This window comes from Patella vulgata, chromosome 4 (genome assembly GCF_932274485.2).
Source record: "Patella vulgata chromosome 4, xgPatVulg1.2, whole genome shotgun sequence".
NCBI classification, from domain to species: domain Eukaryota; kingdom Metazoa; phylum Mollusca; class Gastropoda; family Patellidae; genus Patella; species Patella vulgata.
In genome coordinates, this window is record NC_065882.2 from 8,299,729 (window position 1) to 8,407,518 (window position 107,790).

At 39.6% G+C, this 107,790-nt stretch overlaps 2 protein-coding genes across 6 annotated transcripts; both read left to right on the forward strand.

Annotated features, from left to right (window-relative positions):
• The first annotated feature begins 11,727 nt into the window (after window positions 1–11,727).
• LOC126819115 (ATPase ASNA1 homolog) lies at window positions 11,728–21,144 on the forward strand. Its single transcript, XM_050546989.1, has 8 exons — window positions 11,728–11,861; window positions 12,871–13,018; window positions 14,260–14,314; window positions 15,527–15,620; window positions 16,011–16,161; window positions 17,836–17,943; window positions 19,126–19,326; window positions 20,329–21,144. Exons 1-8 carry the CDS (start codon window positions 11,737–11,739, stop codon window positions 20,452–20,454), a joined length of 1,008 nt encoding a protein of 335 aa, XP_050402946.1. The 5' UTR covers window positions 11,728–11,736; the 3' UTR covers window positions 20,455–21,144.
• Window positions 21,145–23,266: 2,122 nt separating this feature from the next.
• On the forward strand, window positions 23,267–78,341 carry LOC126819094 (aminopeptidase O). Of its 5 annotated transcripts, XM_056100406.1 has the most exons (15): window positions 23,267–25,129; window positions 27,621–27,793; window positions 31,400–31,517; window positions 33,704–33,940; window positions 38,465–38,651; window positions 40,429–40,535; window positions 41,035–41,128; window positions 42,707–42,814; window positions 48,505–48,545; window positions 54,385–54,448; window positions 63,325–63,390; window positions 70,284–70,370; window positions 73,140–73,256; window positions 74,308–74,394; window positions 78,041–78,341. In XM_056100406.1, the coding sequence occupies exons 1-15, from the start codon at window positions 24,045–24,047 to the stop codon at window positions 78,185–78,187; spliced, it is 2,718 nt and encodes a 905-aa protein (XP_055956381.1). In that variant the 5' UTR covers window positions 23,267–24,044; the 3' UTR covers window positions 78,188–78,341. The 5 variants fall into 5 exon arrangements, with proteins under 5 accessions (XP_055956381.1, XP_055956382.1, XP_055956384.1 ...); XM_056100407.1 differs by lacking the exon at window positions 70,284–70,370; XM_056100409.1 differs by lacking the exons at window positions 48,505–48,545; window positions 70,284–70,370; window positions 74,308–74,394; window positions 78,041–78,341 and having other exon boundaries at window positions 73,140–73,205.
• Window positions 78,342–107,790: the final 29,449 nt, after the last annotated feature.

A 107,790-nucleotide genomic window follows, 5' to 3' on the forward strand; every position in this document is an offset into this window, starting at 1 on the left:
TATATTCTGATAGACTACTGCTCCCGTTTAGTTTCGATGACCATTCCTGTGCGTTAATATCAGTTAATCGTTGTTTTAATAATGTCATAAATATTCGTTTGTCTCCAACATTTTGGTTAAACCATACATAGCCGAATCCCAAAGAACATGTTTTACTTTGGTCGCCCATGTTTCCCTCCCAGCACTATCTAAATTACACAACATTATATATACTTGCTTAGGGTATCTATCTGAGTTCATATTTAATAATTTGATCCAGTATTTAATACAATTTGAAATATAAGATACCGATAAACCATAGCGGCCACATTCTCCCAGTGATCCTACGGTTGTGCTAGATTTGTGTACGCCTAAAATGTATTTACAATATGCACTATGAACTTTCTCAATATCTTCTCTGTATTCGAAGCCCCACACTTGTGACCCATACAACAATACCGGCTTGATAATTACATCAAATATTTTGAAAGCATGATCTAGGGATATACAATCGACACTTTTAAGAAGACATTTTACGGGTATAAGAGCTTTATCAGCTTTGACACTTAAACTATACAAAGGTTTACTCCAACATAATCGCGACGAAAATGATATACCTAAATAATTGTAATAAGAAACAACTTCTAATTTTACATTATTATAATAAAACACTTCGATATTCTTAGTAATACCAGCATTTCGAAAAATTACAATCTTTGTCTTTGAAAGGTTTACATTTAAATTAAAATTAGTACAAAATATATACAAAATATTTAGTTTTCTTTGTAAATCACCAACCGAGTCTGATAATATGCTAAGATCATCTGCATATAATAACAATTATATCGTTTGCTTCTTGCGTAGTGAACAACCCTCTTACATCACTAGCTTCCATCATTTCTACGAGTTGATTGACATAAAAACAAAATAGGAGAGGACTTAATATGCATCCTTGTTTAACGCCTGATAAACAGTCAAAATAGGGGGTTATGTTGGATGCTAATTTTACACTTGATAATACATTGTAGTACGTGCTTTTTAATGCTAAATACATCTTACCATTCACACCTTCTGTTAGCATTAATGCTAATAGTTTCTTTCGATTCAATGAGTCAAAAGCACGAGAAAAGTCTACAAATGAAGAATACATTCTCCCCTTTGATTTTGTGAGATATTTTTGAATAAGACCATGTAAAGTAAAAATATTATCGACAGTAGAGTACCCTTTCCTAAAGCCTGCTTGTGCTTCACAATACTTATTTTCGACACAACACCAATTTTGTAATCTATTATTGAGCACAGCACAGTATATTTTACCGATACAATCAGTCAGAGATATGCTTCTGTAGTTTGATGGGTCATGTTTTGATCCTTTCTTGTGCAGAGGTGTGATTAGGGTCCTTGACCACGAGTTTCGAAATCTGCCTTCGAAATCTGCCTTCATCAAATAGGGTATTATACAAAGTTGTGAGAACTGGGCCTATTAGTTCTACACATGACTTATAGAACCAATTCCTAGCCCGTCTGGACCAGGTGAAGTGCCTGATTTCATATTGTCTATACATTTCTTAATTTCATAATATGTTATAGGTTCATTTAAAATATTACTAGACTCACTAATTGTAATATTAATATCATCTACACTCTGTGAATCAGTTATTGGATTTAGCAGTGTTTCAAAGTAGTTCACCCATTGACTTGGGGTTATTTTGTCAGATACCGAAACCTTTTGACGAAAACCTTTTACAGTCTGCCAAAACTTACTTGGATCATTTAAATTTTGAAGTAACTGATTACAGACATGTCGATGATATTCTGTTTTTTTAAAACTACACAATTCTTTGAATTTATTTTTGCATGTATTAAATAGTTTCAAATCAATAACAGAATTACTAAGTCTAAATTTATCTAATGCGCAGTACTTACTATTCTTGCTATTTACACAGTCGGAGTCAAACCATGGCGGTTGCTCCTCTGTTTTAAAATGATATGACCTTTTCCCGCTGTTCATTGATTTTGCACAAGATTTAATAAAGTTCGTTAAAGGTAGTTTTCTTTCATTTTTAGAGCTAAAGTACACCTTGGTTTACTTACTTCGTCTAATTAGTAAAATAATACGTACCTGGTCAGACATAATCATTGTGTAGCAATAATATTTACAGTAAACTAATAATGACCCCCCCCCCCCCCAATCAGTCAGAAGGTAATTGGTAGTTGGAATATTGCTAGCCGGATGTGGACAGTGTGGTTGACAAAGTATATACTGGATGTGGGCGTGGCCTGCTTCTGTTTTTGTACGCCGTACAATCGCTATGCTTGTTCTAAAAATTGAAAACAAGTATGGCGATTATGTAGGGTGATAATTCTTTTTATTTAATTATTTCTGTAGTTTTGTAACCGGAGTTCAGCTTTAACACTCGAATAAAATTCAGAAACTTCCGGATGTGATGTAATTTGCTATTTGTTGTTTTCACTTAGAACTATTATCTTTTCGGCTTCAAGGTCGTACGTATACACATCTTGATTAACTATTAACTTGTCGAATTTCAAATACGCTCTCACATTTTGATCATTCTTCTTAACTTCATTCAACTTAGGTATGAGCGCTCTTCTGATTTTTCGAACTCGTTCACTGAAATCTTCTCCGAGTCAAATGATTTGAGGTGTAGTCTACAACTTCGTAAAATCGTCTCTCGGTCTTTTAATCTATTTAACACTATTAACATAGGTCTTGGTCTTGTTACGTTTGGCGGTTTTTTTTCCAATTCGGTGAGCTCGTTCAATCCCAATATCTTTGTCACTCTTACAACCTTCAATATTAAATTCCTCAGACAAAATTTTCCTTACCAGTTCTTCTCCATTTTCATTCCTATCGCCTGTTTCTGCTATTCCATAGATAATTATATTTTTCTCTTTGCCTTTATTTTCCAGTGAATCCAGTTTTGAGCCGAAGTTAACAAAATTCGTTTTCATGTCATGCACATCCGATTTTAGTTTAAGAAACTCTTCTTTAATATTCATATCTCGCATTTCTTGTCTCATATCGGCTATATCACTTTTTAATGATTGAAGCACAGCCATTAGGTCTAAATCCTTATCTTTGTCCTGTGGATAAACAATATCTCCGGTCCTTGAGATCTGACCTTGACGGGTAGAAGGGCTTGGATTACTCTCGATATCACCCGATAACAGCAATAGCAGCGTGGAGATTATCAAAAGTGTCATAATCCTATTATTCTGTCGAATAATTCCAACATATGTCTTCAAAGATGCACTTTTGTATCGACAACAGCTAATTTGTATCCTCCAAATAGCAATTTCAGGCCCCATTTCAACAAAAATTGAAAACCTAAAACGGTTACGGATGGGTGAATCTCACTGTGTTAAAAAACTGCGACCGTCCTCTTCGAAGTTTGATAATTTTTATTATCTTTGTCAAATTTTATAAATGCAGCCATAAAGATTAGAAATCATCAAATTATGAATTAAACTGTTTATTGTAAATAAATTAACACCCTTTAAAATGTTCATAATAGTATCTAATTTATTTATTTAATGACCTGTTTGATATATTTGTATACATGTATATATTTATTATTTATATATTTACAACCTTGTAACTTTGGGTCGATGACCTATTTACTGAATAAAACATTATTATTATTATTATTATTATTATTTTTATCTACATCTATTTAGTTTCTGGTGCCCATATAGAAATTAAATGAAATGAAATGGGGTTTAACGTCCTACTGCTCTGCTCCAGCAGTAAATTTTGCCCGGTCATCGGCACTATAACCTTCTCTTATATCGAATTTCAACTGCCAAGGGATCTTTTACGTGCTCGATAATGAATACACGGGGTTGGGTTTTTCTCTCATCCGAATGACTAGACAGCTGTCCTTGTCAGCATTACTGACAAGGGAAAACCATGTTGGAAAATCCAGGGATCGAACACGCGACCTCCAGGTTAGCGAATCAGCGTCTTACCCACTTAGCTGCCGTGGTCCCTGCCTGTATAGAATCTACTCTCTGTTATTTAGATAAACATTCAGTACATTGAAGATTAGGAGGTTCTGGGTGATCGAGACTATATAGAATATATTTTATAAGAGCGCTAATAATTGATTAATCCTGTTTTACCAGTTTTGATGGGCGCCGCCGGGGCTCGGGCCATCAGCAAATCATGGTTCACTAAACTGGAGGTTCCGGGTTCGACCCCGGTGTTGGCCGAGAAAGTTCATCGGGAATTTCCGTTATGTTTCCATCATTGTCACTCGTGTGGGACAGGGTGCCTGGCAAGGCACAAATGAAATGAGGTTTAAAGGTCCTACTGTTTTGTACCGACTGGGCAATATGTTGTTCGGGTGGGACGAGAACTGGAGATCTCGTGTACATATAGGCAAGAACCCAAATTGGAATATTTCATAAAAGTAGGCCATAACGCCGGCGTACGATCAAAATTTCCCAAACAATTACAAGAAAATGTTTTTTGATGGTTTCTGGTGCATGTAATGAAATCCTAAAAGTGTAACAAGTTATTAAAGTAAAACTTCTGACAAGCATAAAGTCGTCAATTTTTGAGCTAAACAAAGGAAACTGACAATTTTCTGTAGGTTGGCAGAGTCAATCCTTCATATGAAATGGTTTTCATAGATGTCCGATACTCCCTTGTGCCGTTGTCGGGGTACCCCTACCCTAAAAACCAATGACCGAAAACCAACATTTACGAATGGGCATAACTCATGTTTCGTCATAAAAAAAGCAAATGTGGGCATTCTTTCAGTTGAAGATATACCCAGTGATGTTACTCAGACCTTTATATGATTTTCGGGTGTACCCCTATGCCACAACCTGCGGCCGAAAACCCAAATTTGCCCTGATAAATAACAAAAATAATTGATCGTAAAGTAGTTGAAAATCGGTTACTTTTCTGAAGTGCCAAAAATCATTACTTGTCAGAAAAAAATCAATATTTTAAAACAATTTTAGAAATGAAATCAAATGAAATGGGGTTTAACGTTCTACTGTTCTGCTCCGGACTGAGTTAATACGCCATACGGTGTGCTATGAGAGAAATTTTGCCCGGACAGCGGCACTATGGTCTACTCTTATATCGAATTCCAACTGTCAAGGGATCTTTTACGTGCACGACAATAATAAATAATAATATCTATATGTAACATAATATATCCTCAATCCTATTGAAACATGATCGATGTGAACTGAGAATTTATCTTTTGATTTTCCTGCTTGTTTTCGCACTGTCCATTAGAAATGGTTCCACTACTGATGTCTTCCGTCTTGCCCCAGCCACAGTAGTGGATGTTCCTAAGGCCTTCCTTTGAGCAAGTTTTGTAGTCAATTGACTAAAAAAATGTTACTGGCCTATAACTCCCTTAATTTCCAACAACACTGAACCCAAACTGTACTGTACATAGCTTAACATATAATAAACCAATTCCCATTGAAATAAAGGTGAAACCTTACCGTATAATTAATTATATGATTTGTTTAAACCTAAAATATGTTTAAAATGACTGCCGAACCAGAATCACGAGGTGTCATGTCACTCGAAAAACTGTTCGGTAAGATAAGATTATGATTTCAGTGTTTCGCTCTTCACTATTTGTAACATAATTACCTATTTTCATGCAAACTGTTAAGATATGTGTTGAGAATTTTGCAATTGAACCTAATTTTACTTCGTCAAAGCCTCGAATAGTGTATCCCCGAAAAGAATTATCATGGCTAAAAATTGTAGCTAACTGTCCATGTGCACTTAAAATTTCCATGAAAGTTTGAAGTCAGGGAAAAGAAATGGAGTTTGACGAAGGTACTATTTTCCTGCACCAATTGGGGTTAATGGAGACGGGCATACGCCACGTAGTAACCTATGAGGGAAATTTTACCCAGACAGCGGCGCTCTGGCCTACACTCCCATGAATTCCACCCGTCAAGGGGACTTTTACGTGTACGCCGACGTGTACGTACATGGCGCCGCGATATTTTGTCCCAAACGAATAACTAGACATCATATATCGTCAGGCCCTCTGTCCGGCACCAAGGACAAGAGGAAACCACACCGGAGAGAGAGAAATGGAATTTAACGTCCACTCGACACAAACTAGGTCATTTCGGGACAAACACACGGTTCAACTTTATTTCAATATTTCGCTTGCGCGTAGGGTTCTTTAGCAGTGGGGGGAAACCGGGGGACCCTACTCTTCGCCACGTATACCATCGGGGAATTGAAACCACGCCAGTTGACTCAATGACAGACATTATGATACAACGCCGCACGCGCTAACCATTCGGCCATCCAACCCCCCGGCTAATTCTGGGATCGAGTCTCTTGGGAATCGCCGAAAAGTAAGAGTGGTGCACAAATATACCCTTTTTTTTATTAGCCCGGCAGTTGTAGAATAGGGCGTTAAACCCCATTTCATGATCATCCATGTGACAGTCTATCCAGGAATCCCCGTTCTTGGGGTAAACGTAACAATCGAAACTGAATACGACATATCACATTTTTTAAAACAAAGTCTAAAACCGGACCGAGAGAGGGAGAGAGAGAGAGAGGGGGGGGGGGAACAATCTGACTTTTTCGGCAGACGGTTCCAATGAAAAAAACTCACCAATTTTACTTTTAATTGAATGCCACGAATTTTGTACTATGGATTAAAACATTTTCGGGCATCGATTATTATTTGTGAATGCAGCTGCAACAGTCTGATTGAATGGCTGAAATTCACGTCGGCATTGAGTTGGATTTCGGTTACGAAACCACTGGACAACTTTGGAGTTGCTTATCTCACGGGCAAGAAAAGCAGAAAACGCATTTGCGGCGGTTACATTTTCAAAATGTTCTCCAGGAGGGCGAGGCCCCCATATCACGCAACGATTGGTTGTTTGTTTAGGATTCGTGCCAGCCACCTGGTAGGCTATATTGGACCACATTGAAGTTACTGTATTCGAAGGCTAGAATAGCTGGAAAACGCGTTTGCGGTCGTCAAGTCTTCCCAATTTTTTTTTTTTGGGGGGGGGGGGGGGCGCTAACCCAAATTTTTTCGGGCACTTCAAGTTCTGCCCCCCTAACAGTCATCCAGCCCGTACGCCTATGTTTGTGCATGAAAAAATCCACTACATGAAGTATAATTCTGCGACGTAAACAAAATCCAACTACATGGGTTGGTAACATATTGTTGTGTTAATTTAATAAAGTACATGTCGATTAATAAAATACATCTAACCTCTGTCGATTCACTCAAATATGTTTTTTCTTCAATCAAGGCGTTTTGATTTGCTTAAATACCCCAACAAAACAATCTCCGGAATTCACTTACAATCACCGGAATTTACCGGAATTCACTTCGAAAATCCCCGATTCCTCACACAAAACTAATTTATTTCAAATGCATAATACTTTATAATATAACGAATAACTATTTTGATCACTCCGCACAGACCTGATGAAGACGCTGTAGGTGTATTTATTTGAAAGACTATCGGTCATTCATTTCAACGATATTCATCATGATTATGATAACGTAGGGCGCGTCGAAGTACCCAACAACTCCAAAACAACACCCAATAACTCCAAAACTGTTAACTATGGAAACACAAAATAACAATTTAGTTGGAATTTAAGAAGTCTCACTGCTTTGTGCCCAAATCGGAGGTTCATGAGAGATAACTCGTGTATGTGATTTTTGTTGATACTTTCGTTGCAATTCGTTGCAATGTATTGTAATTAGTGATTGATTAATAGTTTATTAAAACAGTAATTATATGCATGAAACATATTAGGGTATATATATATATAGTGCAATAAACACTTTAATATTATAGCTATATTTATTTATTTATAATTGCAAATTGTGTCGATTGTCATTTTCGGTCATCGACAGCGTAACGTAATTGTTTTGAAATAAATAAATGAAATCAATTTAGATAAGTATCGCTGACAATTATTGTCTCTGCCCAGAGTATTCTCATGTTATCATAGTTTAGTGTGTTGTGCTTGTATGTGATTTGTCAAATTTTGCAATGACAATATTTAAATTTAATATGATTCATAAATCCGATATTTTGATCATTAAAGGGAGACTCCTCGACGTATGTGGAGAATATCCCGTAACTCGTCATATTTCAAAACTATTAGGCATAGAGTTTGAGATGTTTTAAAACAATTATGTGTAAAACCTATTTGTAATTCATCAAAAGGCCTCTTTTACCAGCATGTCGGTCCTAATTTTAACTTACAATATTATTTGACCAAATCCCTTCCATGTAAATTTGCTAATTGCGTTTCAAAAATCAGTTTATCTGCCCATAAATTATTTATAGAAGTAGATGCAATAGTGTTGTTAGAAATAACAGATTTTGTAAATTTTGTGATAATGATGGGGTGAAGATGAGTCCCATTTTGTATTAATAAGTAAAAAATATTAACTGTAAATATATTGAACCATTATAGATTAGCTAAGGTAATAAAAATGAAAATAGACAATTTGTCTTCGATATCACCTTGGGGGGAAGCGCAGGTTAAACACTAAGAACAACAACATTGGTAGCATGACTTGCTGTTGTTCTTAGTGTTTAACGTCCGCTTCCACCGAAGGTGATATCGCAGACAAGTCTTATTTTTCATTTTTATTATCTTAGCGCACGCGCAGAGGTCTTTCCTGTGGGAGGAAACCGGAGTACCCGGAGTAAACCCATGAGGTTGAGAAGGCGCTCCTATCTTCAAGCCACATACTACGCTTACACCAGGGATCGAAGCCACAACCTTTATACCTTAGACAATATCTTTATACCAGATGGGGGGGTTGGATGGCCGAATGGTTATTACGCGCGTGCTGTATCATAAAGCCTGTCATTGAGTCAACTGGCGTGGTTTCGAATCCCCGGGTGTACGTGACAAGGAGTAGGGTCGCCTGTCCAACCTCGTGGGTTTTCTCCGGGTCCTCCGGTTTCCTCCCACTGCTAAAGACCCCTGCACCAAATTTTTGTTACCTATATGTGTATTGAAACGTAGCATGTTAATAAAATTCAGAAGAAGTATATCCATATAAGTGTGTTTATTTTTAGTGAAATCTATTTCTATATTTCTTATAAGGATCAGTCAATATCGTTTATATGATTAGTTCCTGTCTATGATTAAAGGCAATCAACAAAAGGTCCTGTCAACAAACAGGTTAAACATAAATATGAACTTCATATCCACTGCAAATTAATTATTAAAATAACTACTGAACACGTCAGTGTTGATTTAAATAATGAGTAAGGATTAAGCCGAAATTTTGCTTCTGGTTAGTTGTACAAGACAATTTACAATCTGGGCTACTTCATGCTACAACGGATTATCTGTGAAAATATCCAAACTATTATTGATGAGACTTTATTTGATTGGCTTATTATTACAATGTTAATTTTCGAATAAACTTAGCTCATCTACACTGAGAACGTTTTGCTCCACATTCGAGAATTGTTCGGTTTGAAGTTTTACATGGATTACTGCTGCGTTCTAATCATATTGTGTTTCGCGAGATGACCATCTGGAAATATCGTTTTACAGTAGATACATTCTGGTATTAATATTAATGCAAAATGTAAGTACAATTGTCTTGGGGCGAATTACGATTTTTTCAAAGTGAATTCTGGTGATTTAAAGTAATTTATTATTAATGTACAATATAAGTAAAGTGCGAATTCCGATATTTTGAAAGTGAATTCCGGTGTTTATATGTTTTCAATGTCCGATTTTCTGAAAGTGAATTTATTATTAATGTAAAATAGTTGTAAATACGAAGGTCTTAAGTGCGAATTCCGATATTTTGAAAGTGAATTCCGGAGTTTGTATGTTTTCAATGTGAATTCCGGTGATTTTCGGTGTTTTAAAGTAATTTATTATTAATGTAAAATATTAGTAAATACGAAGGTCTTAAGTACGAATTCCGATATTTTGAAAGTAAATTCCAATGTTAATATGTTTTCAAAACTCCCGTCAAAAGGCAACACCTAGTAACTCACTTTTCTTTAAAATCAAAATTGAGTTAGGACCAAATTTGCAGTTACTAGGGTATGTTCCTCCTGTTGTTGTACTAGATATTCCAATCTTTTGATTTTGTAAGCAGTTACACCCATGACACAACCTAGCAACTTCCATCATTTGCCTAGTATACCACAGCAAAACCTAGTAACTCAATAGTCAAATCAATGGATGAGCTGGCGTTTAATATTCATTCATTACGTTTTCCTTTGTTTTCTCAAAATAAGAAAAAAGTGAGTTACTAGGTTTTGCCTTTTGACGGGAGAAAATGAATCCCGGTGATTTAAAGTAATTTATTATTAATGTAAAATATTAGTAAATACGAAGGTCTTAAGGGAGCTAAATCGCTAACATTTGGGACCTAGAAATTGACAAAAGTGGGTCGCAACGCATATAATACTGTAATATGAATGTATATAAACTGATTTACATTCAATGGTTTCCGTTTTTACTCCAATTTCAAATCAGTTATGTTCGGCGAAATAAGCCAGCAGTCTCAAGCGAGTGCAAATTTCTAGCGTCTGGTTATTCCAGTCTACATGCGCCGTTTAATTTGGTGCAATGTGTCTAGCCTCGTCCCAATCTGTATAATACCTCTGTCATAGATGACTGCCTTAACACGTGCTGTCACAGCACGCGGTGTGAATCATTGGCTGAATGACGCGTGCATTGTTTACATAAGACATAACTGCTTCGGAGAGAATGTTGCATTTTAGTCATTTTAATACCCATTTACACTAAATAGGAAATAATTTTTACCTACAAATACGTCAAACGCCTTTATTTATTTTTCCAATATATACAAAAAATGTTTTAGAATTTAATTTGTCGCAGGAAAAAAGTTAATATTTCTAGCTCATTAAGCCGCATCAATGTCATCCTTATCAGTGATTGTCGCGGCCAAGCAAATATTCACTGCGGATCAGTGTGGCCTCGTCCCTCGAGTCTCTTGATACAACTGACGCTGAAGCGCATTATGGTACACGATTCGTGTACCAATGGTAAAATGTTTATTTTGTCTTAAATATTGGATATCAAAAGCCCATTTTTTCCGGTAAGATCACAACATGAATGTTGATTTAATTTGACAAATAAATCGTGTTTTCAATGTTGAAGATTTTGAATGATATTGAGTTAGAGACTTAGCTACTTTAAGTGAGAATTCTGATATGTTGAAAGTGATTTCCGGTGTTTATATGTTTTCAAAGTGAATTCCCGTGATTGTATGTGAATTCCCGTGAATTCCGGTGTATCCGGTGTTCCGTCTATCCGGTTTTTATTCTGTTTCTGTATTTAATGGAATTGAATAGCTTTATTTAGTATTTCTGTGTATTCTAGATGTAAAACGGAGTAGAATCGTATTAAAAAAACCAATATAATAATTTCGAATTTCAATTATCAAGAGTTCGTTTGCGTGCACACCAGCGTGTAAAAGGTGTCTCGGTTTTTCGTCCCATCCTAATAACTAGACACTGTACGTTCATAGTTTCCTTGAAATCTAGGCCCCTACGCGTTGTTCTAAGAATAGCATCGATATTCATAACTAGAGTTGTCACCCTTGTAATTATTCAAATTATTGTTATGGACTTTGATTACATATCATAGAATCTTATAACATTTTCAACCTTTATCGGTCGATCATAATGTTTCGTTGAGTGGCAACTTATCTTACAATTTTAAATAGAGTTATCTCCCTTTTAAAAATGGCAGCCATGGACGGTGGAACTGAACAAGAATATCATCCTTCTGTTCAAAATATTATTGATCAGACATCATTAAAATGGATATTTGTCGGAGGAAAAGGTGGGGTTGGAAAGACAACAACAAGGTACCCACAATAGTTTGTTTCTTAACAACTGGACGACAAATGAAAGCGCCAGTCTCGTGTTCTAATGAAATTACGTGGAGTTTTTTTTGTACCGGTTTTAATATTTCGTCAGTAAAATAAGATTTATACAGTATTAAGTAAACATGAATATGCAAGTTCAAATAACTGAATTTCAAATGTCACTAATGGTTCAACAAATATACATCAGTTTGGCTTTCATTATTGTTGGCCTACCCATAATGTTGACGTTGTTATATAAGGGAATATAATTTTATTCATTGCTGACGTGTTATTTTATCTTATTTATTATTATCATATAATTAACTTATCAGTTTCTCTATTTTGGGGTATTTATTTTACTATGCCCACAAGTTGTGTTATTGAAGTACTCATTAGCTTCTGTCCTCAGAGTGATATAGGCCTATAATTCCCTCATGGTTTTATTCGTGTGCACATTGTATCATGAGGTCTGTCATTCATTCAATCAACTGGCATAGTTTCCGATTCCCCGGTTGTATGTGACAAGGAGTATGGTCACCTGTCCAAACTCGTGGGTCTTCTCCGGGTCCTCCGGTTTCCTCCCACTGCTAAAGACCCCTACTCGTATGCAAATTATTGAAATAAAATTGAACCATATGTTAGACCCGAAATGACCTACTTTGTGTCAAGTGGGCGCATGTTCGATCCCTGCTTTGGCTGAAAAGGTTCGTCAGGATCATCCGACGTGGTTTCCCCCCTTGTCAGTGGTGCAGGACGGGGGGGCCTGACAAGGACAGCTGTCTATATGTTTGGAGGAACAAAAAACTGAGGTCCCATGTATACATTATCATGCACTTAAAAGATCCTTTGGCAGTTGGAATTTGATATAAGAGTAGGCCATAGTGCCACTGCCCGGGCAAAATTTCCCTCATAACACACTGTATGGCATATGCCGGTCTTCATTAGCCCAGTATAGGAGCAGAACAGTAGGACGTTAAACCCCATTTCATTTCATATTTTATGTTTACAGCTGCAGTTTAGCCTCACAATTAGCCAGTCACAGAGATTCAGTTTTAATAATCTCCACGGATCCAGCTCACAATATTTCAGACGCAATGAATCAGAAGTTTTCAAAAACACCATCTTTAGTAAAGGGATATGAGAATTTGTATGCTATGGTAAGAAGTTTAAATATATATGTGGCTCTCATTTTCTGTTTGAGAGAGAGAGAAATGGAGTTTAATGTCCACTCGACACTGACTAGGTCATTTCGGGACTAACATATGGTTTAATTTTATTTTAATAATTCGTTTGCGCGTAGGGGTCTTTAGCAGTCGGAGGAACCGGAGAAAACCCACGAGGATGGACAGGCAACCCTACTCCTTGTCACGTACAACCGGGGATTCGAAACCACGCCAGTTGATAGGGTGACCCATGTACTCACAGAAATACAGTCCACCGCTGATAGTTCGAGACTACCACTGAAGCGTGCACATTTGCCGTGCCGAGACCAACTTTCTGACAGATGATACTATAAATAGCCCTTGCAATTCTCTACAAATCTATCAACTATTACAGCCGTAAAAAATTTATTGTTGACGATTTTGAATAGCAGTAAAATTAAGCTTCTTGGTTATTACAGCAGATTTAGAAATTACATTCGTTTCATTTTTTAAATCGCTTTATATTAACTGTACCGTTAAGAGCGGCATCTTTTGGTTTAGTACAAATAATATCTCTGAATCACTCGGGTTAGACAGGAACATGATACTAGCAGTAGTTTCATTTTACTTTTACAAGCTTCTTAAAACGATTGTTGAGCTACCTATGTGCTTATTTCTAAATTCAATTTCTTGTTCTAGCTTTCTGTTATGTTTCGTAAAAAAGTAGTCTTGATTATCCCGACCTGTCAATCAGACGTAGAATGGTCGATAGACTGGTTAAGCGAGACTAATTTCAAAACAAGGGCACGTAACCTATCTTTTACTCAAAAGTGTCTGGATGTTATGGACAACTCTTGGAACCAGTTTTCAGTCTATTATTTATACATGATTAATGGTCATAGCTTATTAAGTACAACATGATCGTTTATTTAGTGACTATAATTGTGTGAAACTGATTTGGGGCTTCGCATATATATAAATATTGTGGCGTAATTGTCGAGATATATGGAGATATTTATTTATGGTGGGTCACCCTACAGTTGACTCAATGACAGGACTTATGATACAGCGCGTGTCCTAACCATTCGGCCATCCAACCCCCTATTTTCTGGTTGCGTTTGGTGGCTACACTAGGACTGTCCAAAGGCTGAAATTTGGGATACAGCTTGTGACAGAGGACTGGTGGCTTTGCACTACCTCTTCCAGTTTCAGAGTTATTCTACTCTCAGTTCACATGTTAAATTTTTTTTTTACAGGAAATCGACCCAAATTTAGGTGTATCCGAGCTACCCGATGAATATTTTGAACAAGGTAGGTTAATGATTTTTAAATCTAAATCAGAAAAATAAATCAGATTATATGAAAATCCCACTACATTACATTATGACAGTGATTCTCAACCAGGCACAGGTGTGGCGCGAGATCTTGCTAAGTGTGCCGCGAAATTTTTGAACGGCACAATCAGAAAATGCGAAGAACCACGTGATCCCAGTTAAGCATTCACTGGTGTCTAATGCTAAGTTCATAGCTGTGTTTTTCTTTATTTAGTTTGAGTCATTCTATGTGTCTATGACTAGTCTGTGTCTATGGTCGTATGCCATCTATGCCTTGCCTTGTTTTTATTTTGCAAGATTTAAATATATTTAATATATATTTAGCCAGGTGTGCCACTATTTTTCATGTGTTCCAAGGTGTGCCGTTGGCACCAAAAGTTTGAGAACCACTGCATTATGGTATAAACTCTTTATCACCTCTTATGCTAGGTTCACACTATCGCAATTCATGCTACGACTGAAATAGTGGTTTTAATCATGGTGTTCCTATCAAGTCTTGCCATATGTTGAGGTCAATTATAACAATTGTATTGATAGAATCGAAATGTGTCCGAACATATCTGCAGGTACCAGATCGTGGACTCAAATCAGGACAAACCGATCGTGACTCATCGCACAGCAGTGAGAACCTAGCATTACATGTAAAGATTGACTACACCAGGTTACCTGAATCAATCAGAGAAAAGTGATGTGGTCATTCTCGAAACTGCACGAAACATCTGCTTCCTAAACGACCTCAAACCACCCAAGTTACAGGTCCAATTAAACGGCTATTCACATATGCTAGGTAGCAAAAGCAGAAGTTTCTGGCTGTTTTGAGCTGTACAGGTAAATGGTGAATATTTTGGTAAAAAATACACCAGAATATACAGTATTGTTATATTTTATTAGGGGTGGTTGGATGGCCGAATGGTTAGCACCTGCACGTTGTATCATAAGGCCTGTCATTGAATCAACTTGCGTGGTTTTGATTCCCTGGTTGTACGTGCCAAGGGGTAGTGTTGCCTGTCCAACCTTGTGGGTTTTCTCTGGGTCCTCTGGTTTCCTCCGACTGCTAAAGACCCCTACATGCAAGCGAATTATTGAAATAAAATTGAACCATATGTTAGTCCTGAAATGACCTACTTTGTGTCGAGTGAACGTTAAACCTCATTTCTCTCTTTCTCTTTATGTATATATTTTTTATTAGGCGATATGGTGAACATGGGAAAGTCTATGATTGGTGAATTATTAGGAGCATTTCCAGGAATAGATGAAGCAATGAGTTTTGCTGAAGTTATGAGGTAAATATAGCTTTTGATATCTTCATGGGATAGTTTTAACTCAAGGGTATGTCAGATTTTGATTGATGCAAAAAATATTTTATTTGGAAGTAGTAACTAGTTAAATAGCTTTCTGTTTGGTTCTTACACATGGTCGATTCCCCGATTGTACGTGACGAGGAGTAGGGTCGACTGTCCAACCTTGTGGGTTTTCTCCGGATCTTCCGGTTTCCTCCCACTGCTAAAGACCCTTACGTGTAAGGGAATTATTGAATTAAAATTAAATCATACATGTATGTTAGGCCCGAAAATGATCTAGTTTAGGTCTTGTGGATCTCTCTCTCTCTCTCTCTCTCTCTCTCTCTCTCTCTCTCTCTTGATTAATATACCAGTATTTGTTTTATTTTTCAGACTAGTAAAAAATATGAACTTCTCGGTGGTAGTGTTTGATACAGCTCCAACAGGTCATACATTAAGACTTTTATCTTTTCCAAGTATCATAGAAAAAGGTTTAGGAAAATTGTTACGCCTTAAAAATCACATCAGTCCATTCATTTCACAGGTTCGTATTAATCTTGTATTAGTAAAACAGCATGTCAAGCATTCGATTGTTAGTTTATAGATTTGGTTTTATAGAAATTGACTAGATTAGGTATTGAAATGAAATTCTGTCGCGCGTAAGTATATAAAATGAAGACGTGCCTGCAGTGTGCTATGAGGGAAAGTTTGCCCGGACAGCAGCGCTACAGCCTACTCTTATATCGAATTCCATCTGCCAAGGGATCTTTTACGTGCATGCCAATGTGTACACGACACCTCAGTTTATTCGTCCCATCCGAACGATTAGACAGCTGTCCTTGTCAGATCCTCCGTTCTGCACCACTGCAGCACCACAGGGAAACCACCCTGACCAACACCAGGGGGGTTGGATGGCTGAATGGTTAGCGTGCGAGCACTGTATCGTAAAGTCTGTCATTAAGTCGACTGGCGTGGTTTTGAATCCCCGGTTGTACGTGAGAAGGAGTAGGGTCGCCTGTCCAACCTCGTGGATTTTCTCCGGGTCCTCTGGTTTCCTCCCACTGCTAAAGACCCCTATGCGCAAGCGAATTATTGAAATAAAATTAAACCATATGTTAGTCCCGAAATGACCTAGTTGTGTCGAGTGGACGTTAAACCCCATTTCTCTCTCTCTCTCTCTCTCTGACCAACACCAGGCTTGAACCTGCGACCTCCAGACTCACTTAACCACCGTGGCTCCCAAGTAAATAAAAAGAAATGATATGGAGTGCATCTCCGCTGCTAATGAAGATGGGTATAATCCATGCGGTTTGATATGAGAGAAATTTTGGCCTGACAACTGTGCTGCGCTCTACTCTTATTTCGGTTACCAGCTGTCTGTGAATGTTTATGGTGTTAGCAGTGGTAAACAAGGAACCTTTGTTTTTCATCCCATCTGTTGCCCAGGCCTTGGGGATACTCATATAAAAGAGGAGAATGTGAGCAGAATTGTGTTCGAGTAATTGACAATTTTGCATGACGTATGCAAAGTTTGTCTCCAACGCCACTTGGAGTATATTTTAGAAAGAACATGACTTTAATACAATGGGGAATGATCGTACACAGTTTAAGTCCAGCAAATTTAATAAAAATTTTATGGGTTCTGTTTTTTTTGCGGGGTCACCCTGTATATATTTTGTAGATAGGAGGTTTACTGGGCATTTAGGATATTAATGTTGTTAGATTAAACATACATTATGCAAGAGCTAAATCTGCCTACTGCAGGTCATTCTTTAGGGCTGAAATGTTATGTAAATTATTAATTAATAATTAGACATTAATTAACTTATCCAGACTATAATCAACCCTCCATGCCATCTTATGTGTTGGATTTTCACTGGATTTGAATCCGATCTGCTGCTCAAGGCTCATTGATGATTAAATCCAAAAATGGCTAATCGAGACTATGTTTTTTATCGTACCGACTTTAGTAATGATGATCGAGGCTAGGTCCAAAATTCAATCGCTAAATTCTCGCTTCATAGTTGATCAATTTGACCGAAATTTTCAGCAAATTGCCTTTACATTATCTAGTTTTTAATTATTATAGTGAGAACTGTCAACTCTTTATCCAATCTCCCATAATGTATCTTTAATTGATTTGTTTATATATTTTATAGATAAGAGGTATATTGGGTATGTAGGATATAAATGTTGTTATATTATGTATATTTTATAGATAGGAGGTTTATTGGGTATGCAGGATATTAATGCTGATCAAATGTCATCTAAACTTGATGAAATGTTAGCCACAATCAGACAAGTTAATGAACAATTTAAAAATGCAGTAAGTAATGGTTTACTTATATTTTAATATTTTTATCCAAACTTTAAAATGAATTTTGATTTGGGTAAACAAGTTCGACAACTACATCTAGAACAAGCTTTGTTGAATTCCAGTCATGAGCTGTTGATATTTGCGAGGCAACAGGAGAATAGGAGAACAGCGATGGTGCTATAGTGGTGTTCAGATCCCTGTGTAATTAATACATACAGGCCCCTGTGGAATTATTATGGATTGACGCTTATATCATTGTTATGTACAGACCCCTGTGTGATTAATATGTACAGACCCCTGTGTGATTAATATGTATAGACCCCTGTGTGATTAATATGTACAGACCCCTGTGGTGTTAATACATACAGACCCCGGTGGGATTAATACATGGTTTCATGTACATACCCCTGGGTGGCTAATTTGTAAGGTTGTTATGTACAGTTGCCGGTGGTGTTTCTATGTAGCCATGTAGCCATGTTTGTGAATATTGGGTTTTGAAAAAAAGCCTTTTTTACAGCGTGCAAAATGACTAATGGGTCAGATCGAGTTACATTCATTTTCCATAACACTAGGTCTTGACCGGCATATATGGCCAATGTGGAACCCATGGTACAGAACCTTGTAAATATTACGTACGGATCCTGTAGATTTATTACATACAGATCCCTGTTGTGTTATTATGCACCATGTCGGTATTAATAATCTGTCGTATTAATTATGTAATATATATTATTATTTATTTGTTTAACATTTTTTTAAGATTTTAAAACTTTAGAAATAGAGCTTTCCAAGAAAGGGGTAAGCGTTTTTTATGATGTACAAACACCTGTTGGGATATTATGTACAGACACCTGTTGGGATGTACAGACACCTGTTGGGATATTATGTACAGACACCTGTTGGGTTATCATGTACAGACACCAGGTCCCGAGTCCACAAAGCATTCTTAGACTTATGTTAAGAATTTACTCAACTTTCAATCATTATTTATGAGAACTTTGCACATAGTTTCTTATTGATGTATTTGATACATTAAAACAACAAAAGTTTTATAAAGGACTATATTTTAGATAAAATAATTCGAACAATGCTGAGAATGCTTTGTGAACTCAGGGCCTGTTGTGATATCATGTACAGACACCTGTTGGGATATTATGTATCTGTATTAATAATGTGTTGTAATAATTTCAGGATCAGACGACGTTTGTTTGTGTGTGTATTGCCGAGTTTTTATCGTTATATGAGACGGAGCGTTTAGTTCAAGAACTCACACGTTATAGTATTGACACACATAATATTATAGTCAATCAACTTCATTTTCTCAAGAAAGGGGAACAACCCTGTAAACTCTGTGGAGCTAGAAGTAAAATACAGAAAAAATATTTAGATCAAGTGAGTAAGGCTTAAAATTTAGTGGGGGTGGGGGAATATGGCGGAATGGTTAGCGTGTGTGCGTTGTATCATAAGGTCTGTCATTGAGTCAACTGGCATGGTTTTGATTCCCCGGATGAATGTGAGAAGGAGTCCAACCTCGTGGGTTTTCTCTGGGTTCTCCGGTTTCCTGCCACTGCTAAAGACCCCTACGTGCAAGTGTATTATTGAAATAAAATTAAACCATGTGTACGTCCCGAAATGACCTAGTTTGTGTCAAGTGGGCTTGCGTGTAGGGGTCTTTAGAAAATAGAGGTAGTCAGAGGAGCTGAAGTAAACCCACGAGGTTGACTCGACTCCTTGTCATGTACTAGCTGGGTATCCATACCATGCCACTTGACTCAATGATAGACCATAAGTTCTAAAGCCAACGCATATGGTTTAAAATTTGCAGTACAAGATAAAATGAAATGAAATGGGGTTTAACATCCCACTGTTCTTCTCCGACACCATAGAGCGTGCTATGAGGGAAATTTTGTCTGGACAGCGACGCTATAGTCTACTCCTATATTCGATTCCAACTGCCAAGGGATCTTTTACGTGCACGCCAATGTGTACACGGGACCTCGGTTTTCTATCCCATACAAATGACTAGACAGTTGCCCCTGTCAGTCCCTTTGTCCTGCACCAGTGACAAGGGGAAACCACGTCGGAATATCCTGATGAACTTTCTCGACCAATATAGGAATTAAACACGCAACCTCCAAGCTACCAAGCCAGCATTTTACCCACTTAGCCACACAAGCTCCCCACAAGAAAAGTAGTCATCCCCGTCCACAGACTTATGTAGAAAAAGGTTGGAGTTTAAATCAATGACTTTTGGTATTCCATTATTTTAGATCGATGACTTATGGTATTTCATAATTTTACATTGATGACTTGTGGTATTCTATTATTTTACATTGATGACTTGTGATATTCTGTTATTTTACATCGATGACTTGTGACATTTTATAATTTTAGATTGATGATCTATATGAAGATTTTAACGTGACAAAGTTACCATTGCAAGAAGAGGAAGTTCGAGGAGTAGAAAGAATAAAATCTTTTTCTAGATATTTATTAGAACCGTATTCACCAGATCGATAGTGAATATAATACAACTTATTGATATTATTGTACATATATTCGTTAATGTTAAAGATCCATTATAAAAGAGATAAATCTTCCTATTGCAGGTCTTTTTTTTGGCTTGAAATAATACATAAACTTATAATTAGACATTTATTCATGTGACAAGCCCATAATCAACTCTCGTCTGTCAAACCTTGTGGGTTTTCTCCGGGTCATCCAGTTTCCTCCCACTGCTAAAGACCCCTATGCGCAAGCGAATTATTGAAATAAAATTAAACCATATGTTAGTCCCGAAATGACCTAGTTTGTGTTGAGTGGACGTTAAACCCCATTTCTCTCTCTCTCTCGTAATCAACTCTCTGGACAATCGGATGGCAGTGATTTATGATTTAAATAGTATAGAATGCCCGCAGGTTTAAAAATTAATCAACAAAATGAGTAATCAAGACTTAATTTCCTTTATCCAGTAGCATAGCTACGATAATAAACTATCAACGCTACATCTTCCTACACTCATAACTATCCTCAGAAAAAGTAATTTGAATGAAATTTTAATATATTCATTTTTCATTATCTGTTTTGAACTATTATAACAAGAACGACCAGCTCTTTATATAAATCATGCATTATGTATCTATAACAGTGTATTGATTTTATTGTACATACATCTATATATAATATTTTAAATTATTATTCTGTGTGTTTTTCTTGTTTATTTTTTGTAAGTTTTACTTTGTGTACAAACCAACACATAAATTATCAGTTTGATTACAATACAGATCTATATTTCGTTTCGTTTTTGTTATACTTTAATGGCCTCTCCTGTCGTGTCAGGGGTCGTACGAGCGGCTATTCACCCTATGACGTCAGACATTGATTAATCAATCAGCGTTAGCGTTTCTAGTGGTTTACCCACAGTTGCGTGCATGTCACGCCAAGAAGTCGCCATAATAGACTGTTTCATTGGCTTATCCTTCACTTCAACCAATATGCCGGTAATATAACAATTTTTCCAGATCCTAGTGTAGTAAAGACAAGTAAAAGGAAATTTTGAACTATAAAAAATGAAATGAAATAGGATCTGTGTTTTAAATAGATTGATAAATTATACAATCTGAAGTGTCTGGCTCTCGCTTACCAAATTGCAAGATTTGACATTTTTCAGTTTTTCTAATCGATTCAGATTTAGAGGAAAGTCCAACATTAAGGTCCTGCTTTTTGTTGGGTTTCTAGAATTTCAAATGTTCAGAAATTTGTTCTGTTTTTCTGATAAATTTGGATTTCTGACTCAACCAGAGCAAGTCATCCATCACCATGGAAACAAGTCAGACATTTTAGACTGGGCATTATACTGTAAATAATATTGAATAAAATAATTAAACAGGCATTATATAGAGATAAATCTGCCAAATGCAGGTCTTTTTTTAGACATTAATTAACTTACCAAGACCCTAATCAACTCTCGATGCCATCAGATAGTCTAGATTTTCAATGTATTTAAATACTATTTGCCATTGATGATTTTAACATGGATAATCAAGACTTTGTTTATTATCTAACAAGGGTAACAATCGAGGCAGTTGGAATTCGATATAAGAGTAGGCCATAGCCGCTGATCGGGCAAAATTTCCCTCATAGCACACTGTATGGCGTATGCCCTTCTTCATTAGCCCAGGATAAAGGAGCATTTCATTTCATTTCATTTATCTAAATCTTACATACTGAATCTTTAATGTGTATTACTATCTACTTGATACCTTGTAAGTTAATTCTGGTCTATTCAGATTTGAATCTTTGTACTTGTATATTTCCCTTTAAAAACATCACGTTTTATTGACCAATTTCCAGTTCATTACCAAATTACTGGCTATTTCTGACTCAAACTGGACTGAAGGGTTGGTTGGCCGAATGGTTAACACGTTGCATCATAAGGTTTGTCATTGAGTCAACTGACGTGGTTTCGATTCCCCGGCTGTATGTGACAAGGAGTAGGGTCGGCTGCCCAACCTCGTGGATTTTCCCTGGGTTCTCCGGTTTCCTCCCACTGCTAACTAAAGACAACTACGCACAAGCGAATTATTGAAATGAAATTGAACCATGTGTTAGTCCCGAAATGACCTAGTTTGTGTGTGGACATTAAACCCATTTCTCTCTCTCTCACTCTCAACCCAGATTGTCATCAATGACTAATAGGAAACTAATCTTATATTTTGATTGTTAAAATTATTGAATTATGTGAATATGTGTATTTTCCAATTGGGTATTTCCTTAAAAACATCACAGTTTATTAGCCCATTTCTTCAGATTATATGCACCTACTATGTCAAGCCTGATTGTTTATATGTATCTCAGATGTAAAGAAAATCTGTACATTTTAAAAAAAAGATAAAATTATTGTTACTTAATTTGTCAGAGACACAAGTTAAATAATACATTTTACTATATAGATATCCAATTTACGAAATTTAAATGAAAAGTAAAGAGAACTGTGGCAAATATTGTTTTAATTTTATTTTTTAAAAATAAGATGGATAATAATATTACTTTATTTGTCAAAGACACAAGTGGAATAATAATGAGCCAAATATTTTTTTTAAATTTATAAAATTACAAATGTGTTATCTCCCTTTATGGAAACTTTAACGTTTAGAAAATATAAACAAACACCGTGGGAAATCTCATGGCGAATTTACAATTTGTGTGTTATTTTGAAAATACAGTCATGACAGTTGAAAGTGAGGGTGCATATCGCGATATGATGTTAGTTTTACATGCAGTTTGATATCGATGTAAACTGTTGAACTTCTGAAAGGGAGAAGTCTTATAACGTTATTTAGAATCATTAGTAAGATCTGTACTGTATGATGATATACGGAGAGAGTCGTGTCCATTATTAAAGGGGCGTTATGGAAGATTAGATAAAGAGTTTTCAGTTCTAACTATAATAGTTAAAAACTAGATAATGCAAAGGGAATATGCTGAAAATTTCAGTCAAATTGCTCCACCCTGAACCGAGATATTATCGATTGAATTTTAGGCCTAGCCCCGATCACCAGCTCATACCTCTTGCATAATGAATGTACCGGTATGTTTATAAATATTAATATATAACTAACTTCCAGTTTATGGATGACACGCTTATGTTTGTCTTTCTTGGTCAGTTTTGTCTTTTTTACATAGCGAGATAAGGGTTATACCAGAACTTGAAAACGAAACGAAGTAATACTAAGTTAGGAGTTACGACTGCACACACTCAATATCCAATGCAACACTGTCAATCGTTGGATGTTACTGGCGTTAGTTTGTTCTTGCCCTTGGACCATTTAAATTGCAATTTTCAATAGGATATTTATCGGTCTGTTCAATTATTTGTGTACCATATAGAGCTGATAGCGGATCGCCCTAAACATAACAAACATGGTTTGAAAACAAAATTTCTGCCGTGGGTCTACTATTATTTTATATAAAGACCTTGTATCTCTATACCTTTCGACCGAAATTTATAGGCTATCCATCGCGAAACCCCCCAAATTTTCTTCTGGTAGTTTGTTAGTTCGGATCTATCGTCTGTTTTGTGTTCAAGGTTTATAGTGTTATATGTTAAGATGGCCAATGCCATTAATTCAACGACGGGGCATGAATTAGATCTACCCCTTTCCGCAAATATCAGAGATATTATTGTCCACCATTTTATACTTGACTGGAATTGTGACGTAAAAGGTACCAAGTCTATCATTCTCTTCTTGCGGCCTGCGACGGATATCTCTAATGATGCTGTTAAACGAAATATGTCGGATGAAATAACTAATGAGCACCAACCCAAACAATCCCCCCAAGACATTTTGGCGTCAACGACGTGTAATCCAACTGACATCGTTAAAAGTAAACAAAATCTGACAGACGAGCAGCACTCCCAACAATCCGACAAAGACTTCTTTGGGCACACTACAGGAAACTCTAATTACACCGTCAAAAATAAACAGATTCTGTCAGATCCGGGAACTAGCGAGCATCGCAACAAACAATCAACCCAAGACTTCTTGGGTAAACAGAATCCGTCAGATCCGGGAACTGACGAGCAACACCCCGAACGATCCACCCAAGACTTCTTGAGTAAAGAGAATCCGTTAGATCCGGGAACTGACGAGCACCGCAACAAACCATCAACCCATGACATCTTGGGTAAACAGAATCCGCCAGACCCGAGAACTAGCGAGCACCGCAACAAACAATCAACCCAAGACTTCTTGGATAAACAGAATCCGTCCGATCCGGGAACCAGCGAGCCCCACAACAAACCATCAACCCATAACATCTTGGGTAAACAAAATCCGCCAGATCCGGAAACTGACGAGCAACACCCCGAACGATCCACCAGAGACTTTGTGTTAATATTAGACTGCTGTGATCTCGAAATTATTTCTGTGGAAGAATTAAAACGTTCTGATAGTTTTAGGGTTCCACACACCCATGTTGAAAAGAAAGCTGACATAAAAAATGAAAACGGGTTTTATATGAGTCACATGGATCAGAAAGGACAACCTTTAGAATTTGTGGTTGAAAAACATTGTTTGAAGACATGGAAGCCCGGCGTGAGTTCGGTTTCAAGTTTCCCGGAAGTTGTACAAATTAAATATGCCATAACAGCAAATGGAAAATCTTTTAAATGGACCAAAGATGTGGATGGGAAGTAAGTATAATCAGGTCTTTCTTTTAGGTAGATAATAATACCGGTTTGAAGTGTATTTATATTTGTTGGTGCATCGCAGTTTTCGCCAACCTGTTTGGGTTTTAGTTTGAAATATCTGTCCGAAAATGAGAAAATTCGTATTTTCTGAAATAACGCAAACTGGTGACTGTAGGAAGCTAAGTAGTTAGGGATAAAAACAAAAAGGTAATGCGTTGATTGTTATTGAAATATCGAATCCCCGGTTGTACGTGACAAGGAGTAGGGTCGCCTGTCCAACCTCGTGGGTTTTCTCCGGTTTCCTCCCACTGCTAAAGACCCCTACGCGCAAGCGAATTATGGAAATAAAAAATTGAACCATATGTTAGTCACGAAATGAACTAGTTTGTGTCGAGTGGACGTTAAACCCCATTTCTCCCTCCCTCTCTCTCTCCCATCTCTCTCTCTCTCTCTCCCATCTCTCTCTCTCTCTCTCTTTCTTGTTATTGAAGTATCTGAAGTTGGTGCTAGTAGCAAGCTGCATGTATGTGGTTATGGCTATGATTAAATATCTCTGCTGCCGACGTATTTCAAATTTGTGTTTGTGGGAGCAAGCTGATTAAGTTTTGTGGTAAACATCCAACGTGTACATTTTTATTGCTAAGTTTTGCAAACACGGTTAATAGGAGTTATCTCCCGTGTATCGTACCCCAGCTAAAAACTTCGTGGAACTTTCGCGGCCAACACCCGGGTCGAACATGCTGGTTATGGACATAACAGCCCTAAACCAAAACGGCCCAAAAAATTAGACATAACGCCCAAAAAATTTAACCAATAATTTTGGCCGTTAAGACCAACTTGTTTGGCCGTTGTGTCTAAAGTAGAACTGGTTTGACCAAATTGGATTTTGACCGTTATGGCTTGAGGCCGTTATGACCACATCCCGAATCGGCACACTTAGGTTAGTGAGACAACACCATACGCAACAAGGCCGCCGTAACTCCGGGCTCGGTCACGAATACAACATGGTAAACCCACCGAACAGCGGCTAATTTCTTTTGTTAAAAGATCAGCTCAATTTTCTTCAAGGTCGCTGAGATGTAAATAAGGTTTGGGTACGTGATTGTGGGCGAGATTGTAGATAAAGGGTTAGGGTAAGCATTAATTCTAGGTCCAGGGTTAGGGTTACATCACGTGACCCACACCGATCCGCAGTGAATATTTGCTAGGCCGCAACAATCACTGATAAGGATGACATCGATGCGGCTTAATGAGCCAGAAATATTAACTTTTTTCCTGCAACAAATCAAATTCTAAAACATTTTTTTTATGTATTGGAAAAATAAATAAAGACGTTTGACGTATTTGTAGGTAAAAATTATTTCCTATTTAGTGTAAATGGGTATTAAAATGACTAAAATGCAGCATTTTCTCCGAAGCAGTAACGTCTTATGTAAACAATGCACGCGCCATTCAGCCAATGATTGACGCCGCGTGCTGTGACAGCACGTGTTAAGACAGTCATCTTTGACAGAGATATATCACTAGACTCGTAATTCTCTGTGAAACAGATTGTACGTGACCATTGACCAAACTTGAAGTTGGCCTTATCAAATAGATCTAACCACGAACTACAGGTTTTGCTTTAAGAGAGAGATAGAGAGAGAGAGAGAGAGAGAAAGAGAGAGAGAGAGAGAGAGTCATAAACAAGATGATTGTTTTAGTGGTGAAATAATTTGGACTTTTGTGAGGCCCAATTTGGAGAGAGAGAGAGAGAAATGGGGTTTTAACGTCCACTCGACGCAAATTAGGTCATTTCAGTACTAACACATTGTTCAATTTTTTTTTCAATAATTCGCTTGCGCGTAGGGGTCTTAAGCAGTGGGAGAAAACCAGAGAACCGGGAGAAACCCTACGAGGTTGGATAGGCGACCCTACTCTTTGTCACGTACAACCGGGAAATCGAAACCACGCCAGTTGACTCAATAACAGAACCTGTGAAACAGCGCGCACGTGCTAACCATTCGGCCATCTAACCCGCCTTTTGCTTTAAGCATTTACACAAAGAAATGGTGGAGTAATATATGGACCGTCACACAACGAATAACCCGCGGAATTGGGTACGTGGGTTGAACGATGCCGAAGATAGAAAATAATAAATCAAATGTCGGTTTTCGAATATTGAAAAATAATGGATATATGTCAACAGTTTTTAATCTGTCTGCGCAAGTGGGTGTGTGGGCCGAGATCTATACATGGTTTAGTGTTTGGACACAAATGTTGAAATTTTGCAACGGTCTTTTATATGTTTGGGTTGACAGTTTAGTAAGTAGAACTAGATTTAAACCTATAAAAACATTTGAAAATAACTCCCAATGGGCTTCATTTAACATGTGTTGCTTAATTTGAAGGCAGTGGAGAAAAAAAAGAGATCGCCCACTCTTCCATTAATTGCGTGGGTTGAAATCTCCCTTCCTCGAAAATGTTGTTATTCCGTATGTCCTATTGTTTACAGATCATGTGGGTTTACCATTGGCCACTGGATAAATAACCGCTCCCTGTTTCCCAGTCAAGATGCACCGTCAGCGATGCCAACATGGCAGGCGATCATTCGTGCTGAAACAAATCAAGTTGTCCTGATGAGTGGAGATGAAACGGGGAAATTAATAGATAAATATTCAAGTGATGGTTTGTTATCTCAGTAATAAAAACACCCGGGGCCGTTTCACAAAGCATTCTCAGACTTAAAGTAGTTAAAAGTCTCCAACTCAATATCATCCAAAGTCTGCGACATTGAAAACACGAATTATTTGTCAATTTAAATCAACATTGATGTTGTGATCTTACCGGGAAAAGATGGGCTTCTGGAAACCAATATTTAAGTAAAAAAAAAACCATTTTACCATTGGTACACGAATCGCGTGTCAGAATGCTTTCGAGCACCATTAGAAATTAGAGTAAAAACGATTGAATGCAAATTGGTTAATATACATTCATATTACATTATTATGTGCGTTGCGACCTATTTGTGTCAATTTCTAGGTCCCAAATGTTAGCAATTTAGCCCCTTTAAGTTGAGAATTTATTCAACTTTCAGTCACTGTTTATGAGAAATATCTTTGATCAAGAAACACAAAACTTTGCACATGGTTTCTTAATTATTGATGTATTTGATACATTAAAATAACCAAAGTTTTATAAAGGGCTATGTTTTAGTTAAAATAAGGTGAACAATTTTGAGTAAATTCTTAACTAAAGTCTGAGAATGTTTTGTGAACTCGGTGCCTGGCTTTATCTATATATATGTAGAAAACTTTACAATATCATGGGTTCAATACCCGAGTGGTTTCCATAGTAACCTTGGTGTCAGGGTGGTTGAGGAGATCAGGTGGGTAGGGGATGATCAGGTTGGTTCGGGAAATAAGGGAAATCATCAAGACAACCCCAACCAGCCTGATCTCCTATCCAACTTGCCCGATCTCTTATCAGTCCATCGGGATCTGATCACCAACCAGCCTGATCTACCCAACTGGTCCGATCTCCTACCCAACTGGTCTGATTATCCTACCCAACTGGCCCAATACCCTATCCAACAGACCTGATCTCCTATACCCAACTACATCCCGATCTCTTCCTAGCATCTACCCAACAGACGTGATCTCCCCAACCGATCTGATGTTCTACCCAACAGATGTGATCTCCTCCCCAACCGACGTGATCTCCTCCCCAACCGACGTGATCTCCTTCCCAACTTACGTGATCTCCTATCCAATAGACGTGATCTCGTCCCAACCGGCGGGGTCTCCTCCCCAACCAACCTGATGTTCCACCCAACAGATGTGATCTCCTCCCCAACCGACGTGATCTCCTTCCCAACTGACGTGATCTCCTACCAAGCAGACGTGATCCCGTCCCAGCCGGCGTAATCTCCTCCCCAACCGACCTGATGTTCCACCCAACATACGTGTTTTGGTCCCCAACCGACGTGATCTCCTTGCCAACTGACGTGATCTCCTACCCAACAGACGTGATCTCCTTTCCAACCAACGTGATCTCCTGTCCAACCGGCCTGACTCCTAACCAACCGATCTGATCTCGTCCTGAATCTGCCTGCAAATAAAGTAGATCGTGAAGATTAACGCACCTGTAATCAGTCGGCAATCCTACTATCCACTGTCCAGTGACCTAATATGATTCGGGAAAAGAATTCAGGTCCGTAGTTAAAGGCTCAATACCACTCTTGTTGTAACTGAATAATATGTCCCAATCTTTATTCTGGTTAACAAATTGTACTATTTTACAATATTCCAATTAATTGATGATACAAATTTCATCTTAACACACCTAATTTAAAAAATTGGAAAATTCAACTAAATGATTTGAAAAGCCTAACGTAATCCTTTTCAAATGTGACTTGGATTTAAAAATATTTTCGAACCCTCTGGACAAGTAAAATAGGATGTAATGGATAATTTACACAACAGGTGGGACACTTAAACATCTAATACTTAGAATAAGGCCATCATTTATTTTCTTGAGCTGTCAAGCCAGCAAGAGTGTTATTGTCTCTTTAAGGGGGTGGGGGAGGAGGGGCCCGTTTGTTGCTGGCTTCGTATTGCATCCAGTGGAAATGACACCAAAGGCGTCCATTGGGGGAACCGATTCTTTCCCCAATGGGCAAAGGCACCATTGGGTGCGCCAGATGTTTCCAGGGGAGGCAGCTGTCCCTCTTGCGCCCCCCGCCCACTAACTACGGGCCTGCATGTACTTGCAACTGATCACTGTTAGTCGCTCAGTAGGGAATAAACATGTACACACCGCCGCTGCCCTGACAAAATTCCCCACCTATCCTCACATAGTAAATAATATAAACTTATTGTGGTTTCAAGAGATGTTATAACTCCTCCAACGTTATGAAATGAAATGGGGTTTAACGTCCTACTGTTCTGCTCCTAACCTGGGTTAATGAAGACGGGCATACGCCATTCAGTGTGCTACGAGGGAAATATTGCCCGGGCAGCGGCACTACGGCCTACTCTTATATCGAATTCCAACTGCCAAGGGATCTTTTACGTGCACACCAATGTGTACACGGGACCATCCGAACGACTAGACAGCTGTCCTTGTCAGGCCCTCCATCCTGCATCACTGACAAGGGGGAACCACGCCAGAAACTTTCTCGGCCTATACAGGGATCGAACACCCGACCTCCAGGCTAGCGAGCCAGCGTCTTACCCATTTAGTCATCGTGATCCCGGGGTTAATAAAGCTGGGCATAGCAAGTGTTGCCCATACAGCAGTCTTACGTTGTTGTTCGTTGTGTTTAACGTCCGCTACACCGAAGGTGATATCGCAGACAAGTTGTCTTATTTTCATTTTTATAATCTTAGCGCATGCGCAGGGGTCTTTCCTGTGGGAGGAAACCGAAGTCCCCGCAGTAAACCCACGAGGTTGAGAAGGCGCCCCTATCTCCAAGCCACATACCCTCACATAGAGATCGAAGCACGACACTGTAGACCATTAGGCCATCCCTCCCCCCCCACCCCCAACAGTCCTTCTATCTTCTCTTGTTTAAATACCCAACTGTTGGAGGGTCTTTAACGCCCTACCAATAGCGTTCATTAATGAAATTAAATGGGGTTTAACGTCCTACTGTTCTGCTCCGACTGGGCCATTGAAGACGGGCATGCGACATACAGTGTGCTATGAGGGGAAATTTTGCCTAAACAGCGGCACTCTGGCCTACTCTAATATCACTAGCGAAACTGGTGCAGAAAATTAGATTTACGTGCGCGCCAATGTGTACACGGGACCTCGGTTTTTTTGTTCCATCCGAACAACTATGGGTTTCCCTGGTCAACCCCTCTGTCCTGCAACTCTGACAAGTTGGAACCTTGTCGAAAATTCCCGATATACTTTCTCGGTCCTCGCAGGGATCGAACACGGTACCTCCAGGTTAGGGAGAGAACGTCCCACTCACAGAGCCACCGGGTCTCCCTGTTTATTAAGGAATGTCGAGTTTAGAAATATGCGGACAATTAGAATGTTTAATGATGAATATTGATGGGCTTCAGTCTCTGATATTCCTAGATTTATCTTGTTTATTCCTCTTGTTTTCACTTAGAGAGATGCACGAGATAATTAGAATAAATATCAGTGACGTTGTTCTGGTTCTAAATTAAAGCACCCGTGTCGTTATACGTCATCAATATATCTAATTAAATATACACACACTGAATAATTCCGTTGTGCACGTTAATACAATGATTATTAATAAATATTATTTTCATTTAGAGCTCAAGGCTTATTTTTTCTATACATCAATGTCGATGCCTACTTCAACTTTAGCTATTGCTTGTGGAGAATGGACGGAAGTGGTGATTGTGTCTCGTGGCAATGATACCGATGATGTGTAAGTTATCTAATTTAGACGAGCGATATAATAATAGCGGTTATTATATTTCTTCATGAATTTTACCTGGCGGCCATTTAATGCTATAAATGTCAGCGTGCACGTTAGCGCGCTCGATTCTTTAATAGTTTAAAGTTTTGACTAAAGGCCACGTTTCTGTTTACAAGGTCTCTCTCTCTCTCTCTCTCTCTCTCTCTCTCTTTGTATTGCTGTCTTTCCTTAGGCCTTAAATGTTATATGAATTATTAATTAGACATTAAAGGTACATTCGTTAAGATTTTAATAAAGAGTTGCTATAATAATTCAAAAATAGATGATAAAAAAGAAAATATTGAAAATTTCAGTCAAATTATTTTATTCTGGACGGAGTTGTCACTGTTGGAAGTTTGGACTAGAACTAGGCATCAACTGTGTCCGCACCGTCTACGAGAATTGTCGATCGTTTGATTGATAGACGATAACTCCACCCACATATTCTCGATTATTGAGTAACATTCTCAATGGCTATGATACCCTCGCTTGATAGACCTTTCATCACCATGGTCAGCCATTTCGGGGGGTTGGATGGCCGAATGGTTAGCATGTGCGTGCTATATCATAAGACCTGTCATTGAGTCAACTGGCGTGGTTTCGAACCCCCGGTTGTACGTGACAAGGAGTAGGGTCGCCTGTCCAGCCTCGTGGGTTTTCTCCAGGTCCCCCGGTTTCCTCCCACTGCTAAAGACCCCTATACGCGCCAGCGAATTATTGAAATACAATTAAACCATATGTTAGTCCCGAAATGACCTAGTTTGTGTCGTGTGGACGTTAAATCCCATTTCTCTCTCTCTCTCTCTCTCTCTCTCTCTCTCTCTGTCGGCCATTTCTTGATTTAATTTTGAATGGACGACTGTTTAAATCCAAGCTGTATCCAAGCCATCCGAGGTTCTACAGAGTTGATTTTGAGTTGTCCATGTAAATAAAGGTCTAATTAATAATTTCTATAACATCTGAAGCCTAAATAAAGATTTGCAATAGGCAGATTTAGCTCTTGCATAATGTATGTTTAATTAGCTTATCCAGACCATAATCAAGTCTCGATGCCATCGCTAGCCTGCGATGTTTAGTGGATTTGAATACCTTTTATGATGGATGATTTATTATCGTACCAACGAGGCTAGCCTAAATTGAATCGCTAATATCTCAGTTCAGAGTGAAGTATTTTGACTGAATTTTCAGCACATTCTGTTTTCATTATCTAATTTTTTAATTATTATAGCGAGAATTGTCAACTCTTTACCTTATGTTACCATATTCCCCTCCTTAAGCACCATTCCATTTTTAGGGGAATTAAAGGCCCATCTGTTTAATTGTGAATATAGTTGTATTTGACCGAATATACTGGGCCCTTATTCACGAAATTTTAAGAAATACTGCAATTCGATTGGCTGACCAGTAAAATCAATTTGCATATATCTAATGAAGTTGCAGTATTTCTTAAAATTTCGGTTGTAACTCAGTTTAAGTTTTCGTGAATAAGGGCCCTGTTGTGTTAATAGTGAAAGATATATACTGTACATTGTGTTTCGTGCCTTGAGCATGCAAGTGTATCGAAATTTGCGCATTATAAATATACCTTATTATTATTATTATTATTATTATTATTTGATTAACACTTTAGATGGCGACGCCTATTTAAACATACATTATGCAAGACCTAAATCTGCCTATTGCAGGTCTTTCTTTAGGTTTGAAATGTTATCTAAGCTATTAATTAGACTTTAATTAACTTACCCAGACCATAATTAACTCTCGAAGGCATCGGATACTCGAGATGTTAACTAGATTAGAACGCCATTTCAAACTTTAATTTAAAAATAGGAAAGCGAGGCTAAGTCTCGAATATACCAGGGCCATGGTTACCACAATGCACGCATCTTGTCAAAACTACAAACAATGATAACTGGGCTCAGAATGAAGTAACTTGAATGAAATTTTCAATATTTCCATTTTACATTATCTATTTTTGAGCTATAATAGCAAGAATGATTAGCTCTTTATCTAAATCTTACATAATGTATCTTTAATCTATCGTCGGTGGGTGCCCTCTATTGAATATCCCAGCGTGAAAAACAGAAGACAACCAAAAACCAATTAAGGAATTCTAATTCTTAGTGTTTTATCGATTTTAACATCCTTATTTTCAGATCAGCCTTACCATCCTGTCGGAAGCATGGCGCGAACTGTCAGACGAATTTCTCCTCGAATAATATACTCCCTTGTCGCCTGTTCTTACCAGAGTCATTAAAAGATGCCGGAGAGGAATTAAATGTTTATTTACCCAGTTGTATGAACGCGGTGAAAGATATTTTGGGTCCTCATCCATTTCAACGTCTGGACATTTTGATTGTTCCTGAATGTTTCGACAGTCTGGGCATGGCCAGGTAAATTAAAACACAGAGAGAAAGAGAGAGAGAGAGGGAGAGGGAGAGAGAGAGACGTCCACTCGACAGAAACTAGGTCATTTCGGGACTAACGTATGGTTCAATTTTATTCCAATAATTCGCTTGCGTGTAGGGGTCCTTAGGAATGGAACGGGGGGGGGGGCGGAGAAAAACCACGAGGTTTGACAGGCGACACCACTCCTTGTGGTAAATTAAAACCGCGGTAACGGTTTGTATGTTATAATTTTCCCATCTGGGTTTCCCCCTTGTCAGTTGTCCCGGACGGAGGTCTAGTCGTTCGGATGGGACGAAAACCCGATCTCCCGTGTACATGTTTGCGCGCAAGTAAACGAACCCCGGACTCTCGGAATTCAATTTCTCTTTTAACACACTGCATGACACATCCGTCTTCATTAGTGCGACTGTTGAAGAAAAGTAGGACTTTAAACCTCATGCCATTTCCTTATTCATTATATTAACTACCGAAACGTTGTATATATAAACAATTGATAATCTATCAATTAACTTTAAAACACCGGAAAATATTTCATTCATATGTTACGCGTATTGCACAATGAAGGATGTCTTGTCATTCATACGTATGGACTATTCCCAAGCATACGTCATAATTGTAACAGGGAGACGGAGTGGTGTGACAGCACAAACATCTATTAACAAGGAGACAGGGCGGGGTAGCGTGACATCACAAACACCTATTAACAAGGAGGCAGGGCGGGGGTAGCGTGACAGCAGAAACATCTATTAACAGGGAGACGGGGCGGGGGTAGCGTGACAGCAGAAACACCTATTAACAAGGAGACAGGGCGGGGTAGCGTGACATCACAAACACCTATTAACAAGGAGGCAGGGCGGGGGTAGCGTGACAGCAGAAACATCTATTAACAGGGAGACGGGGCGGGGGTAGCGTGACAGCAGAAACACCTATTAACAAGGAGACAGGGCGGGGGTAGCGTGACAGCAGAAACATCTATTAACAGGGAGACGGGGCGGGGGTAGCGTGACAGCAGAAACATCTATTAACAAGGAGACAGGGCGGGGGTAGAGTGACAGCAGAAACATCTATTAACAAGGAGACCGGGCGGGGTAGCGTGACAGCAAAAACATCTATTAACAAGGAGACCGGGCGGGGTAGCGTGACACACAAACACTTATTAACAAGGAGACCGGGCGGGGTAGCGGTATAGCACAAACATCTACATGTATTAACAAGGAGACAGGGCGGGGGTAGCGTGATGACAGCAAAAACATCTATTAACAGGGAGACGGGGCGAGGGGTAGTAGGGTGGGGAGAATGTCAAACAAACTATTTTACTCAAGGTTACCAGCACTGTATTAACAGTAGATATTCTTTGTGTTCATTCTCAGTCCTTAATATTGACAAATCTTTCTTGCTATTCTTTTACCAGAATGTCAATTTGAAGAATTTGTTTTAAGCTAGGTTCCCACTGTCGTGCAATGCGTTACGATAGGATTGCCCCTACTGAGTCCACGATCTGATACGTTCGGATACGTTTCAATACGATCAACACGATTGCTACGACCTACCTCAATATATGATAAGACCTGATAGAATCACCACGATTACTCCACGATTAAAACCACGATTTCAATCGTAGCACGAATCGTGACAGTGGAAACCTAGCATTAGTTCTGTGATAATCCTTCGGGAAATAGAATTTTTTTTTGTTCTTGGGCAGAAACACAAACATGTCTATTTGTCATTGAGGGAAATGCTACAGACAATCTTTATTCCCCAAAAGCTCATTTAACGAAAGAAGAAAATGATGAATGATAACATCATTGTGCGCTATAGGCGCCACTAGAATTATAAATTTATTGCGCGCTACGCACCACTAAAATAATAGAGACTTTTGGCAAGCGGATTTTTTTCCATCCGTATCACGTATCCGTATCATATACGTGATACGTTGTGTCAATGGAGTTTTAGAGTTTTGGTGCAGATTTTCGCGTCGCGTACTTATGCATCGCTTAGCTGAGCTTAGTTCTATTACAGCTTGATGACAGAGTGTCTAGCCTAGAATTTCTAAGAGGGAGCGAAGTCGCTCGGCCGTCGCTGAGGTATTAAAAAGATTACTGGTTTCACTAATGTATCATTTCAGAAAGTTTATACCCCTTTACCATAGAATAAAATCATTTACAGATTGGCAAGGTCCCACCCAATATATTTAGCACGTAGATCAACCAGCATGCAGACAGACAGAAAAAGTATGAATGTTCCAAAAAAAAAACACCCATCAATAGTTGGAATAATAATGATTTAATTCAAGTCTTGATCATGGTTAAAATCACATCAAATATACGCCTTCTAGGATACACATCTTCTATATATACTAATATTTGTGACTGTCGTTTGTCTGTCTCTTTGTCTGTCTGTTCGGGGTTGGTGGCTACACTAGGTCTGCCCCGAGTCTGAAATTTGGGGCATAGGGGTAGCTCGGACCGGGGAGTAACATAGACCAGGTGGCGTTAGTCTACCACTTCCGGTTTCGGAGTTTTGACCCCCGAGCGAAACCGGGTTGGCGGCTACACTAGGTCTGCCCCAAGTCTGAAATTTGGGGTATAGTGGTAGCTCCGACCGGGGAGTAACATAGGTCAGGTGGCGTTAGTCTACCACTTCCGGTTTCGGAGTTATGACCTCCGAGCGAAGCCGGGTATCCTGCTAGTAGATTCATAAAAACGCTATGATATAACATTTCAGTGTCTAAAAGTAGCAAAAAGGACGGTAAAAAGACGACAATGTTATACGAAACTTTTCCGTATGAAAGCTGTTCGATACGTGCTTTCATATCCGTGTGCCGTATCACGTATGAGGAATACACAAACATTGATGACGTCACATGCACAATCCATACGCGATACGGACCAGAAATTTACGCTTGCCAAAAAAAAAAGTCTCTAATAACTGTATTGGGCGAACACGTAGTCTCTATCATCCAGAAAAATATAGGAGGTTCTGGGTGACCGAGACTAGTGTACACGTAGGTAACCATGTCAACTCTTACCGAAATATATGAACAAAAGGAATCCTACTATGTTTTATTTAATATACAGTTTTATTTTATTCAAAGGGAATTCCAATCTGATATAAAGTATCTTCTTTTCAAAAGGAATTTCGATATAAGATATAGTTACGTTTTATTCTAAAGGCTGTTCAACCCCATTTCATTCATTCATTTTATTAAAAAGGAATTCCAAGATGATTTACAGTTAAGTTGATGCAGAAAGAATTCCAATATATCGAGGAGAATCTCCTGCGAGTCTCTTTTTGATATCAAAAAACCCCCCAAAAAACCCAAAAAAAACAAACCACAAGCCGATGTTGTTTTTTACTTTATCGACGAGTGTTTATATGTTTTGACATAAAAAAAGTATGAGATTTTATTTATCACTCAACCCTTTCTTACACGTACAAATAAATAAATATAATTTATTGCTATAGATTTAAATTTACCGAACCTGGGACCTGTTTCACGAAATTTTAACTAAGAAAAAATCCAAATTTTAGTAATTTGATTGGATAATATTAGATTGATTTTAGTGCTTAGCCAATCAAAATTAAAGTATCTACTAAAATTTGGATTCTATCTTTAGTTAAAATTTCGTAAAACAAGGTCATGATTTTATTACGGCATAGTTATACATCATGTTTTGACAGCAAGCCAATACTTGCAAAGTCGTATATATTGACCCGGTGGTTCCTTTAAGGTTATGAGGAGTATTGTAATTGTTTATGGTAAATGAGAACTTTTCTTATTGAACCCAAAAAGTAGTTCCTTTTTAATAAAAAAGTAGTTTCTTTTTAATTTGCCAATCAAATTCATGTAAAACGATGTTTCTTAAAGTTACAATTTCATATTTTTTAAGAAAGTCAAAACATAATTATTTCTGTGTCTTTTGCTCAATAGGTGTCATTCTCACACTTAAAACTCATTTACACCGGAAATAATAACACAATTACCTCCCTTGTTTTCTGTTCTCCACCATGGAGTAGTTATCTTCAAACGTTGGAATTTGAAGATGAAAATGATATTTTTGCCAATTTCTCAACTGGCAATAGTGAATTATAGGATTAATAGGATTATTCTTTAACAAAGTGGGACTGTTTATAGATACCACCTATTTTAGGGCTTTGTTTTAATACATTTTAAAATATAACTTAAAAATATGAAATATTGTAACTTTAGGAATTGTTAAAGTTATCACACAAGCGATATCTACTGTAGAATGTGTTAATGGGTGGTATTTTCAGGACCGTAACTAGCTCAGAGCAACGAGGGGAGGGGGGAGTGATCTCGGGGGTGCTGTAAAATTGAAGGACACTGTATATCTAGGGGTTTTTTTTGTGGTCGACAATTTTTTCACAGTGGGGGGGGGGGGGGGCGAAACGTTTTGCAGGGGAAGAGGGGGGTGTTGACCCCCTCCCCCCCTTAGTTACGGGCCTGGATATTATACCATCCCCGCTTTCTTGTTTTTGTTTTCCAGTCCCAGCCTTCTGTTTTTATCTCAGTCTGTGTTATCAGGTGACTATAGTATGTTTCATAGAGTAGCCCACGAACTTTGTCATTCTTGGTTTGGTCTTCTCATTGGACCCAAGGACTGGACGGAAGAATGGATGACAGAAGGGTTTTGTACATATTTAGAGGATATCGTCCATGCTAAAGCTCTGAAGGTAAATAATATCGATTCCCTTGTGTCCCCAGTTTCATTATCTACGCTTACATGGCCAGGAGATTGATTAAAGTCGTTTGGGTTGAACTCAAAATCAAGTTTCCATTAAACATGCCCAATACGTTAAAGCTACCCAACACGTTAAAGCTACCCAACCCAATACGTTAAAGATACCAAACACGCTAAAGATACCCAAATACGTTAAAGGTACCCAATGGGTTAAAGATAACCATGGCAAAACGTTAAAGATACCCAACACGTTAAAGCTACCCAACCCAATACGTTAAAGATACCCAACACGTTAAAGATACCCAAATACGTTAAAGGTGCCCAATGGGTTAAAGATACCCAAAACGTTAAAGATACCCCAACACGTTAAAGGTACCCAATACGTTAAAGATACCCAATGGGGTAATGATACCCAATGGGGTAATGATACCCAAAACGTTAAAGATACCCAACACGTTAAAGATACTCAACACTTTAAAGATACCCAACCCGTTAAAGATACCCAACACGTGAAAGATACCCAAAACGTTAAAGATACCCAATACGTTAAAGATACTCAACTCGTTAAAGATACTCAACTCGTTAAAGATACCCAATACGTTAAAGATACTCAACACGTTAAAGATACCCAATACGTTAAAGATACCTAACACGTTAAAAGGTACCAAACCCGTTAAAGATACTCAACACGTTAAAGATACCCAATACGTTAAAGATACCCAACACGTGAAAGATACCCAAAACGTTAAAGATACCCAATACGTTAAAGATACTCAACACGTTAAAGATACCCAATACGTTAAAGATACTCAACACGTTAAAGATACTCAACACGTTAAAGATACCCAATACGTTAAAGATACCCAATACGTTAAAGATACTCAACACGTTAAAGATACCCAATACGTTAAAGATACCCAATACGTTAAAGATACTCAACACGTTAAAGATACCCAATACGTTAAAAATACTAAACACGTTAAAGATACCCGATACGTTAAAGATACCCAATACGTTAAAGATACTCAACACGTTAAAGATACCCAATACGTTAAAAATATACCCAATACGTTAAAGATACTCAACACGTTAAAGGTACCCAATACGTTAAAGATACCCAATACGTTAAAGATACCCCACACGTGAAAGATACCCAATACGTTAAAGGTACCCAATACGTTAAAGATACCCCACACGTTAAAGATACCCAATACGTTAAAGATACCCAATACGTTAAAGATAACCCAATTCGTTAAAGATACCCAATACGTTAAAGATAACCCAATTCGTTAAAGATACCCAATACGTTAAAGATACCCAATACCTTAAAGATACCCAACACGTTAAAGATACACAATACGTTAAAGATACCCAATGGGTCAAAGATACCCAAAACGTTAAAGATATCCAATACGTTAATGATACTCAACACGTTAAAGATACCCAATACCTTAAAGATACCCAATACGTTAATGATACCCCACACGTTAAAGATACCCAATACGTTGAAGATACCCATCACGTTAAAGGTACCCAATACGTTAAAGGTACCCAATACGTTAAAGGTACCCAATGGGTTAAAGATACCCCAATAACAAAGCACTTTGCCGATCTAGGGTCTAAATTTCTCATCCAATTGACTTAAAATTTTAATCATTTCTGATAATTACTTCATGGGTTGTTACTCTTGATCATATTTACTCCAGTGGCGTAGATTATGGTGTGTGTGTGATTCAGTGTTAATATTATCTATAATTTCTGTGTTTCAGTGGGAGAGAGACGTCACCGACGAATTCATAGAATTGCGATCTCTTTTACGTTATAAAATATTATCTAATGAACTTGAACATACAGAAGGTCATCTACAATTACTAAGGTAAAGTTAATTATTGCCCTATATGTTGTTTTATTTATTTATATATGTACCTAACGTGTTTTTATTATTATGCATATTTCATTATAGATCGAATCAAGTTAGTGTTTCTAATGAAGTTTAAAGGGACAATAACACTCTTGCTGGGTTGACAGCTCAAGTACTAGATGTGTTAGTGTCTTACCTGTTGTGTAAATTATCCATTAAATCCTATTTTACTTGTCCAGAGGGTTCAAAAATATTTTTAAATCCAAGTCACATTTGAAAAGCTTTACGTCAGGCTTTTCAAATCATTTAGTTGAATTTTTCCAATTTTTTAAATTAGGTGTGTTAAGATGAAATTTGTATCATCAATTAATTGGAATATTATAAAATAGTACAATTTGTTGACCAGAATAAAGATTGGGACATATTATTCAGTTACAGCAAGAGTGACATTGAGCCTTTAATGTTTGTTTTTTATGTATATGCCTAACGTGTTTTATTGTTATGTATATTACAGACCTAACCAAGGCAGCGTTTCGAGTGAAAATGAGAAGTTTGTTAAACATGGTATGAATCCTGAGAAAGGTTTTATGCAAGTTCATTATTTAAAGGTGTGGATAACTTAGTGGGCTTAATTATTGTATTGTATTTATGTCCCGTAAGTGGGGGTGGGGGGATGGTCGAATGGTTAGCGCGTGAGCGTTGTATCATAAGGTCTGTCATTGAGTCAACTGGCGTCGTTTCGATTCCCCGGTTGTACGTGACAAGGAGTAGGCTTGCTTGTCCAACCTCGTGGGTTTTCTCCGTGTCCTCCGGTTTCCTCCCACTGCTAAAGACCCCTACGCTCAAGCGAATTATTGAAATAAAATTAAACCATATGTTAGTCCCGAAATAACCTGGTTTGTGTCGAGTGGACGTCTCTCTCTCTCTCTCTCTCTCTCTTTCGCTCTCTTTATTGGAATCCGAGTTAAGATTATTAATATGTTTATAATACAGAAACACACCCCGTGTTAGGTTCAGCAAATTATAGACATATAACAGAAATTAATAACTTTTATAAAGAGGGATATCTTCCGCTGTATGATCAATGTCAGTCGGATCAGAGTCTTATATAGTCGGATAATATAGTCCAGGTGATGGCTGTCTGGCGTAACGTCTCTGGCTAATGTAGTCAAGGTGATGGTCCTCTGGCGCGTTACGCCACTCGGCAAACCTCGACAGATTCCGTTACTCATATCTAGCCTTGGCTATACAAAGTTGTCCCTGTTTGAAGAAAATCGAATGAACTTGAAAGAAAAACAGCTTCAGACTTTGAAATATTTGTATAATAAAACATTTCTTCAAATGGCGGATTTCGTCATACAGCCGAGGCTAGATGTAGGGAACTGGAATCTGCTGAGATTTGCCGAGTGGCGTCACGTCTCTAGCTACTGTTACTTCATAGTCTTCATTCTCCAGACATCATTCAAGAACAGGAATCCAAACGATGAAGGGGCTGGCTCGCTAGTCTGGAGGTCGGGGGTTCGAACCCGGTGTTGGCCGAGAAAGTTCATCGGGATTTTCCGGTGCGGTTTCCCCTTGTCAGTTGTGCAGGACGTATAGCATGACATGGCAGATCCCGCGTACATATTGGCGTGCACGTAAATAATCCCTTGGCAGTTGGAATTCGTTATAAGAGTAGGCCGTAGCGCCACTGCCCGGGCAAACCTTCCCTTGTAACACACTGTATGGTGTAGACCCGTCTTCATTATCCCATTCGGAGCGGAACAGTAATACGTAGATATGAAATAAAATGAAATGGGGTTTATCGTCCTACTTTAGCGTCGTCACTGACTACTTTTCTTCGAATCCCACGTGTTTTTTTACGTGCACGCCAACGAGTACATGGGTGGTTTTAAATTTGTTCTCCCTTACGAACAACTAAACTCCTTGTCTTGTTACCCCCCCCACACACACACACATACCCTACGTCCTGCACCCCTGCTACAGGAAACCAGACTTTATGCACAGAATTTTATCCGTCTATTCTTCATAGAATTCCAAGAGTTCTTTTACATGCACGGATGGGTCGCGGATTTCCGTCCCATCCGAACGACTAGATGCAATTTTGATGAATAATAAGAAATCACAAATGTGCATCACCTTCATCAATTGGCCACTAATCTCAACATGTTCCTTGTATATTACAGGGTTATTTTTTGTTACGTTATTTGGAAGAAACGGTTGGTCGAGAGGCCTTTTTACACTTTTTGAAGAAATACGTTGTTGAATGGCACGGTGAATTAGTTTTATCACAGGTAATAAATATGTAAGGTTCCAAACATCAGGTAAATTAGTTTTATCAGAAATAAGGTTCCCAACTTCAGGTAAATTAGTTTTAGCATAGGTAATATGTATATGTAAGGTTCCCAACATCAGGTAAATTAGTTATATCAGAAATAAGGTTCCCAACTTCAGGTAAATTAGTTTTATCATAAGTAATATGTATATGTAAGGTTCCCAACATACAGTGGCGGCGCCGGGGGGGGGGGGGGGCAAGGGGGGGGGGGGGCATTTGCCCCAGCTTTGCCCCTCCAATCACCGACGGCTGGCACCGCCACTGCCAACATCAGGTAAATTAGTTTTATCATAAATAAGGTTCCCAACTTCAGGTAAATTAGTTTTATCATAGGTAATTATAGTAAGGTTCCAAACGTCAGGTAAATTAATTTTATTATAGGTACACTGTAATATGTATAAGTAAGGTTCCCAACTTCAGGTAAATTAGTTTTATCATAGGGTCTTTAACAGCGGGAGGAGACCGACAGACCCGGGGAAAACCCACGGAAGTTGGACATGCGATCCTATTTCTTGTCACGTACAAGCTACGAAGTGAAACCACGCCACTTGACTCAATTACAGACCTTATGATACAACACGCACGCACTAACCAATCGGCCATCCACCTTCTACTAAATTACGGAAGTTAAAACACACGCAGTAGACCATTGGGACCATAGAAAAAGAGAGAGAGAGAGAAATGGGGTTTCACGTCCACTCGACACAAACTAGGTCATTTCGGGACTAACATATGGTTTAATTTTATTTCAAAAATTCGCTTGCGCGTAGGGGTCTTTAGCAGTGGGAGGAAACCGGAGGACCCGGAGAAAAACCACGAGGTTGGACAGGCGACCCTATTGCTTGTCACGTACAACCGGGGATTCGAAACCACGCCAGTTGACTCAATGACAGACTGTATGATACAGCGCGCGCACGCTAACCATTCAGCCACCCCCCCCCCCCAAAAAGAGAGAGAGAAATGGGGTTTAACGTCCACTCGACACAAACTAGGTCATTTCGGGACTAACATAGGGTTTAATTTTAGCAGTGGGAGGAAACCGGAGGACCCGGAGAAAACCCACGAGGTTTGACAGGCGACCCTGTTGCTTGTCACGTACAACCAGGGATTCGAAACCACGCCAGTTGACTCAATGACAGACCGTATGATACAGCACGCACGTGGTAACCATTCGGCCATCCAGCCCCCCCCCCCCCCGGACCATACAAGGCCTCACTGTTTGATAAATTTGTACAAATTCACCACTACTAAATTCCCAGATGTCGATTGGCGCTGATTAGTCCCAAACAATAATAATTAATAATAATAATCAATTTGCTCCAGCTAACAGCTGCTCCACGGCGCTCTCCACAATAAAAATACAGACAATGTAAAACAAATAGTTCTAAAACATTAAAAAGTCAACATGGTCATAGTTTAAAAGCATGTTTAAAAAGTTTTGCAACAAATGCTCTTCAAATGGCTGGTGCTGTTAAAACCAAATATTTAAGATGCATTACGTAAGATGCATTGTGGGTCTTTATTTTGGCTTCAGTTGTTATATATAGAGAATCTCCTACTCGTCTTTTTTGATATCAAAAAATATCAACACAAGTTGATAAAGTAACAAAATAATACTTAAATTATGAACGAGTGTTGATATTTTTTGATATCAAAAAAGACGAGTAGGAGATTTTATTTATCACACAATCTCTTCTTACATGCACAAATAAATAAATATAATTCTTTGCTATAGATTTCACTTTTACTGAATTTGATTACATTACGGCGTAGCGATACATAATTTTTTGACAGCAATTCAACCATTGTAAAGTCCTTTATATTGACCCAGTGTTTCCATCAAGGTCAATTAAATAAAAATAATTCATTTTTAATAAAAAAAGAAGTTACTTTTAAAGAAAAATGAACTGTTCTTTGAAAATACAAAAAAGTAGTTCCTTTTTAACTGACCAATCAAATTCATGTAAAGCGATATCTCCTAAGCGATATCTACTGTAGAATGTATTATCTATCTATCTATACTAATATTTGTGACTGTCGTTTGTCTGTCTGTTCGGGGTTGGCGGCTACACTAGGTCTGCCCCGAGTCTGAAATTCGGGGTATAGGGGTAGCTCGGACCGGGGAGTAACATAGGCCAGGTGGCGTTAGTCTACCACTTCCGGTTTCGGAGTTATGACCCCCGAGCGAAGCCGGGTATCCTGCTAGTTAGGTGATAAAAACTATTATCTTGACCTTTATTAACATGATAAGCCGATAATCAACTCTCTAGGAGGGTTGAGTTGTCTGGTGCTGTTGCTAAATAATAAACAATCTGCTCTACACCTTCAAACACTCATAACTTCATCTAGAATAAAGTAATTTGAATGCAATTTTCAATATATCCATTTTTCATTATCTATTTTTAAACTATGATATCAAGGACGACCAGCTCTTTATCTAAATCTTTCATATATCTTTAAACTATTATATCAAGAACGACCATTTTTCATAATGTATCTATAATAATGAAAGCGTTTTAATGGCCGTTTGGGATTTTGGCCAATGCGAATAGTTGCATTATTGAACAATCTTATAAAAATACAGACCTATATTTCGTTTCGTTTTTTTTTATACTTTCGATGACCTACACTACATGAAAATGTGACTATTTTTAGTGGGAGGTCGCGTAAAGGGTCATACGAGCGGCTTTTGACCCTATGACGTCAGACATTGATTAATCAATCAGTCTTGACGTTTCTAGTGATTTAAGGCAAGAACTCGCCGTAACATTGGCTAATTCCTCACATCAAGTAGAACGCCTCTTATATAACAACTCTTCCAGATCCTAGTGTAGCGAAGACAAATAAAACGAATTTTTGCACGATTAAAAATGAAACGAAATAGGATCTGTGTTTTACCCAAACTAATTAGTGAAAGAAGATCCATTAATCTTATCCTTGAAATGATTAATTTGTGCACTAATTTATTTTTGAGAAGGCTATGATTGCTTTAGTATTCTCGTCTCTTCCACCCACACGCCAAATCATTATATCAACCATAATAGATTGTGGGTTCTTTTTTTGTTTAAGAAACGAAAATTCATTAAAAGAAAAAAAAATTAATATCTTTTCTCCACCCACCCCCAATTGCTTTGGAAATTGAAATTGAGATTGAAATCGAGTAGATTGAGAGTTCAGTTATAAAGTCATGGTAACTTTATATGGGCTTATTGAAATATTCCACTTTACATTCACTCATTCGCTACACAAAAGTAGGAGATTAAGCTCCGTTTTATTTCATTTATATAAATATTAAAGATACTTTCCCACGTACAAACTGCGTGATTTGATGATATATTTGGACGAAAAACATATTTAAACTAACAAATACATCAATTTTTTCTTCAAAACCTTCTCAAAACATTGTATTAGTCGGGAGATACCGCAAGTTATAAATAAACTGTTGTTAGACGCCATGTAATTCAGCTCAATTCATGAAGGGAGGGTCCATTTTTCAAAATGTATTTTTCGTTACTCACTGTCCATTTATCATACATATTGAGGCCTAAGTAAACTACTTTTCCGCAGTTCAATTGCAGAGTCTTTTATTGGAGATACCCACAATGTTTTGAGAGTGATTTGAAGCAACTTTTTGATGGATTAATTAGTTTGAATATGTTTTTAGTACAAATATATCATCAAATCACACAGTTTGTACGCGGGAAAGTATCTTTAAAGCGGCGATAAGTCTATAGTACAAGTCAGGATACTGTTTCGTCCTATAAGTTTTTAATCGTATAAAATGTTGAATATTAATTTAGAAAAGTTAACAGCTTAAACTCAGGTAAGGGGATTGGGTGTTCGAATTGTTAGCGCGTGCGCGTTGTATTATAAGGTCTGTAGTTGAGTCAACTGGCGTGGTTTTCGATTCCCCCCACTGGTAAAGACCCCTGCGCGCAAGCGAATTATTGAAATAAAATTGAACCATATGTTAGTCCCGAAACGACCTAGTTTGTGTCGAATGGACGTTAAACCCCATTTCTCTGTCTCGAAACCATTATTTATCTCTCTATAGCCTCAGTTGCCGTAAACAACTGTTGTTTTGATAGCGGGCCAAATTAAGAATTACATGTAGTTGCACGGTAAAGTTGATATCGTTGACTAAGCAACAAATAACTGTTATAAATGAAAATATACGACACTAATAGATCAAAGTCGTCGGTTTATATACATAATATATATTAGTTAGTTAAAATTGTTAGTAATAAGGCATGGGTCATTAAGTAGGTGTTTTCAACAGTGATGGGTATTATAAATACATGTAATCACGTTTTTACACCAGTAGTGACATCTTTTACAGCTAGTTACACACCTGCTAATTAATGACAACTGTATAATTACTAATCACTTTCTATACATACTAAACATTTACCACTCATATGATTTAATGACCAAAATTGTCATTACTAAAAGGCCTAGCTTCATTAGTCAATGGTATCAACTTACCAGTGCTTCAAAACACTGTATTTGTGAAATGTGCAGATTTTCTCTTTTATTTAATAATTCCATAGCAATATTGCTATTTTAACAAGGACTGGGCGTGGTTGTGTTTTTAAATAAAAATATTTAGCAATATGTCTAATTTAACAAAGACTGAACGTGGTTGTATTATTTTTTTAAAGATGAATTAATAACAATATTGCTACTGCGTTTGACCCAATCTGTTTGACAGAGGATTACGAAAGTCTTCTAATAACTCTGTAAAAGATGACTGCTTTCAACACGTGGCGTCCCATCACGCGACGTCAATCATTAGCTCAATGGCGCGTGGATTGTTTACATAAGAAGATAAATGTCCGAGCACAATGTTGCGTTTTAGTCATTCTACATACCGATTTACACTAAATAAGACATGTACATATACTTGTGAGAAGACTGTGACATTGCAGTAAATTAGGAACTAACTTTGACTTCACGTTGTGTATAAAACTTCACGGATCAATTGGCTCTGGAACACTTTGTTGGTTAACTATGTGCTTATAACATCCATAATGCAAAGGTTATACACAGGAAACTACACACACAGCTATGACATTAAATATAAGCTAAATATAAGTTGTCTATCACTTAGCACGTGTTCTGTGGCGAGAGCCATTCCGGCCTCTAAGCCTAGGAGGCTGTGGATATGATGTTCCCGTAGGAACTTCGAGCGATGTCTCTCCTAGGATCTCTAAATGATGTCTGAAGAGAAATTTAACCCCGCTCTTTCATATAAATACCTACTTAAACCCATTTCTCATAGTCACCCATTTGTTTAACCACTTCAATATATTCAACAGAGCACCTTTCATAGAGCTAAAATAACCCCTATAATATACTATTACATACGACTAGACGGCTGTCCTTCACAGACCCCACGTCAGGCACAGCTGATAATACCCCCGTCAGACCGAGGTGGTGTCCTTACAGCGCTGCTACGGCGACGGAAAATAGTCTCAGAGCGCGTCAAGAGCGTCATAAGCGTGGTAATTAGCCGTTTGCCTGCGACCTTGTGTATTTTCTGGTCGCCGTACGGTCGCATTAGCGCAGTAAGGACGCCGCCCCGGTCTGACGAGGGTTTTAGGACAACTAAGCCCCCTTTTTATGGTAGTTTTTTTTATTGTATTGTAGGAATTTATGAAGATGTTTTTAGACAACTTTTTACGTTTAAGGTATGGTGTTTTATATACACAAAACACATACTTATGGAAAACAGCTTCTTGTGTATTTGGGCGACGTTTCCAAGAGTATTCTCTCAAAAAACAGCTGTTTTCCACAAGTATGTGTTTTATATACACGAAACACATACTTATGGAAAAACAGCTACTTAGTTTTTTGGGCGACGTTTCGAAGTGTATTCTCTCAATAAGCAGCTGTTTTCCACAAGTGCATGTATGTGTTTTATATACACGAAACACATACTTATGCAAAACAGCTACTTATTTATTTGGGCGGCGTTTCGAAGAGTATTCTTTCAACATGATCAAATATTAACTTGTTAATGTCGAGAGAATACCCTGAAGTTGGAAACGTCGCCCAAATAAATTAAATAGCTGTTTTTCCATAAGTATGTGTTTTTGTGTATTGCTCTATCCAGTTACTAAAAGGCCCTCAAAGATTATGGTGTGTTTTATAATAATATAGTTCGTCAGAATTATGTCGTTGAGCAACAAAGAAAAAGAAGCACTTGATTAGAACAATTTATCTAATGTGATTTTCTTTTTCTTCTTTTGAAACGATGAAGAGTTTGAACACGCACATAGATTCTATCATTTTATCACAAACATGTTTAATTCAAATTAAATATTAATACATTATTTTTAAAAGATAACACCTTGTCCTTGATGCTCCATAATTCTTTTCTTTTTGTTTGATTTATGAGCTCTTTTGATAAGGTAATGACCATCCCACTGGAAATATGAGTTTTAGACTTTTCTGTTTGAACAGGAAGCCATAGCACTATGTTTCACAACGGTAAAGAGAGAGAGAGAGAGAGAGAGAGAGAGAGAGAGAGGGGGGTAGCGTCCACTCGACACAAAATAGGTCATTTCGGGACTAACACATGGTTTAAGTTTACTTCAATAATTCGCTTGCGCTTAGCGGTCTTTAGCAGTGGGAGAGAGAGAGAGAGAGAGAGAGGGGGGGGGTAACGTCCACTCGACACAAACTAGGTCATTTCGGGACTAACACATGGTTTAAGTTTACTTCAATAATTCGCTTGCGCTTAGCGGTCTTTAGCAGTGGGAGAGAGAGAGAGAGAGGGGGGGGGGGTAGCGTCCACTCGACACAAACTAGGTCATTTCTGGACTAAGCTTGCGCTTAGCGGTCTTTAGCAGTGGGAGAGGGGGGGGGGGAGTAGCGTCCACTCGACACAAACTAGGTCATTTCGGGACTAACACATGGTTTAAGTTTACTTCAATAATTCGCTTGCCCTTAGCGGTCTTTAGCAGTGGGAGAGAGAGAGAGAGAGAGGGGGGGGGGGTAGCGTCCACTCGACACAAACTAGGTCATTTCGGAACTATCATATGGTTCAATTTCGAATCCCCGGTTGTACGTGACAAGGAGTAGGGTCGCCTGTCCAACCTCATGGGTTTTCTCGGGGTCCTCCGGTTTCCTCCCACTCCTAAAGACCCCTACGCGCAAGCGAATTATGACCTAGTTTGTGTCGAGTGGACGTTAAACCCCATCTCTCTCTCTCTCTCTCTCTCTCTCTCTCTCATATGGTTCAATTTCATTCAACAATTCGCTTGCACGTAGGGTTCTTTAGCAGTAGGAGGACCCGGAGAAAACCCACGAGGTTGGACAGGCGACCCTACTCCTTGCCACGTACAACCGGGGATTCGAAACCACGCCAGTCGACTCAATGACAGACTTTACGATACAGCGGGCACACGCTAACCATTCAGCCATCCAACCCACCCTCTTCAAGATGGAGTTTGTTTCCGCCTGTTAACTTCTTTAATGGAGCAGTCCAAGTCGATGTTAAAATGTTCAGACACGGGTCAATAGCCGCTTATCGGAGTTTCAGGGGCCTATATTCGCGTTCCAGAGTTTCATGGCACCTATACTCGCGTTCCAGAGTTTCATGGAACAAAAACCACGCCCCGGCGTTTCACAGGCCAAAAAAGCGGGCCCCATAATTTCACCGGAGCAATAACTGCACCCCAACGTTTCACAGACTAACAGGTTTAATGAATCTGATTTATATTCTGAAGTATTAAGATTAAAGTAGCGAAGTCTCTAACTCAATATCATCCAAAATCTTCGACATTGAAAACACGAATTTAAATCAACATTGATGTTGTGATCTTACGGGGAAAAGATGGGCTTCTGATATCCATTAATTAAGACAAAATAAACATTTTAGCGTTGGCACACGAATCGTGTACCATGGTGCATTTCAGCGCCATTTTTAACAAGGGACTCGGAGAAAGAGGCTAGATATATTCCACAAGTCATGTCAAACGGTGACGTCATATTCTTATCTGGAGAGCATGCGCAATAAATACTATCGGTATAGAGTGGAATAACCAGACGCTAGAGATTGCCTTTCGATTGAGACTTTGGCGTATTTCGCCGAACATAACTGATTAGAAATTGCAGTAAAAACAGAAACGATTGAATGTAAATCAGTTTATATACATTCATATTACATTATTATATGCGTTGCAATCCATTTGTGTCAATTTCTAGATACAAAATATTAGCGATTTAGCTCCTTTAAGCCCCCCCCCCCCCCACACACACACACACCTCCTCCCAAAACAATTTTAATCAATCGAATTTATATCCTGAAGTATTTATATCCCAAACAATTTATATCCTGAAATGTTAACGACCCTTTAAGAAGTTTATTATTGTGTCGTCTCCATCTAATTTCCGTCTGTAACTTGTTAGAAATGAACCTTTTTTTTACAAATCAAATGACATGGGTTTATGTGGGGGGAGGAGACTTTACAAGTAAATGTCATTTACCTTCTTTTATACAATTGATCACGGAGAGGAAATTAAATATCAAAAAGAAGACGAAAGTTAGTCAAATAATTTAATGTCAACACACTTTGAGAAACACGAGATTCGTTATTTGAAAAAGGTGGCTGGAGGTCGCGTGTTCGATCCCTGCATTGGCCGAGGTCCCGTGTATACCTTCTAAAAGATCCCTTGGCAGTTGGACGTTAAACTTCGTTTCATTTCCACTGAGAAAACTTAAAATCCTACTTTTAGTTGCATCTAGTAGACACATGAAGACGGACATCTACTTTGCAGTGTGCTATGTCCGCTACTGACTCTTATTTAGAATTTCAACTGTCAAGGGCTTGTTTACATGCACGCCAATAGGTATACGGGACCTCGGTTTTTCGTTATACGCTGTCTGCCTTGCTAAGCCCTCCTTCTTGTACTATTGAGACGGGGAACTTTCTCGACCAAGGCAGTGATCACTTAGCCACATCGGCTCCCCGAACTATGAAGAGAAAATGAGAGAGAAAGAGATTGAGAGAGAGAGAGAGAGAGAGAGAGAGAGAGAGAGAGAGAGATGGTCTTTAACGCCAACTCGAAACAAACTAGGTCATTTCGGGACCAACATATGGTTCAATTGTATTTCAATAATTCGCTTACGCGTAGGGGTCTTTAGCCATGGGAGGTACCCGGAGGACCCGGCGAAAACCCACGAGGTTAGACTGGCGACCCTACTCCTTGTCACGTACAACCAGGGATTCGAAACCACACCAGTTGACTCAATGGCAGGACTTATGATAAAGCTAACCATCTGCCCCCCCCCCCAAGAGAAAATGAATTGATATATAAAAACACTGTGGGGTACTGAACCGCCCGCTCTTGTCGGTCCTGATTTAAGGCATTCGTCATTTTTAGACAATTTCCCAAATGTAGAAAGGATCATTGATATTTAGAACCTTACAGAAATGAAATGGGCAAGGGGGATTTAGATCATAAGGTCTGCAGGTCCGTAGCTTTCCATTGGACGCAATACGAAGCCAACGTCCTACGTGCCAATATCAGTATGGGCACCACTCGGCAAACCTCAACAGATTCCAGTACTCTGCATCTAATCTCGGCTGTATGACCAAGTCCGCCATTAGAACTACTTTCAAGTTCCCGGATTACAATGGCGTTGTCCATGACGACTAATGACGTCATTGATGACGACGTATTTGAAGAATGTTTTTTTATACAAAATTTTCAAAGTTTGAGGCTGTTTTTCTTTCATGTTTATCCGATTTTCTTTAGACAAGGACAAATTTGCACTGAAAATTCTACACACTCTTCGAACGACGCAATTTTGAGAACTTCTTTCTAAACGCGGGCAAGTTTCCCTTATAAGTAAACCGGTGCCGCATCGCAAATGTATAGGCGTAGGTGCATATCACTTACTGTCATACAGCCGAGGCTAGATGTAGGGTTACGGAATCTGCCGAGGTTTGCCGAGTGTATGGGCACCCCATAAAGCCGAGTGACGCTGGTTGAGCGCCTACGATTCACAATTGAGATGAGATTGATTCAAGCCCGCGCCAGGCGTGATGATCTTCAAAATTCAAACACGTCGCACTGTAACCATATACCGAACTTTTCGTTTTTCTTATAAATTATTATAGGTACGCTAAAGTCGTATTCCTTACTTTTTAAAGTGTTTATTTTCGACCATTGACATATTTCCTTTCCTCAGGTGCAAACCCTATTTTCTAAAATTTTCTCGCGGCTGAGCACCCTCGAAGCGGGCCCATGTTGCCGTAAGTCGTCAAGTGTAGGTACATCGGCGCCCCCAGAAGCCCTCGCGCCCCCCCCCCCCACCGCTACGGACCTGGGTCTGTCATTGAGTCAAGTGCTAGGCGTGGATCCCAAACTTATACGAGACAATCAGTATATGCATAATGTCGCCTGCCAAATCTCCGTCACTGCTAAAGAAATGAAATGAAATGGGGTTTAACGTCCTACTGTTCTGGGCCCTGTTTCACGAAATTTTAACTAAAGATAAAATCCAAATTTTAGTAGATACATCAATTTTGATTGGCTAAGGACTAAAATCAATTTAATATTATCCAATCAAATTACTAAAATTTGGATTTTATCTTAGTTAAAATTTCGTGAAACAGGCCCCTGCTCCTAAACTGGGCTAATGAAGACAGGCATTCGCCATACAGTGTGCTATGAGGGAAATTTAGCTCGGGCAGCGGCGCTATGGCCTACTCTTATATCGAATTCCAACTGCCAAGGGATCTTTTACGTTCACGCCAATATGTACACGTGACCTCGGTTTTTCGTCTCATCCGAACGACTAGACAGCTGTCCTCGTCAGACCCTCCGTCCTGCATCATTGACAATGGGAAACCACGCCGGAAAATCTGGATGAACTTTCTCGGCCAATTCAGGGATCGAACACCCGACCTTCAGACTAGCGAGCCAGCGTCTTACCCACTTATCCACGGTGGTCCCCAAATCTAACTCAATGCCATCCATAATATTCAAAATTAAAAATGAGAATTAGAATTGGCTGATTCACAAAAGACACAGACCCCCCCGCCCCCCCCCCCCCCCCAAAAAAAATGGATTAAGGAGGTTTACATGACTGCCGTTCAATTTGGACTGTTCGCGCATTTCCCCACGTGATTCCCGCAACCAAGCAAATTATTGAAATTAAATTGAAAAAGTGAACCATAATATAAATAAAATAAAAACAAGTACGAACAATCCAAACCATAAGACCGAATTCGAAGTCCTAAAAAACGTTATAGGCAAAATAGTGTATTCAAGCAAAATAGTGTAATCAGCAAATGGACTGCTCCTCGTGTACAAAATACACGACAAACAGTGGTAACAGGTGTCCGGAAGAGTAAGCTTACCCTGCCCTCTCCACCCCCGCCCCAAATACACATTGGCTTTAATCTATTGTCTTAGTCTGCGATATCACTCTAGGTAAAGGCGGACGTTAAGCCCCCCCCCCCCTTCATATATTGTATATGTTCGCACCTTTAACAATATACGTTACTTCTCTAGGGTGACTGGTATGTCCGAAGACTATCTCTGCAGTGAATGGTTGGATTATCCAGGAATACCATTGGTAAGTGAAAATGGACGTTTTTGATTTTTGTCTTAATAATGAGTAATTGCTCCACCAATCCTCAGACATTCAGTAATTCGTCGTCGTATGTTACTAATTAACCGTCCAATCACGATTTGGGGCAATCTGACCCACTCCTCTTGGAATGGAAGTGACCCTTCTATGAACAATATGCAATGACCGTTCCGTCAGTCATGGTGATTCCTTTCCACACCATAACAGACCCACGCCCGAATCTGTCATGCTGTCTGACGTTAACGTTAGCATGACGCTCATTTACACGCCTTTAAACACGAGCACGCCTATCTGTGAAATCCAGAGTAAATCTGGACTCATCTGAGAACATTACACGCGCCCATCGACGATTGCCCCAATTTCTACGCTGCCTACACCATTGACGCCTGTTTGTCATGTGCTGGCGAGTTAATGGAGCCACAACACGCGGTCGTCGCGCATGGAAATGGGCTGCATGTAGCTGATTTCTAATCGTTTGGGGTGTTACTCGAATTCCAGTAACTTGGTACAAGTTTACAGAAAGCTGATTGGCCGTTTATCCTCGATTTCGCAGGACCTGTGTACGAATGTATCGATCCTGGGCTTGTGTAGTGGCTCTAGGACGACCTGAACGAGGTCTATCATCAACATTGTGTGTCTGTTGGTACCGGTTCCACAGTGCTGATCAAAGACTGAGTCACATTAAGCATGTTGGCTACTGCTCGCTGTGTAGAACCAATAGCACGTTGACGTTACATCATGTTGAAGACGTCTCATTGCCAACTAAACGTAACACACTAAAGCAAAGATACGCTAAACATTAAATCTTATGAAAGAACCGATAAAGAAAGCAAACATGGATAGGATAAACCAGCACGCGGCAGTTTTCATCAACCCTTACTTGAAGTGTTAAATTTGACAATGAACCCCTCCTACGTGTATGGCGCTATTGCGTTTCGCATGTGCAGCTCAGTGGTCTGTTGGAGCGATAAGTTTTTCATCTGTGAACATACTCCCTAACAATCTGATTAAGATACAGATCTATATTTCGTTTCGTTTTTTATACTTTTGATGGCCTACACTACATAAAGATCTGACAAGTTATAGCGATAGGTCACGTCAGGGGTCAAAAGATCGACTTATGACCCTTTTGACGTCAGACATTTGATTAACCAATCAGCATTGATGTTACTAGTGGATTGCCCACAGTTCCGTGAAAAACACGCCTAAAGTTCGCCGTAACAGACCGTTTCATTGGCTTATCCCTGACACCATTCAGAACACGAGTTAAATAACAACTCTTCCAGATCAAAGTGTAGTAAAGACAAGTAAAACGAAATTTTGAACTATAAAAACGAAACGAAATAGGATCTGTGTTTTAACCAGATTGACTCTCAAAGCATGTCAAGTGTCCATGACTATTTATCATATCACTACCTGCATAGGTATTAGCATTTCAATATCCCCTACTTTTTTTTTGAAGAGTATATGTCAAAAGAAATTTTAAATAATATGTGATAAAAAAGTTGACAATTTATATGAAAATATTTATTGATAAATAATGGACAACTTTCACTGATTTTATAAAATGTTTTTTATACGTCCGCGTGGAATTGTGGTCGTATAGCAGGTTCAAAAAACGTGCGTAACGAAGATTTTTTCACCACTTTCTCACCACTTTTTTCCCTCAAGCCATTCTGAGGTCTGTAGAAAACACAAAACACCATAATGTGAAGAAATCAGAGCGATTAGAGCTGTCCTTCGCTAACCACTTATCTAATCGAACTGACAGACAGCTGAGCTTATCCTACTTATGACCTTAAACAGACACTAAAATCTGGGAATCCCATTGCTGGATGCAGGTGCTGGTCTGAACAGTGATGACCAGTCTCACTGGGGCTAGGGGGGGGGGGGCACGACCCCCTTTGCCACCCCCCCCCCCCTGGATCCGCGCCTGAGCATAGATATGCGGCCACCTTTGTCAACTGCGCCGGCGTATTTTTTGTTGCCTGACAACCTATCTTGTGAAGTTACAATGGTCGAAATGCAACTATAAGAATTAATACAAGCTTAGAAAATTCCTTTTGTCACCCCACTCGATTTGCTTCATTATTTACAGGGGTTGGGGGGGGGCGAATGGTTAGCACATGTGCGCTGTATCATAAGGTTGTTATTGAGTCAACTGGCAGGGTTTCGATTGCCCGGTTGTACGTGGCAAGGAGTAGGGTCGCCTGTCCAACCTCCTCGTTGGTTTTCTCTGGGTCCTCCGGTTTCCACCCACTGCTAAAGAACGCTAAGCGCAAGCGAATTACTGAAATAAAATTGAACCATGTGTTAGTCCCGAAATGACCTAGTTTGTGTCGAGTGAACGTTAACCCCCATCTCTCTCTCTCTCCCCCAGCAAAGGAATACGAAGTCACATAACGACTTCCTCAACACGAGCTGATAACGAGGAATGTCGGTCTGTGGTAAAGCTCTGACCGTTCCTTGGACTCTGAAGATCAGACTAATCCTATTTATCACGATTCATCCACGGAGATATCAAGTCATGCGATAGTAAACGGGGCATTTATAGGTTCTACCCAACGCTATGCGCTACGAACCAAATTATTGTAGTCGTCGGCGTTATTATAGCAAAATTTAGAAAATATAAAAAAAAGTTTTAAGACGACTTCAGAGCGGACCCCATGAGGAAAAGTTATAGCATTGCGTTTTAAACAATCTGATTAAAAAAAAGATCCTATTTCGTTTCGTTTTTATAATTCAAAATTTCGTTTTACTTGTCTTTACTACACTAGGCCATAAAAAGTATAAAAAACGAAACGAAATATAGATCTGTATTTTAATCAGATTGGGGTTTAAACGCGTTAACACAGCTAGACATAAATCACAGGATCTGAAAACGGAATCAACCATATGTAGCAAAAAAAAAAAAAAAAAAATAAAATAAAAAGTAAAAAAAAGTTTGAAAATTACTTCCTAAAGAACCCATAGGAAAATGTGTAGCGTGACTTTTTGTTTAAAGAAATTCTGTAAAAAAAAATCAAATCAGTCATAATCATCGCTAAAATACATCATTCTATCGGGAATGCCATTCAAAGTATGAGATGAGAGACGCTTGCTAACCGGGATGTCTTGGGTTGGCTCCCGGTGTTGGCCGAGAAAGTCCCTCGGGGTTTCCTCCTTGTCAGTGGCGAAGAACTGGGGAGCCTGGCAAGGACAGCTGTCTAGTCGTGCGGATGGGACGAAAAATCCGAGGTCCCATGTACACACTGGAATGGCAGTAATAGAAGCCTTGATAGTTGGAATTCGATATAAGAGTAAGCCGTAACGCCACTGTCCTGGCTAAATTCCCCTCATAGCACACTGTATGGCGTATGCCCGTCTTCATTAGCCCAATCTGTGCAGAACAGTAGGAGGTTAAAACACATTTCATTTCCATTAAAAGTATATTTACGTAGAAGCGAGAAAGTAGAGCTTAAAGTTCATGAGAGGGTCCGGCCAATTTGAAAAAAACATTTGGAATGCCAGAAAGTTCATTTAGGCTAATCCAACATTTAGGCGCTAAAAATCCCTATAGACATAAAATCGAGGGTTTAAAACATAATTGTGATAAGTCACAATGCTTGATATATTGACTTATCACAATTATGTTCTAAACCCTCGAAATATTTGCTTAAAATTTACATTGAATTGCGCCATTTGGAAAAGCGGAAGAAAGAAAAAATTACTTCTGTTGTCACATAGTTTTTTTTTTGTCAGCAACTAAAGTCATAATCATATTTCATCCATTTTACCATTCTAGACAATTCCCTATTTCATTAATTGTTCTAAACATTTCTATTCTTTGTATAATATTTAAAAATAATTAAAAAAAAGGGTCCAGACAATATATTAGCTTTTCTTTTGGTAAATATGTCATTTATATAATATAATGATAAACGATGCTGAAGCGTATGTTGTTTGTCACGTAACTGGTGTCCTATTCTTTAAGATAACAAATTTGTCACACGAAAACAATAGTCTGATTAGAATACAGATCTATATTTCGTTTCGTTTTTTATACTTTCGATGGCTTACACTACATGAAGATCTGACCGGTTGTAGTGGAAGATCGCGTCAGGGTGGGTACACAAAACAAACTTGTATGTGTCCAGTACAGAAGTCAAAATTTGGTGAGAGAGCTTTTGTATACGCAGCACCAAAAGAATGGAACAAATTGCCTCTGGAAGTCCAAAATAGTCTAAACTTGGCTATATTTAAACGACGTCTAAAAACCCTGTTTTTTTACCCAAACGTTTGAACTATAATTTAAATGCTTCACTTTCCATTTGTATATTGTAACTTTGTATTCCTTTGTATTCTTTTGTTTATTCGTATAATTATACATGTATGTTTTTTATTATTATTGTTCGATTTATATAGCGCTTCATTACACGTGAAGTGTTTCTAAGCGCATATCACAAACATATACTTCAAACACACAGAAACAATCAAAATCAGGAGAACATAATTAAACACAGCTGCCTGTTAGGCGCTATTATTCAAAGGTTTATATCCAACAAATCAACCGGCTAATCTCAATATTGAACTCAGTCGAGGTATTACCTGATGAACACCTACACCAAGTAGAGTTCAAAAATAAAAACGAAGTTTAAAAGAATCAACTTCATTAACAAAAATTAAACAATCAAAAATTAAACAGATAAATCAAATTCAAACGAAACAAATAAAACAAAGAAAATGAAAAGAGCAGTTCGTTATCATTCTACATTAACAAAATAAAGGAAATCAACTTGTGAAAATTTTTTCAAAAAATAAGAGCAAAGTAACACTAATGTTAATAATTATCAAAAGGAACCAAGATCTTAATGATAAAAACATATATTTAAAGTTTCATCCAAATTGGATAAAAACTGTGGTCTCTAGAGGGTCCACAACCTTGATATACCATATCTATCTATTTCTTAATTAATTACAGGTATGTAAATTATTGTACCGGTAACCTAAATTTTATGAATATTGTTGTGATGTTATGACGATGTGCAATGCATATTGATATTGTGTTTACCTGTTTAAGATGGGTCAATAAAAATCTTTTCTTAAATATTTAGCACCCATGCCATTTAATTGGACGTACGGTATCCGAGACTTTGTTATTGACATTTAAAACATGATACCATACTGTTCACTGTTACTAAAGCGGCGTTTACACAATACAATCAGACCATACAAATGTCGGATGCAACATATGTTCCTTCTTATAGTAACTGAATAAAATGGCAGCAATAGACCCCAAGGCAACACTTCTCATCCCTGTCGTCGTGTAGTTTTGATTACGTGGGTTTCACAAAATACATGCTTCCTAATCCTATACAGAGTTATCAGTCGCGGATAGGTTTACATCCATTTTACAGGACATCAGACTTGAAGTGACCGAAAACGAGGTCTTTTCTTGTTGCCAAATCAGATACGGCATTATACATTGTACAACGTTGTCTAATGTAACGCAATTATAATCATATCTACATTGTAAAGCGCCACAGAGCAGTCAGACTGACTGAATGTTCAGCGCTATAGAAAACGATTATTATTATTATTATTATTATTATTACCCCATGACGTCTATTATTACCCTATGACGGCTATTTACCCTATGACGTCAGACATTGATTAATCAATCAGCGTTGACGTTTCTAGTTGTTTACCCACAGTTCCATGCATCGCACGCCACGAACTCGCCCTAACAAACCGTTTTATTGGTTAATCCCTCACTTCAACCAGAACGCGTGTTATATAACAACTCTGCCAGATCCTAGTGTTGTAAAGACACTTAAAACTAAATTTTGAACTATAAAAAACGAAACGAAAATCTGTGTTTTAATCAGATTGATGAAAAAAATATATATTACTCAGTATTCAAAGTTTAAAATCGATTCATATTTCTGCTAAGATTGTTCCCTGATTTATTCATTGGGCCTTCAGTTAAAATGTAGGGTTCGTTGACTTCTGAATTCAACTATTTGTTAACGAGCTTGTTTTGTATTAATGTGTGAAACTGTGAAATCAGAAATTATCACTGACGAGGTATATTTCTTTTATCAATTACTTCTATTTTTATTCTCAAACTTCCTTATTCAATAAACACATAAATCTTGTACGAGAGAGAGAAAGAGAGAGAGAGAGAGAATAACGTCCACTTGACACAAACTAGGTCATTTCGGAATTAACATATAGCTCAATTTTATTTCAATAATTTGTTTGTGCATAGGGATCTTTAGTCGCGGCGGTCGAAGAAGGAAGGCCAACTCGCGCTCTTCTAACCTATTTGCAGTTTCACGAAGTTTGAAGTTTACACAATAAAATAAGTTCTTTAAAAATCCTAAAAAATAGCATGTTACAATGTCGATAAACACCTCCTAAATAAGACGTTAAAACCCATTTCATTCATTCATTCTGTGTTACAACTCTACCCACACCTAAATTCATTCATTCTGTGTTACAACTCCACCTACAACCAAATTCATTATGTGTTACAACTCCACCCACAGCCAAATTCATTCATTCTGTGTTACAACTCTACCCACACCCAAACTCATTCTGTGTTACAGCTCTACCCACACCCAAATTCATTCATTCTGTGTTACTACTCTACCCACAGCCAAATTCATTCATTCTGTGTTACAACTCCACCTACAACCAAATTCATTATGTGTTACAACTCCACCCACAGCCAAATTCATTCTGTGTTACAACTCTAACCACAGCCAAATTCATTCATTCTGTGTTACTACTCTACCCACAGCCAAATTCATTCATTCTGTGTTACAACTCCACCTACAACCAATTTCATTATGTGTTACAACTCTACCCACAGCCAAATTCATTCATTCTGTGTTACTACTCTACCCACAGCCAAATTCATTCATTCTGTGTTACAACTCCACCTACAACCAAATTCATTATGTGTTACAACTCCACCCACAGCCAAATTCATTCATTCTGTGTTACAACTCTACCCACAGCCAAATTCATTCATTCTGTGTTACAACTCCACCTACAACCAAATTCATTATGTGTTACAACTGTACACACAGCCAAATTCATTCATTCTGTGTTACTACTCTACCCACAGCCAAATTCATTCATTCTGTGTTACAACTCCACCTACAACCAAATTCATTATGTGTTACAACTCCACCCACAGCCAAATTCATTCTGTGTTACAACTCCACCTATAACCAAATTCATTCTATGTTACAACTCTACCCACAGCCAAATTCATTCTGTGTTACACCTATACCCACAGCCAAATCCAATCTGTGTTACAACTCCACCTACAACCAAATTCATTCTGTGTTACAACTCTACCCGTACCCAAATTCAGCACAATAAGTCTGTAATCATTGACACACATTAGAGACTATTGGCAAGCAGATTTTTCCCCAGTCGTATCACGTATCCGTATCATCATGATACCGATACTTGATACGTTGTGTCAATGTAGTTTTAGAGTTTTGGCAGTTTTTGGCGCCGTGTAGTATGAGTAGCTGAGCTGAGCTTAGTTCTATTACAGCATGATAGCAAATATCTTCCAAGATCACCATCAGTATTAGTCAAGTGCCTAGCCTACGAATCAGGGGCGTGCTGGCCCCGAAGGGGCCTGGGAGGACGGGCCACGGAGGCGACCCGCGCGCCGCTGGTGCGCCGCTGGCAGAGGGGTCTGGGGGGGGTCTCCCCCCAAAAATTTTTGAAATTTGACAACGGGAAACGCGTTTTGCAAGCACTTCTGGGAGAAATCTAGGTATCATATTTTCCAAATTTATGCTGCTATTTTGACTATAAGACATACTACTGTACTACACAAGACACTCATGACAGGTCTGCTTAATATAATGCTAATACAATGTATTTCTATCCAAATAATAAATTGCATCTTATACATATCGAGGCATGAATACATGTATGAATCTTTAGTCTCTATGAGACATGATACTAACACAAAAATGCAGGAAATGCAATTATGCTATCAGCACCACCGATTGATTGAGCACTTTTGAAAAAATTTCAAATTTGAATAAAGAATAAAATTTATATACATATGCAGGAAATGCAATTATGCTATCAGCACCACCGATTGATTGAGCACTTTTGAAAAAAGGCAAATTTGAATAAGGAATAAAATTTATATACATACGTATAATGAAGAGAAAAGTACGAATATTGACAATTTAAAGCTACATAAAGTGTCAACATGAGAAATTTATATAATGGTCAAGGATATTGATAAAGACCCCTGACTAACAGACAGAATAAACTACATAATTTTCAAATTAGTGAGGGATGTATGTATGATTTTTCGCGTGCGCACTCTCAATTTTTTGAGGGGATTCCGCGTGAAAATTAGAGCTCTCAGGGGGGCCCGCTTATACGGGTGGACCTATTGTTTAATGGGGGCCTGGGAGGACACCGTCCTCCTAAACTCCCTGCCAGCACGCCCCTGCTACGAATTACTGGAGGGAGTGAAGTCGTTCGACAGTTGCTGAGCTATTAAAATTTTAAAAAAAGAATTAGTGTCGAATCTTACTAAAAAATCTTAGACTTCCGACTCGACAGCAATTTTTGGTTTCACTAATGTATCATTTCAGAATGTATTATTCCAACGTCAAAGTCTCTTTAATGTGTACGCTAGTGTGTACAAGAATCTCGGTTTTTCCTTGCCAATGATGATGAACTACTAGACGGTTTTAATTTGCCAGGACCCTCGGCCCGAGGATTTCCACCCTGCTCCACGGACGTTAAACCTTTAATTTCATTTCATTTCCACTGACGCCAGGTTGGAAACTTTAATCAAATACATATTATTTGTTTTGTTTTTTCAGCCAATTAAAAATTTCCCGGCTACAATAAAATCTAAAAACAGAATGATAATAGCTGTAAATAAAGAGGTAGGTCGATATATACAATTATATATTACTACGAGAGAGAGAGAGAGAGAGAGAGAGAGAGAGAGAGAGTTGGATGGCCGCATGGTTAGCACGTGCGTGTTGTATCATACGGTCTGCTATCGAGTCAACTGGAGTGGTTTCGATTTCCCGGTTGTATGTCCAACCTCGTGGGTTTTCTCCAGGTCCTCTGGTTTCCTACCACTGCTAAAGACCCCTAGGCGCAAACCAATTATTGAACGAAAATTGAACCATTTGTTAGTCCCCAAATGACTTAGTTTGTGTCGATTGGAAGTTAAACCCCATCTCTCTCTCATATAGTAGTCCCGAAATGACTTTGTTTGTGTCGAGTGGACGTTAAACTCTCTCTCTCTCTTTCTCTCTCTCTCTCGCGCTCTCTCTCTCTCTCGGTCTCACACTCTCGTACCTAGACCACCTTACTTCAGTGGGCCAAATTGGCACGGTACTCAGTACGGCACACTTATATTTGAGGGCCCTTTTTAGTCTTGAATATACGTCGATTTTGATAATTGATAATCAAAGCAGTCTCGAGAGGTTTTGTGCTCTAGAAAGCAATATTTTTTGAAGCTGCATTTTTTTTCAAATATTTTCTCGCGCATGGGGAAGATAACCCTGCAATTCTTCCCTGATAATAGAATAAATGAAAGTATAACAGGAAATAAATTATTAGATAATTAATGTCTTATAGTTTATTGTCGTATTCTACATCCAAATACCGTATGATGACGTATTGGACGATAAAAAAATGTTTAATCGCTGCATTTATTTGTTAACTTATTGTCTCGATCACATAAAACAATATTTTATTGGTTCTCCCGCTGTTAACCCATCATCTCTCCTTCTGTTTCCAGTGTGTAACTTAAAGACATTAATCATTATGGTCATACTCAGGTTAAGGACCCAGGTCGGTCAATTAATCTGTTTATTATCCTCTATTACATTTGAATGTTTTCTCCGTGTTCTATTGTCCTACGATGCCATTACCAGAAACTAATAGAACTATTAGTACTAATGGATTTTTAGCTGCCTGCTGGCTTGATTTGCCGAACTCTAGACCCGTGTATTCAGATGTTATCAGGAAATGTTAACTTGTCACTTTGATTTGATTGACTCGGTGAGTGTTAACGACTAACAATAGGATTGTTGGGGTTGGTTCAGGGATCAGTAGAAATGTTGAGGGTCGGCTCTGGGATCATTAGGACTGTCGAGGGTCGGCTCTGGAATCATTAGGACTGTTGAGGGTTGGTTCTTGAATCAATAAAACTGTTGCGGTTCTGTTCTGAGATCAATAGAACCTTTGATGTTTGGTTTGTTATTAGTGAATCATTGAATTATTGTTACCCAATCACAGGTTTTGGTATGTCTTGTTTGTTTTAAAAAAATTAAAAATCATTTCAAGGGATGTAGAAATACTCACATCTTTTCTTGTTCTGGAGAGAGAGAGAGAGAGAGAGGGGGGGTGGGTTAACGTCCGCTCGACACAAACTAGGTCATTTCGGGACTAACATATGGTTTACTTTTATTTCAATAATTCGCTTGTGCGTAGGGGTCTTTAGCAGTTGGAGGAAACCTTAGGACGCAGAGAAAACCCACGAGGTTGGACAGACGACTCTACTACTTGTCACGTACAACCCGGGAATCGAAACCACGCCAGTTGACTCAATGACAGACCTTAACATACAACGCGCACGCGCTAACCCTTTAGCCACACAACCCCGCTCGCTCTAATCAGACGATACAACCATGTCATTTGGTTATATATATGGCCACATCACTAATGGTTTCCCCATTGACTTTAATGTTAATTCTCGTCTCTTAGACCGGCTCTAACTTTTTCCCAAAATTTCTTTGGGTAGAACGCTTTCTGCCACAGATGGAGCAACATGTGGCAAACTCTTGCCCAAAAGCACGTATGAGGTTCACCATGAAAAACTTGAGATACACTAGCTGGAAGTAGAGACAAGTAAACATGCAATTTTCGGCCCTACATTTCAACCAAACCAACCTCTCAACTCTCGTATCCTTCCGCCTCAAAATCATGAATATTCACCAAAACCTAGCAGAAAATGTATTTTCAAACCCTTTTCTTCGATTCTACACCAAAAAGTCAACAAAAAATCGCCATGGAAAAGGGGAAAGGGAAAGAGAGAGAAAGACTAAAAATAACTTTCGCTCTACATCCGTGTCCATATTGTGGTAAAAACTAACAATAGACGATGACGATTTTTATCATTGAAATCGTTAGTGCTATATTCGACAATGTCCAGTTTGTTGATAAAATAATACGTGTGATACATTTGATTTTAATATGAAACATTATCGTTAATTGTTTTCTGTAGGTTTGTAAAGGTCATCTAGGGTCACAGGGGAAATCGGCTTATCGTTCTTATTTACTGAAGATCTTGACGTATTGGTCTAAATGTCTTCACTGGGTTTTTTTGAAAGAGACTCTCCATCACCTTACATCCTGTGTTAAAATATTTGCGATTTTATCAACAATCAAACCCTGTTCTACTCTTAGCGCGTAAGATAACCCTAAATCAGAATGTTTTGTTAAAATTGGTCCCTAAGGGCAGATTTAAATCTGTCATAATAATGTTCTTTCTTTTGTTGTGATTTTTATCTTTTTAAGGATATTCACCTGGTTTGCTGCGTCACTCTGATTACCCAATCGTGGGGGTGGGGTGGATGGCCGAAATGAAATGAAATGGGGTTTAACGTCCTACTGTTCTGCTCCTAACCTGCGCTAATCAAGACGGGCATACGCCATACAGTGTGCTATGAGGAAAATTTTGCCCGGGCAGCGGCGCTACGGCCTACTCTTTTATCGAATTCCAACTGCCAAGGGATCTTTTACATGCACGCCAATGTGAACACTGGACCTCGGTTTTTCGTCCCATCCGAACGACTAGACAGCTGTCCTTGTCAGGCCCCGTCCTGCATCACTGACAAGGGGAAACCACGACGGAAAATCGTGATGAACTTTCTCGGCCACTGCAGGGATCGAACACTGGCCGGTGTCATGGCTGCTTGCGGAATACGTCATTATAAGAAACATCGCTATGCAAATGTAGAACGCATAACCACAAAGAAAAACTGTTCGGTAACTATTTTAGTGGTCCAGTCTTCACTATTTGTCATAGAATTACTTTTTCCAATACAAACTGTAATATGTGTTGACAATTGTGCGTTTGAACCTATTTGAACTTGCGTAAGGAGTCTTAGACTGTATCAGTTGTAACGTTAAACACACAGTTTAACGTTACAAGTATAGTAACTAGTTAGCAAATAGTTGATTTAGATCTTAATGATTTAAAAAAAAGTATTTATTCAGAATTCTTATATACAACCATGAAGGGATAATATGAATAAATTGGATACAGTAACAAGCAACTTAATGCTTATATCTGTACTCGATCCCCATTATTTCGACTCAGAATGTTAAACTTGCTACCAAGTTAGATATTCTGACAACACCAGGTACAGGTGACATTTAGATGAAACTAGACGAGATTCCAGAGTTATCGTGGTTCTGTAACAGAGGCGTAGCCGTGAAATATATATTGGGAGGGGGGGGGTGCGCAGCCCTAACCCTAACCCTTTTTTAAAACCGCTAAAAAATATAAACAAACACCATGTGGCCATGCTGTCTACACAACTCGTTTGCTCATTGGCCGAGACACCGCGTACAAAGTATTATTGTTACGTGGGTGACTGAGCGGGCGATAAATATTTGGTTTAGGCGATAATGTTTTTGGGTACCTACATGCGATTCACTCTGATAAGTGGCAGAAAACAATTAACAAAATATTTCTGACAGGCTAACTAGACACAATTTTATTTTCACTTCACACGTTTCCAGGATGATTCTCTCTGTGTTTTATTTTAGCAATGTAAACCATATTGGGATATGTACAGGTTTTATACAGATAGAATCTTAACTAATCCTAATAATTGTTGTAAATAAATAGGTGTTTGGGCCTACTATGTAAATTGGGGGTGGGAAGTATATTCAGACCCCCCCCCCCCCCATGTGTGACGCCCATGCTGTAACCCTAATGATATAACAATTACAATCATACTGTAGGGACGGTTAAATCTATTTGTTAAGACCAGCTCAATTTTTGTCAAGGTTGCTGAGATGTTAGGCTAGGGCACGTGATTGTTTGCGAGATTGTAGGTTAGTGTTTTGGTAAGCATTGGGGCTAGGTCCAAGGTTTATAATTAGGGTTAGGTTTAAGAATTTGGGGGAGATATATAAAATAAACCCTCGCGGTTAGGCAGGCAACCCTTGTAACGAAATGAAATGAAATGGGGTTTAACGTCCTACTGTTCTGCTCCTATACTGGGCTAATGAAGACGGGCATACGCCATACAGTGTGCTATGAGGGGAATTTTGCCCGGGCAGCGGCACTATCGCCTACTCTTATATCGAATTCCAACTACCAAGGGATCTTTTACGTGCATTCCAATGTTTACATGGGACCTCGGTTTTTTGTCTCATCCGAAGGACTAGACAGCTGTCCTTGTCAGGCCCTCCGTCCTGCATCACTGACAAGGGGAAACCACGTCGGAAAATCGGGATGAACTTTCTCGGCCAATGCAGGGATCGAACACCCGACCTCCAGGCTAGCGAGCCAGCGCCTTACCCTCCTAGCCACCGTGGCTCCCTCCTTGTAACGAACCACGACGATTTAATATATAACACATAATGTAGTTCCTGCCGAAGCTGTCTGGGGGGTTGGATGGCTGAATGGTTAGCGTGCGCGCGCTGTATCATAACGTCTGTCATTGAGTCGACTGGCGTGGTTTCGAATCCCCGGTTGTACGTGGCAAGGAGTAGGGTCGCCTGTCAAACCTCGTGGGTTTTCTACGGGTCCTCCGGTTTTCTCCCACTGCTAAAGACCCCTACGCTCAAGCGAATTATGTAAATAAAATTAAACCATATGTTAGTCCCGAAATGACCTAGTTTGTGTCGAGTGGACGTTAAACCCCATTTCTCTCTCTCTCTCTCTCTCTCTCTCTCTCTCTCTCCCCTAAGCTGTCTCGATCAAGCCAATCTCAATTGTGCCCATTTCGGCTACAACGAATATAAAATAATTCAAATTTAATTACATCCCCTGGTGACAGTAATATCACCCTATAAAATAATCGATAATAGCTTTAGGATTTTTTTTTTATTATTTCAATGGAGTTTTTTATGTTTGACTTTGTAAATTCCAGACTAAATACAAGATTCTTTTTTGTTTTGACATATTTTTTGCATCGGCTACATTTGCTTGCACAAACCTGGACATTTTTGTAATTAAAATTGACAATTAAAATTGACAAATTCATTGCCCATCGCATGCTACCAAGCACATTGATTTATATAGTTGAACTATTTCATTATATTTAATATGGGGAGAAAACTAGTCCATGTTGAATTTGTTACACTCGATAAAGATCTGACAATAACTATTCTACCATTGTCTTGTATTATAAACACGTGGATATAATTCCGGAACATGTAAGAAAATCGAAAGTCCATATCGTTACCCCTGAAACACGCTCTTGAAAGGCTATTGCCCTTGTCCTGAATATTACATCTGACCGAATTCAATGATTAATTAAAGGAGAACAGTAGGAAATATAGGTTTCTATGATTATTTAAAGGAGAACAGCGGGACATACAGGTTTCAATGATTATTTAAAGGAGAATAGCAGGACATATAGGTTTCTATGATTATTTAAAGGAGAATAGCAGGAAATACAGGTTTCAATGATTAATTAAAGGAGAATAGGAGTAAATATAGATTTCAATGATTAATTAAAGGAGAATAGTAGGAAATATAGGTTTCTATGATTATTTGAAGGAGAATAGCGGGACATACAGGTTTCTATGATTATTTAAAGGAGAATAGCAGGATATACAGGTTTCTATGATTATTTAAAGGAGAATAGCAGGACATACAGGTTTCTATGATTATTTAAAGGAGAATAGCAGGAAATATAGGTTTCAATTATTATTTAAAGGACATGTTCCTACGATTATTTAAAATGAAATGAAATGAAATGAAATGGGGTTTAACGTCCTACTGTTCTGCTCCTATGATGGGCTAATGAAGACGGGCATACGCCATACAGTGTGCTATGAGGGAAATTTTGTCCGGGCAGCGGCACTATTGCCTACTCTTATATCGAATTCCAACTGCCAAGGGATCTTTTACGTGCATTCCAATGTATACACGGGACCTCGGTTTTTCGTCTCATCCGAAGGACTAGACAACTGTCCTTGTCAGGCCCTCCGTCCTGCATCACTGACAAGGGGGAACCAGGCCGGAAAATCTGGATGAACTTTCTCGGCCAATGCAGGGATCGAACATCCTACCTCCAGGCTAGCGATCCAGCGTCTTACCCACTTAGCCACGTAAATATATGGTTCATCATCTAATGACCCCAATGCTTGTTATTGAATTTGAAAAAAAAAAAATATCTGTTGAAACTGTAGTGTCTATCGAGTTCACAAAGTTTTCGACAAAGGGGGAAAACTCCCATACAGACAGTTAAAAAGTGTAGTCTCTGTTCGGAAATGGCGGGGGGGGGGGATAACTCAAGTGTGGGTGGTCGCGAAACCATAGGGTTCGTCATCTCATGACCACAATACTGCACACCAAATTTGAAAAAGATCCGCCAACGTTCATAGAAGAGCTGTTGATCAACGTGACGACACAATACGCCCACACTGAAATCTGGTAAAACTGATGCATAGTGCCAGGGAAAAAAAAGATGACAAATTGAAAAAAAAAATACTAGGTAAAGCTAATTCTCTCCCTTAGGAATTGATAATAAACAATGGCTACGTTCGGTTTTTTTTTTTCTTCTTTTGTTTTCAGATAGAGAATATTTATTCCACGTGTCGACATGTTTCTAAAAAGTCCAATAAAAAAAGGAAAATTGATGTGACCAGCGAGACTCACGAGGTTGTATTTCATTTAAACGACTTCAATTCATTCTCAATAACCGTGTTAGGTTGACGGGATAATTTTATTATTTTTTTTTTATTGCATTTGTAGATTTTATTTCTTTTTTTTAAAAGAAAAGATAAAATAAAAGAAATGCCTGATCAATGTTGTGCAAATAAAAAGTTTTAAAGCTTTTATTTTATTATACTGATTAAGTGTAAAATAGCAGATTGGGATTTTATCTCTTATTGTCTGAATTATAGCATTTGTTTGTTTCTTTTTTATTTTATTTTTTGTTTTTTAAATAGTTTAATTACAATAATGAGAGAGAGAGAGAGAGAGAGAGAGAGAGAGAGAGAGAGAGGGAGAGAGAGAGAGAGAGATGGGGTTTAACGTCCCCTCTCCCTCTTATTGTGTGAAAGGTGGGAATGGCCGAATGTTCATTTTAAACGACAATTTATTAGATTTAGATAATGCTAGGTTCCCACTGTCGTGCGATGCGTTACGATGGGATAATCCCTATTAGAGACTTTTGGCAAGCGTAAATCCGTATGGAATTTGTGTGTGACGTGTATTTCTCATACGTGATACGGCACACGGATACGGCAACACGTATCGAACAGCTTTCATACGGAAAAGGTCCGTATAACATTGTCGTCTTTTTACCGCCTTTTTTGCTATTTTTAGAGGCTGAAATTTTGTATCAAGGCGTTTTTATGAATCTACACACGAATGTGTATATTTTGTGTGGTTTTAAGACTGGAATTTAATCATAATTTTTGATGGGTTTTTCTCGGGATTTTCATACTTTTTCTGTCTTTCTCCATGCTGGTTGATCTACTTTGTATATTTAAGGAGGTGGAACCTTGCAAATGTAAACTTTCTGAAATGATACATCAGTGAAACCAAAAATTGCTGTCGAGTCGAAGTCGAGGATTTTTAATAAGATTCGACATAAAAAAGTTTACCGACTGTAGGCTAGGCACTAGACTAGTGACTAGTACTGATGGTGATCTTGGTAGATATCTGCCATCATGCTGTAATAGAACTATGCTCAGCTCAGCTATGCATATGCAGGCGATGCGAAAATCTGCCAAAACTCATAAACTGCATTGACTATGGCAAGCCAAAGCGGAATTAATTGCAAGACCGTTTTTCTGCATGGAAAGAGAAAAAATCGAGTATATAACAATTTTTTCATCATCTTCCACGCATTTTTTTCTGTACAAAACGACGTAAATCAATAAAGATTATTTTTTCCACTGCTGCTCTTGTATTTTGTTATAGTCAAGTCAATTATACTGTTCACAGAAATATTTTATCACTATATTCGGTTTTTATAAACAATTTAACAAAATTATTTTTCACATGTCAAGACAAAAAAATACACATGTCAAGACGAAAAAATTCATATGTCAACACTAAAAAATTCACATGTCAAGACGGAAAAAATCATATATCACGAGCACGTGACCCTTCAAGGGCACGTGACCCCAAAAACCGATGACGTCATCAACTTTGTGGGAAGAAAAAAATGTCGGGGCCGTCAGACGATAAGTTGATCGTTTCGTCAAATTTTGACGATTTACTTAGGGATCTTCGGCACAGAACAGCTGGGTCCTCAAATGAGATAAGAGACGTTGTGTCTCGTATCCTTCAGAACCCCCATTTGCAGTGACGTCATTGGTTTTTGTGGTCACGTGCTCTTGAAGGGTCACGTGGTCTTGAAAGGTCACGTGCTCGTGATATGTGATTTTTTTTTTCGTCTTGACATGTGAATTTTTCCGTCTTGACATGTGAATTTTTTTTTGTCTTGACATGTGCAAAATAATTTTGTTGAGTTGTTTATAAAAACCGAATATAGTGGTAAATTATTTCCATGAACAGTATAAATTGACTTGACTATAACAAAATACAAGAGCAGCAATGGAAAAACATAATCTTTATTGAATCTTTATACGTCGTTTTGTACAGAAAAAAAATGCTTGGAAGGTGATGAAAAAATTGTTATATACTCGATTTTTTCTCTTTCCATGCAGAAAAACGGTCTTGCAATTAATTCCGCTTTGGCTTGCCATAATTGACACAACGTATCACGTATACTGTACGGATGGGAAAAATTCAGCTTGCCAAAAGTCTCTAATGATTCTACGATCTGGTACGTGCCGATAAGACCTGATAGGATCACCACGATTAAAACCACGATTAAAACCACGATTTCAATCGTAACGCGAATCGTGATACCCCCGTCAGACCGGGGTGGCGTCCTTACTTCGCGGCTACGGCGATGGAAAATGGTTTTAAAGCGCGTTAAGATCGCCATAAGCGTGGTGGAAACACCAGCTATCGTGCTGTGGTCCCCATGGTCGCCAATGATCGCCGAGTCACGGCGTTTATTTTGGGCATGTTCAAAACAAACGCCAAGGTTCTGCGATCTAAACTGGAAAGCTATGAGAATACGAATTTTTTTCCAGTTTGTAATATTTTGGGACATTTTCGTCCGTTGTGTTCGCGTTTGCCGGCGACCTTGTGCATTTTCTGGTCGCCGTACGGTCGCAGCAGCGCAGTAAGGACGCCAGCCCGGTCTGACGGGGGCATTACGGTGGAAACCTAGCATAACTATAAATAACAAACGATATTCTATTTCCTGTTGTTTTAACCAATCAATCAATCAATCAATCAATCAGCCAACACAATACTTCAATAAAGTTCCTAATGCGTTTTACAGTTTAATGGTAGCAATGACCGAATGTGCATTTTACACGATAACTTTTTCTATTTATATAGCTAAATGCCGATCAGAAAGTTCTATTATTAGAAGAATTATTAAATAAAGACAATTTACCTGAGAATGTGTTTACCTGTCTACGTCAACAATACAATATAGATTCAACTAATGCAGAGGTATTTATAACAATTTGTGATGTTTGATATTAAAATAAGTTGTCTTGAGTTCATTTGTACCGATTATATTGCGAACAAGGCGGTAGAAATGCTTCAAATCTGATTAAAACACAGATCCTATTTCGTTTCGTTTTTTTATAGTTCAAAATTTTGTTTTACTTGTCTTCACAACACTAGGATCTCGAAGAGTTGTTATATAAGCCGCGTTCTGGTTAATGTGAGGGATTAATTAATGAAACAGTCTGTTACGGCAAGTTCTTGGCGTGCGGTGCACAGAACGGTAGGTAAACCACTAGAAACGTCAACGCTGATTGATTAATCAATGTCTGGTGTCATAGGGTCAAAAGCCGCTCGTGTGACCCCCTGACTCGACGTTTAATTACAACCGGTCAGATCTTTATATAGTGTAAGGCCATCGAAAGTATAAAAAAGAACGAAACACAGGTTATATAACAACTCTTCCAGATCCTAGTGTAGTAAAGACAAGTAAAACGAAATTTTGAACTATAGAAAACGAAACGAAATAGGATCTGTGTTTAATCAGACTGACTTAACTGAAGACTGACGACACATCATCCCTTACATCATCCAGAATGCAGGTTATATAACAACTCTTAGCTTCCAGATCCTAGTGTAGTAAAGACAAATAAAACGAAATTTTGAAATATAAAAAACGAAACGAAATAGGATCTGTGGTTTAATCAGATTGTGTGTAACCCCTCTCCATAATTTTAATATATATTTAAAGGTATGGCGGATTGGATGGCTGAATGGTTAGCGTGTGCGCGCTGTATCATAAAGTCTGTCATTGAGTCAGCTGGCGTGGTTTCGATTCCCCGGTTGTACGTGACAAGGGGTAGGGTCGTCTGTCCAACCTCGTGGGTTTTCTCTGGGTCTTCCGGTTTCCTCCCACTGTTTAAGACCCTTACGCGCAAGCGAATTATTAAAATAAAATTAAACCACATGTTAGTCCCGAAATGACCTAGTTTGTGTCTAGTGGACGTTAAACCCCATTTCTCTCTCTCTCTATTTATTTATTATTTATTTAAAGGTATATCATCGAATGTGTGAACTTATAATAAAACATAAATACACCAAATATTTTCCTGAGATTGAGCGGTTCCTAAAACAACACCAGGTAAGGCCCTGAGTTCTAAAAGCATTCTCGGACTTAAAAGAAACACGAGGTAAGGCCCCGAGTTCACAGAGCATTCTCGGACTTCAAACAACACCAGGTAAGGCCCCGAGTTCACAGAGCATTCTCGGACTTCAAACAACACCAGGTAAGGCCCCGAGTTCACAGAGCATTCTCGGACTTCAAACAACACCAGGTAAGGCCCCGGGCTCACAGAGCATTCTCAGATTAAAGGTAAGAATTTGTTCAAAACTGTTCGCCATATTGTAAATAACGAATAGCCATTTATAAAACTTTTTATAGTTTTAATGTATCAAATACATCAATAAGAAACTATGTGCAAAGTTTTGTGTTTCTGGATCAAAGATATTTCTCATAAACAGTGATTGGGGGATCACGGTGGCTGGGTGGGTAAGACGCTTGCTCGCTAGCCTGGAGGTCTCAATTTCGATCCCTGCATTGACCGAGAGAGTTCATCCAGATTTTCCGGCGTGGTTCCCCCCTGTGATTGAAGCAGGACAGAGGGCCTGACAAGGACAGCTGTCTACTCTTTCAGATGGGACGAAAAACCGAGATCCCGTATACACATTGGCGTGCACGTAAAAGATCCTTTGAAAGTTGAGTAAATTCTTAACTTAAGTCTGAGAATGCTTTGTGAACTCGGAACAAGATCTATACAAACAAGAGACTGTCGTGATGCTCGATTGAACGTTCAGGAATTGAATTCTGTCAAACCCAAAAATAGTGACAATAGAGTAAAAACGGGAATTTGGGCTAGAACGCATGCTGAAACATATTCGTTGTGTTTAAAGGGCCATTATCGGAGATTAGATAAAGAGCTGGCTGTTCTCATTATAATAGTAAAAAACTAGATAATGTAAAGGCAATTTGTGGAAAATTTCAGTCAAATTTCCACTTTGAACCGAGATTTTAGCCTCGAACATCATTATTAAAGTTGTTACGATAAAAAACATAGTTTCGATTAATTATCCATTTTTGGATTAAATCATCAATGAGGTTGAGCAGCAAATCGAATTCAAATCCAGTAAATATCTCAGGCTATCGATGACATCGAGAGTTGATTATGGTCTGGATAAGTTAATTAATAATTTACATAGCATTTCAGGCCTAAAGTAACCACGCCAGTTGACTCAAAGATACACATTATGATACAAAGCGTACGCGCTACCCATTCGTCCATCCAACCGCCATGATAATTATTAACTCAAAATAGTGAATTCATTTTAAATTACCACGCAAAAAGTGTTTGGGTAAAAGTCAATAAAGTTGAAATGGGATAATGCACTATTTGTATAGTTTAATATACCCATATGTATTGTTGTTTTTTGGTTGTTTGTTTGGGGGGGGGGGGGGGTAAAAATACATGGTATGTGTTTACATTGTGCACTATAGAACAAACGCGCATCATTTGGGTGATAGAAATAGTAACTCAAAATACTAAACGTTTGAATAAAGGTCAATAAAGTTGAAATAGAATAATGATTATTTGTATTGTTTAATATACTCTAAATGTTTTGTAGTTTTTGGTTGTTTGTTTAAGTGGGGATAGGGATAAAAATACATGGTAAAACCAAAGAGGCGATAGACATAATAACTCAAAACGTTTGAATAAACGTCAATAAAATCGAAATGGAATAATGCACTATTTGTATTGTTTGATATACCCGAAATGTTTTGTTGTTTTTTGGTTATTTGTTTAAGGTGGGTGGGGATAAAAATACATGATAAAACAAAAGAATATCATTTGGGCGATAGACATAATAACTCAAAACATTTGAATAAACGTCAATAAAGTTGAAATGTGGTAATGTATCACTATTTGTACTATCTAATAATATCCCCATATAATATTACTATTTCTGTTTTTAATTAAACACACGTACCATCGTTAATTTGAGTGATCAAACATGACTTACGTTTAGTTCCATCGTATTTAAAACATATTACACACTTTGTTTGATTGTAATTATCGCGATATACTTTATCAAATACACCCACGGGACTATTAGGTGATATTATAAAATGGTTTTCTTATTAAACGATTGCATCGTAGTAATATGTTCTGCTAATAATGCGCTTTATTCTTTACTAGAGGTTTTTTATGTTTTTATATTTTTACACTCAATGAATGTAAATTAATAAGGATAACGAGGGGTGATAAAATAGCGTAACAATGGGTTGAGGTTTTAATGTGTGGTTAGGTAAATAATCAGAGGTGAGGAATTATTGAGATTGATGGATGATACGATGTTAGATCGATAGATTTAAATAAAATGCTAGCCTGGAGGTCGGGTGTTCGATCCCTTAATTACCCGAGAAAGTTCACCCAGATTTTCTGGCGTGGTTCCCCCTTGTCAATGTTGCAGGACGGAGGGCTTGACAAGGACAGCTGTCTAGTCATTCGGGTGATACGAAAAACCGAGGTCCAGTTTACACATTGGCGGGCACGTAAAAGATCCCTTGACAGTTGGAATTCGATATAAGAGTAGGCCGTAGTGCCGCTGTCCGGGCAAAATTTCCCTCATAACACACTGTATGGCGTATGTCCGTCTTCATTAGCCCAGTTCGGAGCAAAACAGTAGGACGTTAAACCCCATTTCATTTCATTTAAATAAAATGGAGTTTAACGTCTCTATATTCTGTTCCGACCAGGATAATAAGCACAGGCATATGCCATACAGTGTACTATGAGGAAATTTTGCCTGGACAGTGGTGATATGGCCTACTCTTATATCGAATTCTAACAGTAAAGGGTTCTTCTGTGTGCAAGGGGGTTGTGTGGCCAAGGTTTGTCATTGAGTCAAGTGGCGTGGTTTCGATTCCCAGCTTGTACGAGACAAGGAGTAGGGTCGCCTGTACAACGTCGTGGGCCTTCTCTGGACACTTTGGTTTCCTCCCACTGCTAAAGACCCTACGCGCAAGCGAATTATGGAAATAAAAATGAACCAAATGTCAGTCCCGAAATGACCTAGAGCTAAATCTGCCCATTGCAGGTCTTTCTTTAGGTCTTAAATGTTATCTAAATTATTAATTAGACATTAATTAACTGATACAGGCCATAATCAACTCTCGATGGCATCGGATTTCTCCGATATTAAATAGATTAGAAAAGTTCAGCCTCATTTTGATTTAATTTAAAAATGGAAGAGCGAGACTTAGCTTCGAACAACCAGTACGGTGGTTGAAATTATTGCACACGTCTTGTCAAACCCTCAAAGGCTAATATATTTTCTTTTAATAGAGTAATTTGAATGACATTTTCAAATCAATAATTTTACATTATCTATTTTCGAACTATTATAGCAAGAATAGCTAGCTCTTTATCTAAATCTTACAAAATGTATCTTTAAATGACTGAACATTTATAAAAACTGCCACACTTATGAATCTTGTTTTTTTTATATATTTAACTAAATGTTTATCACAATGTTAAACACGTTAATATTTGTCTGTATACCTTGTTAATCTGTTTTTGTTTCTATTCAACTAAGAGTATATAAAGACATACTAAATATGTTGGCATTTACCTGGCGCCAGGTTACAATAGATAAACTTTTATAACACCTTTGAGAAAACAAGAACAACAATATCTACTTATGTACCTTAATTGTTATTAAATTTTTTACAGTCTATGGGAGTGTATTTGTATGGTGAAATGATGCTTTCTGAAAACCAGAAACTTATTGAAATGTCACGGCGCAGTTTTTCTCTTGTAAAAAATGAAATGCCGGATGGAGTCTTTAGTACTGTTCACGCTATGTTGTATGGAGATTAATTATTTTTTAAAAAAACAGGATACTCAAAGGGGGAAAAAAGAATGGATATTTGTTGAAAGACCAACCTTTGCTAAATGAATGTCTACACAAAGTAATTCAGTGCTAAAATGTATTTTTTTTTTTTTTATATTAAACAATAAAGTTATACCAATATTTAGGACTCTTTATATCCGTCAGACTAAAACTGGTATAACACAAGGGTATAAGTTGGCGTCTTACTTTTCTATTGAGTTTATTATCTACAAAATTTTATTGAAAGTTTCGAACAATGCATTTAGAAAGACAACCATAATCACCTATATTGTCCTGTCATATTTTAATTTTTATCATAGCTTGATAATGACTAGAGAAGCCTAGTCGAAACGTCGCTCAGTAAAAAGCAGTAATTGTATTCCATAGAATTGTGACCTGTTTACATAATCACCTACGTCATTGTATCCCACTCGCTAACATTCGATCTACTGCATGTAGCTTCAGATGATTCCACAGCTTAGTGTTATCAGTCCATTTGCTGCTGGGCTCGATCGTCTTGTTAGTGGCGATCACACTGCTGATGCCCAGTCAATAATGCTCTAGATAGTTCGCTAGAATCACCTGTCAACGCCCTGTTAATAATGCTGTACTGACATAGGATTACATTGCGACAACCTTTTAACTCCCTGTAAATAATGCTCACACTGCCATGACCTGCTGATGCTATAGATAGTTCCCTAGGATCATACTGCGACAACCTGTTAACTCCGTGTAAGTGGTGCTCAAGTTCCCAAGGATCACACTGCGACAACCTGTTAACTCCCTGTAAATAATGCTCAAGTTTCCGAGGATCACACTGCGACAAGCTGTTAATTCCCTGTAAGTAGTGCTCAAGTTTCCGAGGATCACACTAAGTCAACCTGTTAACCCCCTGTAAGTAGTTCTCAAGTTTCCAAGGATCACACTGCGACAACCTGTTAACACCGTGTAAGTAGTGCTCATGTGCCCGAGGATTACATTGCGACAACCTGCTAACCCCTTGTAAATAATGTTATAGTTACATAGGATCACATTGCGACAACACGATAACGCCCATACATAGGATCACATTGCGACATATTCACGCACTGTAAATAATGATGTAGTTACATAGGATGACATTGCGACAACACGATAACGCCTTGTAAATAATAATTTAAATACATAGGATAACATTGCGACAACATGATAACGCCCTGTAAAACAATGCTCTTGTTAGATAGGATCACATTGCGACAACAAGATAACGCCCTGTAAATAATGTTCTAGTTAGCAAGGATTTACACGCCATGAAACAGTAAATATACGCCCACAGTTGTATATTGCCGTCGCCTCCGTCCACCCGTCGCCCACAATTTCTTGCGAACACTCTACAGACTACATTTATCAACTGAAATTGATATTATGTTGTTAACATTAGTGAGATGAAGAAGCCTGTTTAATTTCAATAATTTCCGTTATTTTGTTCTGGAGTTATGGCCCTTGTTTCACTGTGTTGCACCTTGTGAACTCTAACGACAAAAGTTATCTGATCTGCATGAAATGTATATGCATCATTTAAGTTAGCGAAATGAAGAACCCTGTTGAATTTCAGCAATTTCCGTTAGCTACTTCTAGAGTTATGGCCCTTATTTCACCCTGTTGATCATTGCAAACAGTTGAACGACAACATTTATCGTCTGTTTTGTATGAAATGTATATGCATCATTTAAATTAGTCAAACGAAGACGCCTAGGGAATTTCAGCAATTTCCGTTTATTACTGCTAGAGGAACTTTACGCGTTTCCCTCTACTAAACATTGTGAATGATCAGTCGGTTGAATTTTGTCAAGTTTCGTTAATTACGTCTAAAGTTATCGCCCTTGTCGAACCTTGTGAGCGCTTTGACGAAAAACGTTATAATCTGATCTGTATGAAATTTATATGCATTATTTAAATTGGTAAAACGGAGAATCCTATTGAATTTCAACAATTCCGTTATTTATGTCTAGAGTTATGGTCCTTGTTTAACTTTGCTGAACCTTGTGAACGCTTAAATGACAAAAGTTATCATCCGATCTGTGTGAAATATTTGTGCATCATTTAAATTGTTGAAACAAAGAAGCCATTTGCGTTTCAGCAGTTTGTGTAAATTACTTCTAGAGTTAAGGCCCTTTATTCAGTTTGTTAAACCTTGTAAACCCTCAAACCACGAAAGTTGTAATCTGATCTGGGGCCTGTTTCACGAAATTCTAACTAAGATAAAATCCAAATTTTAGTAATTTGATTGGATAATATTAGATTGATTTTAGTGCTTGGCCAATCAAAATTGAAGTATCTACTAAAATTTGGATTTTATCTTTCGTTAAGAGTACGAGAAACAGGACCCCGTATGAAATTGTCGTGTAGTTGCCCCCCTTCCCCATACCTACATGTACAAAAGAATAAATAAGCGGCAACCCATGTACACCGCCCGGACGATTTAGCTGATGTGGGCGTATGTTTCGCTGGCTGGCAAGCCATCTTTACGAATACAAGGCTTTTGTTACCATAAATAAATAAATGAAATGCGATTTTAAATGTCTTAATGTTTAATGCATCATGGTTATTTAAAATTATTTCCCATTCAGTAAATGTCTTCTCTATTAAATTTAATTTTTTATGTTTGACTCGAAATATTTTAACGTAAGTATTTTTCCAACATGATAAATCAGAACGAGAAACAAAGAAATTGCATTACCAAGGGCATCTTTTATATTAAGGTAATTGAGACGCATATGTGATAAATTTTGTCCAGAATTTTCCAGCCAACATAATAGAGTGGAACCCGGGGATATGTGTGTGATGACGGATGAAATGGGTTTTAACTTCTCACGGTTGGCTCTACTCGTAGTCTAAATGAAATGAAATGGAATCTTAACGTCCTATTGTTCTGCACCTACTTTTCTAATGAAGACGGGAATACGTCATGCAGTGAGCTATATGGGACACTGCCCGGACAGCGGCGCTGTGGCCTTCTCGTAGTATTATGGATTCCAACTGCCAAAGGTTTTTTGACGTGCACACGTTACCTCGGCGTTTCCGACCGACTAGTCGATGTGCCTTGCCAGGATTCCCGTCCTGTACAACTAGAGAGGGGGTGGAGTGTGTGTATGTGTATTTATTAGTTTTCAACTATGCCTATGGAACTTTATCAATTAGGGTTGTTTTTTTTTTTTGGGGGGGGGGGTCTATTTTTTTTCTGTCTTATCCACCAGTAAGAATAGATAAAAAATATAATTCTGTCGATTCTATTTACAAACTACTCCTTGTCACGTACGACCGGGGAGTCGAAACCACGCCAGTTGACTTAATGCCAGACCATATGATACAATGTGCACGCGCTAACAATGTCCCTCCGCCCCCTCCCCTCAATTGTCTAAATAATAATACTCTTAAAAAAAAAGTAGGGAATATTCAGAAACAATACAAAACTGCGGAATTGCACAGCTGTTTTTACCAGTGTATGTTTATAACAGACCAATTACCTACACATAAACATAAACAGTTCATATGGGCTGACGGCCCCATTTCACTCGCAAAGTGATACACTGTCAAAATTGAAAATGGACGTTTTTGATTTTTATCTTAATAATGAGTAATTGCTCCACCAATCCTCAGACATTCAGCAATTCGTCGTGGCATGCTCCTAATCAACCGTCCAATCACGATTTTGGGCAATCTGACCCTCTCCTCTTGCAGTACCACGGCCAATTCTTGCAGTGTTGACGTTGACGTCGACGAACACGTCTCCCGATCAAATTAAGCGTAACACACTAAAGCAAGGATACGCTAAACAGTAAATCTTATGCAAGAACCGATAGAAAAGCAAACATTGATAGATAAACCAACACGCGGCAGTTTTCATCAACTCTTCCTTAAAGTGTCAAATTTGACGATGAACCCCTCGCACGTGTATGGCGCTATTGCATGTCGCATGTGCAGCTCAGTGGTTCTGTTGCGGTGATAAGTTTTTCATCTGTGAACATACTCTCAAAGCATGACAAATGTCCAAGAACAAATTTGAAGCCAACGAAAGACCTACAATAGACATAGTTAGGAGATAATGTAGTTAATCTACTTGACAACTGGGAGAATAACAGAGACAGAACTATAATCCGTGTTGATAATCACGTTAGATCAACCATAGATCAGACAGCAGCAGACAATCCGTGTCCCAATAAAGCATATTTACTTGTCACGCAATACAACATCTCCAATAGAAGGCTTGGTCTCGCTTTAAAGATACATTAGTTAAGAGCTAATTCTGCCTATTACAAGTCATTCTTTAGGCTTCAGACGTTATAGAAATTATTACTTAGACCTTTATTTACATGACAAGCTGAAAATCAACACGGTAGACCCTCGGATGGGTTGGATATAGCATGGTTTTTTTCAACAGTCATCCACTTAATAATTAAATCAATTAATAAATGACTGACCAAGCTAACGTTTACCGTTATCACTGAAGTCACTATCGGAGACTGTCGATGATACCATAGTCATTGAGAATGTTACTTGATAATCGAGAATATGTGGGTGGAGTTATCGTCTGTCAATCAAACGATCGGCAATTCTCGGAGACGGTGTGGAGACAGTTGATGCCTATTTCTAGTCCAGGTTTTCCAACAGTGACAACTTTGTTCAGAATTAAATAATTTGACTGAAATTTTCAATATTTTCTTTTTTATCATCTATTTTTGAATTATTAAAGCAAGAATGGCCAACTCTTTATTAAACTCCTAACTAATGTATCTTTAACTCCTTATCAAGCCCTTATCATAACATCTTATCAAGCCCTTCACGTTATACCCTGCATATTGAGAAACTAATTTCGATTGGCTACTAACCCAGGTGGGGACCCCTCAGATTCACTAATAGAATCTGTTACCACTGTTTGTCGTGTATTTTGTACACGGTGAACAGTCCATATGCTGATTACACTATTTTGCCTTATTACACTATTTTGCCTTTACCGTTTTTTTAGGACTTCGAATTTTGTCTAATGGTTTGGATTGTTCGTACTTAGTTTTATTTTATTTTTATTACGAATACCAAGTCTTGCGCTTTCCAGCTAAAATGTCTACCTGTGATAATCGAGTTGCAAAGTTCAAGGTTCGTTCAATATCAAGGTTTCCGTGGAGGTCGCCATGTTGGATTTGTGTGTGTTGTGTCACAACTTTTGATTGGACTCTACTGTTCACGAGTCTACGGTAAAGGGGGGTTGACGTAGCTATAAGTTTTGAAGTTGATGTAAAGCATGTAGAAACGTCTAGATGTAAAATGTGCGGTCGTTGCTTCAGGAACATGCTAGTACATGGTCTTTGACGAGGGTTCTAATGCATGCACTTTACGTTCTGTCGTTGGTTTTGACCAATCAGTAAGGTCGCCTGCATGCATAACCCCGTGGGTTTACTCCTGGTCTCCATCCTTATTCCTATCGCCAAAGAATCATAAACATGATTCTTTTAGTCGCGGAATAATTTGGACTTTTGTGAGACCAAATTTGGAGTTAGATGGATCTCACTGTAACCATCCGAACAGTGTGGCTTCTCCTTATCCAAGGAGTAGGTCCCCCGGTTTCCTCCCACTGCTAAAGACCCTTACGCGCAAGCGAATTATTGAAATAAAACTAAACTATATGTTAATCCCGAAATGACCTGGTTTGTGACGAGTGGACGTGAGGCCCAATTTGGGGTTTGAATGGACCCCCCCCCCCCTCTCTCTCTCTCTCTCTCTGTTCTATTATCCAATGCGTGGCTTAAGTAATTAGAGTCAGTAATAAAATAAAATTGCTGTACATCTATATATAAAGTTGTATTGTTTTCCGTTAATGACAACTAGCTTTATCATCAATTTGTTGTTTTATCGTATTCAATTGTTTTTCCTTCCCGAGATTCAGCTTATCAAAAACAAAGCTTTTATCCAATGAATATAAAGCACTTTATGACGTCATTCGTTTCCTTTGAGTGACACGACAAAATGAGTTTCAATAAATCTAAAATCAAGGAAATTATTTTCTGATTTAAGGTAATAATATACTAATCTAATTAATTATTTAGAGTAGATAAACTGTTTGTAATTTAGACATTGATAATATCCAGATTAACACAGTATCTAGGAACTTGTACATAAAATTTCTCCAGGAAACGTTGACAAATATTTTTCATTGGTTGACCGTCTACGTTGTTTAAATGAAATGGGATTTAACGAGATTTAACGTCCTACTGTTCTGTTCCGACGGGGACCATACAGAGTGCTATGAAGGAATTTTTGCCCGGACAGTTCTTATATCGAATTCCAACTAACAGGGGATCTTTAACGTGCCCGCCAATGTATACACGGGACCTCGCATTTTCGTCCCATCCAAACGACTAGACAGCTGTCCTTGTCAGACCCTCCGCCCCGCACCACTGACAAGGGTAAACCACGCCGGCAAATCCCAATGAACTGTCTCGGCTAATGCAGGGATCGAACACGCGACCTCCAGGCTAGCGAGTCAGCGTCTTACCCACTTAGCCACTGTGGCTCCCAAGTTGTTTAAAACAAAGCAGGGTTCCATCATTGTTTACGTAATAGTTTTCCCTTTTTGTATTGGTTGTTGCCAATCTATATTGTCAAATCCCGGTGAATTTTCTCGGCTAATGCAGGGATCGAACACGCGACCTCCAGGCTAGCGAGCCAGCGTCTCACCCACTTAGCCACTGTGGCTCCCACGTTGTTTAAAACAAAGCAGGGTTCTATAAAGTTTTACGTAATAGTTTTCTCTTTTTGCATCAGTTTTTTGCCAATATATATTGTCATTGTTATCCGGACACGTAACCCTTTTAAGACTTCGGGTCAATTTTTTCGTTGTGTCACCTGATAATCGATTTCATGTGCTGCACATGATAACGAAAGGTAAATTTCACCTACACATTATTTTTATAAAATAAAAGTCTGGTTTTATCAAGAAACCGCATAAATACAGCTTGGGACACCGGTCTCTATTTCCAGATGAAGACTGACGTGTTTAAGTTGTTTGAAAACTGATCACATATATTGAGTTAGTTGCTCGGCCCCAAGGTAGAAAATTTTAAGGGATTTTATCACAAAATTAAGCAGTTTAATTCTCCAAAATATTATCCGAATTGGCCCTTTAACATGAAACAGGTTCCGTCTGTTCAAATGTAAATCGTCAGAATTCTACCTTCATCGATATTTCTACTTTCTACTGTCAGCTTTTGTTTTTCTACTTTTGCTTTTTTACTCACAATTCTCTATTTTTTACTTTAGCTCGTATTTTGAACAAGACACCCTTCCATGTAAGTGTAGAGTGAACATTTTATTTCCAAAATCAATTGGAAATCAGCAACTATATGCCTCGTTATGTCTCCATCGCCTCCGTTTTCTGAGTTATGACCCCCGAGCGAAGTCTGTCTGTTCGGGGTTGGCGGCTACACTAGGTCTGCCCCGAGTCTGAAATTTGGGGTATAGGGGTAGCTCGGACCGTGGAGTAACATAGGCCAGGTGGCGTTAGTCTTCCGGTTTCGGAGTTATGACCCCCGAGCGAAGCCGGGTATCCTGCTAGTATATACATAATATTACCAAGGTATTGATTGTAAAAACCGTTCAAATAATATATCACAGTTACACCATTCAAATGGCCGCTCCCCTTTACGCAAATAATGTAAAAGCATATAATACCCAGGGCGACCATTGGCCTAGCCCCCCCCCCCCACTCCGCCGGGCCTGAAACTAAATAAAGAAAAACACAGCTATGAACTTATCAGTAGACACCAGCGAATACTCAATTGGGATCACGTGGTTGTTCACATTTTCTTAGTATGCCTAAATCATTGTACAAACAGACCTGTCCTTATAATTGTCTGGTTTACCGGGTAATTAAAACACATTACAGAATGTTAATTCTGTACAGATTGTATAATGCCTAATCGACAAGTTTATCACAGAGAGAGAGAGAGAGAGAGAGAGTTAAACATTTTGACTACAAATTCTGAGTCCAAATGGTGGGGATCCAGTACAGATCTCATTCAACTATTTGCTAATGAAACAGTGAAATCAGAAATTGTCGCTGACGAGGTATATTTCATCAATTACTTGTATTTTTATTCTAAAACTTCCTTATTGAATAAACACATAAATCTTGTATGAGAGAGAGAGAGAGAGAGAGAGAGAGGGGAGGGGGGTAACGTCCACTCGACATAAACTAGGTCATTTCGGAACTAACATATGGTTCAATTTTATTTCAATAATACGCTTGCGCCTAGGGGTCTATAGCAGTAGGAGGAAACCGGACGACCCAGAGAAGACCCATGGGATTAGACAGGCTATTCTACTCCTTGTCACGTACACACGGGGAATCGAAACCACGCCAGTTGACTCAATGACAGACCTTATGATACAACGCTCACGCACTAACCATTCGCCCCCCCCCCCTGTCAATTTCAAAATTTGAAATTAAAAACACGAATTAGAATTTAATATTGGTAAATTGTGGTGAAAATATGGGATCCTAATTTCCAATATCTAAGACACCACGAGTCGTGTATTGTTTGATTTCCGGTGCCATTTGTAATGAACACAGAAAAACAATTGCTGATTCAAAAACCACAAAATAATAATAAAAAACGTGTAGAATGGAAAAAGCAGACCTAAACTACTGCTGTTCAATTTAGAGTATTCATGTATTTCACCGAACATAATTCATCGTGCAATTTAGACTTTTCATATTTTTCACCGAACATAATTCATTGTTCAATTTAGACTGTTCACGTATTTCACCGAACATAATTCATCGTTCAATTTAGACTGTTAGCGTATTTGGTCGATTTTATACAAATGAATGTAAATCACTTTACATGAAAATGAAATGAAATGAAATGGAAAATGAAATGGAAAATGTAATGAAATGGGGTTTAACGTCCTACTGTTTTACTCCGACTGGGCTAATGAAGACTGGCATACGCCATACAGTGTGCTATATTTATGAGGGAAATTTTGCCCGGGCAACGTCACTATGGCCTACTCTTATATCGAATTCCAACTGCCAAGGGATCTTTTACGTGCACGCCAATGTATACACGGGTCCTCTGGTTTTCGTTCAATCCGAACGACTAGACAGCTGTCCTTGTCAGTCCCTCCGTTCTGCACCACTGACAAGTGGAAACCATACCAAAAAATCCCCATGAACTTTCTCGGCCAATGCAGGGATCGAACACGTGACCTCCAGGCTAGCACGTTATATGAATAAAGTAATGTGCTTTTAGACCCATTTTCATCTAAGGGGGGGGGGGCGGTTGGATGGTCGAATGGTTAGCACGTGCGCGCTGTATCACAAGACCTGTCATTGAGTCAACTTGTACGTGACAAGGAGTAGGGTCGCTTCTCCAACCTCATAGGTTTTCTTCGGGTCCTCCGGTTTTCTCCCACTGCTAAAAGACCCCCACGCTAGTTTGTGTCGAGTGGACGTTAAACCCCATTTCTCTCTCTCTCCCTCTCTCATTTTCAGACCAAAACTGTCCTGATCTTCACCGATACACCTAGGAAAGGTGCCAATAACTCACTTGCATCACATTTCTATCGAGTATTGTGAAGCGAAATGTGAAAAATAGTATTTATTATCGAGTCGTGTCAAGCGAAATGTGACAAATACTTTCTGCTCTTTTATTTATCCCTTTCTGTGCCTCACGTTACATTTCGTGGTAGAATGATTTCGCAGTGGAGAGTAGTATTTACACGTGCGTCTTGCTGCGGTACCCTGAGCGTAAAACACTAACAGTCACGTGTTTTTTAAACTGCACTCCGTATTGAAAGAATAAATTGTTTTGACGTTGTCGGTGAACAAAGAGCCAACCACATCGTCAAAACAACTTGTCCCAGGTGTAGAGGACTGCAATTATATTAAACGTTATGTAAAGGACACTGTACAACGTGGGTCAATCCTGGTGAAGTTGGCGGATTGTTCGTCCGTTGAAATTTATTTGTAATAAAATTTATGACTTTCTAGGCGTTTGTTTTCATCCTGCTTATTTTCAATGCTTGTATAAAAGTGTTCGTTTGTCGGAAATGAACAGTACTCTTTATGGAAAGCGTACTGTTCCATTTCTGATACACGGATACTTTTATGCTTGTATTGGAAATAAACAGGAAAGTTTTATCAAAGGTTGCCACTGACAACGAGGTAGAAGTGGGATGTAAACGCCCTTTAAATTAACAATTCCCTATAGAAAACACATCACATAGTATGAAATTGAATATAATATGCTTACAGTCCTCTGCCAGATTAGATTCTTCATTTTGACTGGAATTGTGCCTTTATCTTATAAACAAAAAACTCGGAATGAAAAACGGAATCAATTTTCTGAACACAATGAGTTGAACATTTCTTGTCAACGTCGTTTCTTTTTCCGTTTATTTTATCAAGCGCAAATATAGAGAGTTATCTGAAATACGCAACTAATCTTGATAGTTGAATAAATCTTATTTGTGTGGTGGGTGATACGACCGTGTCAGACATAACCGCATTAACGACCTTAATTCAATTCTCCCCATTTCATCCAAATGCACTCACATGTAGAATCAGTGCCGCCATGTGTAAAAATGGCGATTGAGAAGGCTGATGGTGTGACGGAAACGAATGGAACTTAAGATGGATTGATCGCTGTAGACAAGCTGACCAGACCTCGTTGGAGTTTTTTTAGCGGGAAAATCTATCAGTTGAAAAGATTTATTATCACGCCATGCTAACAAGACAAATAGTGTCCACCAATAAAATTTAAAGCTAGGTTTGGCAGCTTAATTATTTGAACCACCATTGTGTGTAGAGCCGTTCCATTGACAACCAATGATTTGCTTTGATACATCTATCAGAAGCAAAGCATCTCGATTTAGTAGAAAAATGTGATTTGATGTCTTAATCCGGGAGGGTAATCCGCGGGAAATCCTGTCACACCGAGTCTTCGTCAACTGATGTATTCTGTATTAGTGTACCATTAAAGGACAATGGTTGTGTTCACCAATTTTACATTATGTGATAGAGAACTGGTTAACACGGCGACCTTTCCTACGGTTGATAAGTGAAAGAAATAAAAGAACTCGGTTATTGTTACTAAATAGAGCAGTGGTTCTCAAACTTTTGGTGTTATATTATGTTCAATACCGTAGAAGGTCCTGTACAAACACAGTTTTCTTGCGATTGGTCTGCGAGCTACCAATACCCTACATGCATTTCACCCTCCAAAATACATTTCAGCACTAAACATGCATAATGCAGAGCAATAAACTTTGTTGTCGTTTTCATCCAACTACATACAATACATGCTAGCGACTAGACTCAAGACGTCTGGAGCTGGTCTGTCCTGCCCCTACGACTTTGGTTCAGAACCTGTTGTTGCCAACGGCACACCCTGGAACACATGAAAAATAGCGGCACACCTGGCTAAATATATATTTAATATATTTGAATTTTACAAAATAAAAACATGGGAAGTCATAGACGGCATACACATACTAGTCATAGACACATAGGCTGACTCAAACTAAATAAAGAAAAACACAGCTATGAACTTACCAGTAGACACCAGTGAATAGTCAATTGGGATCACGTGGTTTTCGCATTTTTTTAGTGTGCCGTTCAAAATTTCGCGGCACACTTAGCAAGAAACGCGGCACACCTGTGTTCCGCGGCACACTGGTTGAGAATCACTGGAATAGAGAGTGGTAACATCTACACAGATCATTCCCGTGAAGACCTAGAGTTGTTTTATGAGACGCATGTAAAATTGACAGCCGCGTTGGCTCGGTGAGTAAGAAGTTGGGTCGCTAACCGGGGGGGGGGGGCGCTCCGGCGACAAGACAGGACAAGACAGCTTTCTAGTCGTTCGGATGGGAAAAAAAATCGAGGTCCCGTGTATACATTGGCATGCACGTAAAATATCCCTTGACAGTTGGAATTCGATTTAAGAGTAGGCCGTAGTGCCGCTGTCCAGGCAAAATTTCCCTCAGAGCACACTGTACGCCGTATGCCCGTCTTCATTAGTCCAGTCGCAGGATAAACAGTAGGACTTTAAACCCCGTTTCATTTCATTTGGACCACTAGCAGAGCAACCAAACAAGAGCAAACAAAATAATGATTTAGCTGATTGGACGTTTTTAAGCCATGTGAATTGCCCATTTGAGAAGTGGTATAGAACATTCTAGAATGCGCACACTAGTGAGTGGTCGTACAATATCAAGAGCAATGTCTGTACTTTACATTCAAAGCCAGTAGACACCAATGTTGTCCTTTAAATAATAAGACAGTCTATAAAGAAGCGGACACCGGATCGGATTAAGCCGTTCGCGTCCTTTAATTACAGAGAGTCCCACGACCCATATAAACGTATATAAGGAATTGGGCTGTAACTAATAATCTCCCGTCAAAAGGCGACACCTACTAGTAACTCACGTTTTTTTATATTTTGAGAAAACAAAGGAAAACGTAATGAATGAATATTAAACCCCAGCTAATTCACTGATTTGACTATATTGAGTTACTAGGTCTTTCTGTGGCATGCTATAGGCAAATGAAGGAAGTTGCTAGGCTGTGTCATGGGTGTAACTGCTTACAAAATCAAAAGATTGGAATATCTAGTACAACAACAGGAAGCACATACCCTAGTAACTACAAATTTGGCCCTGACTCAATTTTGATAAAAATAAAAGTGAGTTACTAGGTTTTAACTTTTGACGGGAGTAATGTCAAGGTATCTGTCATCATATCCGTTGTCGATGCCTACACGATGGAAGGCATGGCAAGTCTAGTCTTTCGGATGGGACGAACAACCGCGGTCACATGTAGGTAAAAGAATCCTTGACAAAATAAGAGTAGGACGGCTGTCTAGGAAGAATTTCCCTCATAGCACACTGTATGACATAAGTCAGTCTTCATTAGTCGGTATGGTGCAGGGCCCCGTTTCTCGAAATCTTAACTAAAGATAAAATCCAAATTTTAGTAGATACTTCAATTTTGATTGGCTAAGCACTAAAATCAATCTGATATTATCCAATCAAATTACTAAAATCTAGATTTTATCTTAGTTAAAATTCGTGAAACAGACTCCAGAACAGAAGGACGTTAAACCCCATTTTATTTCTACCCTACGATATTTATTTCAGAATTTAGCAGACCTTTAATAATGACAAACATGTGGTCTTGAAAAAATCGAAAGTAGGATATTTCGTTAAAGGTCATGCGTGGTTATTATATAAAACTCAATTGGAATGTGAAATTGGTATCTTTATATACCGCCACAGTCAATCATTGTAGAAATAGACAACCCACTCAAAGTTTTCATTGGTGATTTTGAGAAGCCATCAATCTATTTCATTCACAGAAAAGGATTAAAAGGAATAATTGAAAAGACAGCTATGATTAATTTTATAATAAATTAAAATGGTTTTAGCGTGCGCGTTGTATCATAAGGTTTGTCATTGAGTCAACTGGCGTGGTTTCGATTCCCCGGTTGATCCCCTGTCCAATCTCGTGGGTTTTTCCCAGACCCTCCGGTTTACTTCCACTGCTAACGACCCATATGCGAGCGATTTGTTGAAATAAAATTGGACAATGTTAGTCTCTCTCTCTCTCTCTCTCTCTCAATTTAGATTTATGTGTTTATGCAATAAGGAAGTTTTAGAATAAAAATAAAAGTAATTGATATATAGATATATATATACACAGAAAATATACCTCGTCAGAGATAATTTCTAAATACACAGTTTCACACATTAATACAAAAACAAGCTCGTTAATAAATAGTTGATTATAAATCGGATGGAATAATAATTGTGTACAGGACGTATTGATTACCAAGTATTGTACATAAATTTGTGTAATAGATTTATTTTTTTTCTTACCAAATTCCTCATTTTTGTGTATTATTATCACGTGTAATAAGAACCAGTCACATTTAATACTGGTTGCTTGTTAAAAACAAAACACAAGCTACATGGAAACCGGGGGACCCGGATAAAACCCGCGAGGTTAGACAGGTGACCCTACTCCTTGTCACGTACAACTGGGGAATCGAAACCACGCCAATTGACTTAATGACAGACCGCATGATACAGCGCCACGTGCTAACCATTCGGGCATCCTAGCCCCCTTTCGGGTTAAGGGAGGAATCAAAGGTTTCAAGTTGAAACTATATAAATAATTCATTTTAATTCAAATGAAAGATTTAATCATGAATGTTAAAGATGCATCATGTAAATGAAAATGAAATGGGGTTTAACGTCCTACTGTTCTGCTCCTATACTGGGCTAATGAAGACGCCATACAGTGTGCTATGAGGGAAATTTTGCCCGGGCAGCGGCACTATCGCCTACTCTTATATCGAATTCCAACTGCCAAGGGATATTTTACGTGCATTCTAATGTATACACGGGGCCTCGGTTTTTCGTCTCATCCGAAGGACTAGACAGCTGCCCCTCTCAGGCCCTCCGTTCTGCACCACTGACAAGGGGAAACCACGTCGTAAAATCCTGATGAACTTTCTCGGACAATGCAGGGATCGAACACCCGACCTCCAGGTTAGCGAGCCAGCGTCTTAACCACCTAGCCACCGTGGCTCCCATGCATTATGTAAGATTTCTCGGCCAATGCAGGGATCAAACACCCGACCTCCAGGCTAGCGAGCCAGCATCTTAACCACCTAGCCACCGTGGTCCCATGCATTATGTAAGATTTCTCGGCCAATGCAGGGATCAAACACCCGACCAGCGTCTTAACAACCTAGCCACCGTGGCTCCCATGCATTATGTAAGATTTAGATAAAGAATTGACCGTTCGTGCTATAATAGTTCCAAAATATATACTTCAAAATTAATATATTGAAAATTCCACTCAAATTACTTTATTCTGAGAGATGTTATCACTGTTTGAAGTTGGGTTATTATCGTAGCAATGTTACTTGTTAATCGAGACTCAGTCCCACTTTTCCATTTTTAAATTAAATCATTAAATAGCGATCGTAGTTTAATCCGTTTACATCTTCGTCATCCAATCGTCTCGAGAGTTGATTATAGACTTGTCATGTTAATAAATGTCTAAATATTAATTCATATAACATTTGAAGCCAAAAGGAAGATCTATAATAGACAGATTTAGCTTTTGAAAAATATATCTTTAAAGGGTATGCACTTTATGCTTAAAGATACATTATGTAAGATTTAGATAGAGAGCTAGCCATTCTTGCTATAATAGTTCGAAAATAGATACATGTAAAATGAAACCCGATGCCATTGAGAGTTGATTATGACCTGGATAGGTTAATTAATGTCTAATTAATAATTAATTTAGAAAACATTTCAGGCCTAAAGAAAGACCTGCAATAGGCAGATTTAACTCTTGCATAATGTACGTTTAAAGAAAATTAAGTGAAGATGACTCTAGCCCGAAACGTTGTGTCTTCGTTATTAGTCCAGGCGCTAAACCCCATTTCATTTCCATTTCTCTATCAAAAATCATATTTATATAACTGCTCTAATTTTTAGTATTCTAAACATGTATGCCCTATTTCATTTCATCATGGGACATTGGCCTCAAAAGTTTTCCACTCGACCTTTTATGTTGACTGTAATGCTTGTTTGTAGTCAAAAGCTTCAGCTAAAATTATTATGTTTTACTTACCGTGCAAGAGTTTATTTCGCCTAAGGCCACACATCGTGTTTCTACCATAATTGGAGTATATGAAGGATTTCGTCCCGAAAGGTTAATCCAATATCAGAAGACGAGTTATACCATTAAAATCTACAGGTCTAGAGTCAATACCTATTAGTTAAAAGTAAATTATGGACATAAGAAGATTTTTCAATGGCTTAAATACCCTCTTAGCTATATTAACCTTTTGTTCAATCGTATAAAAATTAATCAGACCTGTTTTATAATACTGATATTAATTTGGTTTTAAATTAATTAAATGTCTTAGGAAAATTTGTTATGCGTTTCTATGGTTTTAGTCGTTATCCACTTAAATTCAGGAATTCTCTCGACTAGAAGAGGCATTTATTCGGGCTAGATCTATTTTTTTGAAGGCCAACTTAAGATTTTGTTATGGTCGCTGAGATGTAAATAAGGTTAGGGCACGTGATTGTTGTTGAGATTGTAGGTTAGGGTAAGGGTAAGCGTTAGGGCTAGGTACAGGGTTAGGGCTGGGATTAGCGCTAGCCCTATTTATATCTCGTGACATTTAACCAAATTTGAAGTTGGCCTTATGAAAAAGATCTAACCATTTATTCGGGGTGGCTATTTTCCGGCGTGGTTTCCCCTTGTCAGTGATGCAAGACGGAGGGCCTGACAAGGACAGCTGTCTAGTCGTTCGGATGGCACGAAAAACCGAGGTCCCGTGTACATATTGGCGTGCACATAAAAGATTCCTTGGCAGCTGGAATTCGATATAAGAGTAGGCCGTAGCGCCGCTGCCCGAGCAAAATTTCCCTCATAGCACACTGTATGGCGTATGCCCGTCTTCATTAGCCCAGTTTAGGAGCAGAACAGTAGGACGTTAAACTCCATTTCATTTCATTTCATTTATGTTTGTTTCGTATTTTTAGGAGATTCGGTGCATATGACCATCCCTGGCTCACTAACCAGGGAGTCTCTCGGGTTCGATCCCGATATATGCCGAGAAAAAGTTCTTAGGTATTATCCAGTCTGTTTATTACAGGGGGGTTGGATGGCTGAATGGTTAGCGTGCGCGCGCTGTATCATAAAGTCTGTCATTGAGTCGACTGGCGTGGTTTCGAATCCCCGGTTGTACGTGGCAAGGAGTAGGGTCGCCTGTCCAAACTCATGGGTTTTCTCCGGGTCCTCCGGTTTCCTCCCACTGCTAAAGACCCCTACGCGCAAGCGAATTATTGAAATAAAATTAAACCATATGTTAGTCCCGAAATGACCTAGTTTGTGTCGAGTGGACGTTAAACCCCTTTCTCTCTCTCTCTCTCTCTCTCTCTCTTGAGTTCTAGATCTGGTACGTTCAGATATGTTTCGACATGATCAACACGATTGCTACCACTGATCTCAATATATGATAAGACCCGATAGGATCACCACGATTACTCCACGATTAAAACCAAGATTTCAATCGCAACAAGAATCGTGAAAGTTGTAACCTAGCATAAAGCTGAGGAATTAACAGAACTGTTGATTCGTGTTTAATTATGAATTATGTAGAATTGTATTTAACGTATTATTATACTCAGTGTACGTCATCAGTTCAGTTCCTGGTTTCTCCAGACCCGACTCCGAGTTCACAAATCATTCTCAGACTTAAGTCAAAATTTACTCAAAATAGTTCGCCTTATTCTAACTAAAATATAGCCATTTATAAATACACTTTTAGTATCAAATACATCAATAAGAAACTATGTGCAAAGAGTTGTGTTTCTGGATCAAACATATTTCTCATAAACAGTGATTGAAAGTTAAGTAAATTCTTAACTTAAAGGGGCTAAATCGTTAATATTTTGGACCTAGAAATTGGCACAAATGAGTCACAACACATATAGTAAAGTAGTTAGGGGGCCTGTTCAGGGACGCACGTGCTGCGCATGCGCGCACGTGACCTTGACCTTGCACGTGCGTGACCTTGCACTGAATGACCCCGTGACCTAGTTCGTCATGACCTTGCACTGAATGACCCCGTGACCTAGTTCGTCATGACCTTGCACTGAGTGACCCCTTGCACGTGCAGTGACCTAGTTTGAGAAAGAGAGGGCGCGCGCGCGCGGGAAGAGAGAGAGAGAGAGAGAGAGAGAGCAGAAGGGAGAGCAGAAGAAGAAGAAGAAGAAGAGAGCAGAAGGGAGAAGAAGGGGAGAGGAGGGGGAAGGAAGACCAAAAGAAGGGGAGAGAACTCTTTTACATTGATTAAGTTGGCCCTGAAAAGGGCCGTTGGCCTCACTAGAACGTGAGGGTTCCTTAACAGGAACACTTCGGCTTTTCCGCCAAATACCTTGGCCGCTTCTGGCATTTGAGATGATGTTTCGACCTCTTATGATAGGTATTGGAAACATCTACGCCACACCAGTAGCAGACAAGGTAATCGACATCCGGCCGATTACCCCTAAACATTGGGTAATACCCCCCACAAGTCTTACAAAAGCGATGATCGTTTGAAATTCGATCCATTTTGCTAATGACATCTCTGGCTTTGACACTCCTATTTATAGCTCGGGAGGGGACGAGTCTAAGGTGTTGGGACGATACCATTTTTCACCAATCAGAATAGCATGACGTCACAAAAAACCATGACGTCACGAAAAAAAAACAGACACGTGATATGTTGTCGACATTTTATTGAACAAAACTTTTTATCATGACAAATCAAACTTACAAAAAACATATTTACAGAGCAAAAAAGCATCGACATCGTTGACCCTTCTTCTGTTCCTGTTGCAAGTTGGGAAAATGATCCCTAGCCCATTGTTCGACGAGTATATCGTTTACACGATCCACGGGACCGAGTCAAGAAGTGGGAGGATGAACAACGATGACGAGAAGACGTCGACGAAGCCTTGAAAAAGTTTTGGCGTGTGGTTCCGGGATTTAAGACGGTGTTGATCAAACGCAAAGACGAGTTTCTCGAACCCAAAGACGAAGAGAATCCCATACGACGGTGGATAGACGAGTTACCGAAGAAAAAGAAACGATGGTCCCTGGATCAAATGGATATCAACGTCATGTCCGGCAAGCTGGGAGAAGGTTGGGAATGTATTGGCAGACATCTAGGAATCAGAGAAGCGCGGATCAGTCAAGCCAAGATGAGTCATCCTAACAACGCGCGCATGCAGATTTTCACCGTCTTTAATCAGTGGCGACAAAAACAGGGTAATCGAGCCGACCTGGTGACGTTGTTGGAGGCCTGTCACGTGAGTGAAGCCGTCATCGATTGGGAAGAAGTGCAAAAGTACGTGGAAAGCCTGGAAATCATAGACTAGAAACGAACCAATAGAAACGAAGGAAAAGAAAGAACCAATCAAAAGAGAGTGACGTCACGGCCAAGACTATAAGAAGCGAAGTGTCAGAATCAAATTTCATTCTGCTCTCGATGGCTAGTCAAGCTTGTTTCTCTTGTAACAATGTCGGACACTGGTATAGAGACTGCCCTACTCGTTCCCAACAACAGCAACGAAAACCAAGACAAGACAGACCAGCTTATGGCTCCTATGGAAGTTGTTACCTCTGTGGAGAACCAGGACACTGGGCACCCCAGTGTGGAAAACGAGCCGAAGCCCAAAAAGCGAAGAGTGACGAAGAAAGAAAAGACACTGTCAAAAGAAAGTGTTACGGAGTCAAGAGACCCACCGACGACAATCACAAGTGTCTCAACTGTGGACAGCTCGGTCACGGCCTGCTCGAGTGCCAAGAAGAAATCCAAACAGAAAACAACTTCGAAGCCATCGCCAGTCGCATGTTCGACAACAACATCGATGTGCCCAGAGACAACACCCGCAGTCAGCGATACTGGTACTGGTGTGGAGAAGCGTTCGAACTCTACAGACGCTACAAAGAGAAAAAGAAAACAGCCGACGAAGCTTTCCAGTCCACCAGTTATTTCCCCGACTACCAGTGAAACCAGTGAAACCAGTGAAACCCCGAAGCCGACCGTTCTCTTGTTGGCGGAGAAGGGAGCAGACAGTTTTTCCCGAGCACTTATCCAATATGCGGGTCCGAGAGATATGACCGAAGTCTTGTCCTATCCCCCCTGTTTCGATATGAGCGAATGGGTACCCGTCGTCGTCACGTTTGCCGAATTGGAAGACTGGCACCCACACGATTCGATGCAGAAGTTTTTGGGACATGTGTATTGGATTCCTCGCGTCCTGCGAAACGTACCCTGGCTGCGACAAGCCATCGCCAGTCGCATGTTCGACAACAACATCGATGTGCCCAGAGACAACACCCGCAGTCAGCGATACTGGTACTGGTGTGGAGAAGCGTTCGAACTCTACAGACGCTACAAAGAGAAAAAGAAAACAGCCGACGAAGCTTTCCAGTCCACCAGTTATTTCCCCGACTACCAGTGAAACCAGTGAAACCAGTGAAACCCCGAAGCCGACCGTTCTCTTGTTGGCGGAGAAGGGAGCAGACAGTTTTTCCCGAGCACTTATCCAATATGCGGGTCCGAGAGATATGACCGAAGTCTTGTCCTATCCCCCCTGTTTCGATATGAGCGAATGGGTACCCGTCGTCGTCACGTTTGCCGAATTGGAAGACTGGCACCCACACGATTCGATGCAGAAGTTTTTGGGACATGTGTATTGGATTCCTCGCGTCCTGCGAAACGTACCCTGGCTGCGACAAGAGATCCTGAAGAGACAACGTGATAACTAACATTTTTTCTTTTCCTTTGTACTATAGGCCATGTTTTTTGTATTTGTATTGAATGCCATGCTATGTTTGTATTTTTTGTAAAATAAATTCTGTTCTTGTTTCACTCCATGTCTGTTGTTCTGTGGTGGGCGCGAAGGTATAAAAGGCAGGGGAAAAGGGTAGGGGGGAAACAGTGCAAGATGGATGTGGCGTTCAAACACCCCTTTACCATGTTAGTCAGCGGTCCAACGGGTGTTGGAAAGACGGTCTTTGTACAGAAATTTCTCCAAGCGTCCCTGTTCGACATCCCTCCCCAGCGCATCGTGTGGGCCTATGGGGAATGGCAAGGGAGTTACGATCGCTTTCCTTACACTTACGTCAAAGGTTTGACAGACATTGACGACGTGATGGAGCAAGTCAAGGGTCCACAAGTCTTGGTCGTGGACGATTTGATGGGAGAAGACACGGAGATATTGCAAAAGTGGTTCACGAAAAAGAGTCATCACCACGACACGAGTGTCATTTACATTGTGCAAAACTTGTTCGACAAGCAACAGCGTACCATCAGCCTGAATGCCCATTACTTGGTCTTGTTCAAGAATCCCCGAGACGCCTCACAAATTGGCGTGTTAGCCCGTCAGATGTACCCCTCCCACTCCAAGTATATGCAGGAAGCTTATGCCGATGCGACGAGTACCCCTCGCAGTTACTTACTCATTGATTTGAAACCCGATACGCCCGAAGCTTTGCGTTTGAGATCCAACATTTTACCCCAAGAGGAACCACCCATCGCCTACGTTCAAAAGGTATAAAAGGGGGACCTGTCACTCGACTTGATTCTGTTAGTCACGATGGCTCGTACGAAGAATACGCAGCGGAAACATCCACCTCCGACCCTTCCCAGAGCGACGTTCCCGACCCTGGCACCGGATCTTCGTGATCCCACGGTACGAAGGCAGACTCGTCCGAGAATGAGGGCACCCACAAGACAATGGCTGCCCTCGTTGACACCACCTGGGAGCCCCATGTCTCCCTTACCGGCCACGCCACCACGTCTCACCTTACCGGTCACACCTCCACGCCACACAAGATCCCCTTCTCGGTCTCCCTCGCCGATCATTCGTCGACCCCGAAGAGAAAAGAAGAGTTCTATGAAAGGATTGAAGTCCTTTATTCGCAAGTTACAACATCTGACTCCCGATATGGCTTATGGACAGTTGGTCAAGAATACGGGTAGGGCACGTCTTGGATTGTTGCAGTGGTTCAAGTTGGCGGCCAACCATTTGTTGAATGGTAACATTCAACCACTGCATGCCCAGCACAAGAAATGGGTGGAACGAAATCGACAAGTGTTGAGCCAACTGACCGAGAGAAACATGCCGACGGCCGAAAAACTCTCTCTGATCATGAAACCTGGAGGACGTGGGTTCTTCGGGGGTGTGTTGATTCGTATCTTGCTGCGATGGAAGGAAAGACTGCAAGAGGAAAGAAACAAGAAACGAAATAAATTCGTTCGACGGAACGTTCAGCGCGGAAGGGGTCTGAGTCCCGAGGAGTTGAAACAATATCAAGCATTGCTTCGCAAATTGACTAATCCACGAACATCACCCGTCGTCAAACAGCGACTTCTCAATCAACAAGGTGGTGCCATCGGTGCATTGCTCGCTATGGCCCTCCCAGCTTTAGCCCCTTTGGTATCTAAACTATTGGGAGGACAACAAGGTGGTAAACATCCCTTCATAAGAAGGAGCGAGAGAGCGAACGCTATGGCCGCCGAGTTATCTAGATTATTTGGGGGATAAGGGAAAAGGTATAAAAAGGGAACCGGTGAACGGCCCCGAGCTCAGTCATGGACACACTGCGGTACCTGTTGAACACTGCACCCAAAGACCGACCACTTCTGCTCGAGGCTCAACCCATCGTCGACGGTGTGTGTGAGTGTATTGGAAACCTGATTCGCGGCAACGTTCCTGTGACCAAGAACGTGGTCAAACGTTTGAAAAAGGACGCCCCCTTGTTACGACGTTTGGGCACGTCTAAAACACCTTGGAAGACCCGTCGACGACTTCTGAAGCAACAAAAAGGGGGATTTTTCAAGCGGTTGGCCCGGTCCTTTCCGAAAGATGAAATTCGCCAAGAAAATGAAACTGGTGCCCTTCGACGGTCCCACCGACGTCAAACCCATCGAAGTCAGACAAGTGGAACCCGCATACGATCGAGATCCACTGGAACAGGTCGTCGAAAATGTTTACCAAGACATGCAACACGTGCTAAACGATCCCACACTAACCGACGAAAATAAAATGCAACGATACGGACAATTGTTACAACGTTTTCAAACGATGCAAAGGAAAAGAAAGCAGGTCATTCCCTTGTCGGACGAGAACATACCCGAACAAAACGAAGAAGAAGCAACCGTGGTCTCGGAGGCCCCCATCCTGGAGTCGGTCCCCCGGGTCTTTCAACATCGAGCTCGCCTTTTGTTGAAACACCTGAAGGAGAAAACACCTTGGTCGTGGAACGAGAACTTGGAATTGGTTCGGAATGGCGTACCCGTACCCGGCACCAATGCCATCGACATCGTGAACGATTTGGTTCGTCGGCGAAAGAATACTCAGGCTCCACTGGGATGGTTTGGCGTGATGCAAAGTTTGAAAGTCACGAACGTACCGCGCGAAGCCATTGGCAATCAAGAACGATGGAACGTGTTGTCCACGCCACCCACACGGACTCCCGTTCCGCCGCGACGCCCGAGAAAGAAGAAAATCTCAAGTACCGATACCCCGACTACGAGTACACCTACTGGGCGAGTCAGATCTACACCTACCAAGCGAGCCCGATGGCTCCCCTTGCAAAAACTATAAATAGCCTGATCACATGGAAACCGACAGAAACATGGAACGAAAGCTGAAGAAAGTCTATTACGACCCGAAACACCCGGCCGCTTTTGGTGGAGCCCTGGGTCTCCACAAAGCTACCGGTGTGCCCTTGGACAAAGTCAAAACATGGTTGAAACAACAAAGGCCGTACACCTTGCACAAACCACTGAAAAAGAAATTTTCTCGGACTCCCACCGTGGTGGCCGGCATAGATCATCAGTGGCAAGCCGATTTGAGCGATATGTCGGCCTTGGCCAAACAGAATGAGGGATACAGGTACTTGCTGTGTGTCATCGACGTGTTTTCCAAGTACGCTTGGGTGTTGCCCCTCAAAAACAAGACGGGAGATAGTTTGGTGGACGCCTTTCGTCGCATCTTTCAAAGTCGACAACCCCAGCGACTTCAGACGGACAAAGGCACCGAATTCCTCAATCGAAAAATGCAAGCTTACCTGAAAAAGAAAAAAATTCATTTTTTCGTGACACACAACGTCGAAACCAAGGCCAGTGTGGTGGAACGATTTCAGCGGACACTGAAAGAGCGCATGTGGCGATACTTTACTCATCGACAAACACAACGGTACATTGACGTGTTAGATGAATTGGTTCGGGCTTACAACGCCAGACGACATCGGACCATCGGTATGGCACCCCAAGACGTTCGTCCCGAACACGAATGGATGTTGACAACACCTCCACGCCCCCGCAAAAAGAAAAAGAGAGCCATGGACGTCGGTACGACCGTACGTTTGGCTTTACCGAAACACGGTGCCTTCGACAAAGGTTACTGGCCGAACTGGACTCTGGAAACGTTTAACGTCGCACCCAACGTTGGTCCCGGTTACAAGCTGTTGGACGAAAGAGGCGAACCCATACAAGGTACCTTCTATCCCGAAGAATTGCAAGCGGTTCAAGTCAACGACGACGAGATCTTTCCCATCGAAAGAGTACTCGAAAGAAAAAAAGACAAAGTGTTGGTGAAATGGTTGGGTTAACCGGCGAGTTTTAATTCGTGGATCGACAGGACCAGTCTCCAAAACGTATAAATAGGAGTGAGAGACGCTCACTTCAGTCAACATGCAAGACGAAATCACGTCCACATCCGCGACCTCCCACAATTGGTCACTCTTGGGAAAACGTGTGCCCCAAGCGGAAATCGTCTTTTTCTGTCAAGTGATTTTAGTGTACGTCGTGGCAGGTGTTTCCTTGTCCCAATTGGCTTTCAAACCCGACGGATCACAGACCACGTTGTGGACGGCCTTGCTCTCCAGTACCCTGGGTTACCTGTTACCTTCTCCGACCTTGAAAACCAAACACAATGAACAACGATCGACCCTTTTACCTCACGCTCCCTAGTGACAGTTCCATGTCGTGGTATCCCGACAACACCGTGTCCACGTATCAAACACACCTGGATCCGCCCCTTCTCGTCGATCATCGGGAATGGGAAGTGGGACTGTCCATGATCACGTTACCTGACCAATGGAACAACATCGATCACCGACACAATACGATCGGCTTACGCGTTCATTCTTGGTCGCCCTCGAGCGAAGAACCCGAAGTAAAGGTATGCCGGGAACACCACAGCATCGATCCCTCGTATTGTTTCAAGGGTGTCCAGGGCGAAGAGGCCAAGGGATCGATCGAAATGGAAACACACATCAAGAGTGACAACTACGAGTCGCTCAGACATATCCTGGATGTCCTGAACACTAGACTGGATGATTTGTGGAATCTGGCTCCCATCTACAATCATTTGGCCAATCAACCCGTCCGTTTGGATCCCAACAACAAGGAAATGACCGACCACGAGAAGAAACAGCAGAGCGATTACGAAACTCGAGAGATAATGCGTCAAGGGGCCGTGCAAAGAGGTTCCTTCGTTTCTTTCAAGAAAGACCACACCAACGATAAAGTGTATCTGAAAATCAATCACGTGCAGACGCTTTTCTACTTGGACGTATTGCCGAGAATCGAAGTTCGTCTGCGGGGACCCATCGTGTCCATGTTGGGATGGTCGGGAAACGAAATGATGATTCCCCTGCAGTCCATAATAATGACCGGCGACGATGGCCAAAGTCTCCCACCCCAAATCTTCAAATCCATTACGATCTGTTTTACGTGTACACGGACATTATTGCACCTCAGATTGTGGGCGACATGCAGGCTCCCCTGTTGGACGTGATTCCCAGTCGACGATTGTATCATCGTCCCGCCAGGATTCAATACTTACCACTGAAGTACAGTCGACTAAACTCCATTGGTCTCTATATAAGGAACGGAATGGGAAACGCCGTGCCATTTCTCGACGGTAAGGTGGTGGTCCAACTTCATTTCCGTCGCCGACGATGATTCAAGTGTACAAAAGTGGAGTGCTCAGACAGCGAGGGGCCGGACTGGTAGTGTACAGAGGGGGAATTCTGCGACAACGGGGTGCCGGGCGATGGTCGGGATTGTTGAATGCCGTCAAATCCGTGGGAAAGACTCTGTGGTCGGCCGGCAAAGCGGCCGTGAAAAAGAATGTGGCCCAAGTGTTACCCAAAGTGGGACAGAGCGTGCTCGACGCCGTCAGCGGTCGGGAAAAATGGAACTGGAAGAAAGTCGCTCAGGACACGCTTCGGCCCGCGGTGTCCAACACGATGTCCGACACACTCAAGAACGTGGTCGCCCACCTGGAACCTATAAAAGACCCCTCGCAATCCCCGTCCACTTCACATCGTCCAAAGAGGAAGAAGAAGACACAGGTCACTTCTCACAAACGACGCAAATTAGATATCTTCGATCATGGCTACGCAGGTAATGCGCAATGATTCCTGTCCCTGTGCGCGAGACGAATTGCAGAATTTGTTCAGCGTACCCGACACGCAGACGGCCATACACAAAGTGACCAATATCAGAAAGTATCCGTTGACACCCGACTTGAACCACGACGGACCCATCGAATTTCATATTTCCAATCACACCAAAGATTACATGGATTTGGCCAACATGACGCTGCACCTGGCCCTGAAGGTGACCAAGAACGACGGGAGTGACCTGGATGCGGACAGTCAAGTCGCACCCGTTAACAACCTGTTTCATTCGTTGTTCAAAGACGTCAAATTACGCTTGGGAACAGCTGCCGAAACCTTGGTCACCACTTCTCTGCCAAACTATGCCTACCGGGCTTACTTGGAGAATTTGTTGAGTTTCGGTAAGGGAGCCAAGAACGATCACCTGTCGAAACAAGTCATGTGGGAAAAAGACACAGCCGGTCAGTTCGATTCCACGAGATCCGTCGCCACCACGGTGGACGGTGTACGACAGGCGCCGAGTAACAAAGGATTGGAACAACGTCAGAAAGTCATCGCTGGCAGTCGCACCTTTGAACTGCAGTCACGTCTACACTTGGACATGTGTCTACAAGATCGGTATCTGCTTAGCGGTGTGGACGTGCGATTGAAATTGGAAAAACAATCCCCGAAATTTTTTCTGATGTACGGCGAAGGCAACGATGCAGAAGACTACAAAGTCGAATTCACCAAAGCCTACCTGAATATCCCGTTCGTCACACTGAATCCCAGTACCCAGACACGCATCGAACAGCAACTTCTATCGTCCAATGCCAAGTATCCGGTGAATCGCGTGGTGGTCCGAGACATGGTCATTCCCGACAACCGCACTCATCACATCCTAGGTAATCTGTTCGACAAGGAAATCTTGCCGAAGAGACTGATCGTGGGGTTGGTGCGCAATACGGCCTATGACGGAAGAAAAAACAGAAATCCGTTCCATTTCGAACACAATCAATTGGAAAATATCAAGCTGACCAAGCACGGGGAAATCGTGAGCGAATACGACGTGAACTTTCCCCAGCGACAAGCCATCGCACCCTACCTGGATTTGATGAAAAGGGTGGCCGTCTTAAACACCAGAGAAGACCTGGACCTCCCTTTCCACGACTATATTAATGGGTACAACCTGTATTGTTTTGATTTGACCAACGACCACGGAGCCGACGGTAACTACTTTCATGTGAAAGAGACAGGTGCACTGAATTTGGAACTCAAGTTCGGTGCGGCCCCGACAAATCACCTCAGTCTTGTTCTGTTTGCCGAATACGACAATGTCTTGGAAATCGACCACTTACGGAAAATCATCACCGATTGGTGAGGCTCTCTCCAACCGACAACTGACACGAGCTTTAAAAAAACATCTCCCCGCTCCCATTTTCGGAGGCGTGTGGGCTCGTAATCACCTGGATATACTGCACCCGACCTCGTACCCCAAAGCCTACGTCATCAACACGGACGACGAAGACCAACCGGGCAAACATTGGACCGTGTTTGTGTGTGAAGGGCCAAATCACGTCACCTTCTTTGATTCCTATGGTTGCCCCCCTGATATCTATGGAGACGCCTTTCGACGTTTCGTTCAAGATCAACGACTCGACTACCAACCCAGATGGATTCAAGGACTCGACAGTGTCGTGTGCGGACATTATTGCTTGTATTTTCTGTGTCATCGATTTCACGTTCCTTCCCCATATCCCCTTTCCGTTTTCGGTCGCGTGTATCGTGTAAACGATATACTCGTCGAACAATGGGCTAGGGATCATTTTCCCAACTTGCAACAGGAACAGAAGAAGGGTCAACGATGTCGATGCTTTTTTGCTCTGTAAATATGTTTTTTGTAAGTTTGATTTGTCATGATAAAAAGTTTTGTTCAATAAAATGTCGACAACATATCACGTGTCTGTTTTTTTTTCGTGACGTCATGGTTTTTTGTGACGTCATGCTATTCTGATTGGTGAAAAATGGTATCGTCCCAACACCTTAGACTCGTCCCCTCCCGAGCTATAAATAGGAGTGTCAAAGCCAGAGATGTCATTAGCAAAATGGATCGAATTTCAAACGATCATCGCTTTTGTAAGACTTGTGGGGGGTATTACCCCATGTTTAGGGGTAATCGGCCGGATGTCGATTACCTTGTCTGCTACTGGTGTGGCGTAGATGTTTCCAATACCTATCATAAGAGGTCGAAACATCATCTCAAATGCCAGAAGCGGCCAAGGTATTTGGCGGAAAAGCCGAAGTGTTCCTGTTAAGGAACCCTCACGTTCTAGTGAGGCCAACGGCCCTTTTCAGGGCCAACTTAATCAATGTAAAAGAATTCTCTCCCCTTCTTTTGGTCTTCCTTCCCCCTCCTCTCCCCTTCTTCTCCCTTCTGCTCTCTTCTTCTTCTTCTTCTTCTGCTCTCCCTTCTGCTCTCTCTCTCTCTCTCCGCGCGCGCGCCCTCTCTTTCTCAAACTAGGTCACTGCACGTGCAAGGGGTCACTCAGTGCAAGGTCATGACGAACTAGGTCACGGGGTCATTCAGTGCAAGGTCATGACGAACTAGGTCACGGGGTCATTCAGTGCAAGGTCACGCACGTGCAAGGTCACGTGCACGCACATGCACGCGCATCCGTGCGCGCATGCGCAGCACGTGCGTCCCTGAACAGGCCCCCTAACTACTAGTAACGTAATACTGTGAATTGTCATCAGTTATGTTCGGCGAAATACGCCAGAAGTCTCAACTGCAAGTCAGTTTCTAGCGTCTGGTTATTCCAGTCAACACCGATATCATTTATTGAGCATGCTCTCCAAATAATAATATGATATCACCGTTTGACATGACTTGTGGAATATGTCTAGCCTCATTCATCGAGCACCTTGTTACAAATGGCGCTGAAACGCATTATGGTACACGATTCGTGTACCAATGGTAAAATGTTTATTTTGTCTTAAATATTGGATATCAGAAGCGCATCTTCCAGGTAAGATCACAACACCAATGCTGATTTAAATTGCAAAAAAATGTCGAAGATTTTGGATGATATTGAGTTACGGACTTACTGTGTGAACCATCGTAAATTTTAAACGGATTTCTTCGATTATGAACAAACTACTTAACTTTGGTTATTATAAACTCACCTGTGTGTTTGTAATCAACTCCCGTTCGATAAAATCCATTGCACAACTAATTATCAAAACAAGTTCTCTCTTGAAAAATTTGAAAATTTACTTGTAATTTCGACAGAGTCGATGTCAACAATGTCTTCGTGACGTATTGGTCGAATCCAATATACCTGTTACGGGGGTTGGTTAACATTGAAAGATAGTTTGACAGCGCGATCCTTTTGATCGTATATGGGTTTGGGCGACGAAAAATATCAATTGAAGGCAATTACATAGGAGATTTATATGGAAACCATTGATCGCCAGTCTATCAAATTTTCTTCACAATTAAAATATCACTGATTGCACGGATACTCGTAAAAATAAAGTCATATATAAACTATAAATATCCTATCTTCTTTATGT

What these genes read in the sequence shown, in the direction of transcription:
- LOC126819115 (XM_050546989.1), top strand. Translation starts at nt 11,737, where the DNA reads ATGGCAGCCATGGACGGTGGAACTGAACAAGAATATCATCCTTCTGTT. An exon ending in GTTGGAAAGACAACAACAAG is followed by an intron (nt 11,862 to 12,870) that starts GTACCCACAATA and finishes TTATGTTTACAG; the next exon opens with CTGCAGTTTAGCCTCACAAT. An exon ending in AGTTTTGCTGAAGTTATGAG is followed by an intron (nt 15,621 to 16,010) that starts GTAAATATAGCT and finishes TTTATTTTTCAG; the next exon opens with ACTAGTAAAAAATATGAACT.
- LOC126819094 (XM_056100406.1), top strand. Translation starts at nt 24,045, where the DNA reads ATGGCCAATGCCATTAATTCAACGACGGGGCATGAATTAGATCTACCC. An exon ending in TCCATGCTAAAGCTCTGAAG is followed by an intron (nt 38,652 to 40,428) that starts GTAAATAATATC and finishes TCTGTGTTTCAG; the next exon opens with TGGGAGAGAGACGTCACCGA. An exon ending in ATTATCCAGGAATACCATTG is followed by an intron (nt 54,449 to 63,324) that starts GTAAGTGAAAAT and finishes TTGTTTTTTCAG; the next exon opens with CCAATTAAAAATTTCCCGGC.